General features: G+C 43.5%; 2 protein-coding genes across 5 annotated transcripts in view; one reads left to right on the plus strand and one right to left on the minus strand.

Annotated features, from left to right (window-relative positions):
* Positions 1-9,147: 9,147 nt before the first annotated feature.
* LOC137618181 (metalloendopeptidase OMA1, mitochondrial-like) lies at positions 9,148-115,096 on the minus strand. Of its 3 annotated transcripts, none has more exons than XM_068348248.1 (9): positions 115,037-115,096; positions 104,113-104,339; positions 81,283-81,446; positions 64,911-65,050; positions 54,012-54,185; positions 37,867-37,974; positions 27,542-27,745; positions 18,004-18,195; positions 9,148-9,657 (listed from the first exon to the last, which is right to left on the minus strand). In XM_068348248.1, exons 2-9 carry the CDS (start codon positions 104,307-104,309, stop codon positions 9,574-9,576), a joined length of 1,263 nt encoding a protein of 420 aa, XP_068204349.1. In that variant the 5' UTR covers positions 104,310-104,339; positions 115,037-115,096; the 3' UTR covers positions 9,148-9,573. The 3 variants fall into 3 exon arrangements, with proteins under 3 accessions (XP_068204349.1, XP_068204348.1, XP_068204350.1); XM_068348247.1 differs by having other exon boundaries at positions 115,030-115,096; XM_068348249.1 differs by lacking the exon at positions 115,037-115,096 and adding an exon at positions 114,604-114,755.
* A 7,413-nt stretch (positions 115,097-122,509) lies between these two features.
* The window catches only part of MED4 (mediator complex subunit 4), a 59,120-nt gene continuing 37,450 nt past the window's right edge, over positions 122,510-144,179 (plus strand). For both annotated transcript variants that reach the window (XM_068348250.1, XM_068348251.1), the window contains exons 1-3: positions 122,510-122,728; positions 131,633-131,747; positions 136,936-137,055. In XM_068348250.1, the coding sequence (XP_068204351.1) occupies positions 122,661-122,728; positions 131,633-131,747; positions 136,936-137,055 (303 nt within the window). In that variant the 5' untranslated portion in view covers positions 122,510-122,660. The remainder of the gene's footprint in view (positions 122,729-131,632; positions 131,748-136,935; positions 137,056-144,179) is intronic.

Consider the following 144,179-nt stretch of genomic DNA (forward strand, 5'->3'; position numbering starts at 1 on the left):
TTTATATGAAATGGGGCTATTTTTGTTTTGTTTAAAATTTACATTTACGTATGTAAAACAACTCTCTCTCTCTCTCTCTCTCTCTCTCTCTCTCTCTCTCGTAGATTGTTTTCCTGCTTTGCTACGTATGTATGATTTTATATAGATACGGTAAATAATATTTGTAATAACATATTTTATAAAAGCTTTTACTGTAATATCATTATTTATCACTTTCATCATGCAGGTTAAATTCCTTAGTTTGTTTACTGAGCGTACTTTATGACGCCGTCGTTTCAGGCGGCGTCATAAAGAAAAAAATTTCATTTGGAAGTCCTAAGAAAAATTAAGTCAAACATTAGTAATAACCAAATCAACATACTGTACTGAATAATCAATATAACTGATGCAAAAACTAACCTATAAACAGATGTGTAAATGCGTTTGTTTCTTCATTAGGATCAGAGATAAACGTAAACAAAACATTGGTTGCCATTTTTTATCGTGCTTTTTGGCGTGTTTAGGAAACGCATGATATAAAGTCGCCTTTAATATTTGTGCCTGTTTTAGTTTAGGGTACTGTATTACATGCATTAAGTGTTCTGTACATTAAAGGGTAGTTTGTTAACAGTACTACATACAAGGGAAGGTTTTAAAAGTCTGAATATACATGTTAAATAAATAGGTAAATATGGTGTTACTACTTCGCGGATTTTCACCTATCGCGGCCGCGTCTGGAACCTATCTACCGCGATAAACGAGGGTTCACTGTATATAACTTCAGACAATTGAGAACTGGATAATTAAGTCCCTCATAATAATTTATATTTGTTCCAACACGGAGTACTTACCTCGAACTTCTTTCTTAGAAGTATCTTGGATCTCCTCCCAACCGATCAGAATTTTGTGTAGTTTATCCTATCTCCGTTTTCTATGCGGGGGAACCTCTGGCGGAAGGATACGTGCCATGAGGCGACCCAGGGTCAGAGAGCGTGCTCGCTCAGGTGTCGACCTTCAGTAAGTTTTCTGGTCGCGTTGTGATAACATCTCGCCGTGCTCTCCATACCCAGTGCGACCCTTTCTGTCCCACGAGGTTCCCACGTGGTCCCATTGTGTTCATACCTTACCTTATCCTACCTTTCCCTCAGTGTTCCTGTGTTGTTTTGGTGCTTATTGGTTCGTTATGGAAAATCCCCGCCGTTGCCTATGGCCAATAAATCTTGTGGGGCCTTTCTTTCCAAGCCGGAAGTCGACCCTCACTCTTTGTGTTCGTCATGTAGGGGCAGTGTGTGTTCCCCTACAGCCACGTTTCCGGAGTGTGAATCCTGGAACGAAGTTCAGTGGGTGCGCTACAGCACCAAAAAGAAGAAGGCTACCAAGAGATCGCCGAAGAAGTCAAGCATTGCCTCGCCTCTTGCTTTGCCGATACCTCTTCGGAGAGGGCTTCTCTGCCGCCTTCCCCTACACAGAGTAGGGGACGAGGTAAGTCTGTTACGGGGAAGCGGCCCATTGCTCTTCCCCAGGAGTCTGTGATGTCTGTTGGTGGGGATGTTCTGTCAGTTCAGGCAAGTGGGGGGGCCTGAGGGAGGGATGGGAGTGTGTTCGGGAGACGAGGTCCTGGTGCCAGCAGGGCCCGTCTATTCCGACGATCCTATGTGGGGGAAGCCCGCTACAACCTTTTTCCCTGCTTCTTGGGTCTGAAATCAGGTACGTCAGCTGCCGGGGGAGACGCCGAGAAAGAAGATTCACCGAGTTCGGACCCCCTCGCGTGGGCGCCGCCGAGAATGCCCTTCAGGTCACCCATGAGACTGGAAGAGGAGTTCGATACCTGGTTTGTCCGCAAGGAAGTGCCTCGCTCCCGCCCGTCTTTCTTCAACCTTCTTCGCCAGCGGACCGGCACGAAGATCCACCAGCAATTCGGGACGCCTCGAACGATTCAGCACGTTCCTACCAGTCATCGGGTCTCCTCTTTTGGGTTGTACTCTTTCTCCTCGGAGGACGAAGGTCCGAGGGACTCAAGGAGGAGACGAGAGAGGTCCCGCAGGAAGAGGTCCCGTTCCCGATCACGCCACGCCAGGAGACGTTCCAGATCCCCACGGAGGAAACACAGGAAGAGCCGCTCGTCAAAAGTCGCCATCCACCGCAGCCACCTCCTAGGAGCTTCAGCAGCCCCGAGCACCTCTGGCTGGCTCCCTAGGGCTCCTTCACCATCCTCGCGGTACGTCTCCTCTAGCAGACCCGATCATCGACGTAAGTCATCGCACCAGGTCTCGGTCGACAGGCATAAGTCCGCGAAGGTTCCGACTTCATCTGCCCACCAGAGAAAGTTGCCCCTTCGGACTGGCATCCTTGTCCCAGCCTCCGGTTCTTCGATGGCCCGCCCTGAACGAAGGAATCAATCGGCCAGCACGGGGAAGCCCGCAGCTCCATGGATCTCCGCAGGAGGGAGTAGACCCATGACAGCTTCAGTACTTCCGTCCCAGCGGAGCTGTCCGCTCAGCGAGTCAAGCCGCAAAGGGCTCTCTACGAGAAAAAGATTCCTCCACCTCACGCGGGACCCTCCGTCGTAGACGTGCCTACTCAGGCGGAGGACCAGTTGGCCGAAGGCCTCGTGGATGGCGGCCAATGTTCGACAGACGAGGTCTCCACCTATAGGAAGGTCCTAGCCCTCATCAGGCGGCCTCATAGGCTGGATGAGCCGAAACCCTCGACAGATGAAGCCTGGCTCTCCAGTCTTAGCAGGCTAGTGGATAACCCTGTGCAGCAGAGGCCTTCGCTGGCTCTTCCCCTGGCGAGGGATGTTTGGCTGGGTATGGACCACATAGATAGGTTCATAGCCAGCCAGGCGGACGCGCCCGGGAATCAGAGTGCCTCCAAACTCTTCCAGGGTCTTAGAACGCAGAAATGTTTTTATCTCCCGAAGGGGCACCGCGGAGGTCCCTGTAGGTGGAGCCAGCGATTGCTATCCTGAAACAGGAAGCGGCTGAAGATGAGGCATCCTCCGCTCCAGTGTGTTTTTCTCCGGCAGAAACCTCCATGATGGAGGATATGGCCCTGGATTTAGTCTACGTATCTTCATGGTTGGACTGGTGGGCCTGCACGTTGGTAGGCTTTCAGGCCTCTCACGACCTCTCTGTCCCCGAGAATCAGTCCTTGCTGAGGGAGCTGATTACTTCAGGGGGCAAAGCACTCAAGTTCCTCTCGTACCAGTCCCTCTCTCAAGCAGCCAACTGGGTCCTGCGGAAGAGGGACACAGTCCTGAGCAAGCTGGTCAGGAGACTACCGGACAGAGAGGCGAGAGCCTAGAGGAACTTGCCTCTGTGAGGCGAGTCGGTGTTCCCCCTGAAGGCAGTAGAAGAGACTATGGAGAGGGTCAGGAAACTTAAGGAAGCGGGAGACCCCAGACCACCACCGGCAAGACGACCTGCCCACAAGAGAACCTCTTCGGATGTCTCTCACCCACCCCGCGCTTCGCCGATCCAGCCTAGAAGGGACACCCCGTCGGTGTCTTGGCACCAGCCCTCGCAGCCCTCCCGTAGGGGTACTTCGGCCCCTCAGGCGAACTTCAGGCTTACCTACTCTAGTTCCAGGAGAGGACGTTCTAGCCGCACCTCTCGAAGGAGATAGGAAGGGAGGCCCCCTACTCCTGCCAAAGCCTCAGGTAGGGGGATGCCTCAAACACTCTTGGCAAGCTTGGCGGGACCACGGAGCGGATCCGTGGACCGTCGCACTACTGATGGAAGGGTACAGGTTGCCCTTCCTAGTGGAACCGCCCCCTCTGATCCTGGTCCAGCAGACGGAGTGGTTGGCGCCAAAGGACCCCTTGAGAAGAACAGCATTGCAGGAGGAAGTTTCGGCCATGCTCGCAAAAGGGGCAGTAGAGCCAGTCAAGGATCCAGGACCGGGGTTCTACAGCAGGCTTTTCCTGGTGGAGAAAGCGACAGGGGACTGGAGACTGGTCATAGATCTTTCAGCCCTTAACAAGTTCGTGTGCACGGCCGACTTCAAGATGGACACCCCTAAGTCGGTTTTGGCGGCTTTGAGGGAAGAGGACTTCATGATGTCAATAGACCTCGAGGACGCTTACTTCCAGATCCCTGTCCACCCCTCCAGCAGGAAGTTCTTCAGAGTGAAATGGGGTACCCAGACGTTACAATTCAGAACCCTCTGCTTCGGACTGTCGACAGCTCCTCAGGTCTTCACGAGGGTCTTCGCAACAGTCTCAGCCTGGGCACACGACTGGGTGTTGCTTTCAGCCTCAGAGGGAGCACTGAGGGAGCAAGGCGTGAAACTTCTGCGGTTCTGCAGTGTCTTGGGTATCACCATCAACCAGGAGAAGTCACAGCTGGTACCCTCCACCAGGATGACCTACCTAGGGATGGTTCTAGACTCCCGGTTGGCGAGAGCCTTCCCCTCCGCGGAGAGACTAGACAACCTAGATCAGATACTCCGGCCCTTCAGGATGCCTGAAAACTTTAAATCAATCCTGTCGGACCAACCCAGGAGAGCCAAGGACTGGCAACGATTGATAGGCCACCTCGTGTCGTTGGAGAAATTGGTCCCCCAAGGAAGGCTCAAACTCAGGGGTGTTCAGTGGAACCTGAAGGAGCTCTGGAACCAGGGGGACTCCCCGCACAAGATAGTCCCGGTGTCCCGGAGACGAAGGAAGTTCTGAAGTGGTGGCATGACAGAACAAATACCCTCAAAGGAATACCCTTCGCAGTCGACCCTCCCGAGATGCTGCTGTTCACGGATGCATCCAAGGAGGGTTGGGGAGCCCATCTTCTCGACAAGGCAGCGAAAGAAAAATGGGACTCCGAGGAGAGGAGCCGTCACATAAACGTGTTAGAACTGATGGCTGTGCAAAGGGCATGCCGAGAGTTCGTCCATCTGCTCCGGGGAGACACCGTGGCTCTGATGTGCCACAATGCCACGGTGGTGGCCTACATGAAAAAGCAAGGAGGACGGAAGTGGAAGGAGCTTTGCAGTCTCACAATGGAATTCCTGGAATGGGCAGAGGAGGAACAGATCAAGATCACAGCCAGGTTCATTCCGGGAAAGAAGAAAGTCCTAGCTGACGGCCTCAGCAGGATGGGTCAAGTAGTAGGGTCGGAATGGTCCCTACACCCAAGAGTGGCCAACACCATCATCCTGAAGTGGGGCTCTCCGATAATAGACCTCTTCGCCAAGAGACTAAACGCACAGCTCCCAGTGTTTTGTTCTCCTGTGCCAGATCCAACAGCAGCGTTCGAGGATGCTTTTCAACATCCTTGGGACAATCTCGACGTATACGCCTCCCCCCCCTACGGGATGCTCAGACAAGTACTCAACAGAGTGAGGCGGGCAAACAACCTGTGGATGACTTTGGTAGTGCCCTTGTGGCCGGAGAGAGAATGGTTCGCAGACCTAAAGGAACTGGCGCGCCTTCCACCTTGGCCCCTTCCGGACAGGCTAGAATTTCTCCGACAACCTCACTTCCAAAGGTTTCACGAAAACCCTCGGTCCCTCCGTCTTCACGCATGGAGGTTATCGAGCGTCTCCTGAGGAAGGAAGGATATTCATCGAAGATCGCAGCAAGGATGTCAGGATACCTAAGACGATCCTCGATCGCGGTATACCAAGCAAAGTGGGCTACGTTTACCAAATGGTGCACCTCGAAGAACATCAGGCCGTTAGCGGCCTCCATTCACGAGATAGCCGACTTCCTGGTCTATCTGAGGGACGAAGTGGGCACGTCCATACCAGCCATCAAAGGAGTCCGGCCGGCGTTGGGCCAAGTCTTCTTCCTGAAGGGCATCGACTTGGGTGCGTCCAGACATATCTCGATGCTCATCAAGAGCTTTGAGCAGTCGTGTTCCCCCCAGGCCACTAGAGTTTCCCAGTGGGATGTGGCTAGAGTGCTGAAGATGCTTTCAGAGCCCCCCTTCGAGCCTTTCAAAGATATCCTGGACAAGGAGCTCACCCTCAAGACGGTCTTCCTGTTAGCCCTTGCGTCGGCAAAAAGAGTAAGTGAGATTCATGGGCTGTCTTACGAGGTCTCACACTCGAAGGGCTGGTGAGAAGCTACTTTCAGGTTCTTGCCTTACCTGCGTAGCCAAGACTCAGAACCCAGCTGTTTGGGACTCTAGGTTTGAGGGGTTCTCAGTGCCAGCAATCCCGCGTTCAGACAACCCGAGGGACTTGCTACTATGCCCAGTCAGAGCGGTACATAAGTACCTAGAGAGAACGGCCAGACTTCGCCCCGAGACCAAGAGTCTGTTCGTCTCCTCAGGACTAGTGAAGAAGCCGGTCTCTAAGAAAACGATCTCCTTCTGGCTGCGGCAGGTAATCATGAGAGCCTACGACAGTTCGGGGGTCTCTCTTCCGGGAAAGCCTAGACCCCATGACATTAGGGGCCTGAGTACTTCGTTGGCCTTCGAGAGGAACATGGCAGTGGGCCAGATCCTGAGGGCAGGCACGTGTTCAAAGCAGTCCACCTTTACAGCTCACTACCTAAAGGAATGTTTGAGAAAATCCTTGGACGGGTTCTCTCTTGGCCCTGTCATATCTGCGCTCCAAAAGATTTAAGGTGTAGCCCCGGGGAAGCCGTGGGTGGTAAGTCCAAGAGACACTTGTTCCTTCCTTACCTTTTCCCCCTATCACCTTTCCCCTACATGACCCTTGAGTCCTTCACCTTCCATGGGATATACTGTCAGTGAATGAATACGTCTCCGAGGATTTTTACAGAGGTGAGTTACTTAGACACTAAGATAGTTTTTTTGCGTAGTTTTCCCTAATTTCTCGTTTCTATTTTTGGATCAGCAGAACCTAGCCTCTTATCTAGGTTCCTCTTTTCCCTTCGTCATCGGTCTTTAGGTCCGGAAGGCCACTCCCACCTCCTAAAGTATATAAGTCTCCTAAGAAAGTAGTTCGAGGTAAGTACTCCGTGTTGGAACAAATCACAAATTTTAAGTAATTTTTATTTTTCCTAACAGTACTTACCTCGAACTACTTTCGGGTTATGGCCCACCCATCTTGCCCCGAGTGCCTTACAGGACTATTAGAAACCTATCTATCATAAAACTTACTGAAGGTCGAGACCTGAGCGAGCACGCTCTCTGACCCTGGGTCGCCTCATGGCGCGTATCCTTCCGCCAGAGGTTCCCCGCATAGAAAACGGAGATAGGGTAAACTACACAAAATTCTGGTCGGTTGGGAGAAGATCCCAGATACTCCTAAGAAAGTAGTTCGAGGTAAGTACTGTTAGGAAAAATACAAATTACTTAAAATTTGTGATAAGGAGATGAAAGCAGAGTGGTTTTAGAAGAGGTAAGTCATGCATGGATCAGAATTTTAGTTAGTCAGATATGCAAGAAATATTTAGCAAAAGGTAAGAAGGTGTGTGTGGCATTTGTGGATCTGGAGAAAGCTTATGATTACGTTGATAGGGAAGCGATGCGGAATGTGATGAGGTTATATGGAATTGGTGGAAAGTTGTTGCAAGCAGTGAAGAGTTTATACATAGGGAGTACAGCGTGTGTTAAGAAAGGAAATGAAGTGAGTGAGTGGTTTCCAGTGAGAGTGGGGCTGAGACAGGGATGTGTGATGTTACCATGGTTATTCAATTTGTCTGTTGATAGAGTTGTGAGAGAGGTGAATGCTTGAGTACTTGGTCGAGGATTGAAACTGATAGATGAGAATGTTCATGAGTGGGAGGTGAATCAGTTGTTGTTTGTGGATGATACCGAATTGCTTGCAGACTTGGAAAAGCGTTGGTCAATTAGTAACAGTTTGGGAGGGTGTGTGAGCAAAGGAAGTTGAAAGTTAATGAGGGTAAGAGTAAGGTTATGAGATGGGAGGGGGGGTGCTACGTTGAATGTCATGCAGTTACTTGAGGAAGTAGTTCAGTTTAAGTACTTGGGGTCTGTTGTTGCTGCAAAGGATGGAGTGGAAGCAGAAGTACATGTCAGGAAGTGAATGAAGGATGTAAAGTGTTGGGGGCAGTGAAGGGAGTGATAAAGATGAAGAATAGTGTGTTAAGAATGAATGTAAGGAGAGTTCTGTAAGAGAAAGTGAAAGTAACAACTGTGATGTATGGATCGGAGTTTGGAATGAAAGTGATGGAGAGAGAAATTGAATGTGTACAAGATAGTGTCCCAGGAGTATGGCTGGTGTATCTTGATTAGATAGGGTTAGAAACGAAGTAGTGAGGGTTAGAAAGGGTGTAAGAAATGATTTACCAGCTAAGAGTGGTTATAAATGTGATGAGGTGGCTTGGGCATGTAGAGAGAATGAAAATTGTCCGTCTGCTGAAGAAGGTGATGAATGGAAGTTGATGAGAGAAGTTCAAGAGGAAGGCCAAGGTTTGGGTAAATGGATTGAGTGAAGAAAGCTCTAGGTGATAGGAGAATAGATGTGAGAGGCTAAAGAGCGTTTAGAATACGAATGAATGGCGAGCCATTGAAGCGCAGTTCCAACAGACCCTGCTGCTTCCTCTGGTCGCATTGGTGACCTCAGGTAGCGGCAGTAAGGGATTCAGAATATAAAGCTTCTTCATTTATGGTGTATAACGGGGAAGGATGGCTGTGGCACCCTAGCATTACCAACCAAACCCAGCTGAATCCCTCATCAGGCTGGGAGGAATAGAGAGAAGTCCCCCTTTGTTTCTTTTTTTATGTCGGCTAATCCCAAATTTGGGGGAAGTGCCTTGGCAGATACAGTATATATATTATAAGAATTCATATCAAGAATTTCAACTCATTGCTAATGGTTGTTAGGCTCATAAAATTGGTTGAAAAACATAAAATTGCAACTTTTACCTGGTATGAATATCTTCCCCAACTCTGCACTTGGTACCTTCATCTTGGGATGTTTCATCTTTCTTTTTTTATTTACAGAACCCTAGCATTCCCTACAGGCTCTGGCTCCAATATTTTCTCCCTGGTATAACAGAAAATGCTTCATGAAATACCAATGTCTTGGCAAACCCCATACAGACATACCTTTGCTTTAATATCTACTCACGGATGGTCCCGGATTCTGATTTCCCTGATGATTATGCCCTCTTGTTACAGGAGCCATAATGAAATAAATGTGTACATTTCTGTTATACAATATCATGACGTTAATCACAAATAATAATGAAATACATGTGTATATTTGTCATACAATATCATGATGTTAATAATCACAAAAAAGAAAAAAATTAAAAAGTGTAATTACAAGAAAAACAAAAGTGATGTGCATGGTATGACTAGAAGAAAATCAATTGTCATGAAGAAGCCTGCAATCTGATACAGACATGTACTCAAGTCTTATACAGTCCTCGCAATAACCTCTAATTCTATGTTTTACAGTTATGAGCTTTATTTAACATGTACATTCGTGCTCACCAAAATTTTAATATTTTTCTACGTTTAGAAATGAATGATATTTGTTTTCTCTTAAGATGTCAGTGACCATGTAATCTACACGTGCAATGTAAAAGCAAAAATTAATATAATTTTTATATTTTATAATTTTTTTACCCCCGAGATTTTTTTTTTTTTTTTTTACAAATATTTAAAAATATTTACACTGTACAAACCTTACCAACTGAGAGAAAACTTATAATCCCTATGAATTGGAGGATGATATTGCCAACTGTTTCTGTAGAATTTTTATCATCTGACGAGGATCTCTCTCATCCAATCTTGGACACTGAAAAAGATACCAGATTAGCAAAGCAATCAATATTTGAACAATAGAATAAGCAATGTAAGAAAACAAAACACATGTAAAAAAAATTTCCATATGATATGTATGACCAATTCATATTCCCATTGTAATTAAAAAAAAATCCACAAAATCCCTTTTTTTATCAGCTCATATTCCTGGTTCTGAAAAATCTGTGACTGTTGTTCCTCAATGCAAAATGAACTCCATGCTTACAAGCAGTACTGACCATGTTCCTCATGAATGGCAGGGCTTCAACAAAGAATGGAGTTTTGTTGGAGGCAAAATCTATTTTTGGGGGAAGGTGCTGTGTGGTTCTCCAGGATTTTCCTCTAAATATGGTATACCAAAGAAATATTTTTGTTCTGTCCTATTGCTAGTGCATCAACATGGAAAGCTCTGACCTAATGTGCAAAAGGGAGACTGACAGGTTCAGGCTCTCTTGAACCCATCATCTCCAATGCTAAATTAGCCTGCTAACAGATGACATCACGCAATGAGAACCATTAATACTCGCAAGGAAGATAGCAATGCTACCTGGCAGGCCCACGTCTTGGTTATATCGAGAGATAGATTGATTTCAGCTGTTGAAAAGTAATCGAATGTATTTTTTTTTTATTTAAAAGAAACAATTATTATTGAGATATTTAAGCTTTTAGTTCATAAAATAAGCTGTATTTCTGTTTTAAGAGAGTAAAGTATAGATATAACATCCTGCGCAAGAGACAACACAAGAAGTTATCATGCTTCAAGAAAATGTGTAGGCTACGAGTTGTCTGAACGAAAACACCTAACACTTACAGTAAGCTCTCCTGTAGTAATATTACTGTACATATATCACAGTAATATACATTACAGTATCAGTGAGTATTAGGTTATACAGAACAGTAAGGGGATGATAACGATTGTAAAACTTTACCTTAGCACAATACTGTACTATAACCTTACTGTGTCCAGTACGTGGTGTATATGTGTGAAAATGTACAGTACACTCTACATATGACTCTAAACTGATGTAGAAACCAAATTAAAACAATATCAAGCAGTATTTACTGTGTTAATCATCAGCTCAGGCCTCAGCTCGTGGCAAGGGGCAGTGACTTGTAGGTTAGGAGTTAGCCCACCCTAGTGCAGCTTTTATTGCGAAAATTCCCTTTTCGCGCCTGTGTCTATAACCTAACTATCACGAAGAAGGAGGGCTAACTGTATATATAAAGGTACTTTGTTTATTGATAAATATAAGAAAAGTGGAATTTTAATAATAAAATACCTGTAACTTATTTCTATGAACCTCCCCCCGCTGTTCAGACTGCTTCATCTCCAGAAGCTTGCTATGTTTAATTATTTACTTCTAAAATATTTTAAAAATTTTCCCATTTTCTTTCCCTTCAATAAAACATGTGCTTCTAGTAAAAGAATGGAACATTCTAGTGATAAGTAGTAAGAAGCCCAGAACTGATGCTCCAGTGTGTCTCTCCCTTCAGTTTCTCAGTCTGTTTAGTTCAGACTTTCTCCAGATTGTTTATCTATTACCACACATTATGATGTCTTTCCTTGAATATATTAGTAATTTCTGAGAGAAGTGTTCAGGGCAATTGTTTCTGCAAGATAAAATACACAATATCTTCGTGTATCATATTGAGGGCATAGTGATGTTTAAATAATCATTGTGAAGAGCACACTTGCTTCATGGTCCCTCTCATGGAAAAGTAAGTTTCAATGGTTGTAAATCCGGTTAAAAATTCAAAGTGCTAAACGGATCTTTTCTTTTCGAAGTGGAAAATCCAACGAAGAATAAGCTAGTTGATTTTTGTGGGGGATGAAAACAGTAATGACACATCTCCAACACGCCTCCATCTTTAAATAATTCATTTAATCAGCCAATTTCAATGGTGATAAGCTTCAAACCTCTTGACATTAATAGCTTCCTTTGTTGAAATGAAATGTCCAAGAAATCTCTTAAAAGCAGTAATTCTGATCATAACCACCCTATTGCCAAATCTGTGATAATATAATAACTTGTTCACAATGAAATTGAGGAATGCAGAGGCTTATCAAGTAGTTTTATTGTAATATTTCAGAAGCACTTAACTTGCACCTCGTTGTCCACAAGCGGCACATTAGTGCTGCACATATGCTGAGGCATATGAAAAGACAGGGCTTATGTAGCACCACCTCCTGAATAATAACGATGTATTATTTGTGAATTAAACTTTTTTCATTATTTTTAATTCTTTGTTAGAATTTCCCAAACAAAAGTGAACCTGTAATGAGCTAGCAACCACACATGAACACAAGGTCATGCAATATGTGATGTAATCATTTAGCTTAAACTGATAGGTCACCAACAATACAAATATTAAAGATTTAATTCAATAAAAAATTAAGAACATATACCACATGAATTGCCATCTCCCAAAATAAATATGATGATGCTTAAAAGCGATTATTTAGCAAGAGAAGGGATATAGTATAAGAATATTTAGCAAGAGAAGGGATATAGTATAAGAATTTAAACAACCTATCTGGTCTTCTGTCTTCCAATCTAGATGTCTATTAGAGCAACTACTGATGTAGAACTTTAAAAGTTTATCCGCAGAAAGATCTAAAATATTAAAATAATTAAGACTCCTCTCGATTCTTTAAAGCAGACTGGAATGGGATTTAGCATGATCTTATGTGCTTGAATTGGTCACAATTATACAGTAGTGTTAATCCTGTTGTCCCTTTGAATGAGAATCTAGTCAACATAATTGATAGGCTTATCCCATCTCGTGTGCTAAGGTACCGAGTGAAGGACAAACCGTGGTTCAATGATGATTGTAGATGTGCTTATATGGAGAAGCAGGAGGCCTATCATCTTTGGAAGGGTAACAGATCAGATTTGACTTGGAATAACTATACTCAGCTTAGAGCTTTTGCTCAGAGAGTTTATGCCTCAACTGAAAAGGAGTACATTTTTACCATAAAAGAAAAACTTTCTGGTACAACTCAGGAACATAAATGGTGGTCTACCCTTAAATCTGCACTCTTTGGTGTAAATGCAACAGTTCCTCCTTTACTTAAACCAGATGGCTCAGTCACTCACTGTCCAAAGGAAAAGGCAGCCCTTTTGGCTGATATTTTTGACAGTAAACAGAGTAATGAAAAACTTGAATTTCCTCATTCCTGTTTTCCTGAGGCTAAACTAACTAGTTTAGCTTTTCGATCTCGTGAGATTAAAGCTCTGTTGGTGGACCTTGATGCTTATGGAGGTGTAGACCCAAATGGTATTTTTCCTTTGTTTTTTATAAAGACAGCAGATTTCTTAGCTCCAAAGTTATCTGTTATTTTGCGCAAGTTAGCAAGAAGAGGAGCTTTTAGCACTAGTTGGAGAATTGGTACTGTTACTCCTCTATGTAAATGTGTTTGTGGTAGCTCAAATCCCACTGATTACCACCCAATTTCCATAACTCCCATATTATCTAAAGTTTTTGAACGTCTTCTGGCAAAACGTCTTAATAGGTTTGCTGAAGGTAATCATCTACTCCCTAGTTTGCAATTTGGTTTTCGTAAAGGCCTTGGAGCATGTGATGCCCTTCTCACAATCTCCAATGCTGTACAGAAATCCCTTGATTGTGGTCGGGAAGTTCGTATGATTGGCCTTGATTTTAGTGCTGCCTTTGATCGTGTTAATCATGAGGCCCTTGTTTTCAAATTCAAAGACTTAGGAGCGGGTGGGTCGTTTCTTAGCATTATAGTGAGTATAGGAATGTGATATCTGGTGTTCCACAGGGTTGTGTTCTTGGCCCATTACTTTTCATACTATATACACGTAACATATGGTTTGGCCTAGAAAACAAGCTTGTTGCATATGTAGATGATGCTACTCTCATGTTATCAATTCCATCCCCTGAATGTAGATCTGGGTTTGCTGAATCCCTTAATAGAGATTTAGCTAAAATTAGTGCATGGTGCAAATTATGGGGTATGAATTTGAATCCTAACAAAACTCAAAGTATGATTGTAAGTAGGTCAAGGACAGTGGCTCCTCAACATGCGGATCTCAGTATTGATAATGTTTCTTTAACTTTGTATGACTTAAAATTTTAGGTGTGATTCTCAACAGCAAATTCACTTTTGAGAAACACATTAGGTCTGTGTCTTCTTCAATTGCACAAAAAATTGGCTTATTGAGAAAGTCTTTCAAGATTTTCGGTGACCAATCTTTTCTGAAGAAGTGTTTTAATTCTTTCATTCTACTTGTTTTGAGTATTGTTCTCCTGGCTGGTCTTCAGCTGCTGATTCTCATCTTAATTTGTTGGACAGCAACTTACGGTCTATTAAATTTCCTATTCCTGATCTAGATATTAATCTTTGGCACCATCGTTCAATTAGTTCATTATGCATGTTGCATAAGATTTTTCATAATTCTGACCATCCTTTACATTCAGATCTTCCAGCACAATGCCATCCTGTTCATAATACTAGGCAGGCAGTTAATTCTAATAGCCAGGCCTTCTCCATCATGAGGCTCAATACTACACAGTATTCTAGAAGTTTTATTCCAGCTGTGACCAAGTTGTGGAATGATCTTCCTGATCGGGCAATTGAATCAGTAGAATCACAAAAGTTCAAAGATGCAGCAAATGTTTTTATGTTGAACAGGCTGACATAAGTCTTTTTATAGTTTATATATGACATATCTGTTTTGACATTGTTACTGTTTGTAGAATAATTTATTGTTAATTTGTTCTCATTTATTTATTTCCTTATTTCCTTTCCTCACTGGGCTATTTTTCCCTGTTGGAGCCTTTGGGCTTATAGCATCTTGCTTTTCCAACTATGGTTGTAGCTTGGCTAATAATAATAATAATAATAATAATAATAATAATAATAATAATAATAATAAGCACAGTGAATATTCAGAACCCTTACTGAATGAACACTAATTATGAGCACTAGACCTGACTATAGAAGTTATGCTAATGTTAGCAACCAGGCAGGCAAGTCAGCCCTACTGCCCACAGAAGAATGCTCACAAATTTGAGAGAATAACAAAGGAAGTTGAATAAGTTCAGATCTATAAACTCGTCCCTAACAAAAGACAATTATTCTAGAACTCTACAAGAAAATACACATGATCACAATACACCTGCATATGCAAATGATGCTACTCACTTTGCATCTGGCCTATTCTTGACATATTCTCCTGTGTCCTCATACACCTGACAACACAGATTACCAAACAATCTTCTTCTTCCAAAGGGTTACTGCACTGTAATTGTTCAGTGCCTGCTTTCCACTAGGTAAGAGTAGAAGAGACTCTTTAGCTATGGTATGCAGCTCTTCTAGGAGAAGGACATTCCAATATCAAACCATTGTTCTCTAGTCTTGGGTAATGCCATAGCCTCTGTACCATGGTCTTCCACTGTCTTAGGTTAGAGTTCTCCTGCTTGAGGGTACACTCTCGGGAACACTAATCAATCTAATATCTCTTCCTCTTGTCTGGTTAAAGTTTATATAATTTATATAGGAGATATTCATTTTAATATTGTTACTCTTCTTAAAATATTTTATTTTTCCTTATTTCCTTTCCTCACTAGGCTATTTTCCCTGTTCGAGCCCCTGGGCTTATAGCGTCCTGCTTTTCCAACTAGGGTTGAAGCTTAGCAAGTAATAATAATAACAATAAATCCATGTCCTGAATGTAGATCTGGGATTTCTAAACCCCAACACCTGGATCTCGGCATTGATAATGTTTCTTTAACTCTATGACTTTAAAATGTTAGGTGTGATTCTTGACAAGATATTTACTTTTGAGAAACACATTAGGTCTGTATTTTCTTCAAATACACAAAAAACTGACTTATTAAGAAAGTCTTGTAAGATTTTCGATGATCAATCTATTCTGCAGAAGTGTTTTAATTCTTTGTTTTGAGTAATGTTCTCCTCTGGTCTTCATCTGCTGAATCTCATCTTAATTTGTTGGACTGGAACTTATGGTCTATTAAATTTCTTATTCAAGATCTAGATATCAATCTCTGGCACCGTCGTTCAATTAGTTCGTTATGCATGATGCATAAGATTTCTTATAATTCTGACCATCCTTTACATTCAGATCTTCCCGGACATTACCATCCTGTTTGTAATACTAGGTATGCAGTTAATTCTAATAGTCAGGCCTTCTCCATCATGAGGCTCAATAATACACAGTATTCTAGAAGATTTTTTCCAGCAGTGACCAAGTTGTGGAATGATCTTCCAAATCGGATAGTTGAATCAGTAGAACGTCAAAAGTTCAAACTTGCAGCAAATATTTTTATGTAGAACAGGCTGACATAAGTCTTTTTATAGTTTATATATAAAAGATCTGTTTTAATGTTGTTAATGTTCTTAAAATATTTTATCTTAATTGTTCATTACTTCTCATATACAGTAGTTTATTTATTATTTCCTTTCCTCACTGGGCTATTTTTCCCTGTTGGAGCCCTTTGTCTTATAGCATCTTGCTTTTTCCATCTAGAGAGGGAGCTTGGCTAGTAATAATAATGATATACCTATCTTTACTGTTGATAATGCACAATTGCACTGTTTCACCCACTACAGAGATCAACAAAGACATGCTGTATAAAATAAACAGGACTTCAAATACTTTCAGCAGGCTGAGACCAAGATTTTTCAGAACAAACACCTGAGATTTGCCGCTAAAATCCAAGGACTATAAAACAGTACTTATCTTGACTCTCAATGGTGCAGTGGTCTGGACTTAATGTATCAACACCATCTCAAGCCATTAGATTTTAAAATTTCCTGTTTAAAGAAAATTATAGGCCTCACCTAAAAAGATCGGACTCTATACATAGGGATTCTAGAAAAGACAAGATGCACAAGCATAGAACCTATGCTCACTAAACGCCAACTATGCTTGGTTGATTATTTGATCAGTAGTAGGTTGGCCTGGGCACCAGCCGCCCGTTGAGATACTACCGCTAGAGAGTTATGGGGTCCTTTGACTGGCCAGACAGTACTACATAGGACCCTTCTCTCTGGTTACGGTTCTTTCCCTTTGCCTACACAGACACCGAATAGTGTGGCCTATCCTTTACAGATTCTCCTCTGTCCTCATACACCTGACAACACTGTGATTACTAGACAATTCTTCTTCACCCAAGGGGTTAACTACTGCACTGTAATTGTTCAGTGGCTACTTTCCTTTTGGTAAGGGTAGAAGAGACTCTTTAGCTATGGTAAGCAGCTCTTCTAGGAGAAGGACACTCCAAAATCAAACCATTGTTCTCTATTCCTGGGTAGTGCCATAGCCTCTGTACCATGGTCTTACACTGCCTTGGGTTAGAGTTCTCTTGCTTGAGGGTACACTTGGGCACACTTTTCTATCTAGTTTCTCTTCCTCTTGTTCTGTTAAAGTTTTTATATTTTAAATAGGAAATATTTATTTTAATATTGTTACTATTCCTAAAATGTTCTATTTTTCCTTATCTCCTTATTTCCTTTCCTCACTGGGCTATTTTCCCTGTTGGGGCCCCTGGGCTTATAGCATCCTGCTTTTCCAACTAGGGTTGTAGCTTAGCATTTAATAATAATAATAATAATAATTGCTGAGTGGCTCCCCAAAAAAATTTTATACAGGCAACAGAAATATGGACAAGGGATAAAAAGACCAAATCAAGTCAACACTAACGAGTGGGAGGAAGAAGCAAAGCTCTTCTCTTGCCCCAAAAATAATACACCTGACATGGCATAGGAGACCATGACCTACACTGCACACAGAGATGATCGTGAACAATCATTTATAATCATGCACTTCCTAGCAAGAGTACACAGTTTGGATTTACAACAGGTTTAACAAAATCTGGATATAAAGTCCATCTTCCCACGATCGATTGTCTTGTTTGACATTATAATAATCAACAGCCAGCATTCACTTCCTAAAAGAAAAATTAAAATGAAAAGGTCAATTAGGGACGCATCAGTACATCTGTACTCGAATCGGACGTAAACATAGGTGAAGACTGACAGGTAGGGCGGCAGGGCTTCTCGCCCTTGCTCCCACCTGTTGCTTAACTGCTCATTAAAATAATTTGACGGCTGTCCAGCTCACGCTGAAATCCTATTCTCTATCTAAAGAACAATAGTTTGTATTTTGTGTAGGAACAAACTAAATTAATGAATTTTGAAAGAATCCTCATATACTTTCTATGAAAACTTATGATTTGTAAATTGATAGTGAATATAGCCCAAACGTATAACATCCTCTATCTAAAACAAACCAGAAACTACAGTACTGAAATTAAGAAACCAAACTTTAATCAACCCCCTAAAATAACTTACGTGGCAAAAGTTACGTATCGAAATGGCTTCTTCCATTTTGGCATCTATTTTTTCTTGGCGTTCAATATTTGAAGGATGAGTTGACAGCCATACTGCATCTTCAGGTGAGGATCCTACCTGTTTCTCTCGAATTTTGTCTAGGATACACATTTTTCCCCAAAATGCACTCGCTTCTCGTACATCATAACAAGCCTAAAATTATAGGAGATTTTTAAACTGGTAACAGGCTTCCACATAAAATTATCATGATATAGAAAACCTTTTGAGAAATAATGCAATAAATAATAGCCTCAACATACAATTAAAGCAGTTATAAAGAATTGAAACCAGTACTGTAATACAGTAATACCCTACCCTAAGTCGTTAATTGATTCCAAGAGATTCGACGTCGTTAATTGATCCCAAGAGATCTGACGTTAATTGATTCCAAGATATCTGATGTACTGTAAGTTGATTTTCAACATAGGTCAGATTTTTGCCCTAAAAAGTGACATATATTCCCTATACATATACAGAACAAAAAGCACTTGCAACCTGCTATGGTTTTATATAAACCAAATACTGCACTTGCATTAATAAGCTTCCATGTGAAGCGCAGTACAGTGATACCTCGGTACTCGACCATAATCCGTTCGAGATCCGTGTTCGACCTCCGATTTGTTCGAGTACCGAATTTTTTTTCCCCATAAGAAATAATGGTATATATTCTATTCCGTTCCCAAGCACTCGAACAGGCCCAAAATATTAATAAAACGTGTACCTAAACAACAATAATTATCTAAATGTGTATGAAATTGGTCAGAAAATCCTATAAAACAATTTTAAACCATTTACTGTACTAAAATAAAACAATTTTAAACCATTTTCTGTACTGTAGTGAACATACCTTTGAGCAGCGGTTCGATGGCATACAGGGATGGATGTGGAGAGGATGGAAGGGGGAGGTTACTGCTTGGAAGGAGAGTCCCCTTCCATGATGTGGCGGGGTAGTTCTCCTTCAGGAGTTGTTTCTCTCTCCAATGAAAGGGTGGGCAGATCTATTTCAGGGGTTTCTTCTCTTCTTTGTCTCTTCTTTGGAGGAGAAACAGGCTTTGATGTAGCAGCTTTCTTTTCTTTTGTGAAAAACTGGTCTATTGTTAATTGTTTCTTCCTCCTCTGCAGTATTCTTCGAAAATGATACATGACACTATCATTAAACATATGCACTGCCCGGTTTGCTACTGCAATTTCTGGGTGGTATTTTTCAGCAAAAGCCTGCACATCTGCCCACTTGGAACAAATTTCATTGATGAGAGAACTTGGAACATCCTCCCTTACCTCATCCTCTTCTGAAGATTCCTGCTCCACAATCAGATCCTGCTGCTGTTGTTGTTGCAGGTGCAACAATTCCTCCACAGTCAACTCGGTAGAATGGCTTTCTACAAGCTCATCAATATCATCCTTGTCGACCTCAAGCCCCAAACTCCTGCCCATGACAACAATTTCCTCAACGACATCAGTGTCATCAGAAATTACAGGGGTAGCAGTGCTTGGACCCGCCTCTGGTTGGAAACCTTCAAACTCCCTCTCTGTGACACATGATGGCCACAGCTTACGCCAGGCAGAGTTCAATGTCCTATAGGTCACACCTCGCCAAGCTTGGTCAATCATGTTAACAGAGTTGAGGATGCTGAAGTGTTCCTTCCAGAATTCCTTTAGGGTCAACTTCGTGTCACTGGTCACTTCAAAACACTTTCTGAAAAGGGCCTTGGTATAGAGTTTTTTGAAGTTTGAAATGACCTGTTGGTCCATGGGCTGGAGTATGGGAGTAGTATTGGGGGGCAAGAATTTGATTTTGATAAAGCTGTATTCTTCTTTCAAGTCATCCTCGAGACCTGGAGGATGTGCAGGAGCATTGTCCATAACCAGAAGACATTTCATTGGCAAGCTCTTTTCAATGAGGTAAGCCTTAACCTGGGGGGCAAACACTTCGTTTATCCACTCAGTAAAGAATTGTCTTGTGACCCAAGATTTAGTGTTCGAGCGCCACATAACTGGTAGTGCACTTTTACAAATATTATTTCGTTTGAACACCCGGGGGTTGTCCGAGTGGTACACTAACAAGGGTTTGATCTTGCAATCGCCACTTGCATTTGCACACAGCAACAATGTTAGCCTATCTTTCATTGGCTTGTGACCTGGCATCTTCGTCTCGTCCTTGGTAATGTACGTATTGGCTGGCATTTTCTTCCAAAATAACCCAGTCTCATCACAATTAAAGACTTGTTGTGCGATCAAATTTTGTTCATTTATGTACCGATCGAATTCCCCCACGTATTTATCGGCTGCAATTTGATCCGAACTAGCTGCCTCCCCATGCCTAGTAACACGATGAATACCTGTTCTATTACGAAACTTTTCAAACCAACCCCTGCTCGCTTTAAATGTAAATGAATCACTTTCACTGGTACTCGGACTTTTCTTCACTAATTCTTCATAGATATGCAACGCTTTTTCACAAATGAACGCTTCACTAACACTTTCCCCGGCCAACTGTTTTTCTTTAATAAATATTAAAAGCAACTTTTCCATCTCCTCAATCACTTGTGGCCTTTGCTTAGTTACCGCCGTAACTCCCGTTGCAACATTCGCCTTCTTAATCATTTCTTTATGCTTTAAAAACGTAGAAATGGTCGACTTCGCCATTCCGTATTCTACCGCTAAATCGGACACTCGTACACCATTCTCATATTTCGCTATAATTTCCTTCTTCAACTCGATCGTTGTTCGCACTGTTTTCCTCTTCTCCTTCCCCTTAACACTCATTACTTTCTTGGGACTCATTATGAAAGCTAAAAAAGCAATTAAAAGCACTGAAAATCACTAAATCACAACGAATGCTGATCGCGCGTTGTCTGAGTGACGCTCTCGAGAGAACTGATGCTTCCCGAACAAGCGAGAGTGGCCGAGATGGCGCGATCATCACAAAGCCCATGCGGTCGTCACGTGTTCGGCTGGTCGAGTACCGAATTTTTGGTCGAGCACCGCAGCAAAAATTTCTCGAAAATTTTGGTCGAACTCCGAATTGTTCGAGTATAGAGTCGTTCGACTACCGAGGTATCACTGTACTTAATTACCTCTGCAACAAAGTTGGAAGGTTTTGTTTTACCGCCCGTTTCTGTGTTTATATGTATGTGTGTTTGTTTGTCAACAGCTTTCTGGCCACAATTTTAATTGTAGAGTAAGGAAACTTGGAAGTATTAACTGTTATGTAAAAAGGATGAAAATGATTAAATTTTAGGTCAAGCATATTGTCCAATTCATGTAATCAGTCATAAGTCTGGACATAGTTGTCACAGACTTCAAACTTGGTTCATATTTGAGTGAATGAAAATCCACGCCAATTAATACATGTTAAGGTCGAGTCAAAGATCAAGGTCAAGCAAAAGGTCAAATTCTGGTCATCAACCATACAGCCACAATTTTAATCATAAAGTAAGGAAATTTGCAGGGATTTTACACTTATGTAAATAGCTGGAAATGATTGAATTTTGAAAGGTCAAGGTAACGGACGAGCAAAACTTCCAAAATCAGTCCAATAGATTGAGAAATAGGCTGCCCTGGCGGAGGTTTGCGTTCTACTGAGTACCTCTCTAATTGTTATTGTATGACATGTAGACCAACACAAGGTGGGATAAAATTATGTAAACTAAATTAAATTCTATATTTTTTCATTAACATTTAAAAATTAGCAACAAAGTAGACTGATGTATGTTGAGCTGATGTATAGAAAGGTATTATGTATATATTTTATTGCATAAAAGTTATAAATTTGCAAAGTCTAGAATGATTAGGCATAGTAGTTATTACATAATGTAGTCAAATTATTTCAATTAAAAGAATAGTTAAGTTTTCTGAGGCAAATATTTAAATCAAGAGTAAACAAAAACAATAAATAGTGCTCTGTAATGTAGTTTTCATCAGAAATATGTTACATTTATTGTAATCTACAGTACAGTATTTGAGTGTCATAAACATACTACTCTACTGTAGAAAAGATGATCTGGTAGCTCCAATACATTAGAGCATGCACATACATCGTTTTTATGACTTGGTATATAACTGAATCACTGCATGTTTGCCAATTTATCAACCCAAATGTTTTCCAAGAATTGTGGAAAAAACCCTTAAGATTATCTTAAATCAATTTCAACTTTGCTAATACATTTCTTTCTCTTATCATATTACTACTGATGTAAATATGATATTGTATGGAAAGAAGTGTGGTCCATCCATCAGCATTATCATCCAACTTCCTGTGATCAGATGTCCTGGCTGAACTCTGCTTTTCCAGATGAAGGGAGTGGTTATGTATTATTTTAGACTAGAATAGTTAACTTAGCTTAGACAGATGCCTTCTGGTTTTGAAATATGCTTATGCATTACTGTAATAATTCAAGTAAGTTATTGCTAAAGGAAAAACATTCTAATTTAATTTTCGTTACATTATTATTATTATTATTATTATTACTATCCAAGCTACAACCCTAGTTGGAAAAGCAAGATGCTATAAGCCCAGGGGCTCCAACAGGGAAAAATAGCCCAGTGAGGAAAGGAAATAAGGAAATAAATAAATGAAGAGAACAAATTAACAAAAAATCATTCTAAAATAAGAAACAACGTCAAAACAGACATGTCATATAATAAACTATCAACAACATCAAAAACAAATATGTCATAAATAAACTATAAAAAGACTCATGTCCACCTCGTCAACAAAAAAGCATTTGCTCCAACTTTGAACTTTTGAAGTTCTACTGATTCAACCACCCGATTAGGAAGATCATTCCACAACTTGGTCACAGCTGGAATAAAACTTCTAGAGTACTGCGTAGTATTGAGCCTCGTGATGGAGAAGGCCTGGCTATTAGAAATAACTGCCTGCCTAGTATTACGAACAGGATAGAATTGTCCAGGGAGATCTGAATGTAAAGGATGGTCAGAGTTGTGAAAAATCTTATGCAACATGCATAATGAACTAATTGAACGACGGTGCCAGAGATTAATATCTAGATCAGGAATAAGAAATTTAATAGACCGTAAGTTTCTGTCCAACAAATTAAGATGAGAATCAGCGGCTGAAGACCAGACAGGAGAACAATACTCAAAACAAGGTAGAATGAAAGAATTAAAACACTTCTTCAGAATAGATTGATCACCGAAAATCTTGAAAGACTTTCTCAATAAGCCTATTTTTTGTGAAATTGAAGAAGACACAGACCTTATATGTTTCTCAAAAGTAAATTTACTGTCGAGAATCACACCTAAAATTTTGAAAGAGTCATACATATTTAAGGAAACATTATCAATACTGAGATCCGGATGTTGAGGAACCACCGTCCTTGACCTACTTACAATTATACTTTGAGTTTTGTAAGGATTCAACTTCATACCCCATAATTTGCACCATGCACTAATTCTAGCTAAATCTCTGTTAAGGGATTCACCAACCCTAGATCTACATTCAGGGGATGGAATTGATGCAAAGAGAGTAGCATCATCTGCATATGCAACAAGCTTGTTTTCTAGGCCAAACCACATGTCATGTGTATATAGTATAAAAAGTAATGGGCCAAGAACACTACCCTGTGGAACACCGGATATCACATTCCTATAATCACTATGGTGCCCATCAACAACAACTCTTTGAGATCTATTACTTAAAAAATCAATAATAATGCTAAGAAACGACCCACCCACTCCCAACTGTTTCAGTTTGAAAACAAGGGCCTCATGATTAACACGGTCAAAGGCAGCACTAAAATCAAGGCCAATCATACGAACTTCCCGACCACAATCAAGGGATTTCTGTACAGCATTGGAGATTGTAAGAAGGGCATCACATGCTCCAAGGCCTTTACGAAAACCAAATTGCAAACTAGGGAGTAGATGATTACCTTCAGCAAACCTATTAAGACGTTTTGCCAGAAGACGTTCAAAAACTTTAGATATGGGAGTTATAGAAATTGGGCGGTAATCAGTGGGACTTGAGCTACCACATACACATTTATATAGAGGAGTAACATTACCAATTCTCCAACTAGTGCTAAAAGCTCCTCTTCTTGCTAACTTGCGCAAAATAACAGATAACTTTGGAGCAAAGAAATCTGCTGTCTTTATAATAAACAAAGGAAAAATACCATTTGGGTCTACACCTCCATAAGCATCAAGGTTCATCAACAGAGCTTTAATCTCACGAGATCGAAAAGCTAAACTAGTTAGTTTAGCCTCAGGAAAACAGGAATGAGGAAGTTCAAGTTTTTCATTACTCTGTTTACTGTCAAAAACATCAGCCAAAAGGGTTGCCTTTTCCTTTGGACAGTGAGTGACTGAGCCATCTGGTTTAAGTAAAGGAGGAACTGTTGCATCTACACCAAAGAGTGCAGATTTAAGGGTAGACCACCATTTATGTTCCTGAGTTGTACCAGAAAGTGTTTCTTTTATGGTTAAATTGTACTCCTTTTCAGTTGAGGCATAAACTCTCTGAGCAAAAGCTCGAAGCTGAGTATAGTTGTTCCAGGTCAAATCTGATCTGTTACCCTTCCAAAGTTGATAGGCCTCCTGCTTCTCCAAAAAAGCACGTCTACAATCATCATTGAACCACGGTTTGTCCTTCACTCGGTACCTTAGCACACGAGAAGGGATACGCCTATCAATTATGTTGACTATATTCTCATTCAAAGGGACAACAGGATCTACACTATTATATAATTGTGACCAATTCAAGCACAAAAGATCATGTAAAATCCCATTCCAGTCTGCTTGGGATTTCATATAAATTTTACAAGAATATGATATATCAGGGACAGGCTGCTCAGTCTTCACTAATAATGAAATCAAGGCATGATCAGATGTCCCGATTGGAGAACCAACCTTACCAGTTATAACGCCAGGGGAGTCAGTGTATACGAGGTCCAAGCAATTACCAGACCTGTGAGTAGCTTCATTTATGATTTGCTCACAGCCTGATTCAGAGGCAAAGTCTAAGGCTCTTAAGCCATCGCGATCGGTAGGAGAGATAGAACTTAACCACTCCCTATGGTGAGCATTAAAATCACCAACAAAGACAAAAGAAGCCTTTCTATCATCTTCTTGTATCTTAGCCATAATGGTAAGAAGACAATCGAAGATAGAATCATCCATGTCTGGATTCCGGTAGATCGAACATAAATAAAAGTTGTTATGCCTGCCACAAACTTTTATTACCTGAATCTCATGACATCCACATTGATAGCAGGACTTATGAGAAGCAGGGTACTCAGTCCTAATATACACCACCATTCCCCTGGCCCTAGGGATGGCATCACGTTTCAACATTATTGGCTTCTTAAAACCAGTTATAAGGAGCTCAGATGAGTGCCTCATATTAGAAACCAAAGTTTCTGAGCACAAAAGAATATCATACTGTCTGGACGCAACTGTAAGGTCTTGGATATTTGCATGAAGACCACGAATATTGCAATACAGAAGACGACATTGACGAAATCTAGGACGTACTGGTCCCGGATTTCGCTCAATGTCTCCAGACAGCATAAGAATTAATAGAAATAAAAAAGAGACATCATACTTAAAAACTAGATTAACAAGAATTATAACAAAAACAATACGTACAGAATTATAAACAAAGTGATTGATGATACCCATAGACTATAGTAAAAAGTCGGAAAAACTGGTCAACATGGAGGAGCCGATACACCATGCAAGGCTAAATACCCTCCAGGATAGCCACTTCAACTGAAGGGAGGACAGTAAGGATGGTTTTGAGAAGAAAAAGAATCAGAAAAAAGAAAAGACAACCTCTTGATAAACCACCAGGCATCCATGGCCCTTCTATTAAGCCTGCCCAACACACCATTTCAAAAAAACAAGAGGAAGAAAAAAAAATAAGATAGAATAGTGTGCCTGAGTGTACCCTCAAGCAAGAGAACTCCAACCCAAGACAGTGGAAGACCATGGTACAGAGGCTATGGCACTACCCAAGACTAGAGAACAGTGGTTTAATATTGGAGTGTCCTTCTCCTAGAATGTCAGGAACAAACGTGAATGTGTAAATGTATCGGATGATGTGATGAAAAAGAATATGTCAGCCCATGTCTAAATAGGTTTGTGAAGACTCTAAACATAAGAAAAAAGTAGTTTAAATTATGGAAGAATCCAAAGAAGACTCGGCCGTTGGAGTTAGGCATCAGGAGAATATTGGTTTTCAGGCTACTACTGGACTCTAGGAAGTTTACAGTAATGTAGTAAATTCTCAATTTTTTTTTACTTAGGGAAAAAATTGGCCATATTCAAGCAGTCAGAGAAGGGTAACACTCTTTTAGGCTGTGACAATACTGCTGGCCTGGCTTGCCTTCCTGCAAAACCCAAGGTATTCTTATGTTTTGTATAGCAGTTCTAGTATACCATCTAGCAAGTGCTTTAATTATCGTAGTCATGTTTCAATGTCATAAAGTGTGCTATTTTCTACATTATGACTTTACAACTGCCATAAGTGAGCAACTTTGGTGCTTATATACATTACTACATTTAGTTGTGTTCTCACACATCAAAACTTGAGTTTCAACATGTCGTAGGAATGAATTTTCATTCTAACCTGAGGAAGACCTACTCTGTATAAACTGGAAAAGCAGCTAAACTGCATTAGATGTTGTTAAAAGGTTCAAAAGTAGCTCAATAGTGGTAGAGGCAAGGGACAGGATAGTGTCCTATAGACTGACCATGTATAGTATACAGTACATACGATAAGTGCTCAGGGACCCTCTCCACCCAAGCTAAAACCAATGAGGGGCAGGCAATGGCTGCAGATGACTCAGTAGGTTGACTTATAGGCTCGCCCAAACACCCAACCCTAGCTCACATGGCCAGTGAAGTTGTGAACACTAGTGAAAACTTTTTCAAGCTACAGTACTAGCATGGCTCGATCTTCAGACAAAATGTGAGTGAAAGACATTAGCCACTAGTCTGACACAAAATTTCTTGCCAAAATATCCTCTAAATCCAAGAAAAAACTGCATGTTTCTGTTGTCACTTGGATACATTTTCATGGAAAATCCAAGAAAAAGGCAAAAATCTTCTATCACATGTTTGAAATACATAAAATTAAAGAAAAATAATAGAAATATTAAATAAATTAAATAATTCCAGGGAGGGAAACTACAGTAAGCATCTCAAGGTTTCAGCATACTAATAAACAGTCCCACTAACACAAGAACAATACTAATTGGGATCTGATCCAGCACACAGAGTATATAATGATATGTTTTCTTTGTTTTACAAGAGATAGAGGGGTCTGGGAGGATTTTGTGGCAAATGGAAGGGTTAATTAAAAATGTTGAGTTTGTTGTCTAGCAAAACTTTCTTTTGAGGTTTTTATTTAAATAATGTTAAAAAAGCAACTAAGGAGTAAATAGGGAATAATCTTAAGAGCTGACCAAATTTCCTAGAATTAAGTACAGTATGCTACAAAATATGTAAAAGAATTAAATAATATAAATATTACCTTTGCAGCCAACTGCAGACCAACAGAATCAGCTTCTTCTTCTAAACTCCTAGAATAAGGCAATTTGAGAAGAACAGTGACCACTTGACTCAGGAACCACTGGGTAACCAAAGCTAAACCATCACTTGGAATAAAAGCCCAGATAACAGCTAATGGGAGAAGTATCAAAACATCCAACAGATACCCACGACTTAGCTGCTCTGACTGATAAGAAAACAAAAACAAAGCATTAGTTGTGTGCCTTGGTACATTAATGTCAGAATTATTGAACTTGAGTCCCATATATTATTCCAAACATTTTGATATTATTAAGACATTATCATACTGTATATTAATTGCTTAAAAAAATAAATTTCACAGACACAATACATCACCCTAAAATAGGTTTATTTCGCTGTTCGAGGTATCAAATCTAAAATTGAATTCAAGTTAAGGAATAGTTGCCTAATGAGCAAGTACATTTCAATTACTTGGTGAGCTTTCTCTCTCTTGCCAATTTAACAACTCCTCTGTTACACCTACAAGACCAAAACACTGCAAAAGCAGCATCCAATCATTAGACTATGGAGAGGGAAAGAACACCTGCAAATACAACAGTATTTCTGTTCCATGAATACACACCTTTCACCTTTGCTTATATTTAAGTGCTCAATTAAGGAAAGATCATCTAAAGGCTGAACTGAACAGAAGTTTAGATAAATAAAATGCAAATAAAAATTCTCCCTGCTAAGTGAACATTCATCATCCAGATGGTGTTACACCTGTGTTGTGTAAAATATTTAGTGCCAATTACAACATAATCACTAGGAATTTGTAAATGTCCACGTCATTTATTACCACAATGACGTTTAAGGAGACCACAATCCCAATTCCAGACATTTGTAGGATTCGCTATATCAAGGCCCTCCCACCAATTTTTGGGGGTAACCGGCATCATAGAAGAACATAGGGGAACTTTTCTTCTCATAGCCCCGCCCAGCCTGACGATGGATTCAGCAGAGTTTAGCTAGTACTGCTAGGGTGCCACGGACCACCATCTCTCATTATCCACCACAAATGAAGCTTCACATGCTGAATCCCTTACTGCTGCTACCTCAGCGGTCACCAAAGTGACCGGAGTAAGCAGCACGGCTTATTTGAACTGTTGAGGTGGTTTGGCCATGTTGAGAGAATGGAAAATGGTTGTCTGCTAAAGAAGGTGATGAATGCAAGAGTTGATGGGAGAAGTACAAGAGGAAGGCCAAGGTTTGGGTGGATGGATGGTGTGAAGAAAGCTCTGGGTGATAGGAGGATAGATGTGAGAGAGGCAAGAGAGCGTGCTAGAAATAGGAATGAATGGCGAGCGATTGTGACGCAGTTCCAGTAGGCCCTGCTGCTTCCTCCGGTGCCTTAGATGACCGCGGAGGTAGCAGCAGTAGGGGAGTCAGCATTATGAGGCTTCATCTGTGGTGGAAATGTGGGAAGTTGGGGCTGTGGCACCCTAGCAGTACCAGCTGAACTCGGTTGAGTCCCTGATTAGGCTGAAGGAACATAGAGAGTAGAGGTCCCCTCGAGGCAAAGGCTCATCAGACATGGCTACTGCTCAGCTTATAACACACAATGTTTCAGCAGTCATCTTCAAAAAGATCACATAAGCACATGGTTGATCATCTGACTAATTAGGTGAAATAAGGGAGAGTCACTGATATCAAGATTGGCCACAGGTTCTGAAAATATTGTTCAGCACATGATATGTACTAGTCTGGTATGGAAGAGCAGGACACAAGAAGCTTTCTATTTATGCAAGTGACAGATGGATAAATCACAGGTGTTCCCTAGTTCTCTAAGAGATTCTCTACCATGTTTGGGTGAAAGGCGCCTTAAATCTGAGCAGGTCTTACAAAACATTTCAACAGCCTGGGATGTATCTTGCACAATGTAAGGTGCACTAACAGCACTGCCCCCATCGGGGAATATATAAATAAGAAACTACAGCACCCAATTTTTTAACCAAATTAACAAATTCTTATGGTATTTAAGAACCCTTATTGCAGGTTTCACAGATGTTAAAGGGGTTATGAAAGTTCTGATCTCTCAGGTCTACAAAAAGAACAATGGCTTCATCTGGTCATCAAGTAAGAGCTGTTCTACCATATATTTTGCATGTCAAAAGTTCTGATCTTATAAAAAAAAAATAGTGTGCTATATTATGCTAAGTGAGATGTCCTTTGGTGACACCTCAGCAGGATCTGTGATATTTTCAATCCTGTAGGAAATTGTGTCAAGGAGGAAAGCCTTGGCAACTGGTAAATTGATGCACTCTGTTAACTTGTCACTTAAATACCTTACTCAAAAGAATTTCAAGAACTGAACAATTTAATGTTGATTTAGAAGGAGCAATTAAGTGGAAAAGATGACAATATACCTCCCCGTTTAAGGTGCTGTGTGAAAGGAAATAGCGAGCTAACTAATTGTGAAACCCAACCCTTAAACACAGCTGATAGAGCTTGTTTCTCTCACAGTTCTGTGTCAAAATATAAGCAGTGACTTTGGTCTCCTGGTATTCACATCATGAGAGAATAGCTGTTCCATCCAGCTTCTTCTTTGGAATTCTTTTATCTCTAACGCTTATGCGTCAGTCTTCATCAACAATAGTTGGATAAGTTGACAACACAATATTCAATTAATTAATTACATACGTTTCCCCTTGCAATAACCTTTATTCCAAGTACTGCAGCACACAGGCCCAAAGACTGCACTCTTTGCCTTTCTGTTCCCCTAGTATAACACCAATACATGTATGTTGAAGATCTTTGCATAGCTTATAAAAATTCATCAGTACATTCACTAGATCAATGAGTTCAGAGATACTTCCAACATTCTTAATGTTGATTCAACTATTACAACAAACATGAGAAAATTAAAGAATACAGTCCACAGCTCTATTAACCTCTCCTGTAAATGCCAATGGCTCTTTAGTAGTGCAAGTCTTCCAATCGTTATATTCTCTCATTAAACTTTGGTGGAATAAATATTCAGTGACCTTTGGTTCCAATCAACAGTTTATCTTCTTTAACATGCCACCTAGTCCAAGATATTAGGGATTATAGATTCTCAATCTTTTCTATTACTGTACTTGATATATGTAGCTATTTTCTCCTCTCAAGAGAGATAATTTTACATACCTGTGGTCATGTTTCAAGATCATGACTCTATTACCTTATAAAGATTCAAGTTCTAAAACCTAAATCAATCCCAGTCTGGGTAACCATTAGCTCAGCCCTTTATTACTATATTACAATTTAGGTTAAAATGTTATTTTCATTAGTAAAATAAATTTTTGAATATACTTACCCGATGATCATGTAGCTGTCAACTCTGTTGCCGACAGAAATCTACGGTCGGGATACGCCAGCGATCGCTATACAGGTGGGGGTGAACACAACAGCGCCATCTGTGGTCAGGTACTCCAGTACTTCTTGTCAACACCACCTCAATTTTTTCCTCGGTCCACTGGTTCTCTATGGGGAGGAAGGGTGGGTCAATTAAATCATGATTATCGGGTAAGTATATTCAAAAATTTATTTTACTAATGAAAATAACATTTTTCAATATTAATCTTACCCGATAATCATGTAGCTGATTCACACCCAGGGTGGTGGGTGAAGACCAGCATACATGTTAACAAAGAAGCTAAGTATCCCGTATTTTATTTTATTAGTTATTCAAAAATAACATAAAATAAATAAGTACCTGGTAAGGAAGACAACTTGAACCATTACTCTGCCTTTATTAAGTACGTCTTCCTTACTGAGCGTAGCGGTCCTCTTAGGATGCTGAACGACTCTTAGGTGCTGAAGTATAAAGGGCTGCAACCCATACTAAAGGACCTCATCACAACCTTTAACCTCGGCGCTTCTCAAGAAAGAATTGACCACCCGCCAAATCAACAAGGATGTGGAAGGCTTCTTAGCCGACCGTACAACCCATAAAAAGTATTCAAGAGAAAGGTTAAAAAGGTTATGGGATTATGGGAATGTAGTGGCTGAGCCCCCGCCTACTACTGCATTCGTTGCTACGAATGGTCCCAGGGTGTAGCAGTTCTCGTAAAGGGACTGGACATCTTTGAGATAGAATGATGCGAACACTGACTTGCTTCTCCAATAGGTTGCATCCATAACACTCTGCAGAGAACGGTTCTGTTTGAAGGCCACTCAAGTAGCCACAGCTCTCACTTCATGTGTCCTTACCTTCAGCAAAGCAAGGTCTTCTTCCTTCAGATGAGAATGTGCTTCCCTAATCAGGAGCTTGAATTAGTAAGAAACTGAGTTCTTAGACCTTGGAAGAGAAGGCTTCTTGATAGCACACCATAAGGCTTCTGATTGTCCTCGTAAAGGTTATGACCTTTTTAGATAGTACCTAAGAGCTCTAACTGGGCAAAGTACTCTCTCCAGTTCGTCCCCCACCCAGTTGGACAGGCTTGGGATCTCGAACGACTTAGGCCAAGGACGTGAAGGAAGCTCGTTTTAGCAAAAAACCGAGCTGCAAGGAACATGTAGCCGTTTCAGATGTGAAAACTATGTTCCTGCTGAAGGCGTGGATCTCACTTACTCTTTTAGCTGTTGTCAAGCACACGAGGAAAAGAGTTTTTAATGTGAGGTCCTTAAAAGAGGCTGATTGGAGAGGTTCAAATCTTGATGACATAAGGAACCTTAGGACCACGTCTAGATTCCAGCCTGGAGTGGACAACCGACGTTCCTTTGAGGTCTCAAAAAACCTAAGGAGGTCCTGTAGATCTTTGTTGGTGGAAAGATCCAAGCCTCTGTGGCGGAAAACCGCTGCCAACATACTTCTGTAACCCTTGATCGTAGGAGCTGAAAGGGATCTTACGTTCCTTAGATGTAACAGGAAGTCAGCAATCTGGGTTACAGTGGTACTGGTTGAGGAAACTGCATTGGCCTTGTACCAGCTTCGGAAGACTTCCCCTTTAGACTGATAGACTCTGAGAGTGGATGTCCTCCTTGCTCTGGCAATCGCTCTGGCTGCCTCCTTCGAAAAGCCCCTAGCTCTTGAGAGTCTTTCGAAAGTCTGAAGGCAGTCAGACGAAGAGCGTGGAGGTTTGGGTGTACCTTCTTTACGTGAGGTAGACGTAGAAGGTCCACTCCTAGAGGAAGAGTCCTGGGAATGTCGACCAGCCATTGCAGTACCTCTATGAACCATTCTCTCGCGGGCCAGAGCGGAGCCAACCAACGTCAGCCGTGTCCCTTTGCGAGAGGCGAACTTCTGAAGTACCCTGTTGACAATCTTGAACGGCGGGAATGCATACAGGTCGAGATGGGACCAATCCAGCAGAAAAGCATCCACGTGAACTGCTGCTGGGTCTGGAATCGGAGAACAATACAACAGGAGCCTCTAGGTTATCGAGATAGCGAACAGATCTATGGTTGGCTGACCCCACAGGGCCCAAAGTCTGCTGCAAACATTCTTGTGAAGGGTCCACTCTGTGGGGATGACCTGACCCTTCCGGCTAAGGCGATCTGCCATGACATTCATATCGCCCTGAATGAACCTCGTTACCAGCGTGAGCTTTCGATCTTTTGACCAGATGAGGAGGTCCCTTGCGATCTAGAACAACTTCCACGAATGAGTCCCTCCCTGCTTGGAGATGTAAGCCAAGGCTGTGGTGTTGTCAGAGTCCACCTCCACCACCTTGTTAAGCTGGAGGGACTTGAAGTTTATCAAGGCCAGATGAACCGCCAACAGCTCCTTGCAATAGATGTGAAGTGTCCTTTGCTCCTGATTCCAAGTTCCCGAGCATTCCTGTCCGTCCAAAGTCGCACCCCAGCCCGTGTCTGATGCGTCAGAGAAGAGACGGCGGTCGGGTTTCTGAACAGCCAAAGGTAGACTTCCTTGAGAAGAAAGCTGTTCTTTCACCACGTGAGAGTAGACCTCTCTTCGGAAACAGGAACTGAGACCGTCTCTAGCGTCATGTCCTTTATCCAGTGAGCCGCTAGATGATACTGAAGGGGGCGGAGGTGGCGTCTCCCTAACTCGATGAACAGGGCCAGCGATGAAAGTGTCCCTGTTAGACTCATCCACTACCTGACTGAGCATCGGTTCCTTCTCAGCATGCTCTGGATGCATTCTAGGGCTTAGTAGATCCTTGGGGCCGACGGAAAAGCCCGAAAAGCTCGACTCTGAAGATCCATACCCAGGTAGACAATGGTCTGCAGTTCCTTGGTCAGATCCATAGTCCATCTGAGAATCTCCAGACAGCGACGACTTGTGGGAGCTCTTAAAAGCCAGTCGTCTGACGGAGCCGGACACAAGATCATGGTACTGCTGCACAGTCTGTGAACTGTCAACCATGGGGAAGCGAGGAAGTACAGCGACAACCCGAAGCTGTCTAGACTGTCTGGGTCGTACAGACAACTCCTTATCGGGTTGCTGAGGTTGCCGCACTGCGTCACAACAAGTCACTTCTGCTGGTTGTTGAACGTCTTCCCAGTGACACACTGACTCCGTAAACAAAAAATCCTCTAACAAGGACTAAGCTTGGACTGCATGTCTTGCAACAAAGCTCAAGGTCTATGGGAGCAGGTGTGGTAACAGACGGGGTTAGCGACTGAAGTGGAACCATTACCCTCCCTGGAAGCATGTTATGCTTAAATAAAAGTCCATAGGAGGCTAAGCAGCTAAAGGCTCCTCTCCAAATGACAGAGTCCTCAAGGGAATATCAGAAGGAGGGAGAATAGCACTTTCTCATCTACAGGAACCATATCCTAGAAAAGCTAAGTTCTCTCAGTGAGGGTTTCACTGGTGCAAAAGCAGAAGACTAGAAGGCAACGTTATGAAACTGCTTGACAGTCTTGTGAGTTGGCAACAACCAAAGATGTGTGACTGAGGAGCATGCAGTAAGGTATGCAGAGCATGCTGTATGTAGAGCATGCTGTAAGGAAAGCAGAGCATGTTGCATGGCGTGCGGCTTATGCTGCATGGGATGAGGCTCATGCTGCATGGGATGAGGCTCATGCTGCATGGTATGAGGCTCATGCTGCATGGGATGAGGCTCATGCTGCAAGGGATGAGGCTCATGCCGCATGCGTTGAGGAGGATGCCGCATAGTATGAGGCTCCTGCCTCATGGGTTGAGGCGGTTGCCGCATAGCATGAGGCTCCTGCCTCCTGGTTTGAGGAGGATGCCGCATAGCATGAGGCTCCTGCCTCATGGGTTGAGGAGGATGCCGCATAGCATGAGGCTCCTGCCTCATGGGTTGAGGAGGATGCCGCATAGCATGAGGCTCCTGCCTCATGGGTAGAGGAGGTTGCCGCATAGCATGAGGCTCCTGCCTCATGGGTAGAGGAGGATGCCGCATAGCATGAGGCTCCTCATAGCATGAAGTCCCTGCCTCATGGGTTGAGGAGGATGCCGCATAGCATGAGGCTCCTGCCTCATGGGTTGAGGAGGATGCCGCATAGCATGAGGCTCCTGCCTCATGGTTTGAGGAGGATGCCGCATAGCATGAGGCTCCTCATAGCATGAGGCTCCTGCCTCATGGTTAGAGGAGGTTGCCGCATAGCATGAGGTTCCTGCCTCAAGAGTTGCGTCTGCCTCAAGGGTTGCGCAGAGAGAGGCTCTTGCCTCAAGAGTTGAGGCGGTTGCCGCATAGCATGAGGCTGCTGCCTCAAGGATGGTGGAGGTTGCCTCAACGCATGAGGCTGCTGCCTCAAGGATGGAGGAGGTTGCCGCAACGCATGAGGCTCCTGCCTCATGGTTAGAGGAGGTTGCTGCAAAGCATGAGGCTCCTGCCTCAAGGGTTGAGGAGGTTGCCGCATAGCAAGAGGCTCCTGCCTCAAGGAAAGTGGAGGTTGCTGCATAGCGCTGGTACCTGGCAACTCCCAATGCGTCAGCTCACGCATGGAGGCAGGAGGAGCCTCAACATCATACGTCTGGCAGGGTGGACTGCGCAGAGGTGGAGGAGCGCTCGCAGGAGGAGGTGTGCTAACCTTCTCTGCCTGAAACTCCTGCATCAACACCGCAAGCTGAGACTGCATTGTCTGCAGCATAGACCACTAGAGTCTATGAAAAACAACAACAAACGGAGCTACTGTCCGTTGAGACTGAGGGTCTAAAACAGCTGGTGCGGCAACAGACGGAGTTACTGCCTGTTGCGGTACCACCTTGCCTCTCTGGGAGGTGTGCAGTTGTCGTACTGCAGCAAGTCCGAACTGACCCAGTGCTAACGGCTACACCTAGGAGTTGGACTTGCGCGGAAGGGACCGACTTGCACTTAAAAGCTGCAAGATTTGGTCCATAGTTTCTGCGAGAAACCTCTTCCGCAGACGAGGAATAAATGGGCTCTCTCGTCTTTGTGTGGGTGGGGTGATCACGTCGGCTACGTGAGTTGGTTACACCCGAAACCACGGAGGGAAACGTCTGTTCGTCGATCAAGGCCTGATGAACCCATAAGTCCTTCGACGTTACTTCTCCCCTGGGCTTGGGAGCTTGTAAGAGGTCCCAGACTAGGCGAACAACTGGCACGAACAGACTAACCCTCGAACGCAACACTGTAACACTTTGCGCTTATCACTTTATCACTTTTGATTTTCTGTTTGCACTTATTTCACTGAACTCGAAACTTTAAGTGGTTTGTACCTGAAACACGCAATTCTATCCTTCATTAAAAGTTAGTAATTGCGAAAACAGTATTACAATGTAACAGAAAAACATAATGAAAGATAAATAATTCAGTGGCTGGAAAAGAGACTAAACACTAGATCAAATAAACTACGTTTAAAATCTCTCACCGCAAAAAGCCTGGGAACAAGAATAAAACTCTAGAAACGTTTACCTTCTTCCCCTAAAGAGACTAGGGAGAAGAGCAAAAACGATAACAACGTTACCCGCTTGAACGAAACGTTTACCCTCCTCTCTCTCCCTCCGTCTCTATCTCTCTCTCTCTCTCTTGACTTAGAACCTGAGAGATGAGCCCAATTATATATATCGTTAAAACATATTATTGTTAAAGGAAAAAAAACTGAAAGATTTCCCAAATAAAAAGTTCCTTTATTAGAATTAAAACCATTTAAGCTAAGAAAGAATGAACAAAATGCTAGAATCGGTTTACTCTTACTGCAACGTGAAACCGTTAATACTCTCTCTCTATCGTAACGATAGAGCGCAAGTTGAACGTTCTGAACGTCAACAACTGCAGAGACAAAACAAAACGTTAGTTCAACTTTGAAAACAGTACGAGACTATCAAAGAAATTCTTTCAAAAACATTAAAATAGCATAAAATGTTAATAGGTAAAAACGAAATGACGGGCTCAATGTTAATTAACTTCGGTTCCAAGAAAAGACCGCCTACTATTAGGAAAGGTCGCATATAAACAAACATAAAAATTAATTTTAATAAGTTTATAATAAAAGGAAGTTAATCGAAGAGGCCTATAAAAGCCGGAGAGATATAAAATAAATCTATAACTTTGTTAAGCAAAATTAAGAAAGAGAGTCTATACTCTCTTCGACACCAACCCTTCCGACTAAGGGAAGGGTCGGCCATTTAAAAGTGAAAGAGAGTTCATACTCTCTTCGTCACCAAAATTAAATCAAATTAATTCCAAAACACTTGCTAAGCTAATGATAAAGCTTCCTGAATAGCGAAGGCTAAACTCTAGAGCAAATACATCACCAAATCGTGAACAATAACTCCAGAATCAACAGCGTATCCATGTAGGTCTAGCCGGAGGCACGACAGAGGAAAAATTGAGGTGGTGTTGACAAGAAGTACTGGAGTACCTGACCACAGATGGCGCTGTTGTGTTCACCCCCACCTGTATAGCGATTGCTGGCGTATCCCGACCGTAGATTTCTGTCGGCAACAGAGTTGACAGCTACATGATTATCGGGTAAGATTAATATTGAAAAATCATGATTATAATTCTGTCATGAAATATATGTAAATTACTCATTACTTTTAATAGTAATGCCCTAATCTCCAACAAAATTCCTTGAATATTACCGTTGAAATAACACAGGAGAATAAGACTTTACAGGCTGAGATCCTGGTATCCTTATAAGCATGATTAATAAGACCATTTTTTAAGAGGACTACATACATCTGAATATTTTGAAGACCATTGTTTGTACGTTAATTATAAGTTTTGGTGTTGTATAGATAAAAATAAATTTGCCTCTTTAAAAATTACATTATTTTGATACCATAAAGTAACCTATTATTATGCTTTGGTTTTTGTCTCAACTAGTAGGATATTCTGTAAAAAAAAACTTTTAATCTTATATAAACGCCACAAATCTTACTACACTGACATCAACAAAACTTACAGCATGTTCCAATATTGCATGGCTCATTTCATGGGCCAAAACAGCAGCAATTTGATCATCATTCTCTAGAAGGTCCATCATTCCTCTAAACATGACTATGTCCCCACTCTGAAACAAAAACGTGAATTACCGTAATTTACAATATGAAACTTGTATCCTATACAAAGTATTTCTACAGACTTTTATAAGAATTATAAAAGAAATAACTGTGTACACACAAATATATATATATATATATATATATATATATATATATATATATATATATATATATATATATATATATATATATATATATATATATATATATATATATATATATATTGATGCCTCAGGATACGAAAGTAATCCGTTCAAGATACGGTTTCGTATCCTGATTTTTTCGTATCCTGAGTCGCGTTTTACATGTAAATAGCCTAATCCGTTCCAAGCCTTACAAAAAGTCCCCTTTTCTTTCATAAACACGCTAAACTGTAGTAATACACATGCAATGCAGCCATTTCTATCATTCAATAATTAACCCAACCGTTAAATACAGCCTAATCCATTCCAGAAACCACCATAAGATTATTCAATAATGTAGTTATAGCCTAGTTATCCCCTACAAGCCCTAAGAAAACGGTCCATTTTCTTTACTACTGTATGTAAAGCATTTGGATCAGTGAAGGTGTATTGTTACCTGTACACCTAAATTAAGGGTTGATACCCTAAAAAAAAAAGGTACTGTACTCTCGGCGACAAGTTGGGATCTCGTAAGCTTTTCGTATCCTGAAAATTTTTTCGTATACTGGGGCATAAAAATCTTTGTATCGCTTTTTGTATCCTGAATTTTTCGTAAGCAGAAACTTTTGTATCCAGAGGTATCACTGTATATATATATATATATATATATATATATATATATATATATATATATATATATATATATATATATATATATATATATATATATATATATATATATATGTATGTATATATATGTATGTATGTGTGTATATATATATATATATATATATATATATATATATATATATATATATATATATATATATATATATATATATATATATATATATATATATATATATATATATATATATATATACATACAGTATATATATATATATATATATATATATATATATATATATATATATACAGTATATATATATATATATATATATATATATATATATATATATATATATATATATATATATATATATATATATATATATACACATACATATACATATCAAAATTAATTCCTCCCCCACCAGCAGGTGAATCTAGAAAAGAAAAACCGTGGTAACAGGCACATTTATCCTATAATTGCTGAATTGTGGATGAGCCCCATATGCAATAAAACTTCTATAACATCAGGTTGTATATAATAGGCTCATAAGCAGTGCAGCAAATGCCCCTACACATGCTGTATTATTCATTCCATAATGCATGCACTCTTTCACTTCCTAGATATTGAGGCCACTCCTCTCCAATAATCTTTTACTTTTTAATAACCTGTTTCTAGGCGTTCCTCTCCCCTAACTCCCCTTGCTAACCTCCCATCATCCATTCTTGTTGTGGCCTGATTGGTAACATCTCTGCCTGGTGTTTGCCAGTCGGGGGTTCGAGTCCCACTCAGACTCGTTAATGCCATTACCATCCTTGTGAGCTAAGGTTGGGGGGTTTGGGGGAGCCTATAGGTCTATCTGTTGAGTCATCAGCAGCCACTGCCTGGCCCTCCCTGGTCCTAGCTTGGGTGGAGAGGAGGCTTGGGCGCTGATCATATAATATATTGTCAGTCTCTAGGGCATTGTCCTCCTTGCTAGGGAAATGTCACTGTCCCTTGCCTCTCCCATTCATGAGCGACCTTTAAACCTTTAAACTAGACCAAATCCAGTTAATCTATTCTGCTCTATCCTTTCACTTATGGTCAACATTTTACCCATGTATATATTTCCCCATTTCCCTCTTTATTAATTTTTCTTGTACGATGTGAATAGAGATTTACTCTCAATAGTTTCAACCTTTTTCTTTTCATTGAACATTCACAATTACTGTACCTTCCATTAAGAAGTCAGCTCAACAATCCCATGCATTTCCCTATTGTCTTCAACGGACAATTTAGGTCTCTTACCTGTTTTTCCACTTATTCTGCAACCTTTCTTTAATCACCCTATGACTAACCTATTATCTTACTATCACCTATCATATTTACTCCTAAATACTTATACAACTCAACTAATTCTATTCTTCACCATTCAAATTTCCCTAGTTTCATCTACCTCCATTGACCTCAGACCCACTTTCACAAAAAAACCAGGCATTTTCCAAACTACACAAACTGACACATTCGATGCTTGTTCAGCAGACATTTCAGAGGGAGGTGGTTCTCTAACAAAAAAATTTTCACAGTCGGACTCAAACAGAGCTTCACCCACTTTACAGTTTCGTTACCCAGGCTTTCGCATTAGCCCTCCACATGACCAGAAGCTTCTCCTTTAGTACTTTGTGGGACTCAAAGGCTCAAGGAGTCTCTGAATGATACACCACTAGGGGCTTGACCTTACAATCCCAACTGGGTTGGCAAAGAATGCAAGAGTAAAACTGTCCTTCATAGGCTTATGCCCGGGCACTTTCTTCCTTCCGCCGTGATAGGTCCGAGGCATTTTTTTCCAGAAAAGCCCAGTTTTGTTACAGGTGAACACTTGCTGGGGACTGTAGCCTTCTTGGAGGGTAAACTTGTCGAATTTCTTAACAAAGGTTTCGTCCACTTTCGAGTCTGAGCTGGAAGCCTCCCCGTGCCGCACCACCGTATGAATGCCAGTACATCTCTTGAATTTTTAAAACCACCCGCATGAAGCCTTGAACTTTGTGGGTGTCTGCTACGATGTCTCCTTCTTTTGCGTTGTCTTCGGACTGAGAATGCACGAGATCACCAAAAATGGCACTGGCCTTGTGGTAGATTATCTTTTCGGTGATCATGTCTCCAGCGATTTCCTTCATGTCTCCAGCGATTTCCTTCATGTCTCCAGTGATTTCCTTGTCCTTAATACAGAGAAACAGAAGTCTCTCCATCTCATTATGGATGTAGCTCCTCTTACTTGAAAAGACAGTCACGCCCTTAGAATGTGTTGTTGCTTTGATGGCTTCCTTCAGCTTAAGGATGGTACCTACCGTCAATGGATTTCGGCCATACTAATTAGCAATCACACTCAACTGCATGCCAGCCTCATATTTCTTGATTATCTTTAGCTTCATCTCCTTGAACATCCACAACATTTTTGGGACCCATGGCTACAGAATTATGGGTTGAATACAGCAACATTAAAACTATATGTACAAAATCGAAATCACCAACACGAATTCAATCGGAACGAAAGCGTTGCAGAAACGATATGGTAGAACAACGCCAATACACAGATGCATGATGGGAAAGATGGTGACCAATAGGAGGAGAGGATCTTATGGCAGTAACTAGCATCAGGGCAGGGAGATAATTCTACGGGCCAACCAAGGGAAAGGCCCGTGCCAACAACAAGTGTTGGCTTTAATACCCCAACAACAAACAACACACCAGGAGATAACCAATGGGAGAGGAGAATGAAGGTGGCGAGTTTACAGTTTTTGCGGTGATCAAATTCTAAAATTATTTTTCGGCTTCCTGACAAATTTCGTTTCGTAACCTGAGAGTTTTTTCGTAATATTAGGGAAAAAAATCTTTGTATGTCTTTTCGTATGATGAAATTTTTGTATGCAGAAACTTTTGTATCCTGAGGTATTATTGTATCTAGAAACACTATCTCTCTCTGGTTGGGAGAAACTATCATGAAAGCTTATAAATCCTCAGGGGAAGCGTCTCAGAGGGACCCCTTCGAGCACATGGTATACAGGAGCTTGCCAGAACCTTAACGTTCCGTAAAAACCACTGCAGCACGAGTTCTAAAAGCTAGAGTTTGGAAGAGACAAACTACTTTTATGAACCATTACCATAGAGATTGCACACAAAGGTCTTTAGACATCTTTTCTATTAACCCTATTGTTGCTGCACAACAAATAATCTAACTACAAGCTCTTATTCTTCTTTGTCTACATCTTTTCCCACTTCTATGTGGGGTCGATGTTTCTGGTCAGCTTTCTCTTGTGTCCAAGGAAGAAGAAGAAGAAGTTGCTGCACAACAAATAATCTAACTACAAGCTCTTATACTGCTCTTATTTCAGGCATCTGTTATTCTTTACATTATAAGGGTGTGTAATGAACACTAAGGTGGGTGTAGATTTTGATTGGACTTGAAGGCTTCACTTAGAATCTACCCTAATGCAAGTAAGATTGCCTTGAAGTTGAGTACTAGTTGATATATTGGATATGTTGAAAATTTTGATACTATGCGACACTTGATTTTCATATCACTTCCTCCTAGCAAAGTATTTGATTCTCAAGAATTGAGGGTAAGGCCCTGCCTCTTTACGATCCGGTTACACTGTTCACAAATAATTCACTTTGATCTCTTGCTATTACTAATAGCAATTTTATCTTGAGAGAGAAAGGTCTGACCTCTTACCTTCACCATGACTTCCACCCACCTAAAGAAGACTGTATCGGGTAGGAATAAACTATAAGTTTTATATAATTTGTATTTTTCCTAGCTATATAAACCTAACTCATTTACCAAAGGTCCCGCCACAACTACCCCGCAAGTCTTTGACCAGATGAGTATTGTGACTAAGCACTTTGCACAAGTGTTATGCATCATGCGCAGCAGTTGCCTAGCAATGAATCATGACCCGATCAATTCAATTTCTTTTGTCTGGTCATAGAAAACGAAACAAGAAATAACCCATATAAATGACTCAGGTTTATATAGCTAGGAAAATACAAATTATATAACATTTGTAGTTTCATATAGTAGTGGTTTTTTTTCCAACACAACATCGAAAATGATAGTCTCAATGGAGTTTCTAAAGGTTTTGACTTTTTATTATGTCCTCAAAAAGATTTTCATTAAATGATTTCCCATTCCTTTTTGTAATGTTTTTCCTCGCATTTTCCTTTAGCTTATAACTTTGGATGCATAATGGCATTGAAGAATTTTTTTTTTTTTCTTCAGAAATGGTGTCTTAGTTACAGGGGTCACTTCTCCCCATTGTACCAGTCATCCATAGCTTATTTTAAACTGATGATCAACTGGTGTACAGAACTGCTCTTATACAGTCATATAATTCTCTGTTCATTTCATAATGGGAGTCTTATCAAGTTATGCAATGGGACAGGGCCCTCCATGCATAAGCATCAATTACACTATCAAATATTTTGTGACATTCACCTTTTTTTTTCATTAGGATGAGGTCCTTAATTTTCAGGTTATGAATGAACAGAAGTAAGAGCTTGTGGCTTTACTTCTGAATCTTGATAGGAACAAATTATAAGTGTGGTCACATACAAGTCTAATAATTGCTTGTATTCGTTGTTCATTGATTTATTTGGTTAGTCATCCAACTCATTTTGTTATTTTTTTAAGATTTTAATTGCATTTCTTTTAATCTTTATGAATTTATACTCATCATAAAGAACATTTTCCAGTATCTGGTGGAAAAAGTCATTGGGTAAGAGGGTATAGGCAGCTGTATTATCCCCCAGCATATTGTAATATCTTTAATTTCCTCAAGTCTTTTGGCAACCATTTTCAGACCCTTGACAAATATAGGAAAAAAAGTTATAAGTTATCACTATCCTATCACATTGAAATTACAATGACTTGAGGAAATTGCCTGTCAAAAAAAACTAGAATCTTATATAGAATTCCTAAATTAAATGGTAGACATATTAAGACCCCTAAAAATTTCTAAACCCCTAAAGAGGTCATAAATCAAGGTACATCTCAACAAAATATCAGAAGTAAAATATGAGCACAAAGTTCAGGTCAGTGATTCAATTCCTCTCGAGCATTACCTTACTTCAGAAGCAGAAGCAGATAAATGGCCTTAAAACAGTAGACCTTTTTCATAAGGATCTGAAAAAATGCTACCAAACAACCAAAGGAAAGTGAGGGTATTACAATACAAAGGATCTGAGTAACTTTCCTTTATCAAAGAAATGTAAATATTGTACTCCTGACATCTAAACCAAAAATGTTATTTTCATTAGTAAAATAAATTTTTGAATATACTTACCCGATGATCATGTAGCTGTCAACTCTGTTGCCCGACAGAAATCTACGGTCGGGATACGTCAGCGATCGCTATACAGGTGGGGGTGTACACAACAGCGCCATCTGTGGTCAGGTACTCCAGTACTTCTTGTCAACACCACCTCAATTTTTTCCTCGGTCCACTGGTTCTCTATGGGGAGGAAGGGTGGGTCAATTAAATCATGATCATCGGGTAAGTATATTCAAAAATTTATTTTACTAATGAAAATAACATTTTTCAATATTAATCTTACCCGATGATCATGTAGCTGATTCACACCTAGGGTGGTGGGTGGAGACCAGCATACACGTTAACAAAGAAGCTAAGTATCCCGTATTTCATTTTATTAGTTATTCAAAAATTACATAAAATAAATAAGTACCTGGTAAGGAAGACGACTTGAACCATTACTCTGCCTTTATTAAGTACGTCTTCCTTACTGAGCGTAGCGGTCCTCTTAGGATGCTGAACGACTCTTAGGTGCTGAAGTATAAAGGGCTGCAACCCATACTAAAGGACCTCATCACAACCTTTAACCTCGGCGCTTCTCAAGAAAGAATTGACCACCCGCCAAATCAACAAGGATGTGGAAGGCTTCTTAGCCGACCGTACAACCCATAAAAAGTATTCAAGAGAAAGGTTAAAAAGGTTATGGGATTATGGGAATGTAGTGGCTGAGCCCCCGCCTACTACTGCATTCGTTGCTACGAATGGTCCCAGGGTGTAGCAGTTCTCGTAAAGAGACTGGACATCTTTGAGATAGAATGATGCGAACACTGACTTGCTTCTCCAATAGGTTGCATCCATAACACTCTGCAGAGAACGGTTCTGTTTGAAGGCCACTCAAGTAGCCACAGCTCTCACTTCATGTGTCCTTACCTTCAGCAAAGCAAGGTCTTCTTCCTTCAGATGAGAATGTGCTTCCCTAATCAGAAGCCTGATTTAGTAAGAAACTGAGTTCTTAGACCTTGGAAGAGAAGGCTTCTTGATAGCACACCATAAGGCTTCTGATTGTCCTCGTAAAGGTTATGACCTTTTTAGATAGTACCTAAGAGCTCTAACTGGGCAAAGTACTCTCTCCAGTTCGTTCCCCACCAAGTTGGACAGGCTTGGGATCTCGAACGACTTAGGCCAAGGACGTGAAGGAAGCTCGTTTTAGCAAAAAAACCGAGCTGCAAGGAACATGTAGCCGTTTCAGATGTGAAAACTATGTTCCTGCAGAAGGCGTGGATCTCACTTACTCTTTTAGCTGTTGTCAAGCACACGAGGAAAAGAGTTTTTAATGTGAGGTCCTTAAAAGAGGCTGATTGGAGAGGTTCAAATCTTGATGACATAAGGAACCTTAGGACCACGTCTAGATTCCAGCCTGGAGTGGACAACCGACGTTCCTTTGAGGTCTCAAAAGACCTAAGGAGGTCCTGTAGATCTTTGTTGGTGGAAAGATCCAAGCCTCTGTGGCGGAAAACCGCTGCCAACATACTTCTGTAACCCTTGATTGTAGGAGCTGAAAGGGATCTTACGTTCCTTAGATGTAACAGGAAGTCAGCAATCTGGGTTACAGTGGTACTGGTTGAGGAAACTGCATTGGCCTTGTACCAGCTTCGGAAGACTTCCCCTTTAGACTGATAGACTCTGAGAGTGGATGTCCTCCTTGCTCTGGCAATCGCTCTGGCTGCCTCCTTCGAAAAGCCCCTAGCTCTTGAGAGTCTTTCGAAAGTCTGAAGGCAGTCAGACGAAGAGCGTGGAGGTTTGGGTGTACCTTCTTTACGTGAGGTTGACGTAGAAGGTCCACTCCTAGAGGAAGAGTCCTGGGAATGTCGACCAGCCATTGCAGTACCTCTATGAACCATTCTCTCGCGGGCCAGAGCGGAGCCAACCAACGTCAGCCGTGTCCCTTTGCGAGAAGCGAACTTCTGAAGTACCCTGTTGACAATCTTGAACGGCGGGAATGCATACAGGTCGAGATGGGACCAATCCAGCAGAAAAGCATCCACGTGAACTGCTGCTGGGTCTGGAATCGGAGAACAATACAACGGGAGCCTCTAGGTTATCGAGGTAGCGAACAGATCTATGGTTGGCTGACCCCACAGGGCCCAAAGTCTGCTGCAAACATTCTTGTGAAGGGTCCACTCTGTGGGGATGACCTGACCCTTCCGGCTGAGGCGATCTGCCATGACATTCATATCGCCCTGAATGAACCTCGTTATCAGCGTGAGCTTTCGATCTTTTGACCAGATGAGGAGGTCCCTTGCGATCTAGAACAACTTCCACGAATGAGTCCCTCCCTGCTTGGAGATGTAAGCCAAGGCTGTGGTGTTGTCAGAGTCCACCTCCACCACCTTGTTAAGCTGGAGGGACTTGAAGTTTATCAAGGCCAGATGAACCGCCAACAGCTCCTTGCAATTGATGTGAAGTGTCCTTTGCTCCTGATTCCATGTTCCCGAGCATTCCTGTCCGTCCAAAGTCGCACCCCAGCCCGTGTCTGATGCGTCCGAGAAGAGACGGCGGTCGGGTTTCTGAACAGCCAAAGGTAGACTTCCTTGAGAAGAAAGCTGTTCTTTCACCACGTTAGAGTAGACCTCCTCTCTTCGGAAACAGGAACTGAGATCGTCTCTAGCGTCATGTCCTTTATCCAGTGAGCAGCTAGATGATACTGAAGGGGGCGGAGGTGGAGTCTCCCTAACTCGATGAACAGGGCCAGCGATGAAAGTGTCCCTGTTAGACTCATCCACTACCTGACTGAGCATCGGTTCCTTCTCAGCATGCTCTGGATGCATTCTAGGGCTTGGTAGATCCTTGGGGCCGACGGAAAAGCCCGAAAAGCTCGACTCTGAAGCTCCATACCCAGGTAGACAATGGTCTGGGATGGGACGAGCTGGGACTCCTCAAAATTGACCAGGAGGCCCAGTTCCTTGGTCAGATCCATAGTCCATCTGAGAATCTCCAGACAGCGACGACTTGTGGGAGCTCTTAAAAGCCAGTCATCTGACGGAGCCGGACACAAGATCATGGTACTGCTGCACAGTCTGTGAACTGTCAACCATGGGGAAGCGAGGAAATACAGCGACAACCCGAAACTGTCTAGACTGTCTGGGTCGTACAGACAACTCCTTATCGGGTTGCTGAGGTTGCCGCACTGCGTCACAACAAGTCACTTCTGCTGGTTGTTGAACGTCTTCCCAGTGACACACTGACTCCGTAAACAAAAAATCCTCTAACAAGGACTAAGCTTGGACTGCATGTCTTGCAACAAAGCTCAAGGTCTATGGGAGCAGGTGTGGCAACAGACGGGGTTAGCGACTGAAGCGGAACCATTACCCTCCCTGGAAGCATGTTATGCTTAAATAAAAGTCCATAGGAGGCTAAGCAGCTTAAGGCTCCTCTCCAAATGACAGAGTCCTCAAGGGAATATCAGAAGGAGGGAGAATAGCACTTTCTCATCTACAGGAACCATATCAGAGAAAAGCTAAGTTCTCTCAGTGAGGGTTTCACTGGTGCAAAAGCAGCAGACCAGAAGGCAACGTTATGAAACTGCTTGACAGTCTTGTGAGTTGGCAACAACCAAAGATGTGTGACTGAGGAGCATGCGGTAAGGTATGCAGAGCATGCTGTAAGGTATGCACATGCTGTAAGGTATGCAGAGCATGCTGTAAGGTATGCAGAGCATGCTGTAAGGTATGCAGAGCATGTTGCATGGCATGCGGCTTATGCTGCATGGGATGAGGCTCATGCTGCATGGGATGAGGCTCATGCTGCAAGGGATGAGGCTCATGCCGCATGGGTTGAGGAGGATGCCGCATAGTATGAGGCTCCTGCCTCATGGGTTGAGGAGGTTGCCGCATAGCATGAGGCTCCTGCCTCATGGTTTGAGGAGGATGCCGCATAGCATGAGGCTCCTCATAGCATGAGGCTCCTCATAGCATGAGGCTCCTCATAGCATGAGGCTCCTCATAGCATGAGGCTCCTGCCTCATGGGTTGAGGAGGATGCCGCATAGCATGAGGCTCCTGCCTCATGGGTTGAGGAGGATGCCGCATAGCATGAGGCTCCTGCCTCATGGGTAGAGGAGGTTGCCGCATAGCATGAGGCTCCTGCCTCATGGGTTGAGGAGGATGCCGCATAGCATGAGGCTCCTCATAGCATGAGGCTCCTGCCTCATGGGTTGAGGAGGCTGCCGCATAGCATGAGGCTCCTGCCTCATGGGTTGAGGAGGATGCCGCATAGCATGAGGCTCCTGCCTCATGGGTTGAGGAGGATGCCGCATAGCATGAGGCTCCTGCCTCATGGGTAGAGGAGGTTGCCGCATAGCATGAGGCTCCTGCCTCATGGGTTGAGGAGGATGCCGCATAGCATGAGGCTCCTCATAGCATGAGGCTCCTGCCTCATGGGTTGAGGAGGTTGCCTCATAGTGCTGGAACCCGGCAACTCCCGATGCGGCAACTCACGCATGAAAGCAGGAGGCGCAGCAAGAACATGCGTCTGGCAGGGTGGACTGCGCATCGGAGGTGGAGCTCTCACAGGTGGAGGGTGGGAGCAGGCAGCCGCAGTATCTGCTGAGCGCACAACCTCGGCGGGTTGTAGGTTAACAGGCTACATTGTCAACCTTCCAGCATGATACTCCTGTATGAAGGAGCAAGCTGAGACTGTATAGTCTGCAGCATGGACCACTAGGGTCTATGAAAGACAACAACAAACGGAGCTACTGTCCGTTGAGACTGAACAGACGGGGTTACTGCCTGTTGCGGTACCACCTTGCCTCTCTGGGAGGTGTGCAGTTGTCGTACTGCAGCAAGTCCGAACTGACCCAGTGCCAATGGCTACACCTATGAGTTGGACTTGCGCGGAAGGGACCGACTTGCACTTAAAAGCTGCAATATTTGGTCCATGGTTTCTGCGAGAAACCTCTTCCGCAGACGAGGAATAAATGGGCTCTCTCGTCTTTGTGTGGGTGGGGTGATCACGTCGGCTACGTGAGTGGGTACACCCGAAACCACGGAGGGAAACGTCTGTTCGTCGATCAAGGCCTGATGAACCCATAAGTCCTTCGACGTTACTTCTCCCCTGGGCTTGGGAGCTTGTAAGAGGTCCCAGACTAGGCGAACAACTGGCACGAACAGACGAACCCTCAAACGCAACACTGTAACACTTTGCGCTTATCACTTTATCACTTTTGAATTTCTGTTTGCACTTATTTCACTGAACTCGAAACTTTAAGTGGTTTGTACCTGAAACACGCAATTCTATCCTTCATTAAAAGTTAGTAATTGCGAAAACAGTATTACAATGTAACAGAAAAACATAATGAAAGATAAAAAATTCAGTGGCTGGAAAAGAGACTAAACACTAGATCAAATAAACTACGTTTAAAATCTCTCACCGCATAAAGCCTGGGAACAAGAATAAAACTCTAGAAACGTTGACCTTCTTCCCCTAAAGAGACTAGGGAGAAGAGCAAAAACGATAACAACGTTACCCGCTTGAACGAAACGTTGATCCTCCTCTCTCTCCCTCCGTCTCTATCTCTCTCTCTCTCTCTCTTGACTTAGAACCTGAGAGATGAGCCCAATTATATATATCGTTAAAACATATTATTGTTAAAGGAAAAAAACTGAAAGATTTCCCAAATAAAAAGTTCCTTTATTAGAATTAAAACCATTTAAGCTAAGAAAGAATGAACAAAACGCTAGAATCGGTTTACTCTTCCTGCAACGTGAAACCGTGAATACTCTCTCTCTATCGTAATGATAGAGCGCAAGTTGAACGTTCTGAACGTCAACAACTGCGGAGACAAAACAAAACGTTAGTTCAACTTTGAAAACAGTACGAGACTATCAAAGAAATTCTTTCAAAAACATTAAAATAGCATAAAATCTTAACAGGTAAAAACGATATGACGGGCTCAATGTTAATTAACTTCGGTTCCAAGAAAAGACCGCCTACTATTAGGAAAGGTCGCATATAAACAAACATAAAAATTAATTTTAATAAGTTTATAATAAAAGGAAGTTAATCGAAGAGGCCTATAAAAGGCGGAGAGATATAAAATAAATCTATAACCTTGTTAAGCAAAATTAAGAAAGAGAGTCTATACTCTCTTCGACACCAACACTTCCGTCTAAGGGAAGGGTCGGCCATTGAAAAGTGAAAGAGAGTTCATACTCTCTTCGTCACCAAAATTAAATCAAATTAATTCCAAAAACTTGCTAAGCTAATGATAAAGCTTCCTGAATAGCGAAGGCTAAACTCTAGAGCAAATACATCACCAAATCGTGAACAATAACTCCAGAATCAACAGCGTATCCAAGTAGGTCTAGCCGGTGGCACGACAGAGGAAAAATTGAGGTGGTGTTGACAAGAAGTACTGGAGTACCTGACCACAGATGGCGCTGTTGTGTACACCCCCACCTGTATAGCGATCGCTGGCGTATCCCGACCGTAGATTTCTGTCGGGCAACAGAGTTGACAGCTACATGATCATCGGGTAAGATTAATATTGAAAAATACTAACCAATAGTAAAATAAAAGTAATGTAAAAATTATGGAATAAAATAACTTGAACATGCTATACAAATAGGGAGAGTGGGAGCAAGAGGAAAGACTGATAAAAACTAACAGTTGTCAGTTTAGCTTTGTGCCATAGTTGAAAAAATGGGAAAATCCAATGAAAGGTGCCATGAAAAAAAGAAAGATATATCACATATTATTGGACCTTGAGATAGTATTTGGTGTTGCAAAAAGAAAAGCAATTAGATAGCCATTATAACAGGAGGGTACCTTAAAAACTCACCAAACTAGTGATGTTAATGTACCATGGTACAAAGTCTATAGTGGCAGGTATAGCAGAAGGATTTGAGATAACTGTTGGTGTCCATCAGGAATCAACACTTGGTCCTTAGCTACCTACCATGGTAATAAAGGAAGATGCAATAAACATAGGAAGGGGAGAACACTGGCAGCTGTTGTATGGAAATGACTTTGTGATGACAACAGGATCAGATGAAGTAGTGAATAGTTTGAATTTTGACAGAAGAGTTGAATGAGAATAGGTTGAAAAGTGATGTGTCTAGGATAAAGCATGCAGTGTCTGCTTAGAAAACCAACAGCACCCCTAGATGGAAAAAGAGAATGCCATAATCTCAAGTGCCCTTATAGGAAAAGTAGTTCAACACAGATAAAAAAAAACAGTTCTAAAGAAAAAACTATTAAGAGAGGAATAACAAAACAATTAAATTAAGTAAATAAAAATGTAAAATAAAGAAATAAACTATGCAAAAAGCCTTATGCCAACTTGTTCAACACATAAGCATTTGTGCAAAGGTTGAACTTTTGAAGTTCCATTGAAACAACTGCTGTAGTTTTTTTTTTCTTTTTTTTCTTTAGCACCACTCCAAGATTTGATAACAACCAAAATAAAACTTCTGGAATACTCTGTTATTGAAGTTGAATCTTATAAAGCAAAGTGGGATTGCTAGAATTAATTGCATATCTAGTACCAAGTAGTAGATGCTATAGTCTGGGGATCTGAATGCCAAGGATACTCTGTAGTGTGAAAAGCTTTTATAGCATGCACAATGAGTTAACTGAATAACAGTGACAGAGATTAATATTCAGACCTGGGATATGGAATCATCATCATCATCATCATCAACCCAAGGGCTCCAACGGGGAAAATAGCTCAGTGAGGAAATGAAATAAGGAAATATACTATGAGAGAAGTTTAAGAATAGTAACAACATTAAAATAAATCTATTATATAAACTATAAAAACTTCAAAATAACAAGAGGAAGAGAAAATAAGATAGAATAATGTGCTCGAGTGTACCCTCAAGCAGGAGAACTCTAATCTAAGACAGTGGAAGACCATGGTACAGAGGCTATGGCACTACCCAAGAACAGAGAATAATGGTTTGATTTTGGAGTGTCCCTCTCCTAGAAGAGCCGCTTGCTACAGCTAAAGAGTCTCTTCTACCCTTACCAAGAGGAAAGTAGCAACTGAATAATTACATTGCAGTACTGTAGTTAACCCCTTGAGTGAAATAAAATTGTTTGGTAATCTCAGTGTTGTCAGGTATATGAGGACAGAGGAGAATGTGGAAAGAATAGGCCATATTATCCAGTGTGTGTAGGCAAAGGAAAAATAAGCCGCAAGCAGAGAGAGGGATCCAAAGTAATACTGTCTGGCCAATCAAAGGATGGCATAACTCTCTAGCGGTAGTATCACAACAGGTAGCTGGTACTCTGGCCAACATATTACCTACAATTTTTGTGCAATTGGGTTGAGGAAACAACAGACTGGATGCTTCTCAAAAGTGAAACCAGTCAAGAATGATACCTAGAATTCTCAGTATGATCCACTTGATAAAAGAAATATTGCCAATTAAGAGATATGGATATTTAGGATCCATTGTCTTAAACCTGCTTACAAACATATTTAGTTTTGTAAAGGTTTACTTTTATTACCCATGATTTACATCAACCACTCATTTTAGTAGATCTCTTTTAAGAGATTTAGTAACCTACAATCTAGACACAGAAGATGGGATCAATTTAGGGAGAGTAGCATTATCTGAATAAGTAACACACCTATTTTTGTGACAAACCACATATGCTTATAAAATATAAGAATAAAAGGGTCAAGAACACTACTAAGAATACCAGAGACTACATTCATGTAATCACTATGGAATCCATCAACAACTAATCTTTACAATCCATTGAATAAAGATTCAATGATATGACTAAGAAATAATCCATGAAATGCCATCAGGTTAAGATTGGAAATAAGGGCCTTAAGATTAAGACAGTTAAAAGCAGCACTCAAGTCAAGATCATTCATAAGAACTTCATAAACAGAATTTAGGAATTTTAGTTCAAGACTTTAAATTGTAAGGAGAACATCACAAGCCTTTGAAAAATCCAAACTCAAAGTTCTGGAACAAATCATTATATCCAGCAAAAGCATTGACACTTTGCCAACATTCAAAAGCTTTGGGTAATATAGGAGTTATAGAAATTGTGAGATTATCTGCAGTGTTAATGCACCCTCAAAAAGCAACATTGCCACGCCTTTGTTTAATACACGACACCTACAAGGTGTTCGCGCGAGGGTTGTAACCTCTGCATTCCATGCTTTTATCTTTCTCTAGTATATATGGAAGATTTATATTAGGAAAGGTATAAGGAAGGACCTTTCTCACCGGCCGTCACAGGCCGCCCCAGAAAAGCAACATTGCCAATCTTCAACAATGCAAAAAAACTTTTGTAGAAAATTTGGGAAACAGCATAGCTGAGAAAGTAGGAAATCAGATCTTTTAGCAAAAAAAAAAATAAATAAAAAAAAGAAAAAAAGGAAAAAGAAAAAAAAGACGGGGGGATACCCATGATGATGCAGTGGTGTGAGGGTGAACATAGCGCACTATGCCAAATGTAACATATAGTAATACTGTAAAGTTCAGATGATGCTCATGGCTTTAATATTTGTGAGTAAGTTGAGAGGAAAAATTATGATGTATTTGGCTTGTACTCCTCTTTGCAGTAAATATGACCTTTTGCAAAAAAATTAAATTTTGAAGATCTGTAACAGAAAAACTAGTAGAATCATGTAGCTGGTGGGGATGCTGCAAGGAAATTTGGAATTCAACAACCAGAATATGGAGTTCGATCAAGTCACTGTAATTGTTTAGACATGTGAGTGGCTGGGTGGTGTCACAGGGATAAGAAGTTAGTGGGAAAGTCGGTGAATAAGGGAGTAGCAAGATGAAGACCAGTAGAAATACCAAGAAAATATTGAAGGAGGCTATAGATGAAAGACCTAACTCAGATATGCATTCAGTCAAAAAGTACAGTACACAAAACAGAACACAGGACAAAGCACTCACTTCATATAAATGGAACATCGAATTAAAAAAATCAATGATGATCATGATAAGCAATGATAAAACAAAGGATACTTACAGGCAAAACATAACAGTTTACATTAGGATCATCAATAACAGTGACAGTCCAAGATTTTGTATACAACTGAGGAATATTCTTATTAGCTTGAAGTAAACTTTCACCAATTCTTTTTACTACTGACACCATCGGATGATTCTCTGGCATTAATAAATGGGCGTATTGACTAACTTCCTGAAAAGAAAAAAACAGGTAAACATGATTTAATATCATTCAAGAGGTTATTTCAAATCGATAAAAACTGAGATGAGGAATATTTTTCCAGATCAGAATTTTCTAAACAAAAGTATGTTTGGGTGTGTCCCATAGGAGAGAATTAGCATGATATTTTAAGGTCCATTTGACAAACATGGACTTACACAGAGAAATGAATGATTTGGCAGCTGGTTTTCCATGTTGTCGAATGTAATAAGATCCCATTATATAGAAATATATTTCTGGATAAAACAAATTAAAGAATTCATTTTCAAACTAAGTCAATTGCAGATACCTTTGAGATATAAATTACGCAAAAAGCTTTTTACACTTTTAAAGCTCATCTTACAGAAGTTCCATAGGAATTTTTGTTAATAACCATACTTATAAATCTTATATATAAATAACGCAAGCAATTTTTTACAGTTTTAAAGCACCATCATAAAAAACCCTTAATCTCAGTCTTTTGTCTCCATGTAATTTTCTATGCAGGTCATTCACCCTAGCAGGAAGTTACCAACTAAACTCTGTCAAATTTACAAAGTAGAGGTCGAAGTATTCCTAGGGACAAAAAGACACATTGCCATATTTCCCACTTCTCACCTCACTAAATTATTGTAGTAAACTCCTTTGGGAATTGCCAACTTATTAAAAGATTGTCTCCTATAAAGACCACAGCCAAAATTTTGTATTGGTTTGTTTGTTTTATGTCATATGTCTCTTACAATAGTAATTTTATTATCTATATTGGCAGATCAACATGCTCTCTATATTTTATTGTTATTATTTTATGTTTTTAACATTTCTTTAATGATACAATAACTATTTGCCTTCCTGTTATTTTTCTACTTTACCTTTGAATTTGTCCTTTATTTGTTTTTACCCATTTGTTTCCCTTCTCAGTAGGGTTGCAGCTTGGCTAACAACAACAACAACAACAACAACAACAACAACAACAACAATAATAATAATAATAATAATAATAATAATAATAATAATAATACTGGAGAATGCAAACAACTTCATACATCTAACTTTTCTTTTGATATATGGATAACATAATACCTATTACATAATTTGACTTTATGAAGATTCCTCATCAAATGACTCAAGTCTTATTATTTGATGAATCCATATACAGTACTGTATTCATCAATAATCACACCTTGCTTTGCATCATCCTCCTGTAACTTTTCGGTGTGTTTTACGGCATTCGACCAATTTTCTTTGGTGACTGAATGGTACTTCTTTTAAAAGTACCCTTAAATCTGCCATTTAAAAAAAAAAATTTGCTAAATAAGTCTTCACTTGTTCCCAAATAAATTCAATCGAATTATATTTGTAATAGTATGGGGGAAGACGAATAACCTTATAATTATTTTCCACTGCAATTTTATCTATCACGTAAGCATTATCCACATTTCAGGAGTATTACTTGATCATTCCTAAAAGTTGGCATTCTAACATATTGCCTTTTGGTGCTGTGCCTTTTTTGGGAGCCATTCTTTTATTTGCGCCTTGTTGCTTGATGTTGTGGAAGTTTTATCTAATCTTGCAAAATGATAAGGTGCATCATCCATTACAAGTATGGAAGATGGTGATATATTTGGTAGCAACTGCTTCCACAACCATTGTTCAAATACAACAATGCTCATTTTGGCTGACAAATAGTTCATGATTCCCATGTGTCTCCTTTGATTGACTCTTTGATCTTTGAGGCATCTCTGTTGTAGCATTTTAAATTTTATCTCTTTCCTACATCTAGGTGTGGAGTGTAAGCTAACTTTCATCGTAGGTGGTTCCTATCAGTACCTGGCTGCAGGGAATATTACCTGATGAAAGCAGATACATGAATGCCCATGTTTCTTTATAGTATGACAGAATAATGATACAGAACTATAGGAATTAAAAACTAAATTTTTATATCACAAACATCTTACACTTAAAGTAATTGTATTCATTATAACCACCAAATTGCATCTCTTTCTATCTATATTCAAAATACAAAGTAGGAAATATAGCAATGTGTGTTTTATACACAGGTACACCTCAAAAGTTGACAGAGCACAACTCAAATCTAATGAAATTTTGCTGTACTGTACAGACTTTTACCTGTGGAATTGAATGAGTACAAAGAGATTGCATGTTGGGAAACACTGAAATTATTTTAGAGATTTCAGATAAGTTTTTCCAGTACTTGAAAGTCCCGTTTGAAAAAAGGGAAGAGCATAATGAGAAAAATATGTAAAATTATTCACCCTCTTCACTCAATCATGAACAATGAACCCATCCTGCGGAATTATATCATAGATTACAGAGTGAATTTGAATTAATTTTACTCAGTCATTATGAAATTCAGTAACATCACTGAAAGCACCTGTGGGCAAAGGGATGCCTTGTACTTTGAAAGTACACAATCTACTCTAAAAAAAACTAAGTAAAATATAAATTTTTATCTATCAAAGGAAAAAAAATGTTCATATAAAATTTATCATTTCTATACTTACTGGTAACCAAAAATTCACTTTGTACCTCAAATATTACTACAGTACTACTATGCCTAACCTATCTAATGAATTTCCAGTGAACAGTGGAGTACTCTAAGGAAATGTGTTGTCACCTATGTTGTTTATCCTCCTCATGGATTTTGTAATGCATAGAACAGTTGGGGATGGCAGAGAAGATTGAAAAGGATTGGTAACAGGAAATTAGCAGACCTAGAGTATGCTGATGATGATGTCCTTATTAGCAAAATGCCATAGAATTTGCAAAGCTAGTTTACAAGAATGCATAATACATCACATGAGGTTTAGTTCAAGATAAATAAAAGAAAGACAGAGATGATGAGAACGGAATATGCAATGGAAGATGGAATATCATTGGAAGGGGAAAGGATTAATGAGGTGGAATCATTTAAATATTTAGGAACTATGATCTCTAATACAGGGTCTTTAGAATTTGAATTTAATGAAGGATTAAAAAAAGCAAATCAGACAATGGCTAGGTTAAGTAAAATCTGGAAATCAAATCGCCTCAGCACATTTCAAACAATAATTGCTAACTAAACCAGGGGAAGACTTTGTAAAACACAGCATGTACACAACCTAAGAGCTCCTTTAGCGATGGTGAGATCACCTCTGGTAGACCGAGAAAATTATACTTCCTGACGCTACAAACGGGGCTTCCTGACAATTACAGAAAGGAGGTTGCGTTCCTTTGTTAAGGTAATGTATTGGTTGGAGTGAAAGAAAATGGGAAAATCTTTCAATTTTTAAAATTTAATGAGTTGATTAATTTGGGCTTCTGGATAAGCAATAAGAGCATAAGGGGAGATTCATAGAAACAATTGCTACTACTTTTTTTGTCACGTCTATACACTGATAAAATAATACATATATAAAATGTTAAGAAAATTTCAAATGTACAAAATTTTAGTGCATAAAATTCTCTTTCAAATGGTTTTTAAATGAAAAAAATCAGTTAATAAAATAATAGTCGTGGAAGTTTGAGGTAACCACAAAAAACATTGTTTTAATTGAGCTAAGTCACGCCCCTTAAAGGAGGCGGTGTCTGACGAAGAGGATAGAGGGGGCAAGAAGGGCTTGGTAGATGGAGAGAGAGAGTGAACTTATTTTACTTCCTCTTACTAACCATTCTTTCTTGCCACCTCAAAGGAGTCATGGCCTGGGCAACCAATAATGACTGCGCTCCCTTGGAGGAGAAAACTACAAGAGTTTCCTCCACAGCAACACATAACCCTTACACTGGGGTTTGTCACTGTTGCGGCTATAGTAAAAAATGAATAGTTTAAGGCAGGCGGGCAAGCAGGGCTTACCCCTCACTCCATCTGTTATTAACCAACTACCTTGTTAATGTTTCAATAGCTGTTTCAGCTCGCACCGAAGTCATCTCCGATTTCAAAGGACATGATATTTTAATTATAAAATAAATTTTTGAATATACTTACCCGGTGAATATATAATAGCTGCAACTCTGTGGCTCGACAGATAACATACTTAAAAAACTCGCGAGCGATCGCTATGCAGGTTGCGGGTGTGCCCACCAGCGCCAACTGTCGGCCAGATACCACTCTCGGATGTAAACAAAACCTTCAATTCTTCTCGTCCCACTGCGTCTCTATTGGGGAGGAAGGGAGGGTCGTTTAATTTATATATTCACCGGGTAAGTATATTCAAAAATTTATTTTATAATTAAAATATCATTCTTAAATATTTAACTTAGCCGGTGAATATATAATAGCCGATTCACACCCAAGGAGGTGGGTAGAGACCAGAGTTAAATATGTTTACATCGTATAAGCTAAGAGTTTTTTCATTTTGACAGTTATCAATATAACAAAACCAAAATAAATAGGTACCTGGTAAGGAAGTCGACTTAGACGATTACTCTGCCTTGTAAGTCTGTCTTCCTTACGGAGCCCCGCGATCCTCTTAGGATGCTGACAGACTCCCAGGAGCTGAAGTATCAAGGGCTGCAACCCATACAACAGGACCTCATCAAACCCCTAATCTGGGCGCTCTCAAGAAATGACTTTGACCACCCGCCAAATCAACCAGGATGTGAAAGGCTTCTTAGCCTTCCGAACAACCCATAAAAACAACATTAAAAAACATTTCAAGAGACAGATTAAAAGGATATGGAATTAGGGAATTGTAGTGGTTGAGCCCTCACCCACTACTGCACTCGCTGCTACGAATGGTCCCAGTGTGTAGCAGTTCTCGTAAAGAGTCTGGACATCTTTCAAGTAAAATGACGCAAACACTGACTTGCTTCTCCAATAGGTTGCGTCCATGATACTTTGCAGAGATCTATTTTGCTTAAAGGCCACGGAAGTTGCTACAGCTCTAACCTCGTGTGTCTTAACCTTAAGCAAAGATCGGTCTTCCTCACTCAAGTGTGAATGAGCTTCTCGTATTAACAATCTGATAAAATATGACAAAGCATTCTTTGACATAGGTAAGGATGGTTTCTTAACCGAACACCATAACGCTTCAGATTTGCCTCGTAAAGGTTTAGTACGAGCTAAGTAGAACTTAAGAGCTCTAACAGGGCATAATACTCTTTCTAGTTCATTGCCGACGATCTCCGATAAGCTAGGAATATCGAAAGATTTAGGCCAAGGACGAGAAGGTAGCTCATTCTTGGCTAGGAAACCAAGCTGCAGAGAACAAGTAGCTTTTTCTGACGAAAACCCGATGTTCTTGCCGAAGGCATGAATCTCACTGACTCTTTTAGCCGAGGCCAAGCATACCAGGAAAAGAGTCTTAAGAGTGAGATATTTCAGGGAGGCTGAATGTAAAGGCTCAAACCTGTCTGACATGAGGAATCTTAGGACCACGTCTAAATTCCACCCAGGTGTAGCCAAACGACATTCCTTAGAGGTCTCAAAAGACTTAAGGAGGTCTTGCAGATCTTTATTGTTGGAAAGATCTAAGCCTCTATGCCGGAAGACCGAGGCCAACATGCTTCTGTAGCCCTTGATCGTAGGAGCTGAAAGGGAGCGAACTTTTCTCAGGTATAAGAGAAAATCAGCTATTTGGGCTACAGAGGTACTGGACGAGGATACGGAAACTGACTTGCACCAGTCTCGGAAGACTTCCCACTTCGATTGGTAAACTCTAATGGTAGACGCTCTCCTCGCTCTAGCAATCGCACTGGCTGCCTCCTTCGCAAAGCCTCTAGCTCTCGAGAGTCTTTCGATAGTCTGAAGGCAGTCAGACGAAGAACGTGGAGGCTTTGGTGTACTTTCTTTACTTGTGGCTGACGTAAAAGGTCTACTCTTAGAGGAAGACTTCTGGGAAAGTCTACCAGCCATCGAAGTACCTCGGTGAACCATTCTCTCGCGGGCCAGAGGGGAGCAACTAACGTCAACCTTGACCCTTCGTGAGAGGCGAATTTTTGCAGTACCTTGTTGACAATCTTGAATGGTGGGAATGCGTAAAGATCTAGGTGTGACCAATCTAGGAGGAAGGCATCTATATGTATTGCTGCTGGGTCTGGGACTGGAGAGCAATAGATTGGAAGCCTCTTGGTCAGCGAGGTTGCAAAGAGATCTATGGTGGGTTGACCCCAAGTCGCCCAAAGTCTCTTGCACACATCCTTGTGGAGGGTCCATTCCGTTGGAATTACTTGACCTTTCCGACTGAGACAATCTGCTAGGACGTTCAAGTCGCCCTGGATGAACCTCGTTACTAGGGAGATGCCTCGATCTTTTGACCAGATGAGCAGGTCCCTTGCGATCTCGTACAGAGTCAGTGAGTGGGTACCTCCCTGTTTGGAAATGTACGCCAAGGCCGTGGTGTTGTCCGAGTTGACCTCCACCACCTTGCCCCGAAGGAGATTCTCGAAGTTTATCAAGGCCAGGTGAACCGCCAAAAGCTCCTTGCTGTTGATATGCATACTCCTCTGACTCGAGTTCCACAGACCTGAGCATTCCCGACCGTCCAGCGTCGCGCCCCAGCCCAAGTCCGATGCGTCTGAGAAGAGAACGTGGTTGGTTTTCTGAACTGCTAGGGGAAGACCCTCTCGTAGACTGATATTGTCTTTCCACCAAGTCAGACAAGTCTTTATCTTTTCGGAAATCGGGATCGGGACCGCCTCTAGCGTCTTGTCCTTTTTCCAGTGAAAAGCTAGATGGAATTGTAGAGGTCGGAGGTGTAGCCTTCCTAGCGAGACAAATTGCTCCAGGGATGACAGCGTTCCTACCAGACTCATCCAATTCCTGACTGAGCAGCGTTCTTTCTTCAACATCTTCTGGATGACGAGCAGGGCTTGATCTATTCTCGGGGCCGACGGAAAAGCCCGAAAAGCTTGACTGTGAATCTCCATCCCTAAATACAGAATAGTTTGGGATGGAACCAGCTGGGACTTTTCCAAGTTGACTAGGAGTCCCAATTCCTTGGTCAGATCTAGAGTCCAATTGAGATCCTTCAGACAGCGATGACTGGAAGAGGCTCTGAGAAGCCAGTCGTCCAAATAAAGGGAGGCTCGGATGTCCGATAAATGGAGGAATTTTGCCACATTCCTCATAAGCCTCGTAAACACGAGAGGAGCCGTGCTTAGGCCAAAGCACAGGGCCCGAAACTGGTACACCACATCGTCGAAGACGAATCTCAGAAAAGGTTGGGAATCTGAGTGAATGGGGATGTGGAAGTAAGCGTCCCTTAGGTCTAGAGAGACCATCCAGTCTCCCTTTCTGACCGCTGCTAGGACTGACTTTGTGGTCTCCATGGTAAACTTCGTCTTTGTGACAAAGACATTCAGAGCACTGACGTCTAGCACCGGTCTCCAACCTCCTGTCTTCTTTGATACTAGGAAGAGACGGTTGTAAAACCCCGGTGATTGAAGGTCCGAGACTTTGACCACCGCTCCCTTCTCTTGTAAAAGAGACACTTCCAGTTTCAGGGCTTGTCTCTTTGCTTCCTCTCGGTACCTGGGAGAGAGATCGATGGGGGACGTCGTTAGAGGGGGTCTGCGTACAAAAGGGATTTTGTACCCCTCTCTGAGCAACTTCACAGATTGTTGATCTGCGCCTCTCTTCTCCCAGGCTTGCCAGAAGTTCTTGAGTCTGGCACCTACTGCTGTCTGAAGTTGCGGGCAGTCAGACTCTGCCCCGAGAGGACTTGGATCCTTTCCTCTTTCCTCTCTTCCCTTCGGCACGAGCACCTCCCCTGCTGGAGGCTCTGCCACGAAAGGGCGGGATAAACCTGGACGCTGGAGTGTCCATCCTAGGTCTAGCAGACAAGGCAGGCAAAGGGGGAGCTTTGCGAGCCGAGGACGCAACTAAATCGTGGGTGTCCTTCTGCACTAAAGACAAGGCAATTTCCTTAGCTAAGACTTCAGGAAACAAGCACTTAGACAAGGGCGCAAAGAGTAGCTCAGATCTTTGGCATGGCGTCACTCCTGCTGAAAGAAAAGAGCAAAGAGACTCTCGTTTCTTAAGGACTCCGGACGTGAATGAAGCGGCAAGCTCGTTGGACCCATCGCGGACGGCCTTGTCCATGCAGGACATAATGAGTAAGGAAACATCCCTATCGGCAGATGAGATTTTCCTACTCAGGGCTCCCAAACACCAGTCCAGGAAGTTAAAGACTTCAAACGCCCTAAATATGCCTTTAAGAAGGTGGTCCAGGTCCGAGGGTGACCAACTAATCTTCGAGCGTCTCATGGCAAGGCGACGGGGAGAGTCTACAAGACTTGAGAAGTCGCCCTGGGCAGAGGCAGGAACTCCCAAGCCGAGAACTTCTCCCGTGGCATACCAGACGCTCGATCTAGACGAGAGTTTAGATGGGGGGAAGGCAAAGGCCGTCTTCCCTAAACTCCTCTTGGTCTCCAACCAATCGCCTAACAGCCGTAAAGCTCTCTTGGATGAGCGAGAGAGAACGAGTTTCGTAAAGGCTGGCATGGTAGCAGGAACGCCTAAAACAAACTCGGACGGCGGCGAACGAGGAGCCACAGATATAAAGTGATCAGGGAACAACTCTTTAAAAACAACCATGACTTTTCTAAAGTCCATAGATGGTGGAACTGCTTTAGGCTCATCTAAATCTGAAGGCTGATCCTCAGGCTGTGGTTCAGCAATGTCCTCATCTGACAGTTCCTCATCTGATAACTGATGAGAAAACGGCAAAGGTGTAGGCAACGTTTGACTCGCAGAGTCCGGCCGCACTGGTGCATACGTGACGGAGCAGGACGCAGCGTCCTGAAACTGCTGAACAGTCTGGGAACTGTCAACAACAACAGGTGCGCGAGGACGCACAGCGTCCACCCGAGACTGTTTAGACCGTCTGGGTTGTGCAGTCAACACCATACCGGGTTGCGGAGGTTGACGCACCGCGTCAAAACAAGTCAACTCTGATGGTTGGTGAACGTCCTGAACGTCACCAATCGCATCAGTGAGTTGCCTAACGTCAACGTGCGGCTGGAAATCCACACGGGATCGCATCGGGGGAGGAACAACCCCAACTGGTTGACGCGAGAAAGCTACATCAACGTCAACAGGACGCACAACAGAACGCTTGGATGGCTGACGGCCAGTAGGTTCAACGGAAACCTTCTCTGCGTTGTAGTCCTCCATAAAGGTCGCAAGCTTAGACTGCATGTCTTGCAGTAACACCCATTTAGGGTCTGCGGAAGCGGGTGCGGTAACAGACGGGGTTAGCGACTGAGACGGCACAACTTTGCCTCTCTTAGGCGGCGAGCAGTCATCAGATGACGGCAACGGGTCCGAACTGTCCCAGTGGCTACATCCGGGACGTTGGACTTGTCCTGAAGGGACCGACTTGCGTTTTAAAGGTCTAGAGACCTTGGTCCAAGGTTTCTTACGTGAAACGCCTTCGGACGACGAGGTAAAAATGGGCTCTCTCGTCTTATGGTAGGGGCGATCTTGACGAGATACGCCTGATACCAAAGAGGGAACGTCTGTTCGCTGATCAAGGCCTCTCGAACCCATAAGTCGTACGACATTGCTTCTCCCCTGGGCTTGGGAGCTTGCAAGAGGTCCCGGACTAGGTGGACGACAGGCACGAACAGACGAACCCTCGGTCGCAACACTGTTCACAACACTTTGCGTAACACTAGGCACTTTTCCACTTTCCGCCGTGGCACTTTGGCACTTGAGTTCCTTCACGTCCGCCATGAGTTGATTACGGTCACTTGCTAAAGCCTCAACTCTCTCCCCCAAGGCATGAATAGCACGCATCATGTCTTGCATAGACGGTTCCTGAGTGCTAGGAGGGGGGGTAGGAACAACCACTACAGGGGAAGGATTAGGTTCAGGGGCATGTGGAGAGGAAAAATCTACGGACCTAGAAGAACTTCTCCTTACCCTATCTCTCTCTAGTGTGCGTGTATATTTATCAAATTCGATCCAATCGAATTCCGAAAGGCCCACGCATTCCTCACACCGATCTCCCAATTGACAGGTTTTACCCCGACAATTGGAACAAACAGTGTGAGGGTCGAGAGAAGCCTTTGGAAGACGCCTATTACAGTCCCTAGCATTACACTTTCGAAACTTAGGAACTTGAGAAGGGTCAGCCATTTTGAATTAGTCAAGGGAAAATTCCAAAAAACGATCTAAGTCATCAACAAATAATCCGATTCAAAAAAGAGTTCAAGGGTTTATTTTGAAGAAAAACACCTGTACTGCGAAAGCTCAAACCAAATTAAAGTACTTCACCAAATATGATGGAAAAACTCCAGGTTCTACAGCGAGTAAAAGTACGTCTTGTCGTCAACGTCGACAGAGAAGAATTAAAGGTTTTGTTTACATCCGAGAGTGGTATCTGGCCGACAGTTGGCGCTGGTGGGCACACCCGCAACCTGCATAGCGATCGCTCGCGAGTACAGTATGTTATCTGTCGAGCCGCAGAGTTGCAGCTATTATATATTCACCGGCTAAGTTAAATATTTAAAAAAAAGGTTTATATACAAGTACGAACAACAGCTTGTATATATGAACTGCTAAGGAACTGTTAGAATTCTTATTCCTCTGTGAACTGTATTAAATTTTTGCTAATGTACAAATGTTAATGAAAAGAAATGGGTTTATGTTAAAACAAATGACAAATACAGCTTTCATTTAACAATATTTTATAAACTTCATGAAATATGAAAAACTATATACATTTTGGGATAGTTTTTAAATTTCCTAAAATTCTGAAAGAAAATCACAACTATTACCTCAGTGTATTGATGACGTGCAATGGCATGGAGTTGATCTGGAGTGAATACCATGAATCGTCGTCGCCCTGTTAATGGTGCTGGAACCACATGTTCATCATAGTATGTATAGCTAGCAGTACCTAATAATGCAGATCCACCTATAAAATATAAATAACTAATTTAATGAAAAATGGCTAAAAACCCCAAACCTATCACTCAAGTATTGCCTCCTCTAGATGTGGCAGTATTTTTCTGTCTGATAAAATAAGACCAGTAGAAGTCCTATTCCTGTACCTAATAAATTCACTAGTCCTCAGCCATCAACAGCCTCACTGTATACTGCTGAGCCAATTTCCCCAGATTTTGGGTGTTTTAAGGATTGACTATAGCATAAACTATTTAGACAAACAATTTTAATAATAACTTCATAATTTAGATACTTAACTGTGATTCATAGTACTAACATACTCAAAATGAGAACTTCTAAACCTTAAAGTTCTCTATCTCTCCCCAACATCCTTCCCCCTCCAAGATCAGAGGAGGGGAAATCGCGATCAATATGACATGACGAACCCACGCCAAAAAGTATGCTAGAAAAACTTAGTGTGTCGTATCATCAGAGTAGTGAAAGACCTGTATCAACTCCGAAAAATCTTTTCTATTCACTGTAAGTAGGGAGGAGAGGGGGAAATAAACCAAATTTTAAAAGTCAATTGTATTTATCCTAGCTATACTGTAAAAACATATTGTAAGTCCTTTAAAATACAGATATGTCTTCAGGAGTGGTCTTTGAAACATGTTTGCAGTTAGGATATCTTACATTTGTCATTATTAAGTCACTTAGTAAAGAAATGATCTTACTCTTCCTACTTTAAAGCAGCGGGAGATCTGATGACCTTGTTAGTTCTTCCATTCTCTCCACACTTTGTTAATATGATATTTTAATTATAAAATAAATTTTTGAATATACTTACCCGGTGAATATATAGCTGCAACTCTGTTGCTCGACAGACAAAAAACTGTACAAAAAAACTCGCCAGCGATCGCTATACAGGTTGCGGGTGTGCCCATCAGCGCCAGCTGTCGGCCAGATACCAAGCTCCATGTAAACAAAGACTCAATTCTCCTCGTCCCACTGCGTCTCTATTGGGGAGGAAGGGAGGGTCATTTAATTTATATATTCACCGGGTAAGTATATTCAAAAATTTATTTTATAATTAAAATATCATTTTTAAATATTTAACTTAGCCAGTGAATATATAGCTGATTCACACCCAGGATGGTGGGTAGAGACCAGTAAAATATGTTTACATTTTATGAGCTAAGAGTTTTTATTTCATTTTAGAAGTTATCAAAATAACAAAAACAAAATAAATAGGTACCTGGTAAGGAAGTCGACTTGTACGATTACTCTGCCTTATAAGTACGTCTTCCTTACGGAGCCTCGCAATCCTCTTAGGATGCTGATAGACCCCTAGGAGCTGAAGTATCAAGGGCTGCAACCCATACAACAGGACCTCATCAAACCCCTAATCTGGGCGCTCTCAAGAAATGACTTTGACCACCCGCCAAATCAACCAGCATGCGAAAGGCTTCTTAGCCTTCCGGACAACCAATAAAAACAACATTAAAAACATTTCAAGAGACAGATTAAAAGGATATGGAATTAGGGAATTGTAGTGGTTGAGCCCTCACCCACTACTGCACTCGCTGCTATGAATGGTCCCAGTGTGTAGCAGTTCTCGTAAAGAGACTGGACATCTTTTAAATAAAAAGACGCGAACACTGACTTGCTTCTCCAATAGGTTGCGTCCATTATACTTCGCAGAGATCTATTTTGCTTAAAGGCCACGGAAGTTGCTACAGCTCTAACTTCGTGCGTCTTCACCTTAAGCAAAGCTTGGTCTTCCTCACTCAGATGTGAATGAGCTTCTCGTATTAACAATCTGATAAAGTATGATAAAGCATTCTTTGACATAGGCAAAGATGGTTTCTTAACTGAACACCATAAAGCTTCAGATTGGCCTCGTAAAGGTTTGGTACGCTTTAAATAGAACTTAAGAGCTCTAACAGGGCATAAGACTCTTTCTAGTTCATTGCCTACGATCTCCGATAAGCTGGGAATATCGAAAGATTTAGGCCAAGGCCGAGAAGGCAGCTCATTTTTGGCTAGAAAACCAAGTTGCAGCAAACAGGTGGCTTTTTCTGACGAAAATCCGATGTTCTTGCTGAAGGCATGAATCTCACTGACTCTTTTAGCCGAGGCTAAGCATACCAGGAAAAGAGTCTTTAGAGTGAGATCTTTCAGGGAGGCTGATTGTAACGGCTCAAACCTGTCTGACATGAGGAATCTTAGCACCACGTCTAAATTCCATCCAGGGGTAGCCAAACGACGCTCCTTGGTGGTCTCAAAAGACTTAAGGAGGTCTTGAAGATCTTTACTGTTGGAAAGATCTAAGCCTCTATGCCGGAAGACTGATGCCAACATGCTTCTGTAGCCCTTGATAGTGGGAGCTGAAAGGGATCGTCCTTTTCTCAGGTATAAGAGAAAATCAGCTATTTGAGCTACAGAGGTACTGGTCGAGGATACAGAAACTGACTTGCACCAGTCTCGGAAGACTTCCCACTTCGACTGGAAGACTCTAATGGTGGACGCTCTCCTTGCTCTAGCAATCGCACTGGCTGCCTCCTTCGAAAAGCCTCTAGCTCTCGAGAGTCTTTCGATAGTCTGAAGGCAGTCAGACGAAGAGCGAGGAGGCTTTGGTGTACCTTCTTTACGTGAGGCTGACGTAGAAGGTCCACCCTTAGAGGAAGACTTCTGGGAACGTCTACTAGCCATCGAAGTACCTCGGTGAACCATTCTCTCGCGGGCCAGAGGGGAGCAACTAACGTCAACCTTGTCCCTTCGTGAGAGGCGAACTTCTGCAGTACCTTGTTGACAATCTTGAACGGTGGGAATGCGTAGAGATCCAGATGTGACCAGTCTAGGAGGAAGGCATCTATATGTATTGCTGCTGGGTCCGGGACTGGGGAGCAATAGATTGGAAGCCTCTTGGTCAGCGAGGTTGCAAAGAGATCTATGGTTGGTTGGCCCCAAGTGGCCCCAAGTCTCTTGCACACATCCTTGTGGAGGGTCCATTCTGTTGGAATTACTTGCCCTTTCCGACTGAGACAATCTGCTATGACATTCAAGTTGCCTTGGATGAACCTCGTTACTAGGGAGATGTCTTGACCTTTTGACCAGATGAGCAGGTCCCTTGCGATCTCGTACAACGTCAGTGAGTGGGTACCTCCTTGTTTGGAGATGTACGCCAAGGCCGTGGTGTTGTCCGAGTTTACTTCCACAACTTGGCCTCGAAGGAGATACTCGAAGCTTTTCAAGGCCAGATGAACTGCCAACAGCTCCTTGCAGTTGATATGCATGCTCCTCTGACTCGAGTTCCACAGACCTGAGCATTCCCGACCGTCCAGTGTCGCGCCCCAGCCCAAGTCCGATGCGTCCGAGAAGAGAACGTGGTGGGGAGTCTGAACAGCCAGGGGAAGACCCTCTCTTAGGTTGATATTGTCCTTCCACCAAGTCAGACAAGACTTTATCTTTCCGGAAATCGAGATCGAGACCGCTTCTAGCGTCTTGTCCTTTTTCCAGTGAAAAGCCAGATGGTATTGAAGAGGACGGAGGTGTAGTCTTCCTAGTGATACAAACTGTTCCAGGGATGACAGCGTCCCCACCAGACTCATCCACAGCCTGACTGAGCAGCGTTCCTTCTTCAGCATCTTCTGGATGGATAGCAGGGCTTGATCTATTCTGGGGGCTGATCGTCTTGTTGTTCAGCAACGTCCTCATCAGATAGTTCCTCATCCGAAAACTGATGAGGAAACGGCAACGGAGTGGGCAACGTCTGGCTCGCTGAGTCCGGTCGCACTGGTGCATGCGTGACGGAGCCGGACGCAACGTCATGGAACTGCTGCACAGTCTGTGAACTGTCAACAACCATGGGTGCGCGAGGAAGCACAGCGTCCACCCGAGACTGTCTAGACCGTCTGGGTTGTGCAGTCAACACCATACCAGGTTGCTGAGGTTGACGCACCGCGTCACAACAAGTCACCTCTGCTGGTTGTTGAACGTCCTGAACGTCAACAACCACCTCCGAGCGTCGCTTAACGTCAACGTGCGGCTGGCAACCCACACTGGGTCGCATCGGTGGAGGAACCACCTCAACTGGTAGACGCGAGAAGGTTACCTCAGCGTCAACAGGATGCACAACCGACCGGTTGGAAGGTTGTTGGCCAGAAGGTTCGGCAGCAACCTTCTCCGCATTAAAGTCCTCTATCAAGGACGCAAGCTTGGACTGCATGTCTTGCAGCAAAGCCCATTTAGGGTCTACGGGAGCAGGTGCGGCAACAGACGGGGTTAGCGACTGAGGCGGTACCGCTTTCCATCCCTGAAAGCCTTGTTTATGCATGACATAATTGTACAGCAAAACTTCAAAGGCTCGAAAACCGCTGTGAAGTTGACCTGTAAAAAACTTGGAGCGTCTCCTGGCCAGGCGCCAGGGAGAGTCTACGAGATTTGAGAAGTCTATCTGGGCAGAGGCATGAACTCCTAAGCCGAGAACTTCTCTCGTGTCATATCAGACTCTCGCTCTATAAGCCAGTTTAAAAGAAGGGAAAGCAAAGGCTGTATCCCCCAAACTCCTCCTGGTGATAAACCAGTCGCCTAGCAAACGTAAAGCTCTCTAGGAGAGCGAGAGAGCACTAGCTTATAAACAACGGCTTCGAAGTAGCTAGGCCTAGTGTAAACTCTGAAGTCTAGGCGAACGAGGAGCAGCAGTTACAAAAAGATCCGGACAAAGATCCTTAAAAAAATCATCATGATTTAATTAAAGTCCAAAGAGGGCTAAGCAGCTTTAGGCTCCTCTCCGTCTGACAGAGTCCTCAAGGGAATAGCAGTAGGAGGGGGAACAGCAACTTCCTCATCTACAGGAACCTTGTCCGATAAAAGCTGAGTCTCAAGCAAGGGAGACACCTACAGTGGTGGCAATGCTTTACAAGCAGAGTCCACAAGCACTGGTGCATTAGTAGCAGACCAGGACGCAACGTCATGTAACTGCTTGACAGTCTGTGAACTGTCAACAACTGAACTGTCAACAACAACAGGTGCGTGAGGACGCACAGCGTCCACTCGAGACTGCTTTGACTGCCTAGAATGAGCAGTCAAAACAACTCTAGAATGCGGAGGTTGACGCACAGTGTCAAAACAAGTCAACTCCGATTGTTAGCGAACGTCCTGAACGTCAACAGGAGCATCAGCAAGTGGCCTAACGTCCAAATGTGGCTGAAAATCCACACGAGACCGCATCGAGTGTGGTTCTAAACAACCTGACTGACGTGACTTAGCCACGCCAACGTTAACAGGAAGCACAAAGGAACGTTAGGTTGGCTGAAAGCCAGGATATCGATGAGATAAACGGCTAGACTCAACGGACTAATCGGCAGAATAGTCTTCCATAAGGGAGGCAAGCATATTCTGCATGTCTTGCCGTACAACCCATTAAGGATCAACGGAAATGGTTGTGGTAAGAGACGAGGGTAACGTCTGTGACCGCAACACTTTGCCAACAAAAAAGACTCTCGGAGTCTGTGTTACGCTTTTGTTAGGCGGCGAGCAGTTTTCCGAGACTGCATAGGGTCAGAGCTGTCCTAATGGCTGCAAGCAGGACGCTGGACCTGTCCTGAAAGGACTGACTTTCGCTTAAGGGCTTCGAAACCTTATTACAGGTTTCTTATGCGAAAAGCCTTCGGATGACGAGGAGAAAAAACGTCTCTCTCGCCTTATGGTAGGGGAGATCTTGGTAAGATACACCCGATACCATAGAGAGAAACGTCTGTTCGTTGATCAAGGCCTCTCGAACCCATAAGTCATTCGACATTACTTCTCCCCTGGGTTTGGGAGCTTGCAAGAGGTCCCGGACTAGGTGAACGACAGGCACGAACAGACGAACCCTCGGACGCAACACTGTAACACTTAGCGCAATATCACTTTATCACTTCGATTTTCTGTTTTGCACTTATTTCACTGAAATCGAAACTTTTACTGATTTCTACCTGAAGCACGCAATTCTACCCTCATCAAAAGGTAGTAATTGCGAAATCAGTCGTATAATGCAAGCTCATTAATACCAGCAAAAAACAGAAAACATATTTTAAGATAAAAAATTCAGTGGCTGGGGAAGAGACTAAACACTAGTTCCTTCAAAACTACGTTTTCAATCTCTAACCGCACATAGCCTGGGGACGAGAATAAAAACTAAAAACGTTTTATCCTCTCTCCCCGTACCGAGACTAGGGACGAGAGCAACTCGAGAACAACGTTACCCGCTTGAACGGAACGTTTTCTCTCCTCTCTCTCCCTCCGTCTCTATCTCTCTCTCTCTTTCTCTCTTGATTTCGCACCTAAGAGAAGAGCCCAATTACATTTCGTCAAAAAAAAACATGTTATTTGACCAAAGGAAAAAACTGAAAGGTTTTTCAATTAAAAAGTTCCTTTAAAATAGAATTAAAAAAATTTAAGCTTTGAAAGAAGAATGAACAAAACGTCAGAATCGATTTACTCTTTCTGCAAAGTGAAACCGTGATACTCTCTCTCTCTATCGTAACGATAGAGCGTAAACTGCGTAGTATAAATAAAGTAAACGTTAGTTCATCTTTGAAAATAGTACGAAGACTATTCAAAGAAATTCTTTCATAAAATATTTATTAAAAATATTCATTTAAAAGGTTTTAAATCATTAGCTCTTTAAAAGCTATTTACGATTGCAAAGGGCTCAACGTTGTTTAACTTCGGTTTCCAAGTTAGGACCGCCTACTCTCAGGAAAGGTCGCATATAAACAAAACATTAAAATTTATTTTTTATGTTTATTATAAATGGAAAGTTAATCGAAGAGGCCTAATAAAGGCGGAGAGATATAAAATATATAGAGGAAAATCTATAATTAATTTATAACGTGATAAGATAATTACTAAAAGCCTAAACACACTTCCGTCTAAGGGAAGGGTCGGCCATTTAAGAGTCAAAGAAAGTCCATGCTCTCTTTATCACCAAAAATTAAATCTATCCAAAACGAGTTCAAGATTTAAGATGAAGAAAAAACACCTGCACTGCGAAAGCTCAAACCAGAATATAGTACTTCACCAAAGATGATGGGAAAAACTCCAGGTTTCAACAGCGAGTAAAGTACGTCTTGTCGACACGTCGATAGAGAGAAAATTGAGTCTTTGTTTACATGGAGCTTGGTATCTGGCCGACAGCTGGCGCTGATGGGCACACCCGCAACCTGTATAGCGATCGCTGGCGAGTTTTTTTGTACAGTTTTTTGTCTGTCGAGCAACAGAGTTGCAGCTATATATTCACCGGCTAAGTTAAATATTTAAAAATAAAAGATATGATGAGAGTAAACAACAGGAAAAATTACATTACTTTAGAATAGTTTTATAACTCACTGTTGGAAATATGTTAAAAGAATATGTTGGGAAAACTGGTAGAGGACTGCAAATACTCTATGCTTACAGGAAGACAGATGAGCTTACTCTACTATTGCTATAGCTAGCCCTGATTTAGATCATAATCACAGAATTGATTTTAATCAGATCAAATAAATTCATAAAACCTGGATATTGGCTTTAAAATCATAAGTGGAGATACCACAATTCATGCAATAGATATTTTTGATAACACTAAACCTCAAAAATCAGTAAGATAGCATTATTAGTTAGATAATTTTTAGGTCAGTTTTTAAAAGCCATAAAGCTTCATATACTTCGGTGATTCCTCTTTTTTACACATGCACAAGCTCATGGCATGGCTGAAATTGATCAGTCATGATGTCAACACCAATGGTGAGCAACAAGTGCAAGACATAAGCATTATCCATTTGAAAAACAGGCTCCAACCAAGACAATAGGAAAGGATTCGTAACAGGCTGTGAAACATGACAAATTCGAAGATAATTTGTATTTTTCCTAACCATACAAACCTTAGCTATTTACAAAGGGTATTACTTTTAGCGTAGCTGAAATGGCGAGCCATTAGAATTTAACGAGGGTGTATTACCCCCGCGCTAGTTAGCGGGGGGGTAGGGGAGTGGTAGCTAGCTACCCCTCCTCCCCCTCACACACAGGTGAATACTCACTTTCACTTAGAGGTAGGACTTGTCTTGGGGGACAGGGCTGGCGGGCAAATATGTGTAAATAGCTAAGGTTTGTATGGTTAGGAAAAATACAAATTATCTTCGAATTTGTCATTTGTTCCGTAACCGAAATACAAACCACGCTATTTACAAAGGGTGACTTATCCCTTAGGAAGGGTGGAAAGTCCCCAGCCATACTGGCTTTGGCTTTACCCGGGGACTCAGAATCCGAGTGAGTCGCACTCGAGAAAAGGAGTCCCTGCACCTCACAAGTTCCTTGCACCGCAAGGAACCATGTGGCCTACGTAAGCTTGTGTGTGAAGGAAGAAGTGTGACCCGTCTTAGGCAGTTGACCTGGAGTTCCAGAAGGAACTCTGGGTTAAGACGTTCCCAATACCACCTCGTCAGGGTATGGGGGACGCGACAGTATTGACTCAATACTCGGAACACAAGGAAGCATGGTTTACCTGCAGAGGTTCGAGGTCAGCTATGCAGAGACCAGGATGCTGCTTCCCCGTAGAGGGGATGATGAAGAAAGAAGTAAGGGCCAGACATACTTCTTTCGTTCATGCAGACTAAAACCTGATAACAATGCCCTCAACCTTCTGCTACCTGTCCAAAAAGGAGCCTGAGGTTAGACCAGCTGTTGTGTAGCCACCACAGAGCGATAGAAAACGTATCGAGACTCCTGTGGGTCACGCCCTGCAGGAAGCGGGCTGCGAAGGTCATCAGACGCTTCCAGACTCCAGCTTGTAGCACCTGCGTCACAGAGTAGTATTACTCGAAGGCGAGGGACGTTGCGATGTATCCAACATCGTGCTGTAGGGCGACGTGACGGGGGAGGGTCTGAAGACAGGTCGAGATGAATGTCCTTGAGTCCGGGCTGAAGAGGTATACTGGTGACTCTCCCCCCATGTCCTCCTTGTGTTCCCAAATCGGCTGCAACTGAGGCCAAACTGCAGCTGTTCCCAGCGCTAACCTCTCGATTCCTGTACTGGCAAGAAAGAGAAGGTCTTGGGACATCAGACACAGAATGGAGACTCAAAATCTTGAATGAATCGGACCGAAGGGTCGGGACCCTCAGATTCTGAGTCTAGCCAACAACTCAGGAGCGAGCCTGAATGTTGCCTTCCCCTCTTCCTTAGAAAGGGGGGGAGTAGTAAGAGACCAAGAAGATTGCTCACACACTGGCCGTGGCCAGAGTGAGCAGAAGACCCAGGGCGGAATACAATCCGAGGCCTGTCGTAAAAGGGTCTTGAGAAGATCTCTTAAAGGACTAAAAGTCCGAGCCATGCTCCAAGTTGGAGGTCTTCCTCCGACTAGGGCAGGGACGATCGTAGCTTCGCATGAGCGAGGATAGATCCAGCGGGCAGGAAAAAGTTATTCCTTTAAGCCTGAAGGTCAGGGAAAGGCTGAGCGACAGGCTTCATTGCCAAGAGCGGAAAGGAGTTTCCTCCCGCCGAAAGGCAATAAGACCGTTATTGCTGGAGAAGAGGCCTCACGGGAAGAAGTATATCTCCCACGGCACCAACCACCTTAGACTCTTCACTTTGCCTGGGAGACCCCTGTGGATGACTATCGCAGATGACGCGACCTCCGTACCGCGACTGTAGCGGGTTGTCTCTTCTAGAGGAGGAAGCGTAGTGTCTCCAGGCATGAAGCCGAAGCGACGCCCCGGTTCGGGAGAGATGTCGCAGTGTGGTTGCTTGAGTAGTCTGCGCCGTGGGAGAAGCTCTCCCGGGAGTTCCGTCAGGGGAAGCAGAGGGTCCAGAAACCGTTCTGCACATAGTCCCAGTGGAGCTCTCCCATTGAAAGGTTGACAGACAACCTGGTTTTGTTGAGACCCATTGTCCGCAGACAAAAAGGAGGGAAGACGCAGGCGTCGAAGTTGTCCCACCATCACCGGAATGCATCTTGCCAGAGTCTCGGGGTCTGAGACTGGGGGGAAAACTAGCGGAAGCTTGAGGTTCCAAGCTGTCGCGATCAGGTCCCCCAGACCAGCACTTGCTGGTTACCCAAGGTCAAAGACCCCTAGGTACACTCTCTCTATGAGGCTCTGCTCGGATAGTCTGAGAGAGACATTCCCCTGCCTGGAATGAGAGAGCCGATGGTGGAATTGAGAGAATCTCAATCATCCCGATATCTCTACTGCAAGATGTGAAGGTGTGAAAATGCGTCCCCTGCTGGTTAGCATGAAGTCGACACGCAACGGGGCGACTTGGCAGGAGCGGTAGGATCTGAAGAGGGGCCAGACTAAGGCCCTTAAGCCTGCCTGAATGATGGAGAGGTATCCTTCAGGTCTTGACCATAGGCCTGGACCGGAACATGCCCCCCCCCCCTTTCCTTTGACGAGTCCGAGAACCGCATCAAGAATGTGGGGAAAGGACGAGAATATCCACTACCATCAAGAGGCTCCATAGGTCAACACCCATTGCAGGTTTAATAGTTCCGCTGGTCCCATAGGGCCAGGGAGTCCGGTTAAACATTGCCTGAAGCCACCGGAACTTGGATCGCCCCACATGGAACTTATCCTGAGGCGACCGTTCGGACTATAAACGGGTCAATGAGGAAAGAAGAACTAGGAAACGTTCCAAGGTAGGGCTGAAAACTCTGCTTGACTGAGAACAGGTACTGCGACTCTCCTCAGTCTTGCCACGGTGAACCGAAAGGAAGGCTCGGAGGATGTGGTAACAGAATCTGGCGTCCCCAGGTGGTCACCCATCCAAGTACCGACGTTGCTTAACCTCGCTGGACGGACGAGAAGCGGGGTTTCCAACGTGGTAAGGCGGTTGACTCAATATCATGGCCAGATACTCCAGATGTTGAGGCAGAGGAAGAGAAGGCTCCAAGCAAAATACCATGAGCCCACACTCATGGTCAGCATTCGGAAGCTTTTCCCGGCGCTGAATCAGGTCGAAACCCGAGCCTACCGGAGTTGACCAGCCCTCCAAACAGCAGAGGAGGCGGAAGTCTGCACCTGAGCGGCCAAGAGGAAGGCAGGGAGAGTTCTCTGGGGAAACAAACCTGCTATGCCACGGCGGGATAGCCACACTGCATCATAAGCAGGAATACTTGCAGTTTAGGCTGAATTCGACGAGCACCCTGGAAGATGGATGGAATGGAAACTGAAAGTACCCGTCCTTCCGATCCAGGGTTAAAGGAGTCCTGTCGCCTCGTTACCAGTCTGATCGATTCTGCTGGTCTACGCTGGCCGAAGTTTGTTCGACAAACTTGATCAGGGCTGAGAGGTCGACTATGGACGTCCCCTCTCAGATCCTTCCTTACAAGAAAGGATCGACTGAGGGGGCCGGGGGTGAAGCCGTCGATGATCCTAAGGAAGACCTTCGCCTAAGGTATGGATCATTCTGCCCAACCGGGCAACTCTGCTGATGCTATGGCATAGAGGTTCAGAGACACTGAATTCGCTGACAGAGACGGCAGGCGCGATATCCTTGGCTACTCACAGAGATTGTGCGGGAATGGGCATCGGGAAGCTGTCATTCGGATGAGTAACCTTAAGCATCCTCCCGGCGAAAAAACCTGCAATCCTAGAGTTCGTGAACTCCTTTTAGGACTATGCCCCCCCCGGGGGAGTCTCCCGTGCCATCTGTTCCTGACAGGAGGAAACTGCAATTGGACACCTTGTCCCAGTTGTCGTAGCCGATAACTTAGGCCGACGTGGTTGAAAGAAAAGGGAGCTGGAGCCCTGCAGAGTCTGGAAGAAAGCGCCTTGGAGGAGTGAAACCGGAAGTCGATTTACTCCGCACAGCAGATGTTTAAGTCTCTGTCCTTGGGCAAAGACAAAACTCTTCTCAAGGATGGAAGGGTGTCTGAGGTCGTTGACCTCCACAGATGAGACACCCGAAGGAAGCCTTCAGTCAGTGCGTCCAGATGGTACAACATCGAGCTTGTCCGCAAGTAGATACTTAACGACGAAAGGCCAAGGTGCCTGAGCTCGAGAGGAGGAAAGTACCCTTGATCTTCCTGTAGCTTCCTTGAACCAAACCTCGGGCCGTAACCGAGGAGGGAAAGAACCTGGTAAGCTCCCAGAGGAAGAGGTAAGCAGTCACCCCTTGTCCGATGGAGAAATCTTCAACGGAAAGCCCCCCCGCCAAAAATCCTTCCAGGGCGGGAGAAGGAGAGAGTACTCGTGCAGGAGAGGGGACCCTCGAGACCGACCTCTTGGGAACCAACTTCGCCCTGGGGGAAGTCACCACGAAGTCCACTCCTCTCTTTCTCTTCAGCGTAGGAGAGACAGCCGCTGGTTTGTTACCCTGGCCGGTGAGTGCTGGTTTCATAAACCTCATTAACGCCCGTGCCAGCGGATCAAACCATGTCTGCTGCTCCAAGGACACAGAGTCCGAAATCCTCGCTAAGGTGAAAGGGATCGGGCGATCCTTTGGAGAGGACACGACGGTTCCTGCCTGAAAAGAAGGTGGGAAGAATGCTGTACTGACCTGTCTTCGTCCTGCACTACCAACCTGTGCTTGGATGGAGGTGATCCCGAGTGCCGCCTAGGAGCACGCGTCCCTGCTGCTACCACCGGCTGTGGAATTCGCCGCGAACTATGGTCGCGCGAGGGCGAACGGTCGCGCAAAGGCGAATGGTCGCGCGGGCGCACAGGCGAGTGGTCGCGCGGGCGCGCAGGCGAGCGGTCGTGAGGGCGCGCAGGCGAGCGGTCGCGAGGGCGCGCAGGCGAGCGATCGCGCGGGCGCGCAGGCGAGCGATCGCGCGGGCGAGCGATCGCGCGGGCGCGCAGGCGAGCGATCGCGCGGGCGCGCAGGCGAATGGGCGTGACGGCGAGGGATCGTGCTGCCGCGTAGGTGAAGAAGATCGCTGGCGGTAAGCGATGGCGAGCAGCATGTGTAGGTGAATGATCGCGTGATAGGGTGCGATGGTGATCAGCATCCGCAAGAGGGCGATCGTTCAGGGTTGTGCGATGAGGAGCAGCATGCGAAGCGGGCAATCGTTCAGGGTTGTGCGATGGCGAGCAGCATGCGCAGGTGAATGATCGCGTGAAAGGGTGCGATGGTGATCAGCATCCGCAAGAGGGCGATCGTTCAGGGTTGTGCGATGAGGAGCAGCATGCGAAGCGGGCAATCGTTCAGGGTTGTGCGATGGCGAGCAGCATGCGCAGGTGAATGATCGCGTGAAAGGGTGCGATGGTGATCAGCATCCGCAAGAGGGCGATCGTTCAGGGTTGTGCGATGAGGAGCAGCATGCGAAGCGGGCAATCGTTCAGGGTTGTGCGATGGCGAGCAGCATGCGCAGGTTAATGATCGCGTGAAAGGGTGCGATGGTGATCAGCATCCGCAAGAGGGCGATCGTTCAGGGTTGTGCGATGAGGAGCAGCATGCGAAGCGGGCAATCGTTCAGGGTTGTGCGATGGCGATCAGCATCCGCAGTTGAGGGTCGCGCGATGGCGATCAGCATCCGCAGTTGAGGGTCGCGCGATGGCGATCAGCATCCGCAGTTGAGGGTCGCGCGATGGCGATCAGCATCCGCAGTTGAGGGTCGCGCGATGGCGATCAGCATCCGCAGTTGAGGGTCGCGCGATGGCGATCAGCATCCGCAGTTGAGGGTCGCGCGATGGCGATCAGCATCCGCAGTTGAGGGTCGCGCGATGGCGATCAGCATCCGCAGTTGAGGGTCGCGCGATGGCGATCAGCATCCGCAGTTGAGCTAGTAGCTGGCGAACCATGTTCCTTCAGAAGTGTTGGAGAACGTTGGCGTGCCAGCTGTAACACACGTGGGCGATCCGGAGATCGCTGGCGAGCTGATGATCGCTGACGAGCTGACGATCGCTGACGAGCTGACGATCGCTGACGAGCTGATGATCGCTGACGAGCTGATGATCGCTGACGAGCTGATGATCGCTGACGAGCAGAAGGCTACGCGTGGAAGCCCGCGCAAAGAAGAAGAGTCCTTGACCCCGACCTGAACCTAAGTTCTAGATCGCGAGGGCGAACGTGGGCGCACAGGGCACGTAACAGGAACTGCAGGGAAGATCATCTTGAAAGCGCTGACGAACAGGAGAGCGCTGACGAACAGAAGGGCGCGCAGGGAAACCCTGACACGCAAGGGAAGAACCCCCGTGGGGGCAACCCTTTGCCCCGAAGGGATCGTTGTCCGCCGGGAGACTGATGTCCGTCGGAAGACCGCTGTCCGTCGGGAAGACCGTTGTCCGTCGGGAAGACCGTTGCCCGTCGGAAGACGAGATTAGACTGCTGTCCATCTGCACCAAGACGGAAGATCGAGAAAAAGAAGTTGTAGGCTGCAAACGGAGATTCAAAAAGGCGCCTCAAACACCCTTATAGGGAGATGAGAGGCCCTTACGACGAGGCGGACGGAGGGCCTTACGGCGAGGGAGGCCAACAGCAACAGCAACAGAAGAAACCTCCGAAGAGGAGTCTCTATGAGTGTACTCTCTCGCGAACGAAAGAGAAACACTTCGTGGAAGAGACTGGTCAGCCAGTGACCTAAAAGGGGCAATCCTCCGAAGAGGAGATCCTGCAGTTGCCCAGCCCCTTGAGCGAAACTGCAGGTGCGACCGCTCAGCACCAAGAGCATAGTCGCACGAAAAAAAGGCAAGAGAAGAACCCCCCAAAAGAGGAAAAGCTCAAGCCTGGACAGGAAAAAACTTCCCTCGGAAGGAAAGTTATCCGCCCAAGGAGGCAAGCCTCCTGACTGTTCTAAAATGAACTGGAGAGCTGTCCGTCGACACGGGAGTACTACCAGTAGAAGGAGACACGCCCCTGACGACAATACAAGGGGGAGGCAGCAACAGCCGAATCCCCAGGACTCAACCAGACAGCTCACACCGTTGCTATATTACAGAAACGAACTAGATCGGTAACTGTAAAAAATAAAACAAATAATATTAGTACACATTCATTCCCCCGGGAAGGCTCCGAAGAGGAATCCCGAGGAAAAGGAACAAGAATTACACAATAGGCACGTGCCCTCACAACCACTTACACTCGCGGAAGGAGAGCTGTAACCAAAACAGAATTATAACAATTATAATTATGTAACTATGTAATTATGTAATTTAAAAATGAATGAACACTAAAGAAAAAAACGAAAACCCCGAAAGGAATCGTTCTACAAGCTGAAAAATTAACAACTACAATTAGATTCATAAACTAATTGAGACAAAATGTACGGCGTAGCAACCCCACCCACACGGGAAGGAAGCTACAAGGGCGTAGTAAAACATAGTAAAAGGGTGAACGACCTCAAGAGAGAGAGAGAGAGAAAGACCGAAGTCAAACTCGATCGCAACCCATAAAATTAGGCCGTGGAGGCCTAACTGCCGAGGCCTCCACGTAGATATCGTACACTACACACACACATCTGAAAAGGAAACTTACTTATTTCTATACTCAAATATATATACAAACATGAAAACATGTTTACATATATATTGAGTAAAAGAAAAGTAAGCGATTAAGTAAAGACAAAACAGACAATGGCTGCCAAGCGAGGACCAAGACAGAGACGTCTGTCACAGTCCGAGCCAAAAGTGAAAGTGAGTATTCACCTGTGTGTGAGGGGGAGGAGGGGTAGCTAGCTACCACTCCCCTACCCCCCCGCTAACTAGCGCGGGGGTAATACACCCTCGTTAAATTCTAATGGCTCGCCATTTCAGCTACGCTAAAAGTAATACCCTTTGTAAATAGCGTGGTTTGTATTTCGGTTACGGAACAAACTTAGTTACCTGGTGGAAAGCTATTTTACCTTCCAAACTATTCAATCTTTGGCAACTGCAATACCTTCTTAATCTGTTGTTTTAGATTTGATTCTTATTTTGGTAATTTCATAATTCTTATCTTGCTATTGAAATATCTTCTTTTTAATTTACCTTCAAACAACTGTAAATCGTTTACTTTTTCAGCTAAAGAGGCCCTTTAGAAAAAGTGCAAAGGGTAAGACTTTAAATATAAGTACAGTACAATCATCCAATGATACATATTTATAACAATAATAACAAGAGTTCAGCACACTAATGATGAAAATAATAACAATAATATGTACCCGTAATAAGAAATATAATAATAATAATCATAGTAATACTGCACCTAAATCACTGGAGGAAAGTGAGGAAGTGTAATACCTCATAGAGCAAGAAATCAACTCCATACATAATTTGTCCCATTGTTATTTATATAATTTCCGTTGCTAGAAAACACTTCTTACTCACCTAAATACTTATACTTGTTGCGTAAGAAATGCTGAATGAATAAAGCCCTTTTCTTTGCAGGTAAAGACTGCCACCACTTTCTGAAACCTCGGCCAACTAAAATTGCAGTAACCTTACTCAAAGGCCTCAAGATTGCAAGCAAGAGTGGATTGACATAACGAGGTCTGAAAATATTCAAGGAATCTTCAATCATAAATTAAAGAGTGAATTACAGCAATATAAATCCTGGTCTTGATTATTTAAATGAAGCAGACCAAATTTTACACAAAAAATACGATGAATACCAGGAGGGACAAAAATTCACAAATTTGTTTAAGTACAGTAATTTGCATTTTTCCAAATACAAACCTGAGTACTTTGATAGGAGTGTAACTTCAGCAAAGCTGAAACAACTGCTAAAAATTTAACAAGGTAGTTTTAACTCGCAGCAAGTGATGAGGAAGCTCCGTCCACTGTCAGTCAACTAAACATAACAAATATGGAAGTAATTTGTATTTTTCCCAACATACAAACCTGGAGCTATTTATAGGGCATTACTTTCGGCAATGCTGAAAACCAGCCGGGACAATTTTAGTGAGGGATAATTACCCCATCCACTAGTTAGCGCGGGAGGGGGTTGGGGTAGACTGGCTACCTCACTCACTCACACCTGTCGGTTGAGTAACCACTTTTGCTTTCAGGCAGGACTTCTAGGAGGACAGGGTGGTGGGCCAATTTGTATAAATAGCCCCAAGTTTGTATGTTAGGAAAAATACAAATCATTTCCAAATTTGTTATTTGTTCCGACACAGATACAAACCTTTGCTATTTATAGGGTGATTTACTCTTAGGAGGGAGGAAGTTCTACAAAGTAGCCTTGGTCATGACCGGGGGTTCCCTCTAATTGATCTTTGATCTAATTAGTAGGAACCCTACCCTCGCTAAAATCAAAGTAGTTACAAGGTAACTCAATGATAGCGGCCTGCAGAAGCTTGTGTGAGAGAGACTCGTGGCTTGTCTTTACGTAGGAACTCTAGGATAAGCATGAGTTCTAAGACATATCCAATACCCTCCCTCATGAGGTATTGGTGACGTAACAAAGTATTTATTCATACTCAGGATGCACAAAGGAAATGAATCTTACCCGCAGAGGGGTGAGGTCAGCTATGCTTCGGTCTTACAGAGCTGTTTCCCCAGGGGGGGAGAAGGTGGAAGAAAGAAGGGAGTCAGACATTCTTTTCATTCACCCTAGACTAACCCGGGTAATCTCAGCCCTCATCCCTCTGCTACTTGTCCATCAAGGAGCCTGAGGCATTAGATCACTTGTTGTGGGGCCATCACAGGACCAATGGAAGAGGTTTCCATGCTCTTGTGGGTTACGTCTTTCAGGTAGTGGGCTGTGAAGGTCGTCTGACGCTTCCACATGCCCGCTTGCAATACCTGTGCCACAGAAAAACTCTTCTTGAACGCCAGAGACGTTGCAATGCCTCTGATGTCATGAGCTCTGGATCGGTTGGACAGAGGAGGGTCTGGATATAGAGCGTATTCGATTACTTTCCTTATCCAGGAGGAAATAGTATTCCTCGTGACCCTCCTCTTGACCTTCCCAGTGCTGACAAAAAGTGCTTGTACACGGGGGCAAGCTTTTGCTGTTCTTCTTAAGTAACACCTCCGACTCCTTACTGGACATAATAACAGTTGGTCTGGATCTTCGGTTACCGAATGAAGATTCTCTATCCAAAATGAGCCGAACCTGGAGTCCGGCACACCCAGATTTTGAGTCTTAGCTACAAACTCAAGGACGTAGTTGAGGATTACTTCCCCCATCTCCTAGAGTGGAAGACATCAGCATATGGACCATGAAGTTCGCTGACTCTCTTGGCCGAAGCAAGAGAGAGCAAGAACACCGTCTTCCACGTGAGGTGGCGATCAGAGGCTTGGCGTAGTGGTTCATAGGAGAAGCCCTTCAGAGACCTGAGAACCTGAACCACATTCCAAGGGGGGTCTTAGCTCTGCCTGGGGACAAGTAAGCTTGTAACTACATATGAGCAAAGAAAGTCCCAACGAGGAGGAAATATCGACTCCTTTCAGTCTAAAGGCGAGACTCAAGGCTGAGCGGTAGCCTTTGACTGCCGAGACCGAGAGAAGCATTTCTTCCCGAAGGTATACAAGAAATTCTGCTATAGTTGGAACAGATGCATCGAGGGGAGAGATACCCCTTCCACGACACCAACCACAGAAAACTGACCACATCGCCTGGTAGACTGCCTCTGTGGATCTCCTGAGGTGTCCAACCATTATTTTCGCAACCAGTTGGGAAAAGCCTCTCTATGTGAGGAGATGCTGGATAGTCTCCAGGCGTGAAGTTGTTGGCATGTGGTTGCTTGAGGAGGTCGTTCTGTGGAGGGAGCTCCCTCGGGATCTCTGTAAGGAGATGCAGAAGGTCCAGGAACCATTCTGCGTGATGCCATAGCGGAGCTACGAGGGTCATTTGCAAGTTGTTGCTTGCTCGTACCTGGTTGAGGACTTTTCTCATCAGACAGAACAGGGGAATCGCGTAAGCGTCCAGGTTTATCCACCATTGTTGGAAAGCATCTTGCTAAAGAGCTTGGGGATCCGGGACTGGGGAGCAGTACAATGGGAGTCTGAAATTCAGGGCCGTTGTGAGCAGATCCACAGTTGGAGAACCCCACAAAGTCAGGACTTTGTTGGCTATCAGAGGATTCAAAGACCACTCGGTGCCAACTGTCTGAGTCACTCTGCTCAGCTTGTCTGCTAGCACATTTCGCTTGCCCGGAATGAAGCGAGCTCATAGAGTCACCGAGTTGTCCTCTGCCCATCTGAGTATCTCTACTGCAAGATGGCACAGCTGGTGCGAAAAGGTACCGCCCTGTTTGCTTAGATAAGCTACTACCGTGGTGTTGTCGCTCATCAACACCACAGAGTGCCCTGCCAGGATCTGGTGGAACTTTTTGAGGGCCAGAAAGGCTACCCTCATCTCTAAGAGATTTATGTGCTGGTACTTTTCTGATGTCACCGTGATTGTTTAACTTGTAAGTTGATGGAGTGGTGAAAGAGGTGAATGCTCGAGTGCTTGGACGAGGATTGAAACTGGTAGACGAGAATGACCATGAATGGGAGGTAAATCAGTTGTTGTTTGCGGATGATACTGTACTGGTTGCAGACGCGGAAGAGAAGCTTGGCTGATTAGTGACAGAATTTGGAAGGGTGTGTGAGAGAAGGAAGTTGGGAGTTAATGTGGGTAAGAGTAAGGTTATGAGATGTACGAAAAGGGAAGGTGGTGCGAGGTTGAATGTCATGTTGAATGGAGAGTTACTTGAGGAGGTGGATCAGTTTAAGTATTTGGAGTCTATTGTTGCACAAATGGTGGAGTGGAAGTATATGTATGTCAGGGAGTGAATGAAGGATGCAAAGTGTTGGGGCCAGTTAAGGGAGTAGTAAAAAATAGAGGGTTGGGCATGAATGTAAAGAGAGTTCTGTATGAGAAAGTGATTGTACAAACTGTGATGTATGGATCGGAGTTGTGGGGAATGAAAGTGACAGAGAGACAGAAATTGAATGTTTGAGATGAAGTGTCTAAGGAGTATGGCTGGTGTATCTCGAGTAGATAGGGTTAGGAACGAAGTAGTGAGGGTGAGAACGGGTGTAAGAAATGAGTTAGCAGCTAGAGTGGATATGAATGTGTTGAGGTGGTTTGGCCATGTTGAGAGAATGGAAAATGGCTGTCTGCTAAAGAAGGTGATGAATGCATGAGTCGATGGGAGAAGTACAAGAGGAAGGCCAAGGTTTGGGTGGATGGATGGAGTGAAGGAAGCTCTGGGTGATAGGAGGATAGATGTGAGAGAGGCAAGAGAGCGTGCTAGAAATAGGAATGAATGGTGAGCGATTGTGACGCAGTTCCGGTAGGCCCTGCTGCTTCCTCCTGTGCCTTGGATGACCGCGGAGGTAGCAGCAGTAGGGGATTCAGCGTTATGAAGCTTCATCTGTGGTATATAATGTGGGAGGGTGGGCTGTGCCACCCTAGCAGTACCAGCCGAACTCGGTTGAGTCCCTTGTCAGGCTGGGAGGAACATAGAGAGGAGACGTCCCCTTTTTTGTTTCATTTGTTTGATGTCAGCTACCCCCCAAAATTGGGGGAAGTGCCTTGGTATATGTATGTACTTTTCTGATTCAGACCATTGGCCTCAGATGTAATGGTGCAGCACGTGACCCCACCACCCTTCTTTTGATGCATCCAAAAAAAGCATCAATTCCGGGGGGAGAGCCGAGAAGATCGACCCCTTTGCAAAGGTTCGGCTCCGCCAGCCACCACCTGAGGTCCAACTGTTTCTCTAGCCCTATGCGGACTAGGTTATCCCGGGAATCGGAGTGTTGGTTCCACTGGAATTTTAGTCGCCACTGGAGGGATCTCATCCTGAGGTGACTGTTGGGGACCAGTCGGGTCAGGGAAGAGAGGTGACCGAGAAGGCGAAGCCAATACTGCACCAAGAGCTCTTTATCGACTGAGGAAGACCTGTGCTATCTCCCTCAGTCTCTGGATCCTTTCGTATACCAGTTCTTGAGAGGGGAGCAGTTGAGACTTCTCGAGGTCTACCACAATCCCCAGATCCTGGCAAAACCTTAGAGGCTCGTCTCGGTGGCGGAGAAGGGCCGCCTCCGAGTCTCCCAGGATCAGCCAGTCGTCCAAGTATCTTAGGAGACGGATGCCGGCTCTGTGAGCCCAAGATGATACTAGGGCGAATACTCTTGTGAATACCTGGGGTGCTGTGGAAAGACCGAAACACAGTACCCTGAACTGGTAATGCTTCCGATTGAACATGAATCTCAGATACTTCCTGGAAGACAGGTGAACTGGGATCTGGAAGTAGACGTCCTTTAGATCTAGAGTGCAAATGATGTCCTGGGGTCTTATCGCTTGTCCGACTGTGTCGGCCGTCTCCATCCTGAAAGGTGTCTGTTCGACAAACCTGTTCAGGGCCGAGAGATCGATGACTGGTCTCCGGTCTCCAGACGCCTTTTTCACAAGAAAGAGTCGACTGTAAAAGCCTGGGGACCCGTCGAGGACCTCCTGAAGAGGGTCCTTCTCCTACATGGACTGGACTTCTGCCCTGAGGGCAAACTCCCGTGCTGACCCCTTCGCGCAGGAGTTCGATAAAATCGGCACTCGAGTCAGTGGAGGGAGAGAGAGCTTGAACGGGATACGAAACCCAGAACGAATCACCTCGACCGTCCAGGGTTCGGCCCCGTGGTGAAGCCACCTCTGCCAGCAGCTTTGCAGGCATCCCCCCACAAGTGGGCAAATGAGAGGATTGCCTGTCCTATTGGGACCGCTCAGCCGGATCCCTTCTTACCCTTTCCTCCACGAAAGGACTTTTTGCTGTGAAAGGCCGGCTTCGCACCTTTTTTACCCTGCTATTTTGGGTCTCTAGCCCTCTTCAGTTGCAGGTTTTGCTGTGCTCTTCCACTGTAGTTGAGAGGGGTAAGGTCTAGCTGTTAAGACCTTTTGGATGAGGTAGTCCTGACTGGACTTCCTCCACCTCTCTGCTACCCGCTCGACATCCTCGGGATGGAACAAAGAATTGCCTCAAAAAGAGCATTTCTCAGTCTCGCTACTTCGGACTAAGGGAGATGTCTATGGAACTTGCCTATGATTGTATCTCTCCTCTTCAGGATAGTGTTGGCCCAAAGGTTCACTACCTGATGGGAGAGGAACTCGATGGCCCGAGTGCCAGACAATAGGAAAGTCTCCAAAGACTTCCTGGAGGACTCCCGAGACAGGTCCTTAGACCGCATCAGTTGTCCTAAAGATCCTAACCAGAAATCTATCCGCGAAGTAGCCTGCATTGTGTACTTCGCCACCTTCTCCTGGTTCTGGATTTCAGAGGCCGAAAAGGAGACTAGAAGTCCCTTAAGTTTCCCGAAGGGTATGGCCTTCGAGAGTGCCTCTATAGAGTTGTCAAGAGGCAGCGTTGGAAGAGATTCCCCGAAGATCTCGTAGTACCTCCTCTGAAACACATACGGAGGAGGTAGGAGCTTGGAGGATGACCTGGAGCGGAGAGAGGAGCTGGAGTGGAGAGAGGAGGTGGACCCAGTTGCCTGGGACACTGTCCAGGTGTCCACCCCACCCCTACTTCAATGCATCAGAACACAGATGTAAATCTGAAGGTGAAAAGTCGAGTGAGATTCCTCTGGTAAAGTTTCTCTCATCGAGCCACAATGCTAGTTCACTCCTGACCTCCTTTAATACAGGGGATCCTTGTTGGCTACCCAGTGATCCTTCAAGCACCAGTGAAAGGATCTCCAATGGAGACGCCCATGAACAACAAGCTACTCCAACGAGAAGACATCATTGCCGAACTGGAACAGCCGTGTTGGACAGAAAGGGTCGTGAAACTTTCTGGAGCTTGCTCATGCAATCATCTGAAGGAAAGACTTTCGCTGCTGCTGAATAATCAGCATGCCCAGGTACATGTACTTCAACCTCTGCTTTTTATGATATTCCCAATTTACCAAAATCCCCAAAATACAAGAAGATACTCTCGCTCTTGATGTAACTGCCTCTCCAAAGAGGCCAGAATAAACCAATTGTCGATACATCAAAAAAAGTATCTTTAGTGAGTGGGCACAAGAGGCTACTAATGTGAACACCCAATTGAATACCTGGGAAGCCATACACAGTCCAAAATACAGTCTTGAACTGGTACACCATACTATAGAGGGAGAAGCAAAGGTATTTTTGATAGGTCTGATGAACAAACGCCTCTAAGTACGTGGCTTATAGACCCACCAAAAACATGAATCTCCCTCTCAGATAAAAGACAACACATACCGCATTGTTTTTCTCATGAACTTTAACTGACGCACAAACTTGTTCAGAGGAGAGAGGTCGATGACCTGTCTCCAGCTCCCATCACATTCTCCACCAGGAAAAGACGACTATAATAGCCCAGAGATCAGTCTTGAACAATTTCAAACATGTTCTTCTCCAACATCACTACAACCTTTGCCTGCAAGGCTAGGGTATTCATTGATATTGAGAGATCTGATAGGAACTCGATCAGATTAAGAGATAGGGAAGGACGGTGGTCCAGAAAGGGAAGTAACCGTACCGATAAATACTCCCCACTCAAGTCTCGGCCCCATGTCTCTGCCACATTACCCAGTGGTGAGGCAAAAAAAAAAAAAAAAAAAAAAAAAAAAAAAAAAAAAAAAAAAAAAAACTTACTCTCCGTGTTTCCCTCTCCCTAGCCTCTTCCCTTCACCAACCCTCCAGAAAGGAGTAAGTTGTGGTGATCTAAAAGACTGTGCCTGCACAGGCTCTTTTTGAGACTAGGTCACGGGCGCAGTGGAACAGGATCTCAGAACAGGAACTGGGCCTTTCCTCGAACCTAAGCCTGCAGGTCTGGCTAAACCCGACAGTTTTGTTGTTTTCCCTTCAAAGAGCCATAGACCTTAAAGGCAACAAGCCCAGTGGATCAGGGAGAACTGTGAAGCTGTCCTCCATGAATCTTCCACTGCCTGTACAAGACTCTCTGGAAGCAGAGACATGGCAACATGCACCGACGAGTTCTTCAACGCCAACATCGCCTCCAGGCTAACCTGTTTTGAGAAGCAAGAGACCACAGCATCTCGCCTATTCATAAACCAAGTTAGCCCACAAGTTTTGCTGTCTGGGGATCCAGGAAGGTGACTGCCTTCCCTTCGGACAGCATAAGGCTCTTGTACTTCTCCAAAGGCTCCGTGGTTGAAAACCTTGTCGACTTTGCAATATACTTCACTACACCCAACCACTGGTTGAGCCAGGACACAGTATGGACAGAGGCCAAGGCTGAGACCTTTATAGCTGCTGACTTAGAGGCTGAGAAGGACGTGCCTTCTGCCTTGAATCCCTCCACTTGCAGCCATGATGTGTTGCAATAGTTCTCAGAGTGTAGTGCTGTGGTACAGTATAAGTATGGGGAGGGTTAAATACAGTATAATCCTAGGGGACTAGTTACACAAACCCACTACAAATGCCTAATTTTGAGTTTGTCAAACAAGCTGTAATTGCAAAATGTATAGCACAATTAATGATGGGTAAGCCTTATTGAAATAAATTTCTTTCATCCTCAACTTCCCCCCTCTAGGACCAGCTACCAAGACATCATACCAAATTACCAAGAAGAGACCACAGTAACTGAACTGGGTAGAATATTTGTCCTATATATCGATTAATTTATTCTAGGAAATTTCAATACAAAAAATGTTATTTTCATTAGTAAAATAAATTTTTGAATATACTTACCCGATGATCATATAGCTGTCAGCTCTGCTGCCCGACAGAAAAACCTACGGGCGGAATACGCCAGCGATCGCTATACAGGTGGGGGTGTACATCAACAGCGCCATCTGTCAAGTAGGTACTCAAGTACTCGATGTCAACACAGAACCAATTTTCTCCTCTGTCCACTGGGTCTCTATGGGGAGGACGGGTGGGTCCTTTAATTTATGATCATCGGGTAAGTATATTCAAAAATTTATTTTACTAATGAAAATAACATTTTTCAATATTAAACTTACCCGATGATCATATAGCTGATTCACACCCAGGGGGGTGGGTAGAGACCAGCATTACATGTTGACATTATTATGAGCTAAGTATTCCGTATTTCATTTTAGCAGTTATTCAAAATAACAAACATAAAATAAATAAGTACCTGGTAAAAAAGTCGACTTGAACAATTACTCTGCCTTTTTAAGTACGTCTTCCTTACTGAGCCTCGCGATCCTCATAGGATGCTGAGCGACTCCTAGGAGCTGAAGTATGAAGGGTTGCAACCCATACTAAAGGTCCTCATCAAAATGTTATTTTCATTAGTAAAATAAATTTTTGAATATACTTACCCGATGATCATATAGCTGTCAGCTCTGCTGCCCGACAGAAAAACCTACGGGCGGAATACGCCAGCGATCGCTATACAGGTGGGGGTGTACATCAACAGCGCCATCTGTCAAGTAGGTACTCAAGTACTCGATGTCAACACAGAACCAATTTTCTCCTCTGTCCACTGGGTCTCTATGGGGAGGACGGGTGGGTCCTTTAATTTATGATCATCGGGTAAGTATATTCAAAAATTTATTTTACTAATGAAAATAACATTTTTCAATATTAAACTTACCCGATGATCATATAGCTGATTCACACCCAGGGGGGTGGGTAGAGACCAGCATTACATGTTGACATTATTATGAGCTAAGTATTCCGTATTTCATTTTAGCAGTTATTCAAAATAACAAACATAAAATAAATAAGTACCTGGTAAGGAAGTCGACTTGAACAATTACTCTGCCTTTTTAAGTACGTCTTCCTTACTGAGCCTCGCGATCCTCATAGGAAGCTGAGCGACTCCTAGGAGCTGAAGTATGAAGGGTTGCAACCCATACTAAAGGTCCTCATCAAAACCTCTAATCTAGGCGCTTCTCAAGAAATGACTTTGACCACCCGCCAAATCAAGTAGGATGCGAAAGGCTTCTTAGCCTTCCGGACAACCCAAAAACAATAATAACATTTCAAGAGAAAGATTAAAAAGGTTATGGAATTAGGGAATTGTAGTGGTGGAGCCCTCACCACTACTGCACTCGTTGCTACGAATGGTCCCAGATTGTAGCAGTTCTCGTAAAGAGACTGGACATTCTTAAGATAAAAGACGCGAACACTGATTTGCTTTTCCAATAGGTTGCGTCGAATATCTTTGCAGAGATCTATTTTATTTAAAGGCCACAGAAGTTGCGACAGCTCTAACTTCATGTGTCCTTACCTTCAGCAAAGCTTGGTCTTCCTCATTCAGATGGGAATGAGCTTCTCGTATTAACAGTCTGATAAAATAGGATAAAGCATTCTCTGACATAGGCAAAGATGGATTCTTAACTGAACACCATAAAGCTTCAGACGGGCCTCGTAAAGGTTTTTAAATAGAACTTAAGAGCTCTTACAGGACATAATACTCTTTCTAGTTCATTTCCAACCATACGATAAGTTTGGAATATCGAACGATATTGGTCAAGGCCGAGAAGGCAGCTCGTGTTTGGCTAGAAAACCAAGTTGTAGAACATGTAGCCGTTTCGGATGAGAATCCGATGTTCTTGCTGAAGGCATGAATCTCACTGACTCTTTTAGCTGTGGTTAAGCATATCAGGAAAAGAGTCTTAAAGGTGAGATCTTTCAGGGAGGCTGATTGAAGCGGTCCGAACCTGTCTGACATAAGGAATCTTAGTACCACGTCTAAATTCCAACCAGGTGTAACCAAACGACGCTCCTTTGTGGTCTCAAAAGACTTAAAGAGGTCCTGTAGATCTTTATTGTTGGAAAGATCTAAGCCTCTGTGACGGAAGACTGATGCCAACATGCTTCTGTAACCCTTGAAAGTGGGAGCTGAAAGAGATCGTTCTTTCCTCAGATATAAGAGAAAGTCAGCTATTTGAGTTACAGAGGTACTGGTCGGGGATACGGATACTGACTTGCACCAGTTTCGGAAGATTTCCCACTTCGATTGGTAGATTCTAAGGGTGGATGTTCTCCTTGCTCTAGCAAACGCTCTGGTTGCCTCCTTCGAAAAGCCTCTAGCTCTTGCGAGTCTTTCGGTAGTCTGAAGGCAGTCAGACGAAGAGCGTGGAGGCCTTGGTGTACCTTCTTTACGCGAGGCTGACGTAGAAGGTCCACCCTTAGGGGAAGTGTTCTGGGAACGTCTACTAGCCATCGAAGTACCTCGGTGAGTCATTCTCTCGCGGGCCAGAGGGAAGCAACTAGCGTCAACCTTGTCCCTTCGTGAGAGGCGAACTTCTGCAGTACCTTGTTGACAATCTTGAACGGAGGGAATGCATATAGATCTAGATGTGACCAATCTAGTAGAAAGGCATCTATATGAACTACTGCTGGGTCCGGGATAGGTGAGCAAACTATTGGGAGCCTCTTGGTCATCGAGGTTGCGAAGAGATCTATGGTTGGCTGGCCCCAGGCGGCCCAAAGTCTCTTGCATACATCCTTGTGGAGGGTCCATTCTGTTGGAATTATTTGTCCCTTCCGACTGAGACAATCTGCTATGACATTCAAGTTGCCTTGGATGAACCTCGTTACTAGTGAAAAGTCTAGACCTGTTGACCAGGTGAGGAGGTCCCTTGCGATCTCGTACTATGTCAGAGAGTAGGTCCCTCCTTGCTTGGAGATGTACGTCAAAGCCGTGTGTTGTCCGAGTTCACCTCCACCACTTTGCCTTGAAGGAGAGACCTGAAGCTTTTCCAGGTCAGACTTACTACCAGTAGCTTCTTGCAGTTGAAATGCATTGTCCTTTGACTCGAGTTCCATAATCCCAAGCATTCCCTACCGTCTAATGTCGCACCCCAGCCTACGTCCGATGCGTCCGAGAAGAGAACGTGGTTGGGAGTCTGAACAGTCAGGGGAAGACCCTTTCTAAGGTTGAAAAAGTCCTTTCACCAAGTCAGACCAGACTTTAACTTTCTGGAAATCGGGATCGAGACCGCTTTTAGCGTCTTGTCCTTTTTTCAGTGAAAAGCTAGATGGTATAGAAGAGGACGGAGGTGTAGTCTTCCTAGTGACACAAATTGAACCACGGATGACAGAGTCCTTACCAGACTCATCCACAGCCTGACAGGGCAGCGTTCCTTCTTCAGCATCTTCTGGATGGATAGCAGGGCTGGGGGTTGATCGTCTTGTTCAGCAACGTCCTCATCAGAGGGTTCCTCATCCGAAACTGATGAGGAAACGGCAACGGAGTGGGCAACGTCTGACTCGCTGAATCCGGTCGCATTGGTGGATGCGTGACGGAGCCGGACGCAAAATCATGGTACTGCTGCACAGTCTGTGAACTGTCAACCATGGGGACGCGAGGAAGTACAGCGTCAACCCGAAACTGTCTAGACTGTCTGGGTTGTGCAGTCAACACCCTACCGGGTTGCTGAGGTTGACGCACTGCGTCACAACAAGTCACCTCTGCTGGTTGTTGAACGTCTTCCTAGTGACGTCAACAACCACCTCCGAGCGTCGCTTAACGTCAACGTGCGACTGGCAACCCACACTGGGTCGCATCGGTGGAGGAACCACCTCAACTGGCGGACGCGAGCAGGATACCTCAGCGTCAACAGGGCGCACAACCAACCGGTAGGAAGGTTGTTGGCCAGAAGGTTCTTCTCCGTATTAAGTCCTCTATCAAGGACCCAAGCTTGGACTGCATGTCTTGCAGCAAAGCCCATTAGGGTCTACGGGAGCAGGTGTGGCAACAGACGGGGTTAGCGACTGAAGCGGAACCATTTACCATCCCTGGAAGCCTTGTTATGTGTGACATAATAGTACAGCAAAACTTCAAAGGCTCGACAAAAGTTCATAGGAGGCTAAGCAGCTTAAGGCTCCTCTCCAAATGACAGAGTCCTCAAAGGAATATCAGTAGGAGGGAGAACAGCACTTTCTCATCTACAGGAACCTTGTCCGAGAAAAGCTAGGTTATCTCAGTGAGGGTCTCACTGGTGCATTAGCAGCAGACCAGAAGGCAACGTTATGTAACTGCATGACAGTCTGTGAACTGTCAAAAACTGAACTGTCAACCACAACAGGTGCGTGAGGACATGCAGCACTGGTGCATTAGCAGCAGACCAGAAGGCAACGTTATGTAACTGCAGACAGTCTGTGAGCTGTCAAAAAACTGAACTGTCAACCACAACAGGCGCGTGAGGACATACAGCACTGGTGCATTAGTAGCAGACCAGAAGGCAACGTTATGTAACTGCTTGACTGTCTGTGAGCTGGCAACAACCAAAGCTGTGTGGGGAAGCCTCAACTCCTGACTGACTAGTCTGCTGCGGGCGAGTGGCGGTAACCACACTGGGTTGCGGAGGCTGACGCACCGTGTCAAAACACGGCAGCTTAACTCCACCCTCCTGTTGTTGTGGTAGCACACGCACGTCAACGGAGTGCTCCGTGCGTCTGTGGGAGTCAGCATGCGTCTGGCAGGGTCGACTGCGCATGGGTGGAGGAGCTCTCACAGCCAGAGTGTGGGAGCAGGCAGCCGCAGCGTCTGCTGGGCGCACAACCGTGGCAGGTTGTAGGCAAACGGGTGCATCGTCAACCTTCTCCGCAGTCGGAGTGTGGGAGCAGGCAGCCTCAGCGTGAGCTGGGCGCACAACCGTGGCAGGTTGTAGGCTAACGGGTGCAGCGTTAACCTTCTCCGCACGAAACTCCTGCATAACCACAGCTAATTGAGTCTGCATAGACTGCAGTAAAGACCACTTAGGGTCTACAAAAGCGGCAACAGACGGAGCTACTGTCCGTTGTGACTGAGGGTCTAAACAGCGGGTGCGGCAACAGACGGAGTTACTGCCTGTTGCGGTACCACCTTGCCTCTCTTGGGAGGTGTGCAGTCGTCGGATGACTGCAGCGAGTCCGAACTGACCCAGTGGCTACACCTGGGCCGTTGGACTTGCACGGAAGGGACCGACTTGCACTTTTCTGGGGGACCTGTGACGGCCGGTGAGAAAGGTCCTTCCTTATACCTTTCCTAATATAAATCTTCCAAATATACTAGAGAAAGATAAAAGCATGGAATGCAGAGGTTACAACCCTCGCGCGAACACCTTGTAGGTGTCGTGTATTAAACAAAGGCGTGTGTAAACCACTATTCACAGGTTGTCTTCCATTTAGATAATCCCTTCATCAATGGGGAGGGCCGTGACAGGCCCTAGATAACATGGTTGAACTCCCCAACGACACCTACCACGCGCGCCCTCTAGGACATCCTTCTTTAATTGGACTTGAAGCAAGCATAGTTTTTTTGGGCACAGTGTTTTTTCGAAGAATTTCTCGTTATTTCAACATGACTGACGTTGTTACTTCACCCTTACCAATGTTAAGTACCATAGTTTGTTTTGGCAGCTTTTGACAGTACCGGGCATTTGTTCTATTTCCATTATGGTGGTTTTTAGTTTTGGAAGAGATTGTCCTGCCGAGATATCGGCAGCCATTTTGGGTATGTTCGTTTCGGTAAATTTTCTAGTTAATTTTGCCCATCTGGTACTCTGTCAGATAGGTTATATCACTTACGTTTTATGGCCTTTTATGTTATCATTAATTATTATTAATTTTTACTATGGTATTTATTTGCTTACAAGTCCAATTTGGACCTACGAAGAATAGCGATTTAAGATAGCGTTTTAAAGCATAGTAACGATTTAAAGCTTAGCGATTTAGTCTGTTAATTTGTACCCTCCTGGAGGGTTCGTTTTAGACTATATCCTTGTTTTTTTGTTACGTTGTCGTTATTCTTCGTTATTACTATTACTAAGAAAAGCAATCAATTTTATTAATTTTCTTATTTATTGTGTGATGTTAATTTTTAATATGTAACCTTGAGAGCGAAAGCATAGAGTGCTCGTTTCCTGTTCTACAGGTATGAGTTATCCTTTCTCTCGTTTTCTTTGAGTAAGAGAGGTGAATTTCCCGTTCTCCGTTTTTATACGATCACGGGTTATTCAGGCCTCTTCTCAGTATCAGAATTGATGATAGTACGTTTAATATTATAAACGATTTATTGATGTGGTTACTGTTAATATAGCTAACACTATTATTAGGTACGTTAGTGTATGAGTCATTAATTGGGGTCGTTTTATACCGACACCCTTAGCTCCGCCTTGAGTTATGCTTGGCTCCGCCTTGAGTTATGCTCCGCTATAATGGATACTCATTGGGTGAGAACTAGTTATCGTTCCGGAGCAGATTTTTGGAGTGCAACGGTGAAATCCGGCACTCGGACTCCGGCTGAAGCCTTTTACACACGAACCTTTGTCATGTTTGATCACAATTACACAGTTAAGGCCCCCGTTTTCATCGTATCTCCGGCTTCACTGGAGATAACTCATTCATTGAGGATAATGTTATCGTACCGGAGACGGTCACGATATCACGATGACGGGCCTTTGCTACCGGACCTCCGGTAAAAACAGAGATCAAGCAGGAGTCCAGAACCGGAGTTAACAGTGTGATATCGATGAAGTTTAGAGATTCATGCTATGTGGTTACTGGTTTTCTATTATAATTTCTTATTTTATTAAGGTGTTAGCTACTACCATACTCACACATTAATTAAGATTTAAGTGTTTCTGATTCATAAGTCAATGACAAGAATCTCAAGGAACATCCAGACTTATGTCTTCTTTCTTTTTACAGAAAGTCCGCTGCACTGCCAGGGGCTGCTCCGCTGCCTTTACTGATCCCATGGGCCATGATCTATGCCGGGCCCATGCCCATTGCGCCATATCCTTCTCTCGGGAACCGGGACAAGCCCCCTATACGATATGGTTTCCGGAGGCATGCATGCTCTGCTATGGGCTGTCAGCCCTACTCCTGAGCGAGGAGGTAAGTTGGTTCTAGTGTCCCTGTTAATATTCTTTGCGAAGAATTAATTGCTCTTTGTATATTGACTTCAGTTTTGACTTCATCATTAATTCCCTCTCCTCTTTCAGGCTGATGATGAATCTCTCAGGGAGGCGAGAGCTACTCTCCGGCCTTGGGTGTCAGGGTTTGGGAGGAATGCGCCTGCTGGCGCACCCTATCTTCTTGATGGAGACATGGCTTCTCGCCTATTCCCAGGCTCTACTACTGCAGCAGTTCCACCGGAGACAGCGGCCCCGTTAATTGAAGTGATTAGAGAAACCATTCTAACTGAGGAAGAGGTTTTAAGACGGAGGCCGAGCCCTACCTAGGTCTGGACGAGGAACCCATGGATGAGCAGGTAGGTGGTGTTGAGTTGGTGGACCCCCTTTCACCCCACACTCCTTCCTCTTCTACTTCCTTTCACGGCTTTGATAAACCTACGGCTTCTCCTCTAGGTTCCTCCATTCCTGTACGACCCAAGGTGAAGCCACTACGTACCTTTAAGCCTTCAGCTTTGCCATTATCAGTGTCACCGGTTCCGGGACCCTCAAAGGATCCTGATGTTCATATTGCTATACCTAAAACCGTGACTCCTAAGAAGTCAAAGTCTACTAAGTCCAGGGCTTCGTTAGAGGATCAAGCTCGGGAGCCCCCTTTATCCGCCGCCATGGTCAGGGATATTGTGAAAGAGCAGATACAACAATATCTTCAACAGTCTAGGGCAGACCGAGGAGCTATGACGGAGCTCAAAGATATGGTGGCAAGTCTCATCCGCTCCGGAACTCAGATGCCCCCTCCTTCAGCCCCGGACGCATCGAAGTTACCTCCCTTCGAGAAAAACAACCCTTGGAGGTTTGCCTTACATGCTCCATATATTGATGGTGCCATAACTCTAGAGGGCATAGGCACCCGTCCTCTAGAGGACTTAGAATTTTACCCTCCGGGACTAGAATTCCCATTCAACGGCTTCATCCGATTGAAAGAACATGCCTTGGTTAGGTTAGACAAGGTACCGAAGGAAACGGTAATATTCCCTAAAGAGCAGGCCCAATCTTTCTGGGCCAGGACGTTGTCAGACTGGGGTTGCACTAATTCCAAGCTCACCCCACACAAAGGAGCCTACACCATATTTACAGCTTCTCCAGGTATTACCTTGCCTATTACAGATAAAGTGGCAGCTCTTACTTTTCAGGCTATCAAAGAAGGTTCTGCCATGCCAGCTCTTAAAGAGACCGATCCCACCTCCATGCTCATTCCGAGTACCGTTACTATCTGGGATGATGCCCCCGCTACTTTCACAGTAGGGAAGTTAGACCCAGACTGTGCCTCTAATCTGTTCTCCGAGAAGCTTCCTAAATTACCAGATATTCTTCTCAAGACTGAGTTTGAGGCACGGAATAGGTTGGCTAGGTCTCTCCACTCCATTACCTCCGTGGAGTCCCTAACCTCACTTTACCCGACCGAGACCATGTTCCGGGTATTCACAAAGAACCTGTCTCTGTCCTTCCAAATCGACTTACACGAGTTTTGTTCGGCTCGGGTTAGTTGCAGGAAGCACGTTCTTTCTGAGGCCACGATCAGGCATGAACCGAATAGGCTGATAGCTTCCCCCTGCTGGGGTAAGAACCTTTTTCCTCAGGAGGAGGTGAACAAGGTACTACAAGACGCTGCGAGAGCAAATCAAAATTTGCAAGTGAGGTGGGGCCTCACTGCCAAAAAGAGGGTTGAAGGGCAAAAACAAAACTTCTTCAGGAAGAAACAGAGGTTTGCCCCTTACAAGACGAGCCGAGGTCACTACCAACAATCGTCGATTGCCCACTCGTCTTCACAGTCTCCCACTGCTTCGTCTCCTCTACAGCCGAAACACCCTCAACAGGTGGTCTACCTCACTGCTCCCCCAGGTACCCAACCCAACCCCGTTTGGATGCCCTCACCCGCATACATCCCTAGCTACGGACCCTCAGGTCCCTTTCGTGGACACCAGAGAGGTAGCTACAGGGCTAGAGGACAGTTCCGTCAACGAGGCGGACCTAGGACAAGGGGTTCTCGAGGAGGGAAAGAACCTAGATTCACTCCCTCGCAATGATATAGTTCCGGTAGGGGGGAGACTTTACCACTTTCGAGACCGTTGGACCTTCAGTCCGTGGGCTCACAGCATAGTCTCCAAAGGCTTGGGGTGGAAATGGTCACGAGGTTCCCCTCCTCCACCAGTGACCTTCTTCCAGAGACCCACATCCATTCTGAGAGAGTACACCACCGAGTTACTACAGAAAAAAGCAATCAAACGGGTTCGATCGCTGAAGTTCCAAGGCCGCCTGTTCACAGTTCCGAAGAAAGGCTCGTCGGCATTGAGAGTGGTCCTGGACTTGTCAAAGCTAAATTCTTACATCTTCTGCGACAAGTTCCGGATGTTGACCATCTCTCAGGTACGTACCCTGCTTCCGCGTGGGGCCGTCACCACCTCTATCGATCTTACCGACGCCTATTATCACGTACCAATAGCTCGAAACTTCTCTCCTTACCTAGGTTTCCGTCTAGGCAGGAAAGCCTTTGCATTCAAAGTCATGCCCTTCGGCCTCAACATTGCACCCAGGATATTCACGAAACTGGGAGAGACGGTGCTAGAACAACTCAGGAACCAAGGGATTCAGATCGTTGCTTATCTGGACGATTGGCTTATTTGGGCTCGGTCAGCCCTGGAGTGCAACAGAGCTACGAAGAAAGTACTTCGTTTTCTCGCCAACCTGGGATTTCGGGTCAATCTCCAAAAATCCCGCCTACTTCCATCAGACCGCTTCGAATGGTTAGGCATACAGTGGGACCTTGCACGGCACAAGCTGGTTCTACCTCCCAAAAAGGTAAGAGAAATAGCTTCCAAGGTCAAGAATTTTCTAAAACACAGGCAGGTGTCCAGAAGAGCCTTAGAAAGAATCCTCGGCCTTCTGCAATTCGCCTCAGTAACAGATCGCCTATTGAAAGCCAAACTCAAAGACATCAATCGAGTTTGGAGAAAGAGAGCCACAGTACCTTTAAGAGACAAGGTCTCGAAAATCCCCTCTGTCTTGAAAATGAGATTACAGCCATGGTCCGAATCGAAGAACCTTTCCAAATCGGTTCCTCTTCAATTCCCACCCCCACAAGTGACAATTCATACAGACGCGTCTCTGAGTGGATGGGGGGGTTACTACGAACGTCAGATGTTTCAGGGCTCTTGGTCACCCGCCATGAAACACTTCCACATCAATGTTCTCGAAGCCATGGCAGTGTTCTTGACCCTGAAGAGGCTCTCTCCTCCGAGGTCGACCCACATCAGAGTAGTGTCAGACAGCACAGCCGTAGTACACTGCATCAACAGAGGAGGATCCAAGTCGCCCAACCTGAATCAGATCCTGGTCACTATCTTCACCTTGGCAGCAGAAAAGAACTGGTTCCTGTCAGCAACCCACCTAGCGGGAGTCCAGAATGTGATAGCGGACTCACTATCCAGGATGAAACCACTGGAATCAGAATGGTCTCTGGACATAATTTCATTCCAGTGGATACTCAGGCTGGTTCCGGGCCTTCAGGTAGATCTATTCGCAACTCAGATGAATCACAAACTTCCTTGTTATGTGACACCAAACATGGACCCTCAGGCTTATGCCATAGACGCATTAACCCTGGATTGGAACCATTGGAGGAAGATTTACCTATTTCCACCAGTGAATCTTCTAATGAAAGTATTGCACAAACTATGCTCCTTCCGGGGGACAGTGGCCTTAGTAGCACCTCACTGGCCAAAGAGCAGTTGGTTTCCTCTCCTCCTCGAGCTGAAACTCCGACCCTTCCGGATTCCATTCCCCAAACTAACCCAAGTAATTCAAACACAGACTGTGTCAGATTCCTCAAGGATAGCCAAAACCCTAACTTTGTGGACTTCATGAAGTTTGCAGCTCATAAAGACGCAAACATTGACCCGGAAAACGTTCTCTTCATCGAAGCGGACAAAAGGGACTCGACAATTCGTCAATATGATTCGGCTGTTAAGAAATTAGCAGGTTTCTTAAAGAATTCAGACCACACTCGTATGACTCCGAATTTAGCCATCTCGTTCTTTAGGTTCTTATTTGACAAGGGCTTGGCAGCTAGCACTATAATTACCATCAAGTCAGCTTTGAAGAAGATATTCCTGGTTGGGTTTAACATTAATCTAGCTGATTCCTATTTCTCATCTATTCCAAAAGCATGTGCTAGGCTTCGGCCGTTGGATCGGCCACAAAAAGTCTCTTGGTCTCTGAACAATGTCCTCAAACTCGCGTCGGACACTGACAACGAGTCCTGCTCTTATATCACTCTGCTTAGGAAGACGTTATTTCTATCAGCTATGGCCTCAGGTGCTAGAATCTCAGAACTAGCAGCGCTCTCACGTAACCCGGAAAACATAGATTTCCTCCCTACAGGCGAAGTACTGCTTACCCCAGACAGAGCTTTCCTAGCAAAAAATGAGGACCCGCAAAATAGGTGGTCCCCTTGGAAGATCATCTCTCTTCCCCAGGATCCTTCGCTGTGTCCAGTCACTACTCTCAGGACCTTTTTAGCTAGATCTGCCACCCGCTCGTCTGGCCCCTTATTTATCAGGGAACAAGGTGGTACTTTGACCATTCAAGGTATCAGACAACAAATCCTCTACTTCATTAAACATGCTAACCCGGAATCATTTCCCCATGCTCATGATATACGGTCAATAGCTACCTCTATCAATTACTTCCAGAACATGGACTTTGATGACCTTAAAAAATACACGGGTTGGAAATCTCCTATGGTTTTCAAACGCCACTATCTAAAGAACTTACAGGCCCTTAAATACCCTACAGTTGCAGCGGGGAGTCTTATCTCCCCCCCATTAATCTCTGATTATTTCTTTATTCCATCTCTTCTCTCCTCCCTCCTGACCACCTCTCACACCACGTCGCCACTCTCCTGGGTGGTTCGTTAGCCCTAAGTTATTTTGCCATGTTTAATTGTTATGATTTAACTGTTATTGTAATTACCATTCCTGTAAAGTTTAGATATGCTTAGACATGTAAGGTTGATTCCTTTCACGACGGGACACTCAGGTGATCCCTAGTCCTCATATTATTTTAGCATTACATCCCCTATGCCTATGGCTAGTTTATGATTTATGTTTACTTACAGTATTATATTATTGCCTTACATGGTGTTTGTTTTCTCCTTATTATGTTATTAATTTATTGGGCTTGGAAGGCATTCTCTGGTACATTCTCACCGGCCGTCACAGGCCCCCCAGAAAAGGGATTTTGACGAAGGAAAAATCTATTTCTGGGAAGAGGCCTGTGACGCCCGGTGAAACCCTTCCCGGTTATTTGATACGGACCCCACCCCTCTTTTTCCTTGCCAAGCCATATGTTCTTGCAGAAGGATGTCCTAGAGGGCGCGCGTGGTAGGTGTCGTTGGGGAGTTCAACCATGTTATCTAGGGCCTGTCACGGCCCTCCCCATTGATGAAGGGATTATCTAAATGGAAGACAACCTGTGAATAGTGGTTTACACACGCCTTTGTTTAATACACGACACCTACAAGGTGTTCGCGCGAGGGTTGTAACCTCTGCATTCCATGCTTTTATCTTTCTCTAGTATATTTGGAAGATTTATATTAGGAAAGGTATAAGGAAGGACCTTTCTCACCGGGCGTCACAGGCCTCTTCCCAGAAATAGATTTTTCCTTCGTCAAAATCCCTTAATAAGCTGCGAGACCTTGGTCCAAGGTTTCTTACGAGAAACCTCTTCCGCAGACGAGAAGTAAATGGGCTCTCTCGTCTTTGAGTGGGTGGGGCGATCTTGGTAGATACGCCCGAAACCACGGAGGGAAAAACGTCTGTTCGTTGATCAAGGCCTGAGGAACCCATAAGTCGTTCGACATTACTTCTCCCCTGGGCTTGGGAGCTTGCAAGAGGTCCCGGACTAGGTGAACGACAGGCACGAACAGACGAACCCTCGGACGCAACACTGTAACACTTTGCGCATATCACTTTATCACTTTGATTTTCTGTTTTGCACTTATTTCACTGAAATCGAAACTTTTACTGATTTCTACCTGAAACACGCAATCCTACCCTTCATTAAAAGGTAGTAATTGCGAAAACAGTCGTATAATGCAACAGAAAACATATATAAAGATAAAGAATTCAGTGGCTGGGAAAGAGACTAAACACTAGATAAAAAAAAACTACGTTTACAATCTCTCACCGCACATAGCCTGGGAACAAGAATAAAACCCTAGAAACGTTTTACCTTCTTCCCCTACAGCGACTAGGGAGGAGAGTAAAACGAGAACAACGTTACCCGCTTGAACGAAACGTTTTTTCTCCTCTCTCTCCCTCCGTCTCTATCTCTCTCTCTCTTTCTCTCTTGATTTCGCACCTGAGAGAAGAGCCCAATTATATATCGTCAAAACATGTTATTTGCTAAAGGAAAAAACTGAAAGGTTTTCCAAATAAAAAGTTCCTTTAATTTAGAATTTAAACCATTTAAGCTAAGAAAGAATGAACGAAACGCCAGAATCGGTTTACTCTTACTGCAAAGTGAAACCGTGAAACACTCTCTCTCTCTATCGTAACGATAGAGCGCATGTTGAACGTCCTGAACGTCAACAACTGCGTAGACTAAAAAAACTAAACGTTAGTTCATCTTTGAAAACAGTACGAGACTATCAAAGAAATTCTTTCATAAAACATTAAATTTAAAAAGTTATAAATTCTTTAAAGGTAAAATACGATATAACGGGCTCAACGTTGATTAACTTCGGTTCCAAGTTAGGACCGCCTACTATCAGGAAAGGTCGCATATAAACAAAACATAAAAATTCATTTTTATATGTTGATAATAAATGGAAAGTTAATCGAAGAGGCCTAATAAAGGCGGAGAGATATAAAATATATAGATCTATAACGTGTTAAGCAAAATTACTAAAAACCTAAACACACTTCCGTCTAAGGGAAGGGTCGGCCATTTAAAAGTGAAAGAGAGTCCATACTCTCTTTGTCACCATAAATAAATCTATCCAAAACAAGTTCAAGTTTTGAAATGAAGATAAAACCCCTGCATAGCGAAAGCTCAAAACTGGAATAGTGTACTTCACCAAATAGTTGTGAAAACAAATCCAGTTAGTAACAGCATATTTAGTAGGTCTTTCCGGTGGCACGACAGAGAGAAAATTGGTTCTGTGTTGACATCGAGTACTTGAGTACCTACTTGACAGATGGCGCTGTTGATGTACACCCCCACCTGTATAGCGATCGCTGGCGTATTCCGCCCGTAGGTTTTTCTGTCGGGCAGCAGAGCTGACAGCTATATGATCATCGGGTAAGTTTAATATTGAAAAAATTTCATGAAACTGCTTATACAAAAGTAACTTACTTTGATGTATGAAAAAGCCTTGTCTTTTGACAGGTATTCTTAACTTCCCTCTGTAGTACAAGACTAAAACAACTGCTTCTTCTCATCGAAAATGTCCTCACTGAGAAACTGACAGACTTGTGCAAGCTAATGGAGAACGCACCTGTAATAGCCCATCTCTTCAAAGTACCACCAAACCCTGACCACTTTTGAAACATTTTGACAATCTTGTAACATATGTGAAATTTCTGAAACACAAGATGAAAGAAAAATCAAGTTACCATTTTAGTTATTTACAAAGAGCAAATATAAAAATAAATAACAAATTTTAAAAATAATTTGAATTTTCCAAGCTATAGCTATACTTACAAACCTAAGTCCTCTAAATTGAGATGACTTCACCAAAGATGGAATGGCATTCAAAATGTAAAAAGTTAGTTATAACTACAGTACTCAGGGGTAGCAGGAAGCCCCACCCACGTGTCTATCAGCAAGAGTAGGACTTTTGACTTTTAGGCCTGAGACTTGCGGGGTGATTGAGGTAGGATGTGGAGCTTAAAGAACTGAGGTTTGTATAGGTAAGAAAAATTACAAATTTCAAAATAATTTGTATTTTTTCTAACTATCCAAAGCTGAAGTTCTTTACACTGGTGAAGAGAGCGGCGTGAGCTGGTGTTACAGCCATAAAAACTTTAAACGAGGTGTCAACAACCTTACTCGTTGTTAACAGTGGTAGCAGGGGGGATGCACCAGCCCCATTGCTCACTCACTACCAGGTCACTTATGATAGCAGATGGAACTTCTTGGTGGTTATGCTATGGCAGGAGTGCAGCATCTGAGCTTGATAAAACAAGGGATGAGCAACCAGACACTTCATGAGCCATTGGCATAACAATGGCAGAGGGCTAATGGCCCGTGCAACCAAAGATAGTGATTGGGAACTATACTGTCGTAATTCAAAGCTGGGATACTCACTGGCAAAGAGGAAAGACAGAAACACTATCCTAGTCAAGCCAGAGTACATTACTTTATGGCAAGACCAAGATAGGGTTGTCGCCTGACGGCAGCACTCAGAGGGAAGGTAGGGTTTACCCTTAAATCTCTAAAAGACACAAATATCGAATTATGTTAGTAATTCTAGGAGATATGCTCTCTCCAACTGAATTGATAAAAAGATACAAGAGGGAAAACGGGGATAACGTACGAAAGTATACTAAAACGCAATAGGCTAGCCCAACGCGAGTCGGGATCTCGGCTACGCTACGTCACCGAGACCCTATCGTATACGATTGAAACGTTTCACAGAAGAGGAAATATTACGTGCATGATCTGATCTTCACTAGTATAATTTGCCTAAATAGCTATACAGTAATTCATTAAAGCTAAATACCAGGAACGTCGTACTACTGACTAAATAAAGCATTTATGGCGTACGACAGCGTCCAAAATGGCGCCTCCGGTGAACGGCTATGTTCCAATAAACACATCTAAATTATGCTAATTTAACTGTGAGAAGGGAGCTAAAAATTATACACAGGAAACATTAAATACTCAACTTTCCAGAGGATGAAGATGCTGGAGAATGCATGATAAATCCAGGAATAGTAACAAAACACCAAGAGCGACCGGGAGATACACCATGCTAAATTCGCTACTATAATAGGAATGAGTTGCCATGCGTAGCACTGTAGTAGTACGGGAAAGGGATCCACCGAGTAACCTTGATGATGGCTCCCCTTCATTTTCGCCACTCTTCCCCCTCAGAGCGAAAACTCTATTCAGGGTGAAGATTGCCATGTGTCGTATCAAGAAATACGTCCCCTGATATTATGCGATATCCTTAAGAATTTTCTTAAGGATACTCGTGCCAGGAGTTAGAATTCTGGAGACCTATGGTCAATTCTCTGGGAGTATCACTGTAGCTAAATATCCCTTAGAAAGCTGCCTAAACGAACCTTCCATCAGGACGACATGGCTGAGCCCAAAAATGGTTTTTACAAAAGCCATCTTGGATACTGTATACAAACAAGTTAAACATTTAAGAAAATTACGGGTAAAAGTAACCGCGGCAACCAATTTTAATGAGGTTCCTGTAATGTCAGCCATCTATGACAATTGAAAGAAACCCCAGGATTATCAGTACCCCACCAAAGAACGACTGCCCATGTCTTTCTTGGAATTAAATGATCGAAACATTACAACTTTAACTCCATACATTGTGGGTCCGAGCGCTTATGGACTGCCACTCAATTCTGGTCCTACTATAGGAACCTGTGTATTACATCTTGCAGGCAAAAGGCGGTAAAGATTTCCAACGCTTTCACACGCATGTCCTTAACATCTATGTCACAGAAGTTTCTTCCGAATGACATGGGCGTGCTGATACCTTTCACGTCATGAGCTTTCAGCCTACCCTTCTGTTGAGGGGGGAGGTAAGGCATGGCCAATGACCTGCCTGTCCCGGAGGATAAAGTGTTTTCTGTTACCCCTCTTCTGACCTTGCCCTAGCTGACAATGATGTTTTGTTTACAAGCGAGCCCCCCTAGTGCGATGGAGATAGCACTTCAGCACTCTCCCAGGGCATAAAAGTATATACCCGATCAGAATCGTTGGATACTCACTGAAGGCTCGCTATTCCCGTAACCGCTGGATCTTGAGACAGTGGGAATATCTGAGGCTTGACCAAAAGGTTCATAAGGAGCTGCATCAGAGAACGCAAGACCTTTACTAAGTTCCAGGGAAGTGGCCTGGAAGATAAAGATGAAAGACCTTCTAGGGTATCCAGACATTTCTTCTGCCACTGGTTACGAAAAAAAAAAAACCTATGAGAGAGGAAATGCTTAACGGTGAGATCTCTTTATCTTCTGTCCATTGCAGAATCTTGACAGCTGGATGGCAGAGGTGCCATGAAAGATCCTCCTTGTTTAGATACGCCACTACGGTTGTGTAGTCGCTTATCAATACTACTGAACGACATGAAAAGAGCTGTTGACAAGTTGAAGGGCTAGAAAAGCTGCATTCCACTCTTAGTGGTTTATGTGGCACTACTGATCGGAATTGGACCACAGACCAGAGGCCATGCAGGTGAGGGTCCCCACCCTTCTTTTGATGCATCTTTGAAGAGCATCAATTCTAGAGGAGGAGAAAGAAGATATACCTCTTTGAGAAGGTTGGAGTCTAGGTGCCACCATCTCCAGTCTTTCATCTGCTCTGATCCTATCAGAATGTAAATTTCTGGAAGGTCTGTGCTCTAAGACCATAAGGTCTTCAGCTGCCACTGAAGTGACCGAATGTGGAGGCAACAGTGCTAGGAGGGGTTGCAGCAAGCCTCATCAGAGAAAAGAACGATCCACTTCCTTATACCTTTTAATTTTGCTTTGCAATGGGAAAGCCTACCCAAACCAGGTATCTACTGTATTTGCATTTTTGGAGCTTCATCAGAAGCATGACAAAACTTAAAGGGAATGTGTTGAGAGTAAAGAAAAGAAATGGGCCGATATCAGAGCATGATACTGAAACAGCTAATGGTTTAAATCAAACATTAAAGAGTATTGGTTGATAAATTAGATTCATACATATGGACTTGACTTAGAAAACATGAAAGTTGATTTAGATAATATTCCAGTGCTACTTAAGAAGATCAATATTAACAAAGCAATGTAACTAGATGGAATGCACCCCAAGTTATTGAATGAATGTCATATTGAGTTAGCAGTTCCAATAAGGAGGATATTAAAACTCCTTAGAAGCAGGGATACTACCCATCATGAAAAATTTTGGAGATTTGTCCTATCTTTAAAAGAGGCAATTAATTGGATTCTCCCAATTACCGACCTATATCCTCATCATGTATAGTAAGTAAAATGTGAGACCATTATTAGAAATAAGATGACAGACCATTTAGAGTCATACAATATCCTCAGTTAAAGACAGCATGGTTTTATGGTTAGCATTGCACCGTTATAAATCTCTTAAGAGTACTTGAAAGCACTGAAAAGAGCAGTTGATTTACAGATACCTGTTTATGTAAACTATCTAGAGTGTGGGAAGGCCTTTGATACAGTTCCATATAGGAAGGTTTGAGCGAAATTATATGGTTATGGCATTCAAGGTAGTTTGTTAAATTAGATCTGGGACTTTCTTGCAAATAGAAATCAATTTGTTGAAGTTTAGGGTAAACATTCCTCTCACCTAGGAGTATCATCCTATTCTTGGGCCAGCTTTGTTTTTGTATTTTGTGAATGATTTTGTAGATGAAATTGTATGCCCTGCATTGTTGTTTGCAAATGATGCAAAATTTTTTGTTAGAATTGTCTCTGATGAAGGCATTCAGGCTAAGAACGACCTCTAAAAGCTTCGATGTTAGAGTAAGATATCGTTGCACACTGAACACAGGAATCCTGAAATTTCTTACTAATTGAATGGTAGTAAAAGTAAATCAACAGAAAATGAAACGGACCTATGAGTTCCCATTGCAAAGTAGTTAAAGCCTGCCTAACACATTGGCAGCATATAGGCCAAAGCTAATAAAGTACAGTAGTGAGATGGATTAAGAGGAATTTCACCTATATGGATATTGATATGTGTTAAATATTATAAAGTTCTTTGGTCCGACCGGACATTGCATCTGCTGTTCAGGCTTGGTCACCATATATTAAAAAGGACATTGAAAAACTTGAAAAAGTCCAAATGAGAATTACAAAATTGGTACCTGAATTAAAGGATTTACCATATGAGACAAGATGCAAAAAATGATATTTTAATTATGAAATAAAATTTTGAATATACTTACCCGGTGAATATATAATAGCTGCAACTCTGTTGCTCGACAGACACATACATAAAAACTCGCCAGCGATCGCTATACAGGTTGCGGGTGTGCCCACCAGCGCCAACTGTCGGCCAGATACCACTCTCGATGTAAACAAAACCTTAAATTTCTTCTCATCCCACTGCGTCTCTATTGGGGAGGAAGGGAGGGTCGTTTAATTTATATATTCACCGGGTAAGTAAATTCAAAAATTTATTTTATAATTAAAATATAATTCTTAAATATTTAACTTAGCCGGTGAATATATAATAGCTGATTCACACCCAAGGAGGTGGGTAGAGACCAGAGTTAAATATGTTTACATCGTATAAGCTAAGAGTTTTTTATTTCATTTTGACAGTTATCAATATAACAAGACCAAAATAAATAGGTACCTGGTAAGGAAGTCGACTTAGACGATTACTCTGCCTTGTAAGTACGTCTTCCTTACGGAGCCCAGCGATCCTCTTAGGATGCTGACAGACTCCCAGGAGCTGAAGTATCAAGGGCTGCAACCCATACAACAGGACCTCATCAAACCCCTAATCTGGGCGCTCTCAAGAAATGACTTTGACCACCCGCCAAATCAACCAGGATGCGAAAGGCTTCTTAGCCTTCCGGACAACCCATAAAAACAACATTAAAACATTTCAAGAGACAGATTAAAAGGATATGGAATTAGGGAATTGTAGTGGTTGAGCCCTCACCCACTACTGCACTCGCTGCTACGAATGGTCCCAGTGTGTAGCAGTTCTCGTAAAGAGACTGGTCATCTTTCAAGTAAAATGACGCGAACACTGACTTGCTTCTCCAATAGGTTGCGTCCATGATACTTTGCAGAGATCTATTTTGCTTAAAGGCCACGGAAGTTGCTACAGCTCTAACCTCGTGCGTCTTAACCTTAAGCAAAGATCGGTCTTCCTCACTCAAGTGTGAATGAGCTTCTCGTATTAACAATCTGATAAAATATGACAAAGCATTCTTTGACATAGGCAAGGATGGTTTCTTAACCGAACACCATAACGCTTCAGATTGGCCTCGTAAAGGTTTAGTACGAGCTAAGTAGAACTTAAGAGCTCTAACAGGGCATAAGACTCTTTCTAGTTCATTGCCTACGATCTCCGATAAGCTAGGAATATCGAAAGATTTAGGCCAAGGACGAGAAGGTAGCTCATTTTTGGCTAGGAAACCAAGTTGCAGAGAACAAGTAGCTTTTTCTGACGAAAACCCGATGTTCTTGCTGAAGGCATGAAGCTCACTGACTCTTTTAGCCGAGGCTAAGCATACCAGGAAAAGAGTCTTAAGAGTGAGATCTTTCAGGGAGGCTGAATGTAAAGGCTCAAACCTGTCTGACATGAGGAATCTTAGGACCACGTCTAAATTCCACCCAGGTGTAGCCAAACGACGTTCCTTAGAGGTCTCAAAAGACTTAAGGAGGTCTTGCAGATCTTTATTGTTGGAAAGATCTAAGCCTCTATGCCGGAAGATCGAGGCCAACATGCTTCTGTAGCCCTTGATAGTAGGAGCTGAAAGGGATCGTACTTTTCTCAGGTATAAGAGAAAATCAGCTATTTGGGCTACAGAGGTACTGGTCGAGGATACGGAAACTGACTTGCACCAGTCTCGGAAGACTTCCCACTTCGATTGGTAAACTCTAATGGTAGACGCTTTCCTTGCTCTAGCAATCGCACTGGCTGCCTCCTTCGAAAAGCCTCTAGCTCTCGAGAGTCTTTCGATAGTCTGAAGGCAGTCAGACGAAGAGTGTGGAGGCTTTGGTGTACCTTCTTTACGTGTGGCTGACGTAGAAGGTCTACTCTTAGAGGAAGACTTCTGGGAACGTCTACTAGCCATCGAAGTACCTCGGTGAACCATTCTCTCGCGGGCCAGAGGGGAGCAACTAACGTCAACCTTGTCCCTTCGTGAGAGGCGAATTTCTGCAGTACCTTGTTGACAATCTTGAATGGTGGGAATGCGTAAAGATCTAGATGTGACCAATCTAGGAGGAAGGCATCTATATGTATTGCTGCTGGGTTTGGGACTGGAGAGCAATAGATTGGAAGCCTCTTGGTCAGTGAGGTTGCAAAGAGATCTATGGTGGGTTGACCCCAAGTCGCCCAAAGTCTCTTGCACACATCCTTGTGGAGGGTCCATTCGGTTGGAATTACTTAACCTTTCCGACTGAGACAATCTGCTAGGACGTTCAAGTCGCCCTGGATGAACCTCGTTACTAGGGAGATGCCTCGATCTTTTGACCAGATGAGCAGGTCCCTTGCGATCTCGTACAAAGTCAGTGAGTGGGTACCTCCCTGTTTGGAAATGTACGCCAAGGCCGTGGTGTTGTCCGAGTTTACCTCCACCACCTTGCCTCGAAGGAGATTCTCGAAGCTTATCAAGGCCAGATGAACCGCCAAAAGCTCCTTGCTGTTGATATGCATGCTCCTCTGACTCGAGTTCCACAGACCTGAGCATTCCCGACCGTCCAGCGTCGCGCCCCAGCCCAAGTCCGATGCGTCCGAGAAGAGAACGTGGTTGGGTTTCTGAACTGCCAGGGGAAGACCCTCTCGTAGGCTGATATTGTCCTTCCACCAAGTCAGGCAAGACTTTATCTTTTCGGAAATCGGGATCGAGACCGTTTCTAGCGTCTTGTCCTTTTTCCAGTGAAAAGCCAGATGGAATTGAAGAGGTCGGAGGTGTAGTCTTTCTAGCGAGACAAATTGCTCCAGGGATGACAGCGTTCCTACCAGACTCATCCACAGCCTGACTGAGCAGCGTTCTTTCTTCAGCATCTTCTGGATGGAGAGCAGGGCTTGATCTATTCGGGGGGCCGACGGAAAAGCCCGAAAAACTTGACTGTGAATCTCCATCCCTAAATACAGAATAGTTTGGGATGGGACCAGCTGTGACTTTTCCAAGTTGACTAGGAGTCCCAATTCCTTGGTCAGATCTAGAGTCCAATTGAGATCCTTCAGACAGCGATGACTGGAAGAGGCTCTGAGAAGCCAGTCGTCCAAATAAAGGGAGGCTCGGATGTCCGATAAGTGGAGGAATTTTGCCACATTCCTCATAAGCCTCGTAAACACGAGAGGAGCTGTGCTTAGGCCAAAGCACAGGGCCCGAAACTGGTACACCACATCGTCAAAGACGAATCTCAGAAAAGGTTGGGAGTCTGAGTGAATGGGGATGTGGAAGTAGGCGTCCCTTAGGTCTAGAGAGACCATCCAGTCTTCCTTTCTGACCGCTGCTAGGACTGACTTTGTGGTCTCCATGGTAAACTTCGTCTTTGTGACAAAGACATTCAGAGCACTGACGTCTAGCACCGGTCTCCAACCTCCTGTCTTCTTTGATACTAGGAAGAGACGGTTGTAAAACCCCGGTGATTGAAGGTCCGAGACTTTGACCACCGCTCCCTTCTCTAGCAAAAGAGACACTTCCAGTTTCAGGGCTTGTCTCTTTTCTTCCTCTCGGTACCTGGGAGATAGATCGATGGGGGACGTCGCTAGAGGAGGTCTGCGTACAAAAGGGATTTTGTACCCCTCTCTGAGCAACCTCACAGATTGTTGATCTGCGCCTCTCTTCTCCCAGGCTTGCCAGAAGTTCTTGAGTCTGGCACCTACTGCTGTCTGAAGTTGCGGGCAGTCAGACTCTGCCCTTAGAGGACTTGGATCCTTTCCTCTTCCCTCTCTTCCCTTCGGCACGAGCACCTCCCCTGCTGGAGGCTCTGCCACGAAAGGGCGGGATAAACCTAGACGCTGGAGTGTCTAACCTAGGTCTAGCAGACAAGGCAGGCAAAGGGGGAGCTTTGCGAGCCGAGGACGCAACTAGATCGTGGGTGTCCTTCTGCACTAAAGACAAGGCAATTTCCTTAACCAAGACTTCAGGAAACAGGCACTTAGACAAGGGCGCAAAGAGTAGCTCAGATCTTTGGCATGGCGTCACTCCAACTGACAGAAAAGAGCACAGAGACTCTCGTTTCTTCAGGACTCCGGACGTGAATGAAGTGGCAAGCTCGTTGGACCCATCACGGATGGCCTTGTCCATGCAGGACATAATGAGTAAGGAAACATCCCTATCGGCAGAAGAGATTTTCCTACTCAGGGCTCCTAAACACCAGTCCAGGAAGTTAAAGACTTCAAACGCCCTAAATATGCCTTTAAGAAGGTGGTCCAGGTCCGAGGGTGACCAACAAATCTTCGAGCGTCTCATGGCAAGGCGGCGGGGAGAGTCTACAAGACTTGAGAAGTCGCCCTGGGCAGAGGCAGGAACTCCCAAGCCGAGAACTTCTCCCGTGGCATACCAGACGCTCGATCTAGACGAGAGTTTAGATGGGGGGAAGGCAAATGCTGTCTTCCCTAAACTCCTCTTGGTCTCTAACCAATCGCCTAACAGCCGTAAAGCTCTCTTGGATGAGCGAGAGAGAACGAGTTTAGTAAAGGCAGGCATGGTAGCAGGAACGCCTAAGACAAACTCTGACGGCGGCGAACGAGGAGCCACAGAAATAAAGTGATCAGGGAACAACTCTTTTAAAAACAGCCATGACTTTTCTAAAGTCCAAGGATGGTTGAACTGCTTTAGGCTCATCTAGTTCTGAAGGCTGATCCTCAGGATGTGGTTCAGCAACGTCCTCATCTGACAGTTCCTCATCCGATAACTGATGAGAAAACGTCAAAGGTGTAGGCAACATTTGACTCGCAGAGTCCGGTCGCACTGGTGAGTCATCAACAATTAATCCGATTCAAAAAAGAGTTCAAGGATTTATTTGAAGAAAAACACCTGTACTGCGAAAGCTCAAACCAAATTAAAGTACTTCACCAAATATGATGGGAAAAAACTCCAGGTTCAACATCGAGTAAAGTACGTCTTGTCGACACGTCGACAGAGAAGAAATTGAAGGTTTTGTTTACATCGAGAGTGGTATCTGGCCGACAGTTGGCGCTGGTGGGCACACCCGCAACCTGTATAGCGATCGCTGGCGAGTTTTTATGTATGTGTCTGTCGAGCAACAGAGTTGCAGCTATTATATATTCACCGGCTAAGTTAAATATTTAAAAACTAAAAATTATGTCATTCCAGCAATAAAAACTTTGAGGAGACCTGACCAAGTAAATAAGATCATCCATGGGTTTGATAACGTAAATTTGAATTAGTACTTTGATTTTAATACTAACACAAGAACAAACACCTACAAATTAAAGAAAAGAGGACAAGTTAGAACTATATCGAGTGCAAATGCATTGTAAATCCCTGAAAATGTTGTTAGTGCTCTTTCAATAAGTTCATACAAGCATAGATAAGATGTTCACTGACATTCAAGAAATTAGGCTAATCATAACTAGTGGAAAAATTGTGTTAATGTAATTAAGGTAAGGTTTATAAATCATTTTCTTATAAAATTATTATACTCATTATATAGTTTATAATAACTGGGATGAAATAACCATAGAGACATAAATTGTGTTCAAATGAACATGTTATTTGATTTAAAGTGTTGACCTGGTTACAACCTCATATACAAAGTAGCAAAGTTCAACCAATGTAATATAAGTTGAGAGGGTGGGACACTAACAAGAAAAAATCATAATCTCCCACTGATATGTTATACCTAATACTGTGAATAAGTATCCTGCAATGCCAATCTACTACATTCATTTAATCTAAACTTATCAAAAAACTTATTTCTCCCCTGGCCTGTCCCTTTAACGTACCTTAGCCTTAGTCCTATCTTGATCTTCTTTTCAACCATCCGTTCTCTTTCCTCCCTCAAGACAGAATAAATTGAGCAATAAGTTGAGCAACTACTGCTGATGCTGCCTAGAATTTTCCGTGATCCATCCTCATCTCTTCTCACCATTTATTTATTTCCTTACTTCCTTTCCATATTGGGCTATTTTCCCTAATGGAACCCTTGGGCTTATAGCATCTTGCTTTTCCAACTAAGGTTGTAGCTTGGCTAGTAATAATAATATTCTCCATCTCGGTCATATGTGCTATGAAATCTACCGTCTACATTGCATCATGGCGGTACAAAACTTATCCTAGGTGAAAACACTAAATAACAGTATATTGATTTATTGTCATTCATACATCGTATATTTGGTTAATCTACACTGCAAATAATACATGTAAAATACCTCTTACTTCCTAAATATACTGCAGTACGTCACAGCTTGATTTATTTTTTTCACAATTTTATTTTGTAGTAGTAAATTGAATATGTAATCTCTGTAACGGATCACCATTTCTATACTTCTGTTTGATTTATGAAAATGTAGATCTAATCTAGTTTTTCGTCAGGAATGTAAAAAAGAAATAATTGAAGTAATAGACCACAAAGGTAGCTGAAATTCGTGCTTAGTTGAATGAATACTGAAAATAAACAAGAATTATTTGTGAATAAAATAATGTTGATGCTTGGCCTAAGCTCAAAGAAATGTTTGTGAAATTGTGCCATAATATTTCATCATATGCACAATCTATGAAATGTGTACTCTATTACAATTTAGAAAGAACTTTTTGTATAAACAATAAGAATATCACTCCAGTTACCTCCATATATGTTTTAATTCTGGAAATTGAATGAATGTATTCGAAGGTTTGAAGTTGTGTAATGTTCTTGTTCTGGAAATCGGGTGTTCTAGAAGAGTCGATTTCCTTATAGGAATTTTTGGGAATTTCAAGTCATCATCAATGCGTATCTAGTGATCCCTTTAGTGGAGTTTAATCTAAGGGGGAAAATCATATTATTGTTTAACAAATATTTCTTCCAGGCTCCGATATAAACTTTGAATTTTAATTAATAAAACGCGAATTTCTATCAGTAGTACAAAAATAAATGGTCAATGACCTCTATATTTTTTTTACCTTTATTTAACTTCAGTGTCCTTGATTCTGCATTACTTTTTACTACCTATATTATTTTGCCAATACCTATTTCTGTTTCCATAACGCTTGAATCTTAAGTCTGCTTTGTTATATGGGTAATTAATCTTCTCCAATTAAATTTACGCACATTAATTTCTTGTTATAACTTTGGTGATACATTAAAGACCATCTCTCTATATCCCCTCCCCCCTACATTTAAACTAGTTCTTCAACCTTCTCAATCTTTTTATCGCTGTTTTGTAAGTTTTTTAATTTTTCTCATATTTTCCACTTGTTCTTGTTTTCGTTCTGCATTTGTAGTAACTGTGCACTCTACCCTATTTGTGTATCTATTCAATTTTATATAATTCTATCAAGTGACTTCCTTGTAGGTTATGGCATCTTTTGACTGGCCAGACAGTACATTGGATCTTCCCCTCTGGTTACGGTTCATTTTATTTTTGCCTACACATAAACTGAATAGTCTAGCCTATTCTTTACATATTCTCCTTTGTCCTCATACACCTGACAACAATGAGATTACCAAACAATTCTTCTTCACCCAAAGGATTACTACTCTGTAATTATTCAGTGGTCACTTTCCTCTTGGTAAGGGTAGAAGAGACTCTATAGCTATGGTAAGCAGCTCTTCTAGGAGAAGGACATTCCAAAATCAAACCATTGTTCTCTAGTCTTAGGTAGTGTCATAGCCTCTGTACCGTGGCCTCTCCACTGTCTTGGGTTAGAATTCTCTTGCTTGAGGGTACACTCGGGCACAGTATTCTCTCCAATTTCTTTTCCTCTTGTTTTGTTAAAGTTTATATGATTTATATAGGAGATATTCATTTTAATGTTACTCTTCTTAAAATATTTTCTTTTCCTCGTTGGACTATTTTCCCTGTTCGAGCTCCTGGGCTTATAGCATCCTACTTTTCCAACTAGGGTTGTAGCTTAGCAATACTACTTATAATAATATTATAGTGTGGGTTGCCTATGGTTCATTGATCAATTACACCAACTATCTCTCTCTCTCTCTCTCTCTCTCTCTCTCTCTCTCTCTCTCTCTCTCTCTCTCTCTCTCTCTCTCTCTCTCTCTCTCTCTGTTTTCTTTGTCTTCCGTATTCAAGTCGTAGTTTTTTATTCTCCTTCTCTCCCCTATTCATATCTTCTAACATTTCCATCTGTATGTATTTTTTCTTATATATAATTCCTCATGTCTCTAGTATTTTAACATCACTTGTTTTGGTATTCATACATTTAGCATTCGCCATATACTCTGCAAAACCAAAAAAGGGTATGTAATTTCATCGGCCATTCCAATGCATCCTAATTATTTTTTTCTGTGCACAATTCACCGAACTCCCGAGACCGGTCATCTAATTGCTATTGCTTCCTTAAACCTTATCATACCTGTTTTTTTTTTTTTTTTTTTTTTTTTTTTTTTTTTTTTTTTTTTTTTTTTTTTTTCATTGATGTATAACGTTCATTTGTTTCAATGGGTGCCTGACTTGAAGTGGTGAACACTGTTTTTTTTTCCTATTTCGCCTGAATTAAGCCACTTTCAGATTGCGTTACCTGGTTCTTGGTTCCTATAACTGCTCACTCAGCAAAATAAGTTTGCTGACTCTCTATCGCATAATAAATAGGTACAAAGCTTCTAAGCTTATACTTATACATCATCACCACCATCTCCTCCTACGCCTACTATTGACGCAAAGAGCATCGGTTAGATTTCGCGAGTCATCTGTATCTTGAGCTTTTACTTCAATACTTTTTCATTCATGATTTTCAACTTCTCGCTTCATATTCCTTTGCTATGTAGTCCTGGGTCTTCTAACTCTTCTAGTACCTCGTGGAGCCAGTTAAATGTTTTGTGAACTAATCTCTCTTGGGAAGTGTGAAGACCATGCCCAAACCTTCTCCACCTACCGCTCACTGCGATCTCATCCACATATGGCACTCGAGTAATCTCTTGTAGTTTCATTTCCAATCCTGTCTTACCCTTTAACTCCCAATATCCTTCTGAGGGCTTTGTTCTCAAATCAACAAAATCTGTTGGAGATTGTTTCATTGTCATACCATGACTCATCTCCATACAGTAACACCGATTTCACTAAACCGATATAGCCTACAGTGATTTCTATATGTAATTTCAGGCGATTTGATTTCCAAATTTTACCTAACCTACCCATTGTCTGATTTACTTTTTTCAATCTTTCAATAAACTTTAATTCTAAAGACCCTGAATTGGAGAACATAGTTCCCAAATACTTAAATGATTCTACCTCATTAATATTTTCTCCTTCTAATCATATTTCATCTTCCATTGTATACTCCGTTCGCACAATCTCTATCTTTCTTCTATTTATATTGAGCCAGGCCTCGAGTGATAATTCATGCATTCTGGTAAGCAACCATTACAAATCCTGTGGTGTTCTTCTAAAAAGGACAGAATCATCGGCATACTCTAGGTCAGCTAATTTCCTGTTACCCATCCAGTCCAATCCTTCTGCACCATCTCCGACCGTTCTACGCACTTCAAAATCCATGAGGATAAAAAAGAAAGAAAAAAGAAAAAGAAAAAAAGAAAGAAAAAAAAATAGTGACAACACATTTCCTTGGAGTACGCCGCTGTTCTCTGGAGATTCATTTGATAGGACTCCACTAACATTAACTTTGCTCTTGCAATGTTCATGAACAGACTTGAACAAATTCACATATTTAAGAGGAAATCCATATAAACGCGCGACTCTCCACAAAATTAGCCGTTGCATACTATCAAAGGATTTTTCATAGTCCACAAATGTCATCAAAAGTTAATATCTATATTCTACGCATTGCTGTACAATGTCTCAAAATGAAAATTTGGTCTGTGCAACTCTGCCTTTTCGAAATCCTGCTTGTTCATCTCTCAGGTTTTCATCAATCTTTCTCTCTATTCTCTTTAGAATAAGGATACTTATTACTTTAATTGATTTTCTACCGTAAACAGCATTATTAATGAAATTCACAGTTTTTACTTTCATCTCATTCTACATTAAAATCAGTTGGGATAACACTTCCATATCATTAGTTTTGGCAATCTACTGTGGTCAGTTTGGACTAATTAAATTCTTCTTTCATATGCATTGTCCTACTTCTGTATGCAACCAGATCTCTGCTAGGATTTTTCAACATAAATGCGCTTATGTCTTGTTTCACTAACTTTCCTAATTTTGCTCATGGGAATAAATGTTCTGTATTATCTTCTTTGCATAGGTTACACACATCATCTGCGTGTTTTCCCCTGAAATTTTCCTTTATCTTGCGCATATTTAACGTTGCATTCCTTACAAGGATTGCCTTATCCATATCCATTTCTTTGACATAGAGCTGTGGCCATTTCCTTCTACGAATCTTTCTTTTTTATCCCTTTCTTCTTTTCTTCAATACCGTAGTTTCCTCTATCTCTTCCGCAATTCTTACCTTGATTTCTTGTATAATGGCCTTTCCCCAAACTTCGCATTTCTTTTACTTTCATTCCATATTTACAACAAATGTCTTCATTGCTGCTACTCCAGCAGTTTCCATATTAGTTATTCAACTGATCCTTATTTATCTGTCTAACTACTCTCATTTCATTAAAGTTTACGATGTAATGTGAGAGCATTAATTCTTTAACTATATTCTGTAAGATACCGGTCATATTCCTGATTCTGCTAAAATGTCCAAATATGGAGTACTTGCTGGTTGTTTATACATATTTCTTATTATCCTATATCGACGGTTTTTCCAAATCTTTCATGTCTTAATCTCGTATTTCACTCCAGGGTCCAAGTCTCCACATTGGCAAATATTGTTGTGGAGAGAGCAACAAGGAACCAAGAGGGGTTGGCCCCCTACCTATGAAACCTCTGATTCGTAATTTTCATTATTTTTCTCTTTTTGTCAAATCTTGATTCAGGTTCAACCGGATTTTCCACATTATACTGTACACAATTTCTGTAATGGTTTTATTCACACATTCCTCAACTTTGCTTTTCACAGAAAAATTAATAGAATAGAGTATATTAAAGGTGATGTTTTTTTTCATAACATCATAACACCAGATGACAAATGACTAATTAAGGAGGTAGTGGAAGATCAGATGAGAGAACCATATGGGGAATGTTAGGTAAAAAGTATCATAGAAATATGCAATAAATATGATCTTAAATTGAAGAAGTAAGAAAGTATTAAAAACAAGAACTCAAAGAAGAAATAAAAAGTAAAGAGGCAAATGAAATTAAAAGAAAAATAGATGAAAAGAATGCAGAGATGACAAAACTGAGGTTTGTGAATAGTAATGGCAGAAGAGTCTACATAGGAGACCTTAACACCAATGAAAACGTGGTTGAATATGCTAGAATTAAAAGAAAATTATAAAAACAGGAATGATAAGGATAGACTTTATGTGTTGTGTAGCGAGGCAGAAAATACTACTGAGCATATATTTAACTGTAATGAGTTGATAAAATTTAGAAATAATAACATAGAAATAAGGAATTTAGAAACACCAACTAAAGAGGTTGCCTGGTAGCCTATATTGCAAAAGCACTTGAAGTTAGAAATAAAAGTATGCAAGTTGCACTGTCTATGTAGTAGGTAACTGATGATAATGAATTTTCTGCAGATTGCAGGACTTTGCACCTAATACTCTTCTTCTAGTAGTGCACCCACAATCACAGTTCCTGGTTCCTTATTGCTCACTCCGCAAAATAAGTTTGCGGGCACTTTATTACATAATAAATATCTGTAAAACTTCTAAGTTTATTCTTATTATTGTTATTAAGCTTATATTACCTGTGCCTTAAATAAATTAATACCGAAATGAGATTCTCAATCTTCACTTTAATTCCATTCTAACTTGAAATTAGATAGTATAACACCTTGCTATCTTCAGTTTTGGCAACCTATTGTGGTCGGTTTGGACTTCTTAAATTCTTCTTTCATACGCATTGCTCTACCTATAAATGCAGCCAGATCCCTGCTAGGATTTATCAGCGTACCTAAAATTATGTCTATATTCATTAGCTGTCCTAATCTGGGGCATAAAAATAAATTTTCGGTAGTATGTTCTTCATCTATGCACAGGTCACACAAATTGTCTTCATATTTTCCCCTGAAATTCGCTTTTAAATTGAGAATATTTAATCTTGTCTTCATTACAAGGGATGCCTTATCCAGGTTCATTTCTCTGATATAAGGCTGTGGACCATTTTCTTTAATAAATCTAATCTTTTTCATTACTTTCTTTTTACCTTCAATAGTTTCTTCTATTTTTTCCATAGTTTTTTTCTTGATTTCATTTTTAGAGTCCCTTTCCCCCAACTTCTTATTTCTTCAACTTCCATCCCATATTTACTACAGATTTCTTCTATGCTCTTACTCCAGCACTTTCAATTCAGGTTCTTCAACTGATCCTAAATTATCTCTCTTACCAGTCTTTTTTCCCCAGTGTTTATGATATTATGGAAGAGCATTAATTTTTTTATATTCTATTCTGCAGGACACCGGCCATATTCCTGTTTCCGCAAGTATGCCCCAATATGGAGTACTTGCAGGTTGTTCATATATAATTATTTTTATCTTATATTCGAGTTTTTCCAGATCTTTCATATCTTTGTCCCTTATTACTTACTTGTTTACTTGTTTTGGGTTTAAATCCAACCCTCCACTGAAGTCGAGTGAACTACTTCTCGGGCGGGTCCATATTAATCATCTAACGAAACATTTTCATTATAACTTATACAATTCTTTGATTGTAGCATCTTCCAAATCATATGATCTTGTGAAAAGTAATGTCTTTAGTTTCTTCTTAAATTGAATTGCTCTCTTTAGGTCCTTCATTTCAGTTGGCAGTTTATTATAATGTCTAGGCGCACAGTAGCTAAAAGCCCTTTCACCAAATTTACTATTTGTTCTTGGTTCAGATAGCCTATGTTTGTCACTCATGTGTCTTGTGTTAACATTTGTTCCTTGTTCTAGTTTATTCAGGCATTCTTTTAGATATTTTGGTTCATTTTGGTCTTCACGTTGGCAAATATTGTTGGTACTACTAGTGTTTCATATATTTCCTTTCTGACTTCCAGTGCCATTTTCCGACTTTTCTCGTATCCCCATATTTTCTTATTTCTTGGGTCATATATGCGACCCTCTGACTTCTTTTTACTGATACTCGATTCTTTGTTTCCCTTCTCTGTGTACCATTCATCCAGATACTTATATTCCTTAACTAAACTTACTTGTCCATCCTTCACATCAGTGTTGTGGAGAGAGTAACGAGGAACCTGGAATAGCAGATTCTCTATCTAGAAGAAAAGAAGATTAATTATCCAACAGAGGAATAAGGATTAAATTTAGTCTCTAAACCCACATAAATGTTCTTTTGTAAAGAGACTACATTTAATGCAACGATTTTGTCATAGACAAACCACAGGAGGTTGTTTTAAATATAAATAAATGTAAATGTATTTAAATGGAAATGGTTTTAATAAAGTGTGATATATATGGATATTGTTTGAATCAAAGGTACTAAGCCTCATGTGGGTGAGTGAACATATCATTCATAACATTCGGTGAAGGAGTTAACTTTTACTAACAGACTAACACTTGAAATTTATCAACTGTATTGATCAGATCTAATATTTTATCTTGTATCATATTTACAGGGGAGTACATTGGCTCTAAGAAGTGGGCCAGATCTCCTACTAAAATGGAAGAAGAAGAAGAAGAAGAAAAGAAGAGCCAGTGTCAAGACTGTCAACAAAACAACAACAATTATTAGTTTGTTCAGTTACCACAGCAAAGCATTTATTTAAGCGAATTTCGGATCTCTGTATATTTGAATTGAATCTGCCTGTGTTTTCCATTGCATTGCAAGATGATGGCCTCAATTAGCACACGGGAAAAACTTTTGTCGCTTATTGATGATACAGAGCTGATATCAAAGTAAGTCGTAATTTTAGACAAACTTCATAGTCTAACCATTCCTAGTTCTTGCTTAAGTGAGAGTCTAGGGTTAGGCTTGAATGCGGTAGAATGTTTCTGGGAAATATATAATTGTTTAATTTCTCGCCAAATGAACGGGTGTATGTAGGATAGCGGCCACCTTTATGTATTATCATGGCTAACTTAGAATATGGCAATGTAAGGGGGGGTCGCAAGGGGACGTTAGCCCCCCCCCCCCTCGTTAGTTATGTAGGTAAGGACACGGCTTGTAGGTTAGGTTAGTTTGGAAAGTTTAGGTCCATTCTTAATCAATGCATGAGGAACTTGCCACTGATATATAAAGGCTCCCAATTGAATAAACCGTGTGTTTTTCTTATTTTTTTTTTCTTGTTTTTATTAATTTTTGATCATTATTGCGGTTGGAAACCAGTTGTTTGTTTCCTAACATCTCCGTGTAAAGCAATTATGGATTGGATTGGATTCTTAAATTCTAGGCATAAGGCCCAGCATTTACTGGCTCCCAGTTAGAAAACGGTTTTTGTTAAGATCACAAAATAAGAATATATTACATTATAAGTAGATGTACATAGATTAACAAAACATGGTGGAAAAATGTACAGATCATGCGTGTTGCATGGGAAAGCATCAGAGGTTTCTAATGTCCGAAAACAAAGAACAAAAGATAAACAGGGATGTGTCCTAGCCTAATAACACCCACCTAACCCAACCAAGGGAGCCGGGTCCTCCTCCTTACTCACTGCGACCACTCCAACATGATGTGCAACAGAGGATTACTTAGTAATTTTTGTTCCGTAACCGAAATACAAACCTTAGCTATTTACATGGGGTATTACTTTCGGCGTAGCTGAAATGACGAGCCATTAGATTTTTAACGAGGGTTAACTACCCTCTCGCTAGTTAGCGAGGGGGTAGGGGAGGGGTAGCTAGCTACCCCTCCCCCCTCACACCCCAGTGAACTGATTCACTTCACTTTTGGCTTGGGTGATGATCAGACCTGTCTGTCTCACCCTCGCATTTTTGACAGCCATAATTTTTTTTGCTTTTTCTTACATCATGTGTGTTTGGAAGTTGGCCTCTCTCTATCATGCGGAAGTGCCCTGGACTACCCGACCGCCCTTGTGGGACGTTCATGTCGGCGGTCGAGACAGACCCTCACACCTTGTTTCCATACTGCAGAGGTCAACGGTGTGATAGGGATAAAACTTGTAGTGAGTGTAGGGAGTGGTCTATTTCCCAGTGGGAGAGGTTTTCCCGGTGACGTAAGAAGAAGTCTAAGCGTGACCTTTCTCCTTCAAGGGCTTCCTTGAAGAAGGAAGGTTCCAAAGACTCCTCTTCCGTAGCCCTTTCCTCCTCCGAAGCTCCCCCTCGAGCGGTCTCTTCCGAGAGGCCGGCGAGTGGTAGCGTAGACCGTACTGCTGTTGACCGATCCCGGGGTGCGAGAGAGGTAGTTGCCTCCCATAGCGAGGCGGCTGCCCCTCCTCCCCCGGAGGAGGATATGAACATGGATTTACTTGTGAATAATCATGATTTGTTGCAGCTTTGGGCTTCCTTGGGGCTCCAGGGTTCGCCCTCCAGGGAAGCCCTGTTTGACATGATCAAACTTGGTGCAGCTGTCAAACAATCGCCAACTACAGCAGGGATAGATCCTCTGTCTGTTGCTGACGTTGTTGTGACAGAGGCATCTCGTGGGTCTAGTCAAACCCCCGTTCCTGTTGCTGAGGTAGCTGAAGTCTTAGGTTCCCCCTCCAAACACCTTTCGAGGGAGGACCTAAGTCCTACGGTCTCTCCTGCCGGTGATTCTCCCCCACTGGGGAGTTCACTCACAGAGGCTCCTCTTTGGAGGCCCTATGATGGTCAGCCTGCTGACCCCACGGCCCCTCGTGGGCGTATAAGGCGGAAGGCTCGTCCTCCCCTTCGCCGTAGAGACCTTCCTTCCCCTCACAAGGGAGTTCGGAGGCGCCTCTTCGGCTCGTCGTCACCACAGTCCTCTGCGGAGGAGACGACTCGCCGTTCACCGATCCTGCCAGCTACCACCTTAGACCTCTCCGGGGATCGTTCGCGATCCCCTTCGGATGATGGTCGTCCTTCGGTACCCTGTGACCAGTCTCCCTCCAGACCTGCTGACCTGCCGTCACCTTTCTAGGATGCTGATGCGCGTTACGCGCCACCTGATCCTGCCACTGCGCAGGCACCGGGCCCTTCGGGGCTTAAGGGCCTTGAGCGCAAAACTGCGCCTCTTGTCCTCAAGTGCCAGGTTCAACCTGCATGCCCTTGTGCTGCTGCTGCTGCCGTTACAGTCTTAGCGCCACAGCGCTCACCTGCACGCGTGCGCGCCCCTGTTCCTGTTGCGCGCCCACATCCTTCTGTGCCCCGGCGCCCGCCAGCAGTTCCTGATCCAGCTCGCCAGCGCCCACCTGCGCCCCAGCGTTCCCCGGTTCCTGCCACGTCACGCGCAGTCCAAGAGGCTCCTACGTTAGCGCACAGGCGCTCACAGGTACCTCTGGACTCGCAGCGCCCTTCTGGAGTTAGGCTCAAAGCGTGCCCATCGCGCGCAATTCCAGTTACAGCGCAAAACGCACTCGCCAACGCGCCAGCGCGCTTCTACATCACAGTGCGCAGTCCTGGAGGTGCCTAAGGTAGCTCACGGGCGCTCACAGGCACCCCTGGACTCTCCTTCCAGACCGCGCGATCTTGCACGAGTTTCAGTCGCGCGCCAGGTTCCAGTACCTCTCAAGGCGCCTCATTCAACCCTCAAGCGCACACCCGTACACCCAAATCCAACCGCGCGCCCTGCTCGCCCACCGCAGCAGCGCACACCAGCGCGCCCACATCCTGATACGTGCCATGCGCGCCCACAGATTGAAATGCGTGTTCTGTCGGATCAGCGCCCATCTACGCTCCAACGCGCGTACCCACCTTCGTGCTACCCTGAACCTGCACACTCGCGCCCTCGCCCGGTTCTTCCGGATACGCGGCCACACGCCACTGCCCTCTCGTGCCCATCAGTGCCGCATCAGGATGCAGCGCGCCCTCGTATCCGGCCTCCTCACGATCCAGCTCCTGCGCGCCACATGCCCGCGCCCACGCGCCTCGCCATCTTCTATGTGCGCCCGCGCCATCGCGCTCACGCGCCTGTGGCTTCGCCTACACGCCCTCGCGCCCGCTCCACCAACCTCTCACGCCCGCGCCCATGCGCGTGCGCCCCCGCGCGAGCGCGAGATTCCTATAACACGCGATCCTAGACAGGGCCCATCGCGCGGCCTCCAGCGCGAGCTTTGCCAGGCGGGTAGGTCATCGTTTCGTTCCCCTCCCCGCAAGCGCAGAACAGCGCGCTCGCCGGAGGATGGGCGGTTCCAGGACAGGTCTAAGGACTTTTTTGTTTCAGCTTCTCAGGTGAACCCTCATTTGTCGACTCCTCCAAGGGATCGAACGATCCCCTTCCCTCCAGAGGGAGTGTCCGACAGCGCGACTGTCAGCCAGCAGCCCTGGTTCGGGACCCTGGTCAGAGCTCTTGTGCAGGCTATGAAGCCCGTCCTCTCTGACGTGGGTCACAAATCAGTGGCAGCTTCTTCCCCCCTGAAGAGGAAGAGAGGAGTCCCTTCCGTGGAAACACCTCCGAGGACTATTCAATCTCCTCGCAGATCCTTGCGCAAGGCTTCTCCCCCCCCAGACTTTCTCTCCCTCCCCTGCGGATGAGTATTACCCATCCTCAGGAGAGTCGGACGAGCCGGACCGTTCCCACATCACACCAATGGGGGAAACTCCGCCTCTCCCTGAGAAGTCTTCTCGTCCAGGGGGGGAAAAGAGCCTGCACCCATCGTTACTCGAGTCCTGTATCCCTCCCAGGAGGGAACCGAAGGAATCTAAGATGATCCGCAAGTCGTCAACAAGGATCAGACAGGAGCTAGCTAGACCTTCCGAGGATGTCCACGTGTCCCCCCAGGAAGAGCCACTGGGGACAGGAGACTTTGCTGCCAGTCCTTCAGGAGGAGAGCACCAAGAGTCAGATCACGCATTCTGGCAAGTCCTGACCCTCATGAGGAACCTCAACAGGATTCCAGACCCAGAGATTCCTCCTTGTGAGGGTAAGGACACGGTCTTGGACCGTGTCTACGGCACCCAGAATCCCTCTAGGGCCAGTGCAGCTTTGCCCTGGTCTCAGGGGATGAAGAGTGCCAGGGACAAGGTCGAGGGCCAGCTCTCTGAGCTTGCCTCCTCCAGTAGATCCAGCGCCGGTAACAAGCTCCTCCCTCCTCCTCGAGTCCATCAGAGGAGGTACTTTGAGATCCTTGAGGAGTCTTGTTTGGGTCTTCCTATTCACCACTCCGTGGAAGAACTCACCGGGGGAGTCCCTCTGGAGAGATTCTCCAACCGGCACGTGTCCTACTCAGCTACTGAGATCTTAAGCTAGGAGAAGGTCGCTAAGTGTGCAACTTCGTGGCTCGACATCTGGCTGGGGTCTCTGGGCATCCTGGTGTGGTCTGGGGACCTCTCCAAAGAAAGCACCAGAAAGGCACTGGAGACTTTCTTGCTCTCAGGCACGCGGACCATCGAGTTTCTGGCCCACCAAGTCTCGAGCTTGTGGGCCAATACGATTCTCAAACGACGGGACGCAGTGGCTGAGAGTTTCCACCAGGTTCCCAGTTCGGATGTTAGCAGGCTCAGACACTCTTCCGTGCTCGGTAAGAGTTTGTTTGAGCCTAAGGACGTGGAGCATACCGCTGAGAGGTGGAGGAAGTCCAACCAGGATTCCTTCATCCATAGGGCCCTGACATTGAGGCCCTACAAACCTCCAACGGCCCAACAGCCCCTTCCGACTAAGGACTCAAAGAAGACGACAGTAGCAAAACCGAAGGTGTCTAAGCCCTTTCCTGCCAAGAGCAGAAGGAGCAAGAAGTCCTCCAGGGGAGGCAAGAACAATAGAGGAAACGGCCGAGGCCATAAACGCTAGGGTTGGCAGTCCCCCTGCATGTCCACCAGTGGGGGGATGCCTACAAAGTTGCGCGGCAAGGTGGCAGCAACTCGGGGCAGATACCTGGACGATTTCTGTAATCGCTCTGGGTTATCGCGTCCCGTTCACAGCTTCTCTACCTCCCCTAACAGTGAATCCAGTGTCGTTGAGCTCTCTTGCCATGGGATCGGCAAGAGGGCAAGCCTTTTGGGCAGAAGTCCAGACCATGTTGAAGAAGGATGCTCTCCAGGAGGTTGTAGAATGGTCCCCAGGCTTCTACAGTCGACTCTTTCTTGTAAGAAAGGCGTCTGAAGGCTGGAGACCAGTCATCGACCTCTCAACCCTGAACGGGCTTGTCAAACAGACTCCGTTCAGTATGGAGACGGCAGACACGGTCAGACTTGTAGTGAGACCACAAGACTTCATGTGTACACTGGACCTGAAGGACGCGTACTTCCAGGTCCCAGTCCATCCGTCTTCAAGGAAGTACTTAAGATTTTGCCTAGACAACAAGATCTACCAGTTCAAGGTGCTGTGTTTCGGTCTCTCCACAGCCCCTCAGGTGTTCACCAGAGTGTTCACCCTGATATCATCGTGGGCTCACAGGATCGGCATCCGTCTCCTTAGTTATCTGGACGACTGGCTGATCCTAGCGGACTCGGAGGCAACCCTTCTTCGCCACCGAGACAAGCTCCTCGAAGTTTGCCAGGATCTAGGGATCATGGTAAATCTCGAGATTCCTCTCTGTAGCCCTCTCAGAAACTGGTATATCTAGGCATGGTCATAGACACCAATCTCCACAAAGCCTTCCCATCAGACGACAGGATAGCAAGGCTGAGGAAGGTCGCAAGGCTGAGGAAGGTCGCAAGGCCTTTCCTCAATCGAGAAGAACTCCCAGCCCAGACGTGGCTGCGTCTCCTTGGCCACCTCTCCTCCTTGGCCCGTCTCGTTCCCAACGGTCGCCTCAGAATGAGATCTCTCCAGTGGCGACTCAAGTCCCGGTGGAATCAAGGTCACGATTCCCCGGACACTTTGGTACCTGTGGGTCCCGCGGAACGGGCGGACCTCCAGTGGTGGGTAGCGGACGAGAACCTACGAAAGGGAGTGAATCTTCTCGTCCTTCCCCCGGATTTGATGTTGTTTTCGGACACATCAAAGAAACGATGGGGTGGCCACGTTCTGAACCACAGGACCTCAGGCCTGTGGTCAGAATCAGAAAAGTACCTTCACATAAACCTGCTAGAAATGAAGGCTGTGTTCCTGGCACTTCAGAATTTCCACCAAGTCCTGGTGGGCCACTCTGTGGTGGTGATGAGCGATAACACCACAGTGGTGGCTTATATCAACAAGCAGGGAGGTACCTTTTCAGAGCAGCTATCCCATCTCGCAGTAGAGATTCTGAGATGGTCCGAAGTCCACTCGATCACACTAGCTGCTCGCTTCATTCCAGGCAAAAGGAATGTGCTCGCCGACAGTCTGAGCAGAGCGATGCAGATAGTGAGTACTGAGTGGTCTTTGGATCTTCAAGTAGCCAACAAAGTCCTGACTTTGTGGGGTTCCCCGACGGTGGATCTGTTCGCTACAGCGCTGAACTTCAAGCTCCCACTGTACTGCTCCCCGGTCCCGGACCCCAAGGCTCTCTGGCAGGATGCCTTCCAACAACGGTGGGACAACGTCGATGTGTACGCCTTTCCCCCGTTCTGTCTGATGAGGAGGGTGCTCAACAAGACCAGAATATCGGTCAATCTTTCAATGACCCTGATAGCTCCGCTACGGCATCACGCAGAATGGTTCCCAGACCTTCTGCAACTCCTCACGGAGGTTCCGAGAGAACTCCCTCCACGTCACGAGCTACTCAAAACAACCACACGCCAACATCTTCCACAAAGCCGTAGCTTCGCTTCGACTTCACGCCTGGAGACTATCCAGCATCTCCTCACGGAGAGAGGATTTTCGCAACAAGTTGCGAACAGGATGTCTGGTCACCTGGGCAAGTCATCCGCAGGGGTCTACCAGGTGAAGTGGCGAGTTTTATGTGGTTGGTGTCGTGTAAGGGGTATCTCTCCCCTCGATGCCACTATTCCAGCAATAGCGGAGTTCCTTGTGTATTTGCAGGAGGAAATGCGCCTTTCAGTCTCGGCAGTGAAAGGCTATTGCTCAGCTTTAAGTCTTGCCTTCAGGCTTAAAAGAATGGACATTTCTTCCATGCTGGAACTTTCCCTTCTCATACTGAGTAATGAACTTACCTGCCCTCAGTCGGAAGTGAGACCTCCTCCATGGAACGTGGTTCGAGTTCTCAGGTCTCTGAAGAGACCTCCCTACGAACCATTACACCAGGCTTCAGATCGCCACCTGACCTGGAAGACGGTTTTCCTGCTAACACTGGCCTCGGCCAAGTGAGTCAGTGAACTACATGGTCTCTCGTACGACATTGCCCATTCAAGGGGATGGGGGGAGGTAACGTTCAGGTTCGTCCCTGAGTTTATTGCCAAGACTCAGAACCCGGGAGTGCTGGACCCAAGTTCGACTCTTTCCAGGTTTCGAGTCTCCGTTCTGTAACAGATGACCCAGACCATCTCCTACTGTGCCCAGTGAGGAGTCTGAGGTTGTATCTTAAAAGAACAGCTGCAGTTCATCCCCGGGTGCAAGCCCTGTTCATGAGCACCGGGAGGACGAAGAGGAGGGTCACCAGGAATACTATCTCGGCCTGGATTCGCAAGGTAATACATCTGGCCTTGAATCCTGACCCTTCTCCGTCACGTCGCCCTAGAGCGCATGATGTCAGGGGCATAGCTACGTCCCTGGCCTTCAAGAAAAATTATTCAGTGACGCAGGTCCTGCAAGCAGGGGTGTGGAAGCGTCAGACGACCTTCACGGCCCACTACCTGCAAGACGTGACACACAGGAGGCTCAATACGTTCTCTATCGGCCCTGTGGTGGCTGCACAACACTGGTCTAACCTCAGGCTCCTTAATGGACAAGTAGCAGAAGGTTGAGGGTATTGTTACCCGGTTTTAGTCTGCGTGAATGAAAAGATCTGTCTGGCCCTTATTCTTTTCTTCATCCTCTCCTCCCTTGGAGAAAGCAGCATCCTGGGTTCTCTGCACAGCTGACCTCGAACCACTGCAGGTAAACCATGCTCCCATGTGTTCCTAGTATTAAGTGTAATACTGTCATGTCCCCATACCCTGACAAGGTGGTATTGGGAGAGTCCTAGCCTAGATTTCCATCTGAAGAACTCCAGGTCAACTTCCTAGGACGAGTCACTTCCTCACCTTCACACACAGCTTATGTAGGCCGCAGCAGCTTTACAGCATGCTAGCGAGGAGCAGGGACTCCTTATTTCTTGAATACTCACACACTCGAATATGGAGTCCCCGGGCAAGCCAAAGCCAGTATGACAGGGACTTACCTCCCTACCTAAGGGTTGAGTTATCCCATGTAAATAGCATGGTTGGTATTTCAGTAACAGAACAAATGACAAATTCGTAGATAATTTGTATTTTTCCTAACTATACAAACCTTAGCTATTTACACGTTTGCCCGCCAGCCCTGTCCCCCGGGATAAGTCCTACCTCTAAGCAAAGTGAAGCATTCACCGGTGTGTGTAGGGGGGGGGGGGGGGGGGGGCTAGCTAGCTACCCCTCCCTACCCCCCGCTAACTAGCGGCGGGGTAGTAAACCCTCGTTAAAATTCTTATGGCTCGTCATTCAGCTACGCCGAAGTAATTACCCCATGTAAATAGCTAAGGTTTGTATAGTTAGGAAGAATACAAGTTATCTACGAATTTGTCCTATTTCAAGTTCTTATTTTTATGGAAAAGGAGATTTTTTGTAATGAAATAGGTTTTTATCATTTCAAGCATACTTGCATGAAATTTTTTGTCATACAGTGCCAAAATCGTTGATTGATATACATTTCATATATTTCAGAGAGCTCTTAGAAAACAGTATTGCACCTAAGCAACAAAGACTTTCAGCCAGCGACCAGGCTCAGCTAATTGAATTGCTCATTCTTAAGGATAATGAACTCAAGGATACTATTAAGGTATGTAATTTTGTACATTACATTGTTACTGAAAAGGTCATGCTGAAATACAAACTTTTCCTAATTTCTTTAATATGTAAAATAAGACAGTCAGCAGAGCCTCATTATAAATATAAATATAATTTTTGGTATGGACCAGTTTGTAAATATTGATGTTGTGTGAAAATTTGCTAAACTTTGGAGATGTTTGTTGATTCTCCATAGTAGGTTACACCTACACATTGTATAATTTACACACTTTCAGATAGGTGATTACTATATTCATTACTGTACTCTACAGCAACTTTAATTTTTGTTAAAACTAATTTTATTTTCACAATTCGTACCTTCCAATGGTATGCAGTAATCCCTCGGCTATCGTGGGTATTACGTTTCAGCCCTCCTCTCCCACGATAACTGAAAAACCGTATAGTAGGTACAGAAATGTACATATGTTTGCCTCTGCCAACGAAGTTGGGGGGTAGGTTTTTGCCCCTGTTTGTCTTTTTGTCTGTTTGTGAATAGCTTCCAGGCCATAATTTTACTAATACAGTAGTGAAACTTTCAGGGATTAATTTTTATGCTGAGATGTGGAAGTGATTCAATTTTGAAAGTCCTAGGTCAAAGGTTAAGGTTGAGCAAAGGTCGACCAAATTAACCCTAACCTTAACCCCAAGTTGTTCTGTAATTTGAATACAAACCTACGCTATTTACTGTATTAGGGGTATTACTTTCGGCAAAGTTGAAAGGACGAGCCATTAAAATTTTAGGAAGGGTCAACTACCCATTGCGCTAGTTGGCGGGGGTAGGTTGGTAGCTTGCTACAGCTCCCGTTCACACACCTGTGATTTAACTCACTTTGCTTTTGGCTCGGATGGTGAACGGTCGTTACCGCTCTTCATCCTCACTAATATTTTTGACTGCCATTAATGCTTTTTGTTTGTGCTTTCTCTTTAACAGTGTGTGTTTATGTTGACTTCTGCCGACTATGCATACCTGCCTGGACTTGAAGGCCGTACCTTCATGTCGGTTGTGGACACCGATCGTCACACTCTTTGTTCTGCTCGCAGAGGTTAATGGTGTGACAGTGAAAATAAGTGTAGTTAGTCTCAGGAGTGGTCTGCCTCCCAGTGGGAAAGGTCAAAGCCGGATATTTCTCCTTTGAAGGTTCTTCAAAAGGGAAAAACCCAAGGCTGCTTCTTCCGCTTCCCGACCTTCCTCTGAAGGTTCTGCTGTTTTTGCCTCTTCCGAGAGACCGTCAAGTAGGAGCGTAAGCCCTTTAACTGATGGTCAACCCTGGTCCTCAAGAGATGGTGTTGCTTCCCCTAGCACACCAAGAACACCATCCTTGCATGGATTCACATGATCATAGACTATGCTCTGAATCCAGACCCTCCTCCTTCACGTCGCCAAAGAGCTCACGATGTCAGGGGTGTAGCTACGTCCCTGGCCTTCAAGAGAAACTTCTCAGTGACGCAGATTCTACAGGCTGGGGTGTGGAAATGGCAAAATACGTTCACAGCCCACTACCTGCAAGACGTGACCCACAGGAGGCTCGATACTTTATTTATCTACCCTGTGGTGGCTGCACAATAGCTGGGACAATACCTCAAGCTCCTTATTGGACAAGTAGCAGAAGGTTGAGGGCACTGTTACCTGGTTTTAGTCTGTGTGAATGAAAGTGTTTGACTGGCTTACAACAGTTTTTCCTACAAAGACTCGGAATACCTTTTACCTGGACAGTCACACGACTAAATATCTCAACACACAGCTAGCGTAGGCCGTGGACCTTGCTTAGCAAGGTTTAGCGAGGTGTTGGTACTCTTTATTTTTGGTACAAACCTATTCAAAATGAGCCCCCAGGTAGCCAAAAGCCAGTTTGGCAGGGACGTCCACCTTCCTAATGGGTCAGTCATCCCTAATAAAGAGCGTAGTTTTTTATTCTAGTTACGGAACAAATGACAAATTCATAGATAAAAACCTTTAGCTATTTATACAAACTTACCCCCCAGCCCTATCCCTCTTGAAGTCCTACCTCTAAGCAAAGTGAGTTAAATCACAGGTGTGTGAGTGGGAGCGATAGCAAGCTACCCTCCTACCCCTACTAACTAGCGGAATAGGTAGTTAACCTTCGCTAAAATTTTAATGGTTTGTCTTTTCAGCTTCGCTAAAAATGATACCCCTAATAAATAGGTAAAGGTTTGTATCTTTAGGAAAAATACAAATTATCTACAAATTTGTCATTTCACGCATGGTTGTCGCACAGACTTCAAGTATGCCTATGGTCTAAATTGACTCAGGGAAAGGTAAGATAATTTCGAGAAATAAACTGCAGTAGTGAAGGTCTTTACTCAGAGTGTTTTTCTAGTTTTTAATTATTTTTTTTATCATTTTTCTTATTTGTTCCTACACTACAAATCTCATGCTATTTAACGGATTATCTTTTGGCAAAGCTGGAAGACTAGCCATTAAGACTTTTATGCGAGGTGGCAACCACCCAACCATTAGTTGGGGGTGTTGTGAGGAGTAGCCGGGGGTTGCCAGCTATCCCTCTCACTCAAACACCAGTGAAACTGAGTCACCTTTTTCTTTTGTCTCAAGGAAAATTGACGAAAGTAGACGTGTCTGCTCTCGGCTCTCTCAAAGACTTGGCCATTACAAACAATTGCTTTTCATTACTTCTCTTTCAGGTGTGTGTTTTCCTTTTGATATTCCTCATGCGTACTTGTCCAGGAACTGAAGGGCGCTCGCGGCACCTTCACGTTCTTGGTCGAGACCGAGGCCCACTCTTTGTTTCCAAGGACGCCATTGCGAGCAGGGTTCCACGTGTGAGGTGTGTAGGGAGTGGTTTGCCTCCCAGTGGGAGAGATTTTCGACACTGGCAAAAGAAGAAATCTAGGAGAGATTGTTTGCCTTCGGGGTCTTCCTCAAGGGCGAAGAATCCTCAGACGTCTTCTTTCACCCCCGACTTTTCCCGCTGCACTATATAGTGGTTAGAACACTATAGAATCATATGGTTGGTCTTCTTTGTCCGTACGGATAATGCTATCACAAATTCATAAGAGAATCTGTGCTGAAAGATGGTGACACAAGGCAAATCATTGATATCTCCACACTAGGCACATGGAAGACACTCAAAACATGTATGCTTCAAATAATCCTACCCTTCCAAGTGACTAGCAGGCCAGTGGTTGGCTGTATTGGCATGAGGTTTGAAAATTTTTACCTGCTGATTTTAGTTTAGTGGCTGGAGTTGAGTGATTTATCAGTATACAGTATACTCTGTATTTTTTCAAATACTGTAGTATTAAAATTTGAATACCAGTTATTCAAATTGGTGGTTATAGGGGTTTTATTCTATTGAAATTTGTATATGAAAAAATAAATGCATGGGGCAAGTCTTAGAAGAGGTGAATATTCCTGTCACCAAGGGAATACTGTACTCTTAAGCAGGAATTGAGAGAGCAGGAAGAAAATGTTGGCGCCATGATTGAAGTGGATAGAAGTTACATATACCAGAGTACTTGTAAACACAATAACAATATGCCATTTAGAGGGAGCGAAGGTAAATTAGTACATAAGACTTGCACTGCTCTGTGTATCAGAAACATAGGTACAGTACTAATAAAGAAAATGGAAGAGATTTTGATGAGGTGTGAACATGTGAACTCGCAATGTTTAGGTGGGGAGATCCTAATAATAATGAGGAATTGGTGGAGAAATGTCATGTCTAGAAGCTGGTAAAAAGGCAGATTACTCAAAGGTAAAGATGTTTTGGACATGTAATGAGAACAGATGAGGAATAGTTAGACAGAAAAACAGTAAATATGGGTGTAACCAAACAAAGATTTAATGGAAGACTTGGTAAATTATGAAAATTAGTGACAAGTCAACACCTAACCATGGTTGGAGCTCAGGAAGACAGAGTAGCATAGAAGAGAATGGATAACACTCATTTCACGTCAAACCTGCAAAGGGAAGAGCCAACATAAAAATGTCCATTCAGTCTGTAATTGCAGTTGGTTCATAACTGCAGGTAATGACAATAATTACTGCCAGGAGAGGGGATGGATCTACCCCAAATTATTAAAAAAATTGATGGAAAGTAGGACTATTATTATTATTATTATTATTATTATTATTATTATTATTATTATTATTATTATTGTTGTTATTATTACCACTTGCTAAGCTACAACTCTAGTTGGAAAAGCAGGATGCTATAAGGCCAGGGGCCCCAACAGGGAAAATAACCCAGTGAGGAAAGGAAACAAGGAAAAATAAAATATTTTAAGAATATTAACTACATTTAAATAAATATTTCCTATATAAATTATAAAAACTAACAAAACAAGAGGAAGAGAAATAAGAGAGATTAGTTTGCCGAAGTGTACCCTCAAGCAAGAGAACTCTAATCCAAGACAGTGGAAGACCATGGTACAGAGGCTATGGCACTACCCAAGACTAGAGAACAATGGTTGGATTTTCGAGTGTCCTCCTAGAAGAGCTGCTTACCATAGCTAAAGTCTCTTCTACCCTTACCAAGAGGAAAGTAGCTACAGAACAATTAAAGTGCAGTAGTTAACCCCTTGGGTGAAGGAGAATTGTTTGGTAATCTCATTGTTGTCAGGTGTATGAGGACAGAGGAGAATCTGTAAAGAATAGGCCAGACTATTCGGCATATGTGTAGACAAAGGGAAAGTGAACCGTAAACAGAGAGAAGGATCCAGTGTAGTACTGTCTGGCCAGTCAAAAGACCCCATAACTCTCTAACGGTAGTATCTCAACAGTTTGTTGGTGCCCTGACTACTTTTTCTTTGGAGGTTGCTTCTATCTTAGAATAGGCTATTATAAAGTGGTGGGTTTTTGTCATCAAAATATTATTTTAGAATATTAGATATGGTGTATTGTAATTCTTGGCTACCTGACATACCAGCTAAATAAACTGTAGTGTGTAATTTTAGGTTATGTAGCCTTTAATTTTTATATATTTTATTTGTCTGCCCTATAAAGAAATTATCTTTCAATACTGTGCTCAGACTTCTTTTTTTCTTTTATTTATACAGTATTATAAAATGTAGAACAACTCATAGATTCTGCTATTCTGTTATGGTTTATGACTGATAATGAATATTTCACCATTCCTTTTCATCTTACTTATATGTTCATATATTGATTGAATATTAACTTTATCAAAATCTTTTGTTAGTTGGCCAGTGATCAAGCACGTCTAGCAAGCATTGTAGAGACAGTACAAGCGGAAGTTGACAAACACGACCAGATGATTTTGCAGTTGGAGAAGCAACTCCATGATGCCCATCATACTTTGGTAAGTTGCTATTTGCATTATTATTAAAACCAGAATTGTTATTGATGAGGTGGGCAAATTTATTTACAGCGTACAGTATTATTAGAATAGGAAATATTACTTTTTCCTATACAAATACAAACCATCGCTCTTTTATAGTAACATGCCTTCAGCCAAGCTGGAATGTCTATTAGAATTTAATGAGATAATTATAACTACTGACAGGTGGCGGGGAAGTCCAGACCATCCGTCAGTCAGCGAGAATAGCACTTTTGACTTTGGCTTCAAGCAGTACGCACTTACTTTTTGTACCTCTTGAATTTTGTTTGTGGTATTCTTTTACTTTCTCTTTCTAGAATAAATAGATAGGTATGCATACATGCTGTAGAGTTCGAGTATACCTAGGAAAGTGTGTGGCTGGGTTATGTCTAAACCTACTGTTGATCTCCCTTATATGTGTATTTTTTGCAATAAGCATGACTGTTCACATTCATCCCCTCATGACAAATGTAGGTAGTTGGAATTCACCAAGAGGAATAAGGCTCAGAAGGCACTGCAGATTCAGCTTTTGTTATGTCAAAACTGATGCCGAAGAAACTTTTAGGTCCTTTTCTTCCAGTATTTATTGACCTGTTGGTTCATCCACAGTTTCCTCTAGTGCTGGGTTCTCTTAAAGAATTCATGCAGGAGAGAGGAGACCTTGGTTCACCCTCTGGGCGGTCCTCAGGGAAAGCGGAAGTATCACATTCTCCTTGTAAAGGTAATACTCCTCCTCCATTACTTGATTGTCTCTTGTGTTTGCACAGATCAACGACAACGCTGAAGACTGGAACCAATAGAAGTTGTGGGCCTTCTATCTGTATCGCTGGTGCCCCATCGGTGGGGAAGCTTCTGAAAGTGTTCGTTGCTGTCTGGACTTCAAAGTTTCCCTTGCAGTACCTATTCTATTTTATGCTACACCTGTGGAGGTGCTGGAGGGTGTAGCACCTGCTGGTGGGGTTTCATCTGCTGTTGGAGAGGCGCATGTGACCTCATCATCTGGGGGAGTATCATCTTTGTACCCCAAAACCTTTTGGTTTTCATGCTTTGAACATATGCATAAAGGGTGTAGGGAAGCTGGATTAAATTGTTTGTTCGGGTGGCTGGGACAGGCGATTTGCATGTACCCGTATTGACTAGGAATTTAATGTTGGACATAATATCAGTAATTTACAAACATGTAGAAGTCTTTTTTCCATTTTACTGTATGAGGCAACTAGTCTGGTCTCTTAATCAATCAGTCATTCCTGACAGTTAGTTAGCTGGGTGACTGTAGAAGCAATGCACTTTATAACCTCACTCCTGAATCTCCAATGTAAGAAACAAAGGCCCTTTTGTTTGTTGGGCTCTATTCTCTGATTTGGGAGCGGCTTGATAAAATGCTTGTTGTTCCTTGAAGAGTGTACGGGAGCAGTGGTGAAATCTAGCTCGTTGTATGGCACTTCTTTACTTGAAGATTAAGAGTGCTTGACAGCTATTGCTACAGGTGGTTAAGTGGATTTTGCCAATGTTTTTCTGAGCCTTGGCATAAAAGACATAAAAGCAATACTATTCACTGTAATATAACAGCAAATATAAGACTGTGACTGTACAAAATAGACAAAAAGCAATTATTAAACAAATGCTTGGAAAATCACTGACTGTATCAGTCTCCTCACCCACACTTCAGAATTCTATAACTGAATGCTGGCCTTGATTTATTGATATAACTGTCAATACTATTGCTTTTTAAATCTTCTTAGTCAAGATGTGGTCCTTTTACTGATATGCAGTATAATAATAATGATGACGGGAATGTTAAGGATTATAAAATTTAGATCAGCCTCCTCCTGGGCCTATAAAAGTAGCTGGGAAGTCAGTTCCATTAATTAAGCTTTTGGTGGTTGCCAACTATTTTGCAGTTCTGTTTGAGATACTATGTATAATTCTCTATACATTCTTTCTTAATATTTTATGTTCTCAAAGGGTGGGTGTGATTTTGACTCTGTCTCTTTGTTCTCTTTATGAAGAAAAGTTTACTGAGGTGCTCTTTTCAATGCAGCATGGATGGAATAGGTGTACCATGACATTATAGTTTAGTCTCTCTAATTTGTAAAACCAACAACTTTGCTTCATAACCGAGGATCATAGAGTTTAAGACCCAGTCATGTCACTATCTGGGGAGTATCAAGACTCCACCTATCCAAATAGCTAATCAGGCTACTTTAAAGTGATCAGCTTGTGGTAAAATAGCTACAGTTTTACAGGAAATGATACTGATTTTTGGTAATAACCTATCACTTTATGAATAAAATTATTTACACTTTCTAGTCCCAGATAGCCATACTGTAATGTCATGTGACACATTGAATGATGGCCTTTTCCCACTTAGTGGCCAAAGTCTACAGAAAATCAAGGTGGATTCTTCCTCATGACAGTGTCTTGAAATAAGGTGGCACATTTGAGTTCAAGTAAATTATTTTTTCCTAGTAAAAAGATATATTTTTAAGTTTAAGTACAGTATGATATATGGTCCAGCTTTTAGATGAGAAGAAGACAGTAAGACTGATGTGTTAAATTAGTGAACATAGATTAATGATTTTAATTTAAAAAAACATTTTGGCTATGAATGCTTTTTATCAGAATATCTACGCCTTCATTCCATTCTATGAATGAATAATATTCAATGCGTAATAGATGGATCACGTTGTGAGATACTTCTTACTGTGTTTCTTGCACATTGTTATATTTGCAGTACAGAAGACTTTTTGCTGTCTTTTTTATACAATCTTAATTTCTTTCTGCCCTTTGCCTTTTCTCCCTCTAAATCTCATTCCACTAGAAATTCCATTTTTTTTTATACTTTAGAAAGGTCCAATAACCTACTGAGCTCTATGAGAGTATTAAAATTACTTTCAGGTAATATATGTACTATCATTCATGAAATTTGATACAGAAACTTTTGTAAGTCACTAATAGTGAAGAGAGTACAGGTACAGAACTATAAAGTAGGTTTGTTCCGACTAAGTACAAACCCTTTCGCTATCTATAAGGATTATACTTTTTGCGAAGCTGGGAGACTAGCCATAAGACTTTTAGTGAGGTGTAACCACCCTACCGCTAGTTTGTGGGGGTGAGGGGTGGAGGATGGTTAGCCGACTGCCGCTCACACACACGTGGTGTTTCGTTACTTTTTACTTTTGGCTCGATGAGAGTAGACGTTAGTCTCTCTCTCCGCCCAACTTTTTATACTGGGCTTTGACTTTAAAAATGTTACTTACCTATCAGCCTGATTTTGCCCAACCAGCAATAAGTACAGTATTCAATGTCGGAAGCATCAGCTGATGTTCTTCTCTGGGATATCTCCTTGTTGTTTAAACATTCATGAACAGTAATGTTTTTATGTATAAATGAGCATTCACTTATCATGACAGTAAAAGTACTGCTCTTTTTGTGTCGGAGTTGTGCGGCATTTCTCAAGGGCGTTGAATTCTTTTCTTACGGTCTCTTCCCCTTTGATGCCAGACAACCCGTAGGCTGGTGGCCTCCCCCGCATCTCCGTGTGCAGCGGCCCGGCCTCCTCCGCAGGGTAGTTGTCCTCATGTGGATACTCCTCCGTTACAAGGTTGATGTCGCTTGATCCCTGGGAGTTCATCGGAGAGAAGGCTGCTTGTGGCCTACCCAGAGCTTGACTTTGGTCTTGCTCTTCTTCGCTAATGACACCGCACTCCCTCATATTACGTTGACAGGCAGAGGGAATTGGGTTGTTCTTCCTAGTTTTTTGTCATAATTCATTTTTATTCCTACACTTGATACAAACCCTCATTCTTTACTATAGGAGATATTCTAGCGCGAGCTGGAAAATACGGCAGTAAAACCTTAACAAGGTCGTTAACGACCGGGCAGGTAATTACCCACCTGTTAGTGGTGGGGGGACCGCCGGTCGGTAGATGCTTATTACCTTCAATCAAATTCTAGCCGTCGCAGTGGTAACACTGCTGCTCCTGCTTTTATTTGACTGGCAGACTAGCCTTTCTTTTTTGGTTTTTTGATTAATCCTTTTTCTTTTTCTTTGTTAGATGTGATGTCCTCTATTATGAGTAAGTGTTCCGGGCACCTTTATGTCGCCGCTGGAGTACATCCTCCTCCTCCTCCTCTTCATCGTCCTCGCCCTCTTCGGAGGCTAGGAGGGAGAGAGAGAAGAGGAAAAGGAGAGCTCGCTCTCCTTCACCCAGACGTTCTCGCCAGAGACACGGGCGACATAGGAAGAGACATCATCGTTCTCGCTCATCCTCGCCTTCTATCTCTTCACGAGATGTCTCGCCGCAAGACTATAAGCGCTCTCGTCACAAACATAAGAAGGCCGCTTCCTCCTCGTCATCGCCCTCTTCGGAGGTCAGGAGGGAGAGAGAGAAGAGGAAAAGGAGAGCTAGCGCGCCTTCACCTAGACGTTCTCGCCAAAGAGACAGGCGATATAGGATGAAACATCATCGTTCTCGCTCTTCCTCGCCTTCTGTCTCTCCTCGAGACTATAAGCGCTCTTGGCACAAACCGAAGAAGAGCGCTCCCTCTCTTCATCGTTCTACCTCGCTGTTGTCTTTCTCTTGCGAGGAATCATCTAAGAAGCCAGGAGCGCGGCCAAGGGCAAAGCACGTCCTGACCTCGAACCCTCTTCTTCACATAATAGTTTGAGGGTCTCTGTTCGCTCTAGAAAAGTCAGAAAGAGCGCTTCTCCTTGCTTTCACTCCTTATCTTCGGAGAAGATCGCTCTCGCCTTCGACTTCTTGATCTCTGACCCTTTGGGGTCTCGTAACAATGAATCTTCGGTTTCTCGGTGCGCTATCCCTTCGTTTTCTCGCAACCCAAGTTGTTGAAACCTCGGGCTCTCGTGCATTTAGTCACGCTGACACTTCGGTGTCTCGTGACAAGGGAAACTTCCATTTCCCGTTGCTCTGGCCCTTCGGGTTCTTGCAACACAACCTCTAGGGACACATGATCACACTGAACCTTCTGGTTCTCGTGAAACAAGTCACCACGTTTTACTCTTATGACAGAGAGTCTTCGGACTCTTGTGGCGCGGAGTGTTCTCGTACACTCTACCAACACTGCGCTCATGACCATCAAGAGTTTTACTCTTATGGCAGAGTCTTCAGACTCCCGTCACGCAAGGTGTTCACACGCAATTACCGCTACACATGCAAATCTCTGGTCATACACTCGCGAGGTCAATCCCTCGCTCTCGTGTTTCAGACAGGACAACCTCCCCAGTTCCTTTGCTCCTTAATGAGTTAAGGATTACGAGTTTCTCGGAAACCTTGAAAGAAGATGCAGGGGTTCGGCCCTTCTCTTCGGTTGAGAGCAGAAGGAAAAGGGGAAACATGTTAAGAGAGGCTAAAAAAAAACACCCAGATAGCAGCGACGTAGAACACAATACCGATGGCTTCGGCCGCTCTGTTCGTTATCCTGCGCTTCATGTGGCAGCTCATGAGCTGCCCATGTTACGAGGTAGCACTCATTGTCAACCTGCAACTTGATCAACTTGTTGTTGGGAAACATAGATTGCTGCCAGGAGGTTCGCCTCCAGGGGTTAGAGAACCTCCCCTTAGGAGGGAGTGATAACCTTCCTCGGAATTGGGCTGCATGAGAGAACCACCCCTCTTCCGAGGGAGAGCTTCCCCACTCTAGCCATTCAGCAACCTTCCCTCTTTCTTGAAGAGTTGCGAACAGCTCGACGAGTTTTACCTCTGCTGTCTCGTCCCCGAAGACTGTGCTTTCTCCCCTTGAGCTGGGGAAAAAGCACGTCTAAGGCTTGTTCCTCCTTCGAGGGGAACTTCTCCCTCGTTCGCGAGAGAGATTATTACGCCTACACTTTTTTACCATAAGAGCTGGGAGAAAGCTTGGCTCAGGGGATGACCTCCTTCGGGAGAACTTCTCTCTTGTTCACGAGAAGGAGATTATTACGCCTACGTTTTTTCCATAAAACTGGGAGAAAACTTGTCTTAGGTGATGTCCTCCTTCGGGAAAACTTCTCTCGTTCGCGAGAGAGAGATTATTACGCCCATGCTTTTTTCCCATAGAACTGGGAGAAAGCTTTTCTCAGGTGATGTCCTCCTTCGGGAGGACTTCTCTCTCGTTCACGAGAGGGAGATTATTACGCCTACATTTTTCCCAAAGAACTGGGAGAAAACTTGTCTTAGGCGATGTCCTCCTTCGGGAGAACTTCTCTCTCGTTCGCGAGAGAGAGATTATTATGCCTATGCTTTTTTCCCATAGAACTGGGAGAAAGCTTGTCTTGGGCGATGTCCTCCTTCGGGAGGACCTCTCCCTCGTTCGCGAGAGAGAAATTATTACGCCTACACTTTTTCCCATAGACCGGTGAGAAATCTGGCCTTAGGCAATATCCTCCTTCTGGAGGACTCCTCCCTTGTTTGCGAGAGAGAGGTTATTACGCCTACGCTTTTCCCCATAGAGCAAGGAGAAAGCTTGTTTTAGGCGATCTCCTTCGGGAGAACCTTCCTCCCATTCATGAGAAAAATCTTGTAGGAGTTTTCTGATCCACGCTCCTCACCCTTTTGCTTTGGTTCTCCTCCAGGGGCGGAGCGAGAGCCTTGTCTTAAGCGACATTCTCCTTCGGGAGAACAAATCTACCCTACGGAGGAGTTATCTTCATCCCTGACGTTCTCCCACTCGTGCTGTAAGGAGACGTTTTTTTAACCTACTGATTCTCCTCATGTTGACTCCTCGGGGTCTCGTGATGATCACCCTTTCGGCGGGTGTGATCAGGAGCCTTTGAACTCTTGTCTTGATCTTACGGGTTTTCATGACCTTAGGAGTCCTTTGGGCCTCTGTCGCGCTGGACTTTCGAGTTCACACGAATTGTAACCTTCGAGTTTCAGTTATGCTGAGTCATCGGGCTCTTGTAGCAATTAGCACAGAGTGTCTGCGCACGCACGCATTTAGCGCAATGCGCGCAACCATCGTCATCAAGAGTTTTACTCTTATGACAGAGAGTCTTCCGACCCTCGTCAACGGTCTTCGCCATTACCTCGAGACACTCCGACTTCTACCGTTCTTCGCCTTTCGATAAGAAAGATGCAAAGGGTAAGACATAAGGTTTGTCTGCTACT

The sequence above is a fragment of the Palaemon carinicauda genome, chromosome 24 (assembly GCF_036898095.1).
Source record: "Palaemon carinicauda isolate YSFRI2023 chromosome 24, ASM3689809v2, whole genome shotgun sequence".
Lineage (NCBI taxonomy): Eukaryota > Metazoa > Arthropoda > Malacostraca > Decapoda > Palaemonidae > Palaemon > Palaemon carinicauda.

What these genes read in the sequence shown, in the direction of transcription:
- LOC137618181 (XM_068348248.1), bottom strand. Translation starts at nt 104,309, where the DNA reads ATGTTTCAAAAGTGGTCAGGGTTTGGTGGTACTTTGAAGAGATGGGCT. An exon ending in ATGCAATATTGGAACATGCT is followed by an intron (nt 27,746 to 37,866) that starts GTAAGTTTTGTT and finishes TTTTCTTATCAG; the next exon opens with TCAGAGCAGCTAAGTCGTGG. An exon ending in GTCTGCAGTTGGCTGCAAAG is followed by an intron (nt 18,196 to 27,541) that starts GTAATATTTATA and finishes CTATAATTTTAG; the next exon opens with GCTTGTTATGATGTACGAGA.